The sequence below is a fragment of the Zootoca vivipara genome, chromosome 6 (assembly GCF_963506605.1).
Source record: "Zootoca vivipara chromosome 6, rZooViv1.1, whole genome shotgun sequence".
Classification (NCBI taxonomy): Eukaryota; Metazoa; Chordata; class Lepidosauria; order Squamata; family Lacertidae; genus Zootoca; species Zootoca vivipara.
In genome coordinates this window covers 48,256,995-48,372,046 of record NC_083281.1, presented here as the reverse complement: position 1 = coordinate 48,372,046, position 115,052 = coordinate 48,256,995, and the positions used below count along the sequence as shown (strand labels likewise).

The 115,052-nt window shown below is 43.6% G+C and overlaps 6 protein-coding genes and 1 long non-coding RNA gene across 10 annotated transcripts; 4 read left to right on the top strand and 3 right to left on the bottom strand.

Moving 5' to 3' along the window:
* Window positions 1-200: 200 nt before the first annotated feature.
* Window positions 201-31,990, bottom strand: AMFR (autocrine motility factor receptor). The gene is made up of 14 exons (XM_035118147.2): window positions 31,391-31,990; window positions 22,072-22,164; window positions 19,621-19,785; window positions 19,114-19,266; window positions 17,773-17,813; window positions 15,812-15,944; window positions 14,580-14,713; window positions 13,227-13,337; window positions 10,696-10,886; window positions 9,863-9,966; window positions 8,853-8,987; window positions 7,020-7,103; window positions 3,647-3,831; window positions 201-2,421 (listed from the first exon to the last, which is right to left on the bottom strand). The coding sequence occupies exons 1-14, from the start codon at window positions 31,646-31,648 to the stop codon at window positions 2,277-2,279; spliced, it is 1,932 nt and encodes a 643-aa protein (XP_034974038.1). The 5' UTR covers window positions 31,649-31,990; the 3' UTR covers window positions 201-2,276.
* Window positions 31,991-34,526: 2,536 nt separating this feature from the next.
* Window positions 34,527-44,399, bottom strand: NUDT21 (nudix hydrolase 21). Its single transcript, XM_035120667.2, has 7 exons — window positions 44,149-44,399; window positions 42,786-42,986; window positions 41,345-41,408; window positions 38,880-38,969; window positions 37,463-37,538; window positions 36,503-36,617; window positions 34,527-34,802 (listed from the first exon to the last, which is right to left on the bottom strand). Exons 1-7 carry the CDS (start codon window positions 44,262-44,264, stop codon window positions 34,781-34,783), a joined length of 684 nt encoding a protein of 227 aa, XP_034976558.1. The 5' UTR covers window positions 44,265-44,399; the 3' UTR covers window positions 34,527-34,780.
* A 207-nt stretch (window positions 44,400-44,606) lies between these two features.
* OGFOD1 (2-oxoglutarate and iron dependent oxygenase domain containing 1) lies at window positions 44,607-60,914 on the top strand. Of its 4 annotated transcripts, none has more exons than XM_035117210.2 (13): window positions 44,614-44,963; window positions 46,351-46,496; window positions 48,748-48,794; window positions 49,579-49,679; window positions 49,867-49,983; window positions 51,300-51,391; window positions 52,088-52,216; window positions 52,662-52,775; window positions 53,792-53,871; window positions 55,331-55,620; window positions 56,941-57,063; window positions 58,544-58,602; window positions 59,186-60,914. In XM_035117210.2, exons 1-13 carry the CDS (start codon window positions 44,762-44,764, stop codon window positions 59,345-59,347), a joined length of 1,662 nt encoding a protein of 553 aa, XP_034973101.2. In that variant the 5' UTR covers window positions 44,614-44,761; the 3' UTR covers window positions 59,348-60,914. The 4 variants fall into 4 exon arrangements, 3 of the variants coding, with proteins under 3 accessions (XP_034973101.2, XP_034973102.2, XP_034973103.2); XM_035117211.2 differs by lacking the exon at window positions 44,614-44,963 and adding an exon at window positions 44,994-45,186; XR_004692712.2 differs by lacking the exon at window positions 59,186-60,914 and having other exon boundaries at window positions 44,607-44,963; window positions 55,331-55,604.
* A 252-nt stretch (window positions 60,915-61,166) lies between these two features.
* Window positions 61,167-81,818, bottom strand: BBS2 (Bardet-Biedl syndrome 2). Its single transcript, XM_035117207.2, has 17 exons — window positions 81,571-81,818; window positions 79,686-79,913; window positions 78,519-78,644; window positions 77,513-77,575; window positions 76,607-76,684; window positions 75,121-75,225; window positions 74,417-74,503; window positions 73,604-73,739; window positions 72,531-72,670; window positions 71,086-71,233; window positions 69,842-70,013; window positions 68,152-68,281; window positions 66,182-66,313; window positions 65,108-65,245; window positions 64,061-64,173; window positions 63,081-63,229; window positions 61,167-61,370 (listed from the first exon to the last, which is right to left on the bottom strand). The coding sequence occupies exons 1-17, from the start codon at window positions 81,685-81,687 to the stop codon at window positions 61,228-61,230; spliced, it is 2,205 nt and encodes a 734-aa protein (XP_034973098.1). The 5' UTR covers window positions 81,688-81,818; the 3' UTR covers window positions 61,167-61,227.
* A 16,842-nt stretch (window positions 81,819-98,660) lies between these two features.
* On the top strand, window positions 98,661-101,492 carry LOC118086006 (metallothionein-1). Its single transcript, XM_035117209.2, has 3 exons — window positions 98,661-98,812; window positions 99,609-99,674; window positions 101,220-101,492. Exons 1-3 carry the CDS (start codon window positions 98,782-98,784, stop codon window positions 101,312-101,314), a joined length of 192 nt encoding a protein of 63 aa, XP_034973100.1. The 5' UTR covers window positions 98,661-98,781; the 3' UTR covers window positions 101,315-101,492.
* A 3,737-nt stretch (window positions 101,493-105,229) lies between these two features.
* On the top strand, window positions 105,230-108,546 carry LOC118086007 (uncharacterized). Its single transcript, XR_004692711.2, has 3 exons — window positions 105,230-106,768; window positions 108,201-108,326; window positions 108,434-108,546. It is a non-coding gene; the product is annotated as an uncharacterized LOC118086007 (long non-coding RNA).
* Window positions 108,547-111,097: 2,551 nt separating this feature from the next.
* LOC118086005 (metallothionein) lies at window positions 111,098-113,919 on the top strand. The gene is made up of 3 exons (XM_035117208.2): window positions 111,098-111,247; window positions 112,721-112,786; window positions 113,714-113,919. Exons 1-3 carry the CDS (start codon window positions 111,217-111,219, stop codon window positions 113,806-113,808), a joined length of 192 nt encoding a protein of 63 aa, XP_034973099.1. The 5' UTR covers window positions 111,098-111,216; the 3' UTR covers window positions 113,809-113,919.
* The last annotated feature ends 1,133 nt before the right edge of the window (window positions 113,920-115,052 follow it).

Here is a 115,052-nt window from a genome sequence, read left to right as displayed (position 1 = left end):
GTGTCCAAATAGTGAACCCATAGGAGATCTACCACACATCGGCAACTTCAACTATAACATTACTTCTGGTAGGATGATACAGCCCCTCCTCCAGGGTAAGAGAGCTTGTAGTTTGACAAACTATCTGTATGGATTCACTGAGACTTGAGAGTGATGGGGAGAGAAGATGTGCAAAGTGTTCAAAAAAGAAGTTTGTTAAATATTTCCAACACTGATCAAGAATTTTATTTCCTTTTTAAAAAACAATAAAAACAAAGAGCTGCGCTCTAAGCAAAAATGAATGACAAGAATCTTTTCTTTCTTCTTCCATAGTTTACTAACAGCATTGCAAGGTAAGGCTTCCCAAAGGGGGTTACTGAAATAAGTTATCTTCACTTAACACTTACACAATTCAGTTTTCTTATAGTCACCTTCAAATATTCTAAAAATGGGCTGTGCACAGACTGCCCTCCATCTGCCCTATAGCTCCCAGATTGAGCCAATTCATCTGCACCGCTCACTCCACCCTGGATCTGTCCCCAAAGTAATAGGGATGGGGGGGTGGCTAAAGGTTTTTTAAACCTTACTTTTTTATAAAAAAAGGTCGAGAACAGGTGGTGGCAGGATCTTAACAGCTGTTGAGCTATTAAGGAGAATCTGATCCTGCATGGTGCTGCTCCTTCAAAAGCAGCTTCCCTGCATCGAATTGGAGCCACACACAAAGGAGCAGCATTGCACAAGATAGGATCCTCCTGCCTAAAAGTCATTACGCAGGGTTATCCAATCCTACACAATGTATTTCAGGTGGCAGAATGGAGAAGAGGCAGTGGTGAGAATTAGGAACAGCCTGGCAGGAAAGACCCCCCACTATCTACTACAAAACAGGCCTTTCCTGTTTGCCGTTTCTCAGACTTCTTCTCACACGCGCTGCCCCTTCCTTCCTGCCTGATGCCCCACCCCACCAGTCCTGGGTGGGTGTGGGTCACACAACCCAACCTGTAGTGATCCAGTGCTATTTCAACCTGGCTTGAGTGAAGCCAGGATTCCTCCAAATAGGCTTGATTTGACTCGGGATTCAGACCTTGGCCAAATCTGGTACACAGCCCTACTAAAAACCTGCTGTAAAAAGATAATTTGCAATATATTTTTTAAAATACTGGGCGCCTTCTGAAGGATAGCGATACTCACCAAACACTTCAAAATTACTTGGCTGCCATCATAAAACCCATTTACAGACCTAAGACCAGAGATCTCTAATACAGCTACCAGAGTTTTACAATACTAAAGGGGGAAAAATGAGCACACCTAGCCTAAGATCTAGTAGCCCTCAATTCTCTCAATTCTGATTAAGCTAATGGGCATATGGGCCAGATGCAAGATTACAAAAATAAAGATATTTTGCGCGCTCCCTTGCCTCTCCAATAGCAGCCAACTTCCATTCCTGAATGGAGCCTTCTCTCCAGATGGCCTCTGACACCAAACTATGAGACCACCCCCGTTTGCCTGCTTACTGAAATGCTGAATCAAGATGCCGAATATAGCTGGGGGCTCACGCCCCTTTTTCCGGTGCTTCTCCCTTGGCCACATGTCTGTTACTAGCAATGAAATGCATTAAAAACCAAACCAGCCTCCTGGTAGAAAAATAATCCAGGAATGTTCACACTGTCTGGGGGCCACCGCTCTAAAATTTAGCTCAACATTTTCCACTCTTTAAGATGTCTCCTCCTGTTGGTGCACTCCACTTCCATGCTCCAACACTTAGAAATGCCAGTTTTGACCAAAAGACTCTGCAAAAGCATCCAAAATGTGTTTCTTTTATTTTAAGCATGTCGTTCTCGAGACATGCAATGACTTGGCAGTGATGCTTACTTACTTAGGAGAGTGCTTTTGTCATTCCTTGTTCAGTTTCCACTTTAAAGAGCTTAAATGGGACGTACCAGCAAGCTCAGTGCACAGAAGCAGCAAATGGACCTGGTGCTTCTCAGCCACTGTCCCTCTGCAACTCACATTAACAGCACACCAGGCCCAGGGCTTTAAAGACTGCATTTTTTGTTTGCAAAGGGGGTGGGGGAAAGGAAAATGTGTGTCACTCAAAAAAAGTACCCAAGAAAGGTTAATTTGTCAGCTGTCCAAACACTTATTAGATATCACATGCTTTATACAGTGAAGATGCAGCCAGATCAGTCATCCTCGGCACATTTGCGGAGTTCTGAAAAGACCCTCCTTGTAGGCAGGGAGAGTGTAGGATGGCATAAACATTGCTTGTGTGGAAAAAGAACAGGAGGAGACAGGAAGTGTTAAGAGGGATCCTGCTTCTGAAGTCTTCGCTCTGCTGCAGCGGCCAACATCCTCCGGCGCAGGGTGATAGGGTCTGAAGTCGCTCCTTCGGCCTGCAAGTAGTCATCTGTGCTAGGATCATCAGAGGTTTTGTTGAGGTAACGCCTGGAGGGAGAAAAACTAAATGGCTGAAGGGAAAGTAACATAAAGTTCACTCTGAATATAGAGGTTGCCTGGTTTGCATTCAACCTTTCCAAGCAGGAGGGGAAAGGTCTTAACACACATTTTTTTAAAATGCACCAAGAAAAGCTGGATCTTGTGGCCTGTGTGAATTTTGCAAATTGTGAATATGTGCTTATTATGTTGACCACTTTATTCTGGTTTTGCTAGTTTGATTGAGGTCAGAAGCTCTGAAGCTTCATCCTGAACAACTGGAAATGTTGATCCACACCTCTGGCATCCAATACTTCAGGAGGTGATGCTAAGACATCTGAAAATGTTTCTTCTCAGCCATAAAAAGCTCTGTACATTTTATCATTAATGAAAGCTGATATTCTGATAGAATTGAATCCCGTGCTCAATATCATGTTCAGACCACTCATGTGCGTGCACACAAGAAATGGTGGCATAACACAGCCCTACATGAGCAGCTGATAAACCTACAGAATTATTGAATCCTATCCTATAATGCTCTGTTCCTACACAAAGACAGATCTGTTTTGTTGTTCTCAGATCCCCTTCTGTTCTCCAGTCCAGTTCCCACCTTCGGCCTCACCTGCTTGCTATGCCTGGGAGAGCCACCCAGCCGGCTCCTTTTGCCTTAGCGACTCGGCTTCAGATAGCATTCAAAAGGCCCTCCAGTCCAACTCCCATTCATATGGCCAGCACCATTCAGCTACTCAGTGGCAGACTCTCGGGTCTCAAACTTCAGCAGTGCCCTTTCCGACATTAAAATTTGACACCACCCCCACATCTTGCACTCTGTTCTACAGCGTTGTTGTGCTGCCCCCTGCAGCACAGCGCCCAGTGCCGCCACACTGGTTGCACCACTCCAAAACTGCCTCTGAGCCACTAAGAGAGGGTGGGAGAATCTACGGCCCTCCACATGCTGCTTGACTGTAACTCTCCTCACCTGTGACCACTAGCCATGGTGGCGGGAACTAATGGAAGCTGTTGGACTTCGGAGAGTCGGTGTAACAGGTTCACCATCCCTGCCCTTGGGCAACACAAAACGGGCTACTGCATCATGATCAAGGAGAAGTTGCACCAGTGAGAGGTAGCCAGCTAGCTAGGCAAAAGATCTCTGAATGACTTTCCCTTAAACACCTCCTCAAATCTCCTCCTGGGCTATTCCAACATTTTGTAACTAGAACCCACAAAACATGCACACCTGCGAGCTTGTTGCAAAAGGTCTTCCTTCCGCTGTAATAACATCCTCTGTCTTTCGTCAGCTGACTTGGAAAACCGGCTCCCTCTCACTTCAAAGTCTTCTGTCTCAGTGGATTCTGCTTCTGCCTCATTGAACTCTGCCACGTCTTCCAACCATGAGTTCAGTTCCAGTGAGTCTCTCTCCGTCTTTCATACAAAAGGAAATTGGGGGAAGTGGATTAATACAGATCTCCATAATTTAATTCAACATTACCAGAAGAACTGGGGAGGTCCAAACTAAGTTCATCTTATTGAAGTGATATGAAGTGCAAACACTGCCAAAGTAAACAGAAAGGCTGCCTCTCTCCCAAAAATATATGCTACAGTGTTGTTGTTGGGGGGGGGAGGAAGTTGTCTTCACATAAGCCAGGGGCAGGGAACCTTTTTCAACCTAAGGACCACCTTCCACGATGGGCAACCTTCAGGGGCCACATGCCAGTGGTGAGTGGAGGCCAGAGGCAAAAAGCAGGCAGGGCAATAGATGTGACTCTTTTTATAGTAGCTTATGTTCCAGCCAAGAAAAAGTCAGTCAAACATACAGCTCCTTCCTCCATCCAGGTAAGCAGAAAGCACTGTCACAGTATAGAGACATTCCAGCCAGGCAAAAGTGCTAAAGGAAGGCATGGACGAGGACCAGAAACAGGTGTGTCAGACTTAGGAAGGGGTGTGGCACAGATGAAGTCCCAAGGGCCAGAGAGGGCTGGAGGGCCTGGGGTTTCATACCCCTGAGATAGGTAACCCAAGACTGGATGGCTAGCGCCAAGGGGATACTTCTCATGCCCATGACTCATTGTCACTCAATCCTACAATGGAGGCAGCTATTCAGTTGGCCAAAGACTAACTTCAGCAACCCACAAAATATTTTCCTATTAACTCCTGTTAGACAAGAAGCATCATGTACTGACAAGCTGGAACGTGTCCAGAGGAGGGCAACCAAAATGGTCAAAAGCCTGGAAACAATGCCTTATGAGGAACGGCTTAGGGAGCTGGGTATGTTTAGCCTGGAGAAGAGAAGGTTAAGGGGTGATATGATAGCCATGTTCAAATATATAAAAGGATGCCATATAGAGGAGGGTGAAAGGTTGTTTTCTGCTGCTCCAGAGAAGCGGACATGGAGCAATGGGTTCAAACTACAAGAAAGAATATTCCACCTAAACATTAGGAAGAACTTCCTGACAGTGAGAGCTGTTCGACAGTGGAATTTGCTGCCAAGAAGTGTGGTGGAGTCTCCTTCTTTGGAGGTCTTTAAGCAGAGGCTATGTCAAGAATGCTTTGATGGTGTTTCTTGCTTGGCAGGGGGTTGGACTGGATGGCCCTTGTGGTCTCTTCCAACTCTATGATTCTATTATTCTATGTACAACATGTGGAAGGGTAAGCATGCATTTAACACAGATGAAACCAGGGAGGCCTACAACAGAGCTTTCCAAACTGTGTGTCACAACACATTAGTGTGCTGGCTGCAGTTTGCAGGTGTGTTGCCCAAACGCTCCCCACACTACTCCCGGGGCTAGAAAGGGGTTGGTTTAACCTCCAGCTTGCTAGTAAAACTGAATTGCTGTGTTGCAAAATGATGCATGTCTAAAAAGTGTGTCACCAATGTGAAAAGTTTGGAAAGCTCTAGCCTACACCCAAAGACTCCGGGTCAAAGCCAATTCTTTTCTGTGCTGGAACATGGGTTTTCCAAGGCCAGACACACGTGAACAAATTACCCACATCATTGCTACCTGGGCTGGCTCTGCTATCCCAACTTTTGCATGTCTGACAGGAGGCATTGAAGGGAGATATCTGATGATCATGTGGAGGTTGGGTTGGGGTGGGGTGGCAGAACCAGGAGAGCAATCAAGATGGGGCCAGAAAGTGCAGTCCTGCTCTCCCTGTCCCCATTTATGAATGTGTGGAAGGAAATAAGTGAAGGCACTATTCTTTAGCACATTTGGGGTAGACATTCAGGTGACAGCCAGGCAGAGACAGTTATCCTTTCACACGTTATTTTAATAATAAACCTTTGTCACTACACCACCTGTGTGCAGTGAAATTAAACGAGCCCCCCCTCCCCCCCATACACTCAGTCTTGTTCGCACTCTATGTGCTTGTCAGAAGTCAATTGCACCACTATTTTTTTCCATACAGTAGCCCAACAGCCCACAAATAAAAATTGTTCTTTAACCTGTTGGTGCGGCTGATTTGAATAATACTGTGAAGAATGTGCACGGAAAACAAAAGCATAAACTACTAAAGAAGATAAGGAACACTTCTCCCTCCACATAGACCTTTTCTAGAAACAACTGGACTAACAGATGATAACAGGACATCTGATAATATGGTTACATTATGATGATGTGGAAGGTTTTCTGAAAAGGACTGTAAACATTGATCTGGAGTTACTCATGGCCACTACATATGTATATTGTCCTATGGGAGAAAGCAAGAGAAACCAGAAGGTCTCTGGCAAATAACACTTGGGTAAAGATCATTTTACTTTATGAGGAATTGCACTGAACTACAAACACTCACACATTTACTTACAGGTATCTGTAATGGACTGGAACAATGTGTTCCAAAACAGTCTTGTCCTTATGTCTTCCCTATGTTAAAACTAATCTACATCTTACTATTTATCTATGTAAGATACTCCGGGGAGAGAGGGAAATTCCATTTTACAAGCAGAAGGTGTTGCACAAGTGTCATGACTTTGTTAGGTATAACTTCCTTCTGTGTCCTTTTAAACTTTTGTACTAAATTATTAATATTTTTTCAAAAATAAATGGGGGGAAAGGCAAAAGCTGGAGAAGCTCAAATCCTCCTTATGGTCAGTAAACCACTACTTGAGGAACAAAGACCTACATGTATCCTCTTTAATAGCCAGTAGCTTAACTCAGGAATAGCCAATGCAGTGCCCTCCAGATATTGCTGGACTACAATTTCCATCATTTGTTAGCATTGACCATGCTGGATGGGGAGCAGGAGAATTGCAGCTCAACTACATCTGAAGGCAGCACATTGGCTATCCCTGACTTAACTGCTTGAGGCGTTTGAATTACAAAAAATACTGTTCCCTTTTCTGTAGATCTCCAGATCCCTTCCCCATCAAAACAAGAGAAATGCAAGTAAGAATCCATAGTCAGACCCAGAACAATTATGCTTACAAATGGCAACCTACTTGCACCTTTAAGACAAAAGTTCTTTGCAATGAAGTCTCCAAATGCACTAGTGACAAAGCTACAGAAGGATATGTACCAGGAGTTCTTGTGAGGACTTCGTGCCAAGGTTTGTGGATATTTAACTATCAAATTTCCCTCTTTATGATGCACCTTTTTTCCCTTTGTCAAGTTTACCTGAGTAACCTCTTCTGTGTCCTCCTGATCAGTGTTGTGTCTTTCCAGGGGACTGTTCAATGCAGGTCTGATGCTATCTGAACGCTGTAAGCATAAATAAAACTGACAAAACTGATATGAATTGAAAAGAAAAACCCCACAAACCATCTTTCTGAAGAATTTATGCTGCAGGGCAAGTTGGTGGACCCATGTTCAAAACCTAGCTGTCACATGGGCTTACTGTGCAAGCCTCTTTCAGCCATATGCTGAAATTAAAAATGCAGCATAAAGCTCAAATAGGGTGAAATAAATATGATTTAATACACACATTTATGAAACACTAATGGGACGGTGTAACCTCAACATTTGTAAGATTTGTGGTCTTGTCCATGAATTCTGTAGTGCTCTATATGTATGTTGTGTTTATCTACTTTAAATAATAAATAACAAATACCAAATGAATTAACAATTTAACTACTTATTTTTATCATTGTGTTTCATGCTTTTAATAGTATGATTATGTTGTTCTAGCCAACCCTGGGACCTTACGGTGAAGTGCAGGTAATAAATGCCATAATAAAAATAAAATAAAGACACAAAAACCTACTAGTAAGAACTACACTTCATTTAAAATCCTATCAATAAAACTAAAATAGACCAATCCATAAAATCATCTCATTTTCAATAGACTCTCCTGCAGCAATCTTGCAACTAGGCTTCACCAGTCTATGTTTGACAGCACATCACTATCTGATTCCTTAAAATAAAAAAAATCCTTCAGTAGCACCTTAAAGACCAACTAAGTTTTTATTATGGTATGAGCTTTCTTGTGCATGCACACGAAAGCTCATACCATAATAAAAACTTAGTTGGTCTTTAAGGTGCTACTGAAGGAATTTTTTTATTTTGCTTCGACTCAGACCAACACGGCTACCTACCTGTAACTGATTCCTTAAAAACTGTGATCTCATGCATGAAATGGGAACAGGCAAGGCCGGCTCTAGGTAGAGTCCCAGTGGTGCGGGCGCCGGGGCGCTAGGGTGCCGGGCCGGTAGGCAGGGCTCTGCGCGGCAAAGCTGCGCAGAAGCCATGCTGCGCCCTGCGAGGACGGGGGCGCCGGAGCGATCTCCGCCCCTCAGCATCAGGGCGCGCGAGCTGCTCGAGACTGCCCTGGGAACAGGCTACTTTCTGCAGGGCTTTTAACTTGCATATGTGTTTGAGAAGGACTTTGCATATTAAAAGTGCTACAGAAAAGCTGTGGTCGTTTAAGATGGATGAGTTCATGAAATGACGACGAGATCACAACTCGAGTACAGAAGATAACAGAGGTGCATTTTTATCCATTCATCCTCAGGGACAAAATAATTACCAACATGTAAACCCCAAATGTAACCAATATGCAGAGGCTGCCATATAAATGATTTCATGGTAGACAAAAGAATAATGAGGATGTTTGGGTTTTCTTATCCATTCCTTGTTGTTACTGCCAGAAGTTTGAAAACTAGACAAAGGAAACTTAAAAACAAAACCAAGACTTTTCTGGTGGCACCTTATAAAGTTGTGACATAAGCTTGTTAGTCTTTGAAGTACCACAAGAATTTCTGGGGGCCTTTTTTGCTATGATAGACCTCTTTGTTCATTTTTACAATGCAGCAAAAGCTATATAAAATCATTTTTTTCCATTTTCATGATCATTAGGTCCTTAAACTTAAGTGACTTAAACATAACACACACATTAAAAAACCTTAAACATCAGGATAACCATTTCACAATGTTAATGTTGCAAAATAAACACAGCAAGTCTGCTGCTGATGGATTGCTACTAGAAATATGCCTCAGTAATGTTTGACCAACCTGAGTTGGGAAAGGCACTTGAATACGCCCCTCTAAAATGTTGTCTGTTGTTATTTCTACAGAACGCGTCATCTGCAGATCCTGCAGAATGAGGTGGTAAGGAACCTGAGGAAACATCTCCTGAATCTGATGTGCCTAAAAAAGAAAATGTATCCACTGTGACCATCTGGGGACCCAACCGTGACACACTAAATACCTTATAAAACTTTAAAGTAAACCAAAGTATTTAAAATCTCAAAAGGTCAGGCTTTTGCTACTAGAGCACAAAAGAATCCAGAATGGTGGTTTCATTCCATTCATGTTCACTGATTTATCTTAATCACAGTTTATTAAGATAGACAGTGTATGTTTGAAACAGTGTGTGCTTCTTTTTTCAAATCTCTCTCCAAAACTCACTTCTTCCACAATGTCTTTGACTTAACACTTTGTTCTCCATTCTCAATGAAAATGGGTCTGAAGTACATGTAACTGCATTTGCTCACTTTTGTCCCTAGTTACCTTTTTTTCTTCCTTTCCTTGTCTTCACCGCCACACTGATGAAGTCTTTTACGTTCCTTGGAACTGGGACTTACAGGTGAAACTCGGAAAATGAGAATATAGTCAAAAAGTGCATTTATTTCAGTAATGCAACTTAAAAGGTGAAACCAATATATGAGATAGATGCATGACACGGAAAGCAAGATATGTCAAGCCTTTATTTGTTGTAATTGTAATAATTTGTCATTAGGCGGGTCAATTATAAATGGAATGTAATAGCGATGTTTATTTTTGTATTATTGTAACTATTTGTTTTATTACTGTGGAATTTCCAAAAGAAAGCATTTGTAAAAATTAAAAGAAAAATAAAAAACAACAAGTTGCATTACCAAAATAAATGCACTTTTCGACGATATTCTAATTTTCCAAGTTTCACCTGTCTTTTTGCACTTACTCTCTAAAGCAGCACATACACTGGTGGTGACATATAAATGAATAAACAGAGCAGCGTGCAAAATAGTAATAGGAATTACCATGGCATTGAGCTGAGAGTTGCTTGCTTGCGCAATACCAAGAATACTGGTGGTATGCATCACCTCCACTGAGAAGCTGGGCAGCCAGCTAGCGATGCGAGAACCTGGGAAAGAGAAAGCAGCAGTTAAGGCGTGCGAAATGTGCTTCTGAGTTATTACCACAATCGCCTATGGTTCTGTCTATATTTTTAATGATTCCTCGGTTCTTAATTATTATTACAAGGTTCAATAGATGTCATGAGCATTTTAGATGCTCTTATCAATTCTCTCCTCCCCTTTATTTTCCTCTCTTGAAAAGCAACTGTTATATATGATTAAACATAATCTGCACTTATAGTATAAAAATCAAACTTTAAAAGTACTACAGGGATAGAGTGAGTGTTCTTGGCCACATTTCAGGTGCCCAGCACACAGAGCTGGCATGTGCTTCAAGCTTGTTCATTAAATCTCTCTATCTCTCTCACACACAGAAAGAGTTTCTCACTCTTACTCCTCCTCGTCACAGTAAGGCGGATTTCAAGAAGCCTGCTACTGGAGCCAATCTAAAGCTTTTTTTAAAAAAGGTGAAGTATGAGAGTATTTCCAGCAGGGGCGACAGTGTACAGGGAAGGATTAACTCTTCCCTGCATCTGTGACACATCCTTCTCATCCATGGAAGAGAAAACAATTATCCTGAAAGAAACCAAAAAGCCTGTTCCTGCTGCACATAGGGACTGTTTCATCTAGGTTTCATCTACTCATGGGGGAAGGTGCGGCTTCTCAAAAAAAAAAAGAATCCTACATTTCCAAAGATGTTCTGGCCAAGTCAACTAGTCAAAGGCAAATAAACCAACCATCAAAGTGGAAGAAGTGATTGTGTTGGTTCAGGTGAGGTCGGCCTTCAGCTACTGCCACAGGAGCCAAATTTTCATCCAGGTTCTCCCTTTGATGATCTTCCCTGGCACGGTGATTGTCAGTGATATTCAGGGACATTCTACAGGTAGGGCAGGAAGTGTCTTGTTCAAGCCAGGAGCGCAGGCATGAGCTACCAATAAATGAGAGGTTTAATTAAATTTCCTGGGAAGAAGTTACAGAATGTTCATCTGCTCTCAGAAGAAGAAAAAGAATATGCAGTAATTTAGAATAGAGTCATAGAATTGTAGAGTTGGCAGGGACCCCAAGGGTCATCTAGTCCAACTCCCTGCAATGCAGGAATCACAGCTAAAGCATCCCTGACAGATGGCCACCTGACCTCTGCTCAAAAACCACCTTCCGAGGGAGTCTGTTCCATTGCTGAATGGCTTTTACCCTCAGAAAGTTCTTCCTGATGTTGAAACAGAATCTCCTTTCTTGTAACTTGAAGCCATTGGGTTCAGGTCCTGCCCTCTGGAGCAGGAAAAAACAAGCTTGATCCCTCTTCCATGTGTCAGCCCTTTAGATATTTGAAGGTGGTCATAATATCACCTTTCAGTCTCCTCCAGGCTAAACATGATTATAATTATAATTATTATGGTACCCCTGGAAAGCCAACAAACTTAAGGTAGTGCAACCTTTTGGGGTAGTTATTTTTGAGACTTATTGCTGCACTAGTTGTTTCCCATTAATAACATTCTTAAAATTGACTTGCCACCTACAATGCAAATAATTGTTTAATAGGTTATTCTAGACTCCTATGCACTGTGCATTGCAGTCAAGATATGCTACCTACCACATTCTCGCAAAATAGGAGTAACCAAGGCCAAAATGTGTGGGCTCCCATGGGTAAGGAAAAGGGTTAACTGGCATTTTTCTCATATTATAACCAGCATGCTGGCCCACTCTCAAGGCATATTGTGACTTATGGCAACCAAAATCACTCTTGTTTCATTATACTAGAGCCCAATAATTCGAAGCATAAGCTGGCTTCATAGAAAAGCAATGCCACTTTTTCAGGTATGTGGAAAAGCAGCTCTGAAGGGGTGTGGCCCAAGTTTCTCAGAGGAGTAAATGTGTCTGCTGGTAGTGGGTAATTATCTTATTAGAGGCTCCTTGAAACATTGACAAATACCACTTTTGACACGGCTTGTAATGAATGACAACAAACTGGTCCCTGGTTTCTATTCTCCTCCAGTTTGTTACTGATGACATAAGTAGAAGCAACCGCCAAAAGATGCCAACCAAAATGACACACCTATTTAGGAATACTTCATATATTGCACAAGACAAGTCCTGTTGGATAAGACTCAATGTTTACCCAGTCCAGCAACCTGCCTCCAAGAGTGGCCAGACAAAGGCTTCCACAAAGCCCAGCAGCAAGGTATGATGGCAAGAGCCTGCCGTTAAGTTTGCCCCTCCAGCAAGAGGCATTCAGCAGAACATGGCCAAGAACCACTATCCTTCATGAATGTGGCTAATAAATCAGTTTTTAAAAATCTAATACTGCAGTCCTAACTACACTTACCTGAAGGTAAGACCCACCTAATGCAATAGGAATTACTCCTGAACAGACATGGTTAAGATTGCACTGTAAACCAGTAGGGTGTGTGTATGTCCTTGGTAAATAGAGTTATTCCAGTATCCAAATGTATTTGGGGGGCATGAATACCAAATCAAGCAATATGCTCTCTCCTTACATGCAGACACAGAATGATCTGATATGAGGTCAGGTAATGTTTTAATCAGGCATCCCCAAACTTCGGCCCTCCAGATGTTTTGGACTACAATTCCCATCTTCCCCGACCACTGGTCCTGTTAGCTAGGGATCATGGGAATTGTAGGCCAAAACATCTGGAGGGCTGCAGTTTGGGGATGCCTGGTTTTAATCATTAATTTGCTGGCTTTGTTATTAAGTGTGGCTGGGCTGCTACATTGGTTGACTGCTGTAAACCACCTTGTGAGGGTTACAAGGTAGGGTAGACTATGTGCAGCCTTCCAGAGTCTTTAAAACTGTATCTCTGACCTGAAGTCATTGACAATGTTGAAAATCTGGGCTGCAAGTATTTAGGTGCTGGAGATGTGCCATGTTGGAGACCACTTGTACTATGCAAGATGTAGAGAAAAAATGTGCATTTTTTAAAGTACTGAGAAGACTGCACTATCAATGTTGGCTTCTGCACATTAAACTAATTTTTGCAGTCCTGGATAAGTATATAAAAATTCTGTCCCGCAAATTTTGTTATAAGACTACATTCCTATGTCACAGTCTACACTGGGTACAGCCAGAGCAGGACAGGCAACTCCTCCGTGTCTTTTAACAAAGAAAACCAGTATATATGTTGTTGAATTGGTTTTCTTAAAAAAAAAAGATGAAAATGACAAAATGAGTGTGTAGTGAGATTCAACCACTAACTACAGACAATTAGAGCACACTACTTGTTCTACCCTGGTTTGCTCCCCAGGTGCGTACTTATGGAAAAGATGCCCACAAGGGAGTTTACGTGCAGCTTGCATGGAATCCCAGCAGATGGCACAGTCATCATTGTTGGTTGCCAGCTCTTCAGGTGTTGCCACCGCAAACCTAGAAGAGAAGTGAAGATTATGATTATGATTGATAATAATAATAATAATATTTCTAAACTACTTTGTATTTTTAATAAAAAATCTCACAGCGGTTTACAAAACATTAAAACATCAGATAAAACATTACTGAAGAAAGTCAAATAAAAAGTATACATTCAAAGCAACATACCGGTAATTAACTGGAAACTAACGTATTATCATAAAGATTTCAAAATAAAAGGGCAACTACAGAACGCACAATTTAACACAGCAAAGTTAACAAAAATAATTATCTTTGATGTTTCATAAGTAGACATTACTAAAGGAAGTTAAATATAAAATGTGCATATAAAACAGCATAATTAACAAGAAAATAAGATATTATCATAAGCATAGAACATTGCTTCTGCTGACTATCCTGCAAATGGTGGTTCATGACAGGTGGCGGTTCGATGACCTGGGTCTGGCACTAAGAGACAGCCAAGATGGTCACATCACCATCAGCATACGGTATCTAGCTAGACCAAAATGCCACCTGAGCAAAGATATCCAGCTGCGACTCAAAGAGGATGCCATTTCAGTGCCTATTTATGCTGGAACTGGGAGACTCAAAATAGCTGCTCAGCTAGTTCACCAAGAGCCTCTTCAGAAATAACACCAGGTCATGGGTGGTCATTACAACAGACCCTGAGGTGCTTCAGGCTCCCACTCTGCCACCACCCAATTGATTTGAAAACAATTAAGACTCGTGAAATTAATAATCCAAGGTTAAGTTCATCCGGTGACAGCCTTAAAAGAAACACTGATAAGGAATAATAATAATAAGCCTATCCTCATTATCAACTACACAACTTTCTGAAGACATCTGAAGGCAGCCCTGTATTGGGAAGATTTTTAATGCTTGACATTATGCTGTTCTTTTATTATGCTGGAAGCTGCCCAGAGTGGCTGGGGCAACCCAGTCAATTGGGCATGGTATAAGTAATAAATTACCATATCATCACTGGAACTGCGAAGATCAGCAAGTTTACTCCTCGCAAACCAGTTTTGTAACAGTCAGATGGCAAGGAAATTAAGGGTTGTCTCCAACTAAGTTTTACTCAGAACAGACCTACTGAAATTAATGGCCCTAAGTTAGTCATGCCCACTAGTTTCAATGCATCTACTCTGAGCATGACTAACACTGGGTACAATCCTAAAAGAGCAGACTGTGAGACTGGACTCTCTCCTACTCTTGTGCAGTTAAGAGTAACTTGCTCACCTCGCTTCCATATTTCCAACCACACGGAGATAGTTCTTGTGGCGGCGAAGTCTGCGTTGAACCTCATGGAACAGGTAACGCAGCTGCATAAAGATCACCAGGCTGGCCATTGACAACCAGATATTGCCAAACAGCTTCCAAACAAATATTTAAAAGAGCATTAAGTAATCCAGCAGCACATAAGAGAAGGTGTGGGTGGACAGGGAGAGAAAGAAGAGAATGACATGAATGGCATGCAAACACACCAGGCAAGAAAAAGACAATGCCGGAAATTAGCCTACTGTGCATATGGCTTTGAAGTCCCAATGCAGCCACATCCTAAAAGCTGCCACAGCACTCTCTCTGAGTTTACTAGAAACAAGCTGCTCATTGAGTTCTCATTCAGAGTGCTGCTTAGTTTGGGCTTCCAAACAGCAACAAACTTCCTCCCCCCCCTCCCCCCGTATTAAGGAAGGAGGAGAAAGACCTGACTAGAGTGACAACAGCATAGAAACACGGAATTGTAGCGCTGAAAGTGACGCAAGGGGTCATTTAGATAGAAAGTAAAAATGGGCCCCATGTTTCAGGCTGGTTTTAAAGGTAGGCCCAAACAAAGATTACGGCCACTGCAGGCCCCCAGAGTTTACAGCAGGCATCCCCAAACTGCGGCCCTCCAGATGTTTTGGCCTACAACTCCCATAATCCCTAGCTAACAGGACCAGTGACCAGGCATGATGAGAATTGTAGTCCAAAACATCTGGAGGGCCAAAGTTTGGGGATGCCTGGTTTACAGAGAAAATATTTTTGAGCCAGCTATTGATTGTAAAATTTGAACCCTATTTCCATCCCTGGGCTATAACATTTAGCTGCTACTAAATGTTTTATGATATCAATTGTATGTCACTTTGGGAAAACTTTTAATTTTGAAAAGCAGCATAGTTATCCATAAATAAAGCTACACTTGCTGTTTTTACCACAGCAGGTCCCACAATCAAAGAGTCCAGAAGAGAAAGTGGCTCTTCTCTTCTACAGCAGGAAATACTGCAGCAAAAATAGCAATCAAAGCTGAAGTTCTCTCCCACACAGTTCTCTCCCCACATGCTCACAATCCTTCTTTAGTATGGCTTAAGGATGCAGGACGTAACAAGCCATAAATAGTAACAATAAAGGTGTTTTTAAACACTTCTATAAAAGCCAGTTCTATATTATTCCCATTCTATATAGGCCATGATTCATCAGTTAACAATGCATACCAGCATGTGAATGTGATGCATCAGATCCAGTGACAAAAGCATTAGCTCCATGATGAAGTCTGTGTAATAAACGTACGTTCCCTTGCTTTCCCAGGTACCTTCATGGTTGAGATCCCACAGATGAATGACATACCTAAGTGAGGGAAGGAGTGAACACTGTGCTATTTGAAAAGCATTTTGCCAGTTTTAGAAATATCAACATTAATGAAAGACTCATTCTTAACACAAACTAGTACATATCTGCTCACCTAAAGCACATCTGTAAAAAAGGGTTATACATCATGTGGGCTCTATTCTCCCCTCTCCCCTTACTTGGCCAGGCTAGGAATGACAAAGGCAGGTGGAGTCAAAGCTCAGAGACCTGAATGTCCTTATTTGAGGTAAATAATGTGATTTCAGCATATTACACCAGTCCTGGTCTGGAAGGTGGCAACAGGAGAACACGCCTTTTCTGCAGTGGCTCCCCACTTGTGGAATGCTCTCCCCAAGGAGGCTCGACAGATGCCTTCATTACATATCATTAGGCACCAAGAGAAGACGTTTCTCTATAACTAGGCCTTTGATTGATTAAGCAATCTATGGCCTTTTAGATGTGCTTGTGGAAGTGGGGTTATTGGTTTGTTTTTATTATGTATCTGTGTTCTAATTTTGTGTTTTTATGTTGTGATCTTTGGATGATGGGCAATATACAAATTTAATAAAATAATTGTGGCTAACAATTTAAGTAAATATTTACAGCTCACACAAGAAGATATACAAGAATCTACTGTATCATGTGCGTAATGCCAGCCCACCATTCCTGAATCAGTCTTCTACATACCGTATATATATTTTAAACTCATGTGTTTCACAGAGATTCATATTGAGATGGAAGAGATTATGAATGAATAGATAACAAGTTTATATTAAACATTTTGATTCAGATTTGATTTTAAACCATGGCACTTATTGAGTTTTTAAAATATGAATCTAAATTTTAAAACTTTCATTTAAATTTTTTAAAAAATCCATTTGGGAAAAAAAAAGCCTCCAAAACACATACTGCACCAGAGATATGATCAAAGGAACCTACCGGTATATAAATTCCATAAACCACTCTGATTTAACTGCATATTTTTTCTACAGAAATTTGAAGTCAATAAAGTTACAAAGAAAAAATAGAAAATATTGAGGCAAACAATCTAAGATGTTAAAGGAGAAGGGAGAAGGGACTTAAGTGCATTATATTTTTCAACTTTAATGCTGATAAAATCAGACATCTTCTTACGACTGACTCATTTAACTCATTTGCTGAATAAGTAAGAATATAAGAACAGGTGCACCAGCCAGAGTGAAGCAGTCACTATACCATTAAAAGAAGAAAGTACTAAAAAAATATGAAAATCAGATGTGGTCCATAGCTGCCAAGTTATCCCTTTTTTAAAGGGATTTTCCCTTATGCTGAATAGGCTTCCTCGTGAGAAAAGGGAAAAATTGGCAGCTATGATGTGGTCTTCTATCTCATGATAATCACTCTGATGTGGCCCTTGGTGTTGATCAATCTGTACATCCTAGTCCTACTGCATGCCTTTTTAAGTACCATAATTTAACCCGAAGTTTCAGAATAACACCATTATATTTTAATATACTAATGTTTTATTCTATGCCTTTTACATAAAACAAATCATACCATCCTGCAATTCAGAGGTAACCCAGATATTGGCCTCCAAGTCCCATCAGTCCCGGTCAATAGGGTCAAGGATCAGGAATGCTGGGAGTTGTAGTCCAGCTACTTCTGGAGGGCCAAAGGTCGCCCAATCCCATTAAATAATTTATTGAAAATAATTGCATTTATTGAAAATAAAACAGAAAAGGGAGAACAGTTGGGCAACTGAAGCATGCTCCTCACAACACACATGCTTTGTGTGTGAAATCAAACACATGCCCTTTGTTACCTACCTAAACCCCAATCTTTTACTTACCGTAAAATCACATGCACAGTTCTCACAGTAACAAGTAGGGACTGTAGGGAACAAAAAGAGGAAACAATTCACTGGAATTGTTTGAAACCTGATAAGAGAACTAGAAACCTGAGGCAGAGAACTAGAAAAACAAGAAAACTGCTTTTCCAGACAGGCAGGACAAAATGTGCTTCTTAAATTTCAGTATTAAACTTTTGCTAACAAGTCTATGCTGTCTTCCTATGGGAAGGAATAAGCTCCAGGAATTAGAAGGGCTCCTTTAGAAGGAAACAGAATGGTACCATACAATAGATGGTCTGTAAGCTCTCCCCCTTGGAAGACTGATCAGGGCAGGAAGGGAGCTTCTTGCAAGCAAATAGTTCTTATTGTTCTAGGGAGAAGCTTAAGAATGGTTAGAGATGGTAGTGAAAATTGATATAATCATTTGTCATAAGACATAAGAGGATTATATTTCCTTCAGATTTCCATTTATTTTTTTAAAAGGTCAGTGCCACAAGTAGTAGCTTGTTGTATAAGGAAATAATAAGCCATGTATAAAAAGAGATGTCCTTGATGGCTGAATTTGGTACAACTCTGGTGGTGGTGGTGTTGTTAATTAATTAAATTTTCATTTTAAAAACATTGTCTGGTATCTTTTTTCAGTAATTCCTCCTCTGCTCACCAAAACTGCTACTACAGGCAGTATTGGGCAACTTCCCTCCTCACAAGTTACGGGAGGAGACCATTTGCATGTGCTACCTTATGTTCAAATAAGCATAATTCCATTGGTTATGATGGTTGAGACTGATGGGAGTTGTAGTCCAAAACACCTGAAAGTGTTTTGTAGAAGGTTGTAGAAGGTTGCTCTTGCAACCATTATTTCCTTTTCTATACAACTGGTTATTCATTTAAATTTACATTTTTTTTCTCTTTCCTTTCCTTCTCTTATACTCATTTAGTTTAGGGACTCCTGGAGATCAAAGGGCTCACAAACTCCATTATGAATGAATGCTGTAAACCATCCTGAAATAAAATATATTTTAGAACCATTAAGAGTATTAGCACTTAATACAGAGGGCAATTATTTCAAACAGGCTACATTCACCAATTCATACAGTGACTTGAGTTTTCCTAAGCCCAGACAACAGAATGTTACTGCTCACACTGCTTTCTGCAAAAAATATTAATAATCTTGAGCATAAAATGCAGTATCCTATTCACTGGATACTCTGTGAATCAAAAATAAATTCTGATGTATTCTGCCTAGAGAATTAGAGCGTACACAAGCAAGGTTGCACAAATAAAACAAGGCTAACCAGAAAATGTTGAGCACATTAATCTCACACTAACAAGAAATCTCACCTCTGCTGCCATGAAAGATAATGTGTGCATTCCATGGGTATAGCCAATAATACCACACACAACTGCTAGTCCACAGCAGGAAAGAAGCATAGCTACTAGCAGGGTCAGGACTCTGATGTGGCTGTTCATTGGTGTGGTGGGTGAAAAGGAGAGCTGAAATATACAAATGAAGGCATTAGAAAACACCAATTGCTCCTATTTACTTCCAAAACACACTGAATTCCTGCAGAGCCAAAGCATGTTAAAGAACTTGAAAAGAAGCACAGAAAACTGGCACATAGACTGAAGTACAACTTGAACAGGAGGTGTATGCTGAAAAGCGTTCCAGCATTTATTTGTTCTTTACCATAGAGGTGATCGACAAGCTCAAGCAAAAACAAACAACTCAAACTGATTTCCATCATTTATTCTACGTATCAACTTTAGATTTCTTTGGCAAGAGAATACATACACTCCTGTATAAAAGAACCCCCATCCTCAACTTTAAACCACCAGCCAAAAACTTACATATTCAAACCTATCCTTGCAGAGCTGAACCATAAGATGCAGAAACACGAGCCCGGAGAACCAAAGGCACCACATGACCACTTCTTCCACCGTCTGAACATTTAGTACACCAAAAATAAAGATGAACTTGTAGAAGATGAAGTTCCAAAATTTATCCTTGAGATGCTGAAATAGATTTGTACATGTAGTTAAAAAGAATTCTTCAAGAACTGGAGCTACAAGCACACACATGAAAACAGCTGTTACAAGTTATTATGCTGAGGGGTTATGCCCACATTCTTAGCTAAGAATCTACCTTAGATGTGGAGCGGTGTCATTAACCCGCAAAGACACTGATTCTTTAAAATGCAAGAGGTCCTTACTAGGAAGTAAGAGATAGAAAAATATGGTGCACAGGCTATACTCTTAAGACAGGGTTAGTCAAAGTGTTGCCTTCCAGATTGTGTGGACTACAACTCCCATCAACCCCAGACAACTTGGCCAATGGTCACAGATAATGATAGTTGTAAGCTACAGATTCTGGATAACACTACAAAAATGGTGGATAGTGTACAAGGAAGTAAGGATATTTGGCAGCATTTTTTGTTATTGCTTCTTAGGGAGGGTTTTAATCTGTGGGAAATCTTTTAAGTGAATATCTGGGGACAGGTACTTTGTTCAACATGGAGTACTAAATATATAATTAAAAACATAATTAATCTTGATTTCTGGTATACTAAAGTTTGGTAAATAGCTTTATGAGGGAAACTATCACATAAACTAAAAGTAGCCAGAGGACAAAGCAGACTTGATATAATAAAACCAAATTGCAAATAAATTATTTCTTACGCACAGCACAACCATCCTGTCCCTCCAGTGTATCAAGGTATTTGAGTACAAGTAAAGGTGAAGGATTCCTGGACGGTTAAGTCCAGTCAAAGGCAACTACAGGGTGGGGTGCTCATCCTGCTATTCAGCCCTAAGGGGCTGGCGTTTGTCCACAGACAACTTTCTGGGTCATGTAGCCAGCATGGCTAAACCACTACTGGCGCACGGAGGACCGTGATGAGTGCCAGAGTGCACAGAAATGCAATTTTGAGTACAATAAGCACACAATGATTGACCAATTTGTTAGGATTTGCCATCCTCATATTTCCGCTTTGAATTGTACAATGCTTTTCTGTTATTCACCATTTGTTTTATGCTTGATTAATATTGAAAATGCAATACAAATCTAGTATATAATACCGTGTGATGGAGTGAGCCACAAGTAACTTGCATCTTTACTTGCATATAAGCAACATAGCATCTTCTTTTCATAAGTCTATTGGATGCTATAGTTAGTGAATATACATCACTTATTTGAGGTTTATTCTAAAATTACAAGTGTCCTGACAAGATACTTGGATGCCTTTGAAACATTTTTTGAGTTTATTATTACACCATTTTTCCCCATTCTAGTAGGATTGTTCTGTTATGTTGTCAAACTTATCTGTGTAACTACAAGGACTCAAATAAAATTCACTGTAAAGTAGAATTATTATTTTTTAATTAGTCAACAGCCTGGTTTACACAAACCTCACAAGGCTATGCATTACTACTCAGATTTCACATGTACTGTATATGCTGCAAGCTCAAGAATACGTATTGAGAAATTGGGTGTTTTCCTCAGTAATCAGGATGTTGTTGCTTGTTAGGCTGCTTGAAAAAATCTAATCTATGGCTTAATGAGGGTGACCAAAGTCTCTTAGGTTTCATTTTCAAACCCAGAATTAATTTTAGAGTGCATAAGCATAACTCATCTTCCTTTATTAACATTATTTTTTTTAAAAAAAAGATTTATATACCGTCCTTCATCAAAATATCTCAGCCATAGCTGTCAAGTTCTCCCTCTTTTAAGGGAAATTCCCTTATGCTGAATAGGCTTCCTCGCGAGAAAAGGGAAAACTTCGACAGCTATGATCTCAGCAGCACTTTCTAATACAAGGATGGTGAGTCTGTGGTCCTCCAGATATTCTTAGATTACAACTCCCATCAGTCCCAACCAGTATGGATAATGGTCCGGGATGATGAGAACACTAGTGCAACAACATCTGGAGAGCCACAACAGCTGGAGAGCCACAGATTCCCCATCTGTTCTCTAATCTAGTATAATCAAAGACCTCTCAACTTTGGAGCTGAGCCAGTACCTCTCTAAGCAACACAGCCTAAGTTTTAAATTACTGTACTTTCTATAATTACCCGAATTGATCTGCATACCATGGTCAGATAAAGATGTACCTGTAAGCAAGACTTTATTTTCTATATATAGTGAATAAGGAGGAAGGTTACGTACAAACATATTCCTGGAGGTTAAATTTAATCCTGAGTAACACCAAATATTCCCAGATGAAAAATGAAAATCACTAATCCACCTATCACAAAGTTCTTTGTTAAGTCTACCCACCAGCAAGACCTACAGGACTTTCTTACCTGTCTTTCACTAACACGGAGGGGACCAAACACAACACCCTGTATTAGTTTAGCAATCAGCATCAAAATACAGCAAGCCGTATTCACGAGTACCTGGAACAAAAAATAAAATATATTTGTATGTTATGCTTATCCTGTCTTGAGTCTCAACATGAATTTTCTGCCATTAAAACTCATTGGTTTGGAACCCCCTGGCCAATTTGCCCAACTGATCAAGAACCATGTTTCTCCCAACTGTGATCAGCCTTTGCCTCCTTCAAGTGTTTAGCGGTGTAAAATGGTGATTATTAGGCTCTCTCCCTCCTAAGCAGATAATATTACCGGTAAAGGCTACATTGGAAGTTCCCTGGAAAAGAGGCCATCCTAGGATACAAGAAAATACCTCCAGAAACCCATGTTATTTTGTTTCATTTATACAAATATTTGTATCCTACAACACATTTCAACAAATCACAAGGTTGTTTACAATATTAAAATATATAACACAGTAACAAACAAAAACAATACTTCCCCCAGTTTAAAATTCCATACAGTCAGACCTCATGTTGCATCCGCTTCATGTCGCGTCTTTCCGCGTTATGTCCCACGGCAACCCGGAAGTTCCAGAACGGGTTACTTCCGGGTTTCACCGCTCGCGCCTGCGCAGAAGCGCTAAATTGCGCTTTGTGCCTGCGCAGAAGTACCAAATCGTGCCACACGTCTGCGCAGACACAGCGCTTTGAGTTAAAGGCATTTCACGTTACAGATGGGCCTCTGGAACGGATCCCGTCTGTAACACGGGGTGTTGTTGTTTAGTCATGTCCGACTCTTCGTGACCCCATGGACCATAGGACACCAGGCACTCCTGTCTTCCACTGCCTCCCGCAGTTTGGTCAAACTCATGTTCGTAGCTTCGAGAACACTGTCCAACCCTCTCATCCTCTGTCGTCCCCTTCTCCTAGTGCCCTCAATCTTTCCCAACATCAGGGTCTTTTCCAGGGAGGCTTCTCTTCTCATGAGGTGGCCAAAGTATTGGAGCCTCAGCTTCAGGATCTGTCCTTCCAGTGAGCACTCAGGGCTGATTTCCTTCAGAATGGATAGGTTTGATCTTCTTGCAGTCCATGGGACTCTCAAGAGTCTCCTCCAGCACCATAATTCAAAAGCATCAATTCTTCGGCGATCAGCCTTCTTTATGGTCCAGCTCTCACTTCCATACATCACTTTAATAAGTTGAATAAGAGCATGAACCAAACAACATAAAAATGTGGCCGAGCCAGTTTGCCTCTGCCTTTTTAAATGAAAATGAATGCTACTCAAAGTTCCCAGCTGAACAGACCTCAAGCCTCAGGTTTGTGGTTTGTAGCCCAGATAGCGCAATGTGAACAACAGTACAATGCATTTCCAAAATGTCCAATTCTGAAAGCAAAGAGCTATGTTTCTTTAAAACTGTGCGACCTAATTTCTAAATTTCTAAATTACAGTCTCACTTACCAGCAAGATGTGTATATAACTAAGTTTACTGCTTCATTCATAATAGCAGAATTAAACAAGATTTTAAATCAATTGAACAAGATTTTACAACAGCCTACAGCTTTCTCAGTCAGTCTCGGGGGGGGGGGGGGTTCATGGGGTAATGAAGCAAGCAGAGGAAAGGCTCCAACTCTCTCATCCACCTGCAATTTGACCTTTGCTCACTGACTGCATTCGCACATCATTATAAAAAGGGTTGCCAACTAATCATGTGTGCTCATGCACAATGGCCATTTGCTTCTGGCATGAGCAAGAGAAACAAGTCAGAAAGCTGCATTTAAGTTCTGCTTCCCATGACATCTAACTAGGGATTGTGGTCTGTTGCTCCCTAACAAACCGGGGTCACTAGCTGACCTCCAACCATGGTTTGTTGTCCTGGCTTGTTTTTAAGAAATAAACCATGATCCTGGGGAGTTTGAACATCATGGGAAGCCAAGCTGAATTACAGCTTATTGATTGGCTTCGCCAGTGGAGGAGCAAATGGGAGCAATCAGGCCATCTGCAGCAGATTTCTGCCTGTGCAAAATAAACCACAAAAATCCAGCAACCCTGGTTTGTCATAATGTATAAACATTACCAATTTCTACTGCAAAGATGAAACACAAGACTCCCTTTGCAAGACATAGTAGACATTGAGATATCTTTGTCAAAGTTATCCAACTATTGTTATTAATGTCACATACTGTAGATGACTATTCATATACACTGAAAAATGTTTAGGAGTCATAGTATTTAAAGTGAATGGTGAGAAAAAGAAAAACATTTTTGCTATAACTTTTTTAAAAAAGACTCTTGATACTGTTAATACTGGGGCAGCTCTCAGTTATAAACAAGTGATGAGAAATAAATAAGTGATGAAAACCTCACTGAACACTGCAGACTTCCCCAAAGGCTGTGAGAAAGGAAAGACTTTGAATGACACAATTGTAAGGGATGTGGGTACCAGTATTCCTGGTGAGTGGTTAATGTCTTCAATTAGCAATCATTTACAGAATCACCACTGTTCAAATGTCATACAATGATCACACGTGGCTCCTGCTGCACAATACATGCCATTGTTGAAGGCTGGCCAAATGCAACTGGCATTTCGGGTGTTCATATGGTAGAACTCTGCTGAAGAATATTGAAGACTAACAAGACTAAGTCACCTCCCCAGGATAATACATCTTGCATCTGAAATACCCCCCAAAAGACTCATGTGCAGGCTTGCCTTTCCACAATGGTTAACATCCTTTTAACTTGCTTATACAGTTTTTAAAATGATTTTGCGTTTTATTGCTGTAAACCACTATTATTTTAATTACATAGCAGTATATAAATAAATAAATAAATAAATAAATAAATAAATAAATAAAGTGCAGGATATTCAAGGCTTACAAACTCTGTTTCAAAAACTGAAATAACTGAAGCGCTCTATCTCTTTATTAGTTAAGTGATATTTTGGGTCAAGTGTGTAATTTCAATTCAGCGACCATTACAGCACAAAATAATCAGATTGAGATAGCTATACAACGTGAATGGGTCTTCAGTCCTAACCAAGGCAAAGCCAGAATGTTTTGTTACTAGACAGGGGCAGTGATGAGGTTACCTGAACCTAATAGTCATAGGCCCCCTCCTCTTAGATGGTAATGTAAAGGTAAAGGTAAAGGGACCCCTGACCATTAGGTCCAGTCATGACCGACTCTGGGGTTGCGCGCTCATCTCGCATTATTGGCCGAGGGAGCCGGCGTATAGCTTCCAGGTCATGTGGCCAGCATGACAAAGCCGCTTCTGGCAAACCAGAGCAGCACACGGAAACGCCGTTTACCTTCCCGCTGTAGCGGTTCCTATTTATTTACTTGCACTTTAACGTGCTTTCGAACTGCTAGGTTGGCAGGAGCTGGGACCGAGCAACGGGAGCTCACTCCGTCACAGGGATTCGAACCACCGACCTTCTGATCAGCAAGCCCTAGGCTCAGTGGTTTAACCACAGCACCACCTGGGTCCCACAAGATGGTAATGTATATTACTTCAAATGTGGTCAGCCAGTCTTGCTGCATATTGTGGCCCTAGATTTCTGGCCCCAGATCCTGCCCTGGCACCACAAATGAACAGAGGACCCTAAGCAAAAGCAATGGAAACAACTCTTAACTTTATACAGCAAGGTGCATGCGCGCACACACAATTATCTCTCTATCTAGACAAGGAAGTGGCATTATCACAGTTCAAGGACACATTTCAGAAAGGAAAAATCACTTGAGAATGTCCAGAGTAGGCCTGGTGAGTGTGTGGCATAGAGAAAGTCCCAAGGGCCAGGCAGAGTGGCCTTGAGGACCACATTCAGACCCCGGCATGAGTTTCTCCACCTCTGATGTACAGAATTGAACTCTAGCTGAACTGAACTCTACCTGCTGTTTTGGCATGAGTTTTTATAGGCAATTATCAAATGCATCAAGTACACTGTCTTATTTCACTTACAAAATCAGGTAAAGCAGATGAGAACTGAGGTGCACACTTTTTGAATGTTAGCTTCAGAATGCAGCCAGCAAAATCTAGGTAACCCCTGTATATTTCTCCACACACTCTGGGCAAACATGAGATACATAGCTCAAGCATAATCTTAGCCTGTAGCCATGGGACTGAGGCCACTGATCAGGTTGCATAACCATTAACAACAACCCCAAGGCAATGACCTTGCTCTACAAGTTTAAAACTGGCCAGAGAATGTTCTGGAAGGCAGATCACTTCATTGACACCAAGGAACTATAATTCTAGCCTGCTCGTACCATGCCTGTGGTGTGTGTAACAAATTGCCAACACTGAACTTGTGTAAGAGCTGTGGGAGATTATGCCGGGGAGATCTATGAAGCACCGAGTAGGACAAAACTCTATGACCTATGACTCAGGGGCCAAAGTCATTTTATGCAGCTGCTGATGCCTCCTGAAGCGCACTTTGCTGCCTCCATTGCATCCTCAGTGTGCCATCTGGCAGAGCTTTTGCAGGTGTGCAAATGAGGTGGGAGAATTGACAGTAGCTTGCTGTGACTTGTTTGCAAAGCATTTGAGGAAAAAATCACTTGCATCCACTGGGATCTTGACTCTGCTGTTACAGCAGATGAATCTCAATGAATGTCCAGGGCACTGTCTAGTCCTCTTGTGTTGGATGTGTCTTGGTTATTAAGGCTCAAGGATGTGCACAAAATGCCTGAATCAGTCAGGGCAACCACGTTTGCTCTGGACACTTGTTCATCTTGGCTGATAACAATGACCATGATATTCTTCTAGAACAGCTGTCCGATTTAAGGGCTGGGTGGCACTGTTACATTGCAGTGGTTCCGGTTCAACTTGGATTATTTCCAGAGGGTGATACTTGGCGAGGCCCTGTAAAACATTCAATTTGGGGTTCTATTTTATCCCCTATGCTGTTTAATCCCCACTCAGTGGTTTCTACATGAAAGCACTGAGTGGGGTTATCCAGAGTTTTGAAGAATGTCATCAGCAATATGCTGGTGACACACAGCATTACTTCTCCTTTAGATCTACAAGTGTGGCAATTGATGTGCTGGACTGTTGCCTTGTCTCAGTAATGAACTGGATGAGACAAACAAACTGAAACTCAATCCAGGTAACACTAAGTAACTGTTAGTGGGTGGTTCCCTAGATTGACTGGAAGAGAGGTTGCATGCTCGTGATGGGGTTACACTCCCTCTGAAGGAGTGAGTACATAGCCTGGGGATTAGGTACCCTCAGTAGTGCAGAGTGTCTTCAATCAGCTTTGGTTGGGGGCCCAACTGCATCCCTATATGAACAGGTGTCGTGATATTACAAGCATCTCTATGCCTAACCCCGCAAAGTAAGCAGGGAAAGCTGCAAAGCATTGTGGGACCCTGGTTCAGCTTTAAACAGCCTGGGCCTGGGAAGTTCACCTTTTCAACTTAAGGGAGGGAATTCCAGTTGTCTCTTCCCAGCCTTTGATTTAAGTGTTAATTCTCACAGCTTGCAGCTGCTTTATCTCACATCCTCTTGATAAGAACTAAGGACTCTCATTTGTGTCTGAGAACAGGAAGGTTGGATTGCCCTGGAGTGATTGATGTGTAAACACCGAACATCTGCATAAGCTCTTAATTGATTGACAAGACAAACGCACTGTCCTCTATTGATAGGTTGATTTGAAAGTAAAGCTAATGTGGATTGGCTTGTTATCTGAAATCCCACGTGTGCTGTGTGTACGCCCTGAGGGGGTTTGGGGGGATTTAAGTCTGTAAAGAGAAAGTGTTTTTTATTCTGCAAATAAAAATTCTGCCTGCTGTCTTGCTGTTTCAAAGAGCCTGAGAAATGCCGAGCTTGCTGGGCTCTCCGCTGCAAGTTGCCAGGATGGAGAAATGCAGCTTTGTTCTCAACACCTTCTTAAGTTTGTATTCGTAAGTTAAGTTGTTTATTGTTTTATCTTTGTAATTCCTTTCCTGAGAACTGCTATATTCTGTCTGTTTAACTATCTTTCTATAATAAATAGTTAAGAGAGATTTCTGTGGGTTTTGGTCCTTTCTGGCTTCATATTGCTAAACCAGTCCTTGCTGCTTTGCCCTCTACCAGAGAAATATTTGTCCAAACAGCTTGGCTATAGCGTTTGGTGGTGGCAGACTACCAGTAACTTCAGTAGAGCGACGGGGTATAGCTTGGTGCTCCCCGGAAAGGGGGCAGCCCAGTGGTCTTCGGAGGAAGAGCTGGTGTGCCAAGGTGGGGGAGAGACAAAAGGTACCCTGTGCTCTACCACGACAACAGGGATAGCCTCAGGTCTGTCATCTATGCTCTGCTAACCTCTGTCTTAGATTACTGCAACATGTTATATGTAAGGTTGCCTCAGAAGACAGTTGGAAAATTCAGCTGGTGCAGAATTCAGCAGCCACGTTGCTAACTGGGGCAAGATGGTTTGAGCATATACCGTAACGCCAATCCTGGCCTGACTGCACTGGCTGCCAATTAGTTTCCGGACCCTATTCAAAGTGCTGCTTCTGATCTATAAAGACTCAAATGGCTCAAGACGGCAATACCTCAAGAACCATCTATCCCCATATGATCCCCTGCAATCATCATCTTAGGCCCTTGTGTGCTTCCTCCATGAAAGGTCTGGAGGGTAGCAACACAAGAATGGGCTTTCTCTGCAGTAGCTCCTCTTTGTGGAATGTTCTCCCTAGCAAAAATCTCCTGGTGCCTTCATTACATATCTTTAGGGGCCAGGCAAAAACATTTTTCTATAACCAGGCTTCTGACTGATTAACATTCTATGGTAGCATCATCATCATCGTTGTCGTCTTGGCCCAATTCCTTCCTGTGGAACATCCTCCTTTCAGATGTCAAGAATTACACAACTTTTAGAAGACATCTGAAAGCAACCCTGTATCAGGAAGTTTTTTATGCTTTATGTTTTTATTATGTTTTTAGATATGCTGAAAGCCACCTAGAGTGGCTGGGGAAACCCAGCTAGAAGGGTGGGGTATAAATAATAATAAATAATGAACCATTTAGGACCTGCAAAGTCCTAAATGGTTCAGGACTGTATCATCTAAACTGAAGCCTGCTCTCATATGATCCTACTTGTAAATTTAAGAACTGTGTCTGAGGTCCTCCTTGTGTGTCTGAGGTTTCTCCTTGTGGTGAAATTATATTATTATTATTATTAATTTATTAGCTTCCCAGCTGACTGGGGCTGGATCTAGACACATCAAAGAAGCGTTTCAGTTTAAAGTGTTGTAAATTTAAACAGGGAAAACACGTAGAGAAAAATGAGACTCTATGTCGCCATCTGGTGGTACAATGTTATATCGCACATACAATGCATATAAATCACTTTTTCTTTTCCAGTCTAGCTGAGTCCTAGGTTGCCCCAGCCACTCTGGGCAGGAAATCAATTAGGGTGCTGAGCGCACAGCACAGCATCTTTTCAATAGTAGTTCTGCAGTTGGAGAACTGTCTTCGACTTAACATTTGCTTTGGCCCCTTAAGTTCTGACATTCAGGAAAGCCATCAACTTATATTTTTACTACTGCCTTTCCTTAAGAGCACTTTGGTAATCTACTGATAGTTCAGTTATCTCCAATACATCTATTTGTCTACATCCTCTCAATGCTTCATATTCTGCCTGAAGTTTATTGTATTTCTTTCTCTCTGTCATTTTGTGAGGACTTGGTCCTGAAAAGCAACTAACAAATAGCCAAAATAAAATTATAGTCCTGCAGTCCTGCAAATCCCCTGAACCAGACAACTATGGCATCAAGATGCTTTGGAATAAGGGATACCCCTTCAGAACAAGGCAAGAAAGAGAATACAAGGTGACCAGACAACGTTGGAACCAACATTAAATGAACTCTTCATTAGCACCATTACATACTAGTTAGTACACTGTCCCCTTATTTTTCTAGGTGCTGTCTATTATGTATCCCCAAAACTCCTAGGCCAGCTTCCAGCAACTACTTTTTTCCACTAAATATCTCCTTAGGGACAATGAGTAACCCTTAGTACTCCCTATCTGCTACTCTGTCCCCACACTTTTTGACCCTTAACAATCTTTACATTTGCCTTTCAGATGCCTTCTCATTCTGTCAGCTATATCACTCTGCCAAAAAAATGCCCCCCCCCTACTCAGATGTGCAAATAGGAACAGAATGTCAGGGAGCAGTGGGTGACTAGCAACCCTCTTCCCCAAACAAGCACATGTAATTCCTGCACTGATCCTTAGGCACACATACCCTATTCCCTGTCATTATACCCACACCATGCCATGCGGAGTTACTCTCATCACCCTGATGCTACCTTGAACATCCCCTACAACACACACATCCCATAATGTGGGGGAAAGAGAAGCCTATGCAGTATCCTCGTTCCTAATATTTTCACCAGTGTGTCCCACTATGTCTCTACACCTTGCAAGATCCAACCCTCTGACCCACATTTCTTTGGGCCTCTTTGAGAGGGAGGAGTATACTGTATTGGCAAGGGAATTACTGCTGTGAAGGGTGTCTATGAGGAATAAGATGGGAGATACACCCTACTCCAAGGGTAAACAAACTAAGGCCTGGGGGCCGGATCTGGCCCAATCACCTTCGGATGGTCCCGGAATCAGCGGGTTTTTACATGAGTAGAATGTGTCCTTTCATTTAAAATGCATCTCTGGGTTATTTGTGGGGCATAGGAATTCGTTCGTTTCCTCCCCCCCCCCCCAAAAAATAGTCTGCCCCCCCCAAGGCCTGAGGGACAGTAGACCGGCCCCCTGCTGGAAAGGTTTGCTGGCCCCTGCCCTACTCCCTCCAAACATCAGGTGCCCACTCCCCACAATACTCTCCTCCTCTCCTCCAGGCACCTTCTCTTCCCTAAAAAAACAAAACACTCACCAGCGGGGCTGAATCCAGACTCAGACATGCTTAAGTGTTAGCGATTTCAGTGGGCCTAGTCCCTCAACCTTCCATGGAGGATTAGTCCAACCGGCACCCATTAATTTCACTAGGTCTACGGTCTACTCCGAGGACAACTTCGTGGGATCTAGCCCACCGGCCTGAGTGGGGTTGTTGGCTCCCACCCCACGTTGCCTAGAGGTCTTCCTCCTTTACAGGTGGGCCACTTGTGCCCCATGACTTCTCTCATTCTCCCCCAAATCAGGCGCCCACCCCTGCCCCGTCTCCTAATTCACCCTCAGCAGCCCCGTCCTCCTCACACCTTTCTTCGAAGTAATCCCCCTCGCACACCCCACCCGGGGCCTATTCCCCAGGCCGTCTATCTCCCACTGACTCCGGGGGTCACGCCTCCCCACCTCGCCTTCCCTTCCCGGGCGGCTCACCCAAACGCAGAGGCTGTCGGAGAGTAAGTAATAGGCGACGTCCAGGGCGGCGGGCCCGGTCCGCGGCGACAGGTCGCCCTCCTCTCCTCCTCCGGTCTCCTGCTGCAGCCGCACCCCGGGGGGCTCTTCCGTGTGCTCGGCGGCCTGGCTGAGGGCGCGGTAGGCGCTGAGGCTGCTGCCCAGCAAGGCCAGGGCGCTGAGCGCCGTGTAAGTGCGCAGGCTGGGCCAAGGGAAGCGCTCCAAGAAGAGCAGCGGCATCGCGGAGGCCTGGCGGGCTCCAGCCCGGGCTCGCTAGCGCGGTCCGCGGGGTCTCCCGGCAACGGCCCAGCGCCCGCAGGGAGAGGCCTACTCCCGCCGACTCCGGCTCACACGCACGGAACTCGGGAGCGAAAACCGCGCAGTCGCCCGCTTGCCCGCCCGCTGCTGGCCGCCCCGGGGCCTCTTCCCGAGCGAATGAGCGCCTCCCTCAGGAGCCCGCCCGCTCCGTCGCGAATCCGGCCCACTGACTCGGCGGCGGAGGCGGCGGCCTCTCCGGCCTGGGGCGGGAGAAGGCGGCCGGCGCTGACTTTGGGGTGGAGGGACGGGACAAGCTGCCCAGCTGAGCCTTCCCCTGCCTGGCAGTGACCGGCGGGCGCGGAAATATGGAAGGGGAAATACAGAAAGGGGACGGACAGAGGGAAAGGTGGGTGGATTTTGGGGGAACAGGCCGCGCGGGGCGGGTTTCTTGTCGGGATATGCTCACACATCTAACACATCACACCCCCTACATATATTTTAGACACATGCAAACACGCACGTTTTGTGCTGTGTGCATATATTACCCACACAAAATATTATGTTAGACACACACACTACGGACAAAATAAAAAAATTCTTTCCAGTAGCACCTTAGAGACCAACTAAGTATGTAATTGCATGCACAGGAAAGCTCATACCAATGACAAACTTAGTTGGTCTCTAAGGTGCTACTGGAAAGAATTTTTTTAATATTGTTTCTACTATGGCAGACCAACACGGCTGTAACTAATACTACGGACAGTACAGTATACGCACTCTTTATTATTATCATCAGGCATAATCTATGCCAAAAGTTATACTTCTAATTAAAGTGTATAAATTATATATTCAATGTAATGCATGATGGGTGTATAATGCTTAGTTTGTTTAAATGTTTAAAATACAGCTTTTGATTTTAACATTGTAACCTTGGTGGTGTCTTGTAAGCATGAAGAGCAAATTTAAATAAATATATTGTGTGAGACATGGGTTTGTATGTATATGACACAAAATATTCAAACACACACACACATTTCTTACAGTTCAGAATAGTCCAAGTGTTTCTGCGCATCTTATTAAAATATAGTGCATACCTGTTGACCAATAGTTAGGTTTTTAAATATTGAGGTTTCTTTCTTTCTATTGCCAACTAATCCCCTGCCTTGTAACACAATCCTTTACATTTCCAGTCCTTTGTAAAAAAAAAAAAAAAAAAAAACCTCCCCTGCAGATGAAACTATGGGTTTGTTTTTTTTAAGTTTTTAGCAGACACAAAACACAATAGAGAGAAGGTGGTTGTCTAATATTAATTGGGAATGAGTTCCAAAGGGCTGATGCTTCCACCTTGAAGAAGCAATTCATTGCAAGTGCAGAACAATTGTAAAAGAGCCAGTTGTGCAGATCAAAGTAGTTGAGTGGATACAGTACTTATCTCCTGGAAGATACCGGTATCACCATGCAACTCTTCCATCTGTTGACATCAGGGTTGGAGCCTTCTGCAAGCTTTATGAATAATAAAATCCCCATAGCATGGACCCATTTTTCATATTTCAGTTCCACCCCCGCCCCCTCACATTTTTCAAAACTGTCTGACAAAAGAACTTGCATCAGTATGGACTATTTATTATTACACTCCCTCAAAAAAGCATCTAAAATAAATTTAAGAACTTCTGTAACCAATTCATGGTGTCTGGATTGTCCCGCCAAAACAGAAAGGTTTTCTGACCCCTCCTTCACAAGTCTTGTGTTGTAGGTCTGTATTTGTTTATAAACAGCAAATGGCAAACACTATCATAGGACCTAATTACGTCAGCCACAGTGTCATGAGTTTGTTTGCCTGCTCATCTCCCAATGTGGAGGCCAATCTCCTTGCAAATGAAAGAGGGGTTATTGTTTTTGTTTTGTTACTATGTTATGTATTCTGGTGTTTGTGTATTGTAAAATTTCCTGTGATCCTTGGATGAAAGGTAGTAGATAAATAAATCAAATCGATAAATTAAATTAATAAAATGGACACAGGGCAGAAATGACAATACTGTATCCAGAAACTAGCAGAACAGGTGGGGCTAAACTTTGAGATGGTTGAGAGCAGCACCCAGAGCATTTGCCAGCACCCAGAGCAGGTGCACACGTGCCAGGCGGGGGGGGGCACCCCAGCCCTCACCACAGATGCTGCTGGAGCGACCCCACCAGAGCAAAGCAGGGAGGGCTGTGCTGAGCCGCCTGCCCACATAGTGGGGAGCCCAGCCAGTCGATGCAGGTCTTAGTGGGTGGAGAGAAGCGCCAGGCTGTGCCAGGGTCGCCTGCATGGGGGCACCTGGTTCATGCCACCTCAAAAATTGTGCGCCTGGGGCCCTGGCACCCCTCACACTATGCCCGTTTGAGACAACCGGCCTGTCAATCAGCTATTCTCAGTACAACCTCACATGACTGACTAGTGCAGAGCTTTCCAAAACAGAAGTTATTCCAAGAGTAGCAATCAAACCAAAACTGGGAGCCTTTATGTGGCAAGGCAGCATCACCTGAAACACTGTGTCCTTTTATTGTTCAGACACTTCCTTGCTAGCCTAGCTTAGTTCCCTCCTTCAGGCTGCGCTGAGTGATAGAACAAAAGTTATCAATTCCCCCCATCTGTTTCAAGACCTGCTGCCAGCCTGAGTCCCAACACCCTGCTATGTTTCCTGTGAACAAAAGACCTTGCTTTTAGTTAGTTAACAAGTAGCCTACATTTCCAAAGGTATATTTAGATGGATGCAGACAGTACTCTTTCATCCTCATTCTCATATGCAATGCTGTGGTATCAATCCCTGAGCAGAAATCTCTCATCAAGTCCCATTTGAAAAAGGAACACACAAAAACAGAAAGGAGATCATTTTGTTTTAATGTTATTTTTAAAAAAAGTCAAGTCAAGTGACTATTACAACATAGGTGATTAAAATGCAAATACACTCATCATTCCACTATCTAAACAGTCAAGATTCACTTTCCTATTCAGATGGTAGAGAGTTTGGGGAAGGGGGACACATAAAAAAACAAATCTTTGTGTCAGGTTCTCTCTTCTACATTTTAAAGCTGTTCTCACAGAGACGGCTTCTACCACGTACTTCAGGAAATTCAGTTGTAAATAAAATTGAACCTGGCAGAGGGGGAAAATAAGTAATGATTACTCACACTGAAGATCATGAACTACACACAGATATTCTTAATTGGCTGGATAACAGATCTGCTATTATGAATTGCAAAAGATGCACCAGTAGGTTATAGGTACATACTTGGATCACTAGCCAGAGGTCCTCCTGCAACGGTAGGCAACCTCTGGCCTATGGAATTTACTAGGCTTGCCAGGACTCCCCATTTGGACCCTGAGGTCATTTTGGTCAAATGACATCCACCTGTCCATCATGTAACATCAATCCCAGTTAACTTGGCAAATTCAGAGCAATTGGCTGGTATGCAAGCCACTGCTTGGGAATTGCTCTCTGACATGAGGCAGGCATTTTATTAAATAAAATGCTGACCTACTTTTGAATTTGCTATGATCTAGGAAGGAGGAAGCTGCTGTTGTGGTGTTGCATACGTTGGCCTGTTCCAGGAAGCAACAAGGAGTTGCTGCTTCTAAGAATGTTGCCAATAACCTGAAATTCCACCCACCTTTGACTCACAGCATGCAGAAGCTGTGCACCTGCTTCCAGCTCCTCCTTCACCTGGCTGAACAATCTCAAGGGGTGCAGAAAGGAACAGGAAGCCCACCTCCACACACCCTGCCACATCCGGTGGGGAACATAGTTTTCTGTTTGATCATAGCTTTGTTGAGGTGCTGGTGGCTGTGTGTGTGCTTTGCTTCCCCCCCCCCAAACCTTTTCCCACTGTGTTGATTTCCAATATGTTTAAAGCAGGAATGGATGACTAGGGGACAAGTGGTTTTGCTTTATTTGGGTTTTTGCCCCACCTACCATTGGAATGTGCACCCTGGAAGTTTGACTAGTTTTAATCCAACCCATGGGCTAATGGTTTTTTCCTTTTTCTACCCTACTGAGCCTAGCATTGCCCTACATAAGGGTAGCCAATGTGGTGCTCTCCAGACCACAAATCCCAGCCTCAGCTAACATGACTCCCATCAGGGATGAGAGGAATTATAGTCCAAAATCTGGGGACCATATTGACTACCCCTGCTCTATATGCACCCAGACAGTGCTTGCTAGAACTTTAGGTTTCTAAGAACACAGCTTGAAAAAACCAGACAGCCAGCACATAATACATCAATTGGAAGCCCAGCAAGCAAGCAAGGTTCAAGAAAGTACATCAAGGCTTAATCTCCTGAGGTAATGTACTCATACGGTAAGGCAGGCAATGACTATAGCAACAGAAGGCACTTTTTGTAGGGTGCCTTCTGTTGGCTTTTGATACGCAAGGAAAAGTGAAAGGGGACATACAAGGAATGTGAAGTACTGTTTGTAATTCAAAACTAATTTAATTTAAAGTACCGTACTGTACTCTGCTGAATGATATGAAGTAAATACAGTGGCTTGGATCCTAAGATAAATTAAGGAAGTTTGTAGAATTTCTAACCCCTCTTCCTCCTGGCACCCCAACATACATTTTCAGGAGGCCCAACCCATCAGGGGCTGTAGGGAGGGTAGAAACCTTCCTTTTGTGGTTTTCCTTAAGTCAATTTATCCTATGATCCAAGCCAATGTGGATACATAAGCACCACAATCCTCAGAGCACTCAAGTCAGCTATTCCCTACACAAGCAAGTGAAAGAGCTAAAGAAAGCTTTTCTGTAGCAGCTGTAGCAGTATGAAACCACAGCATGGAAACCCACAGCATACTCTACCTGCTCAAAAGCTGGGGGAGGCTTGAAATGATAGGCCCATAACCTGGTGCATTGTCATAGAGCTCAAACAATGGAGCAGCTACCAGCTTGTAATTTTTGGGGACGGCAAACAAAGCTAGAACAAATCAAGAGAGATCTAATCAAATAAAAATCTGCTTCAAGCAAGGACAAGACAAATATTGAGCGAAGTTTAGTTTTCTTAATTCCTAGGTTGCATCATATGCAGAATAGTAATATTTAGAACTTTGGTTTGTACAGTCTGAATATACAGATAGCATGCCTGGCATGAGGACTCCTCAGGCTATTCTAAGTTATCCAGGCAAACCACGCAAATTGAAAGCAACTTGGAATGAGTCATAAAAACCTAAGGCAACATCCATCCAAACTTAAGCAATTTTAAGTGAAACTGTGTACAGAAAAGATGTGAAGAAATGCTACCTCCCACAATAAAATCCATCATACTGTAATGCAATAATAATAATAATAATAACAACTTTATTATTTATACCCTGCCCATCTGGGCTGGGTTTTTCCCCAGCCACTCTGGGCGGCTCACAGCATATATCAGAACATACTAAAACATCAAACATTTAAAAATTCCCCGATACAGGGCTGCCTTCAGATGTCTTCTAAAAGTCAGATAGTTGTTTATTCCATTGACATCTGATGGGAGCGCGTTCCACAGGGAGGGTGCCACTACCAAGAAGGCCCTCTGCCTGGTTCCCGGTAACCTCGCTTCTCACAACAACTCTAGCTTGTTTCATCCATGGCACAGGAGTGGGGGAGGAGCACCACTGGAGCTTTTGAGCAGCATATAAACCACTACAGTAGAAACAAGTTTTCAGAATTCTCTTTAAGTTTAGATAGTATAAACCACCTTGCCCAGGATTTTGTTGCCATCTCTCAATAAAACCTATATGGAAACCTATATGGAAAATAAAGATGTGACAGAATGCCTACCCTTTTCTTGAAGCTGAACCAAAAAGAGCTTCTTGTGCTCTTTTGGTTTCGTAATGTGAGCTGGAATATACGGATACTGTGGGAAACAATAAAAAATAATGATTAGTTCATGTCTGTGTACAGCTTTCCTGAAATCGAAGTACTTAACATGTTATGAGAGTTCATGGGGCTGAAGCAGGACAGTTAGAATCTAGTTGCTTTGAATCATATCCACAGCCAGAGCACTTTAGGTATTTTCCAAATATATTTCAAATGCAAAATATACGGTAGGTACCGTAGATTCTAACACAGGCCAAGGGTCAAACTAGACATGATGCCAATCATGTCACTGGATCATGAACAATTGCTTTTTTAAAAAGTCAGATTCAAAACACTTGCTTTCAAATTCTAGGTTGCAAATTCTAAAAAATGTGCTTGTTTCTATACCACCTGTATATAAAACTAAATCATTTACAGCTAAAGAAAAATATATTACAAAAATATACACTAATAATACCAGTTACTAAAGACTGAAATAAACAGTACTGGTGCAATAAAGCATTACAATGTGCAAAACAACAGGCTCCATCTTTAACAAATTAGGGGGCGGCAGGATGAGGTATTCAAAAGATTTCTAAAGCTAGTAAGCAGTGATGCTTCCTGTATGGCAGGGTGAAGACTGTTCTAGAGAATTGAGGTGACAGCAGAAAATGCACCTTTGTGGGTCCCCACCATGGTCTGCAATATGAGGTGCCACTGATACAAGTTCCCCAGGTGATCTGCCAGGTCTCCATGGGGGCTAGCAGTCTTTCACAGGTTCAAAGCTGTTCAGGGTTTGGCATAGAAATTTCACATAGCTACCGTACAGTCTGACGTTTAAAAAAGTCAAGCCTCTGTTGTAAAATAAGTGCCAGGACTAAAAGGCTGTAAGCGTGAACACGCACACAGCAGGTCATTTTCAGTTCATGTTCTGCAATAGAATCAGTTCATGTTCTGCAGAAAAAAGGAAGCATACAACATTGGCTGTTTGACTATCAATACCCTGAGGAGAGAACATCTGAGGCAGCCTCTTCTCCCACATTCCCTGGGGCTGCTTAAGAAAGGCCTACATACCCTGAGGGAAGGCAAAAGAGAGGAAATTCAAGAGCAAATGCCATCTGCTTCTGAAAAGGCCATCAGTTGTTCTGGGAGGAGAATGCCATTGCTCCTTATTTAATGCACTTTTTATTTTCCAAAACCTTTCATCCTATTCAAAGAAACTATGCTGCTCCTCAGTGACTTAATTCTATTTCTCTGACTTACAGAGGCCTGAGCCTGCCAGTCTTCTACCAGCAATAGAGTCATGCAGTAGGATGGTTAATTAGTTCTTGGGAGGGGTTTTGTTGTAAGTCCAAAAAATAAATCAAATGAAAATGCTAGTGGCTACTTCAATTCTCACCTGTGGGGGCTCAAAATTTGGTCGCCACCAGTTACCAATGCAGTCATCAATGACCCAGTCTTGCTGCACTCCATCCTGGCGACCCAGGATCTGCCAAAATAGAAATGCAAGGAAAATCCTGATATGCTCTATGCCAGTGCTTCACAATAGCAGAATGTCATATATTAAGAATGCTAGCCCAAAATTATAGTCTAAATTCTTAAATTTCTTTAATCAATATAGAAGTGCAAACAAATACTGTTAATTGAATGACCTGATTCATATATAACACAAAGACCTGGCTTATTAAACTATGATTTAAGTCATAGTTTGTTTGATCATCCAAACCCTGCCCAACGGTTTAACTACTATTTGTTTTTTGTCAAATTGCTGTTTGCTTATGAACTTTGGTTTGTTTTAGCATTATGTGAGAACCCAGCCCCCTTCCTGAACCATGGCTTCTTTGACCACCCCCAACCTAGACACTCATCAAGCTACAAAGGAACAAGGGTGGAAAACAAAACAAGCTTGGAAGAACAAGCTGTTAAAAAAAATAGTCTGTGGGACAACTCGTGGTTAATCTATGGTTTCATTAAACAAACCATGATTTAGCATTACATGCAAACCAGGCCATTAATTTACAGTGTATCATTTACAGTATGACACTAAGAAAACACTGTTTATAAAGTGGTCTTTTTTTAAGAAAGTAATACTTTTTATTAACTTTTTCACTAGTTCACAAAAGAGTGAGTACAGAAATATAAGCAATGGTGCTGCTACTTAAAAGATTGTTGGACTAAGGAAAAGTATAATAAACAAAAAAAATAGATGTATTCTTTAGTGCTAGCCATACTTTGTTTACAGAACATTAAGCAAAAAAATTTCTCCCCAACAACTGGTATTCAAAGGTATAGTCCCTCTTTAAGTGGATATTCTCAAGAATTGTAGCTAAGAACGACCTTGCTCAGGCAGATTGCTCATATGGTAGAGTAGCCTGTTCGTAACAATGGCCAAGTATTGCTTTTGAGAAGCTCACTAGCTTAGCTTCACCTGTGTCCCTGCAACACTTGGCATTCCATCTACTTCTCTTTGTGTAATAGAATATGTGTGTATTACCCCATCAGAAATGACTTTTGGACCAGGGAGTGAGATGGGGAGAGAAGAGAAGGAAATTAAGAAAGACAATGTGGCATTAAAGGAGCAAAGCTGCAGCTGCTGCCACGTTTTCCTGCATGCACCTTCCCAGCATTGGTCAATGCCAAGTACATGAGCTCCTGTCTCCTAACCCTCCCTCTCCCTTCCCAGTAGCAATTGATGCTGCTGAGTATGCAGATCTCCATCAAAGCAAATCTCCACTGTCCAATGCCACCCCTGCCCCATGAGAATATCAAGACAGTTTATTTGCTGTCTTTCCACTTCCAAAAAACAACAGATAATTTGCTTGCATAACTAAAATAATAAACAAGCTGAGCACCAGCTGTGCAGGAAAGGTGCAGGAGGCAGATGAAGCTCACACACAGTGAAGGGAAGAGAAAGCGGGAGCTGAATGAAAAAAATCCAAAACAAAATATAGCTAAGGAAAATGCAACTAGCGCACAGCATTCCAAGGAGAAAGACAGTGAGTTGAGAGGCATGGAGCTGTCATGACTCTCTTCTTTAGGAGGTGAAACTGATGACTTTTGAGTCAGAAGCGGAATTGCATGGAAGGTCAGACCCAGGAACAACTAGTGAGCACATTAGACTGAAGAATATTCCATTGTCATCCTCTGACTCAGAAGTCTCTATTACAGAAGCCCCAGAGCCTTCCCTGCTTCACTTATGGAGAAGGCTGGGCCCCTTTTACTGAAGAGGCACTTTTCAGTAAACATTGAGTTTACAACTAAGATAGAATTAGCACTCCTATGTAAGGGTCAGTCAAAAGCAGCAACAGATGTTTGCACCTTACCCAAAGCCTAAACCCCACACAAGCCTCAGATGAGGCCAGCACCAGCACCAAATACTAGGAAAGAGAGGCACCGGAGGCCAATTAGCTGGGTGCCTTACAAGCTTGCTGAAAAGAACAGGAAACGAAGTATTAATATGGCATGATGTTCTGCTTGTCAAGGTACCTGACAGGTGAGCAGCTCTGACTACCTGTCAAATTTGGCTCTCCATGGGTGAGGAGAGAAGGATCTTGCCAGCTAGCTAGGAAAGATTCGCCACAGCTGCCTTAGAGTGAGGGTTTGTTAGCTTTCATATGGAAAACCAGAAAAACTCAGAACTCAAATACAGTACATACTCACTGGACTTTTTCATGGATTGGCAAAACTGCAAACATACTTCCGCACCTAAGAGTTTATTAAAAATTAAGGTGTTTTAATTCCTGAATTTACCTTACAGGTGTGTTGAATGCTATTCACCTTGTTCATGTGAATGCAACCATAAAAGGCTTATTGTTATCCATCCTAAAGCCTCAGGATAAAAATGCAAATAATTGTGACATCTACCTCTGTCATTAAACGTTTGAGACCTTCTACCTCATCTTCTCCTGGATTAAGTTCACCACCTGGCCTGTGGAAAATAAAGTCATGATAAAGGATATGTTTTAGGTGCAGTCATAATTAAAATATTTTTTAAAGTAACACTGCAGTAAATGTCCAAAAAGCTGTTTTGAGAATGTTTTACTACCTCAGCCAAATGTTTTCCCCTGGTGCCTGAATATATGTAATGAAAGTGCCAGGCAAGCCTCCCTGGGGAGAGCATTCCACAAAAGAGGAGCCACTGCAGAAAAGGCCTGTTCTCGTGTTGCCACTATCCAGACCTCTTGTAGAAGAGCCATAACTCTGCTCCATTGCAGGGTCGGGGTCAGCTAATATGAGAGACAGTCTTTGAGGCATTGCAGTTTACTACTGTGCGGGTGACAATATCCTAGAAGAACTATGTTGTTGCTTTACTTCTGTGCAAATTCTGCAATCAAAAAATGGACCCAGGGATTTTGTTCCAGAATTAGTTGGCTGCGGGCATTAGAAATGGCTTATCTATTAACTTCAGAAACTTGTGAAACTATTCCCAAGAATTTAGACTAGCTAATGCTGCAAAGAGATTAGAAGAGTCATGTGTGGTGCAGTCAGATCACCATCACCTTTTAGTTTTCTAAGAGAAGCAGGAGGAAGGTGATGAGCAATATTCAGAAAGGATAGATGAAAAAACGCAGCATTTTATTTATTTCAACCATTTATATACTGCTTTACATTGTAATTTGTAGAGGGAATAAAGCTGAAGTAACCCAAATTACCTGAGAGAAAGCCCCACTGGAGTTGACTACTGGACCAACAACAATCTATTTAAAATGGAAGGCCATGGTCTGTATCTAAGTATTACTCAGGCAGACCCACTGAAATCAATGGACCTCAGTTAGGTAGGATTTATCATCTTCAGATTTCCCCAGTAGCCTGCAGTCTAAAGCTACTATTGTGGCCAGCTAAAAACACAGTTAGTTGCCTAAACTGTGTTTGAACTCACCAGAACTGGAACTAGAAGCCGCATGCTATAGCAAATACATAGGAATATTGGCTACGGTACATCCTTATATCAGGTTGGACTGTATTTGGCCATCCAGGCCAGTACTGTCTACTCTGACTGGCAGTAGCTCTCCAGGGGGAGAATGGCGCTTCCATCCCCAGGCCCAGCTGCTTCTCCACTCCAAATTTCCCCCTCCACAGTGATGGACCAGGGCTCTCAAATTGCAGTGGTGCTCTGCGCAATGCTACCCCGCCCCCGTCTCTCACTCTGTTCTACAGCATTGTTATGGCGCTCGCTGCAGTGCAGCCACACTGGTTGAGCTACCCTAAAACCGCCTTTGCCCTCCATCCACAAGCCATTTACTTTCTCTGTGGAGCTTCAAACATTTATCATTATGCATTGCTAGGTTTGTTAAAGCTCACTTACAGTTTGAAGAAAGTTGTGCCCAACTGCAAAAGCAACACATGAGGCAGCCTGTGTTCATGCACAATAAGGACCCCCTCGACAGTCCGCCTCATTCCAATCTTGTCAAATTCCTCCCTCATGCGCTGGAACCGGGCAGCCACTGAACTGTCCTTTTCATATAGGGGTTCCTTGGTCCCAAAAGTGTAATTTGTGAGTGGATACCTAAAAGGAATTACACCTTAAATACAGTATTTCATGCATATTGACAATCTAGTTCAAAAATTGAACACAGAGCAGGGTATAGCCAGTGACTCTGAGCTGTGTTACACGATCCATTTTCACTGTACGCTTTGGAGCTGCAGTCCCACATGCACAAAGCAACAACGTGCAGAAAATATAGACAGTTGCCCTACACTAAACCAAGACAGTTGCTGCATCTAGCTCAGTCTAGTCTACAAAATGACCAGCAGCACCTCTTCAGGGTTTCAGACAGGGGATCTACTCCGGCTGGCAGTGGTTCTCCAGGGTTTCAGAGAAGAGTATTTCACAGCCCTACCTGGAGCCATACATTTAATATATTGCTGTTCCCCACACCTTTCTTATCGGCTGGGGGTCAAGACCTTTTTCCACCTGTCCTGCACTTGCTGAAATATATACAGTATTTAAATGACAATGCCACATATAGACTCGGTGTCAAAGGAAATCATTGGATCTGTTTTCTTACTCAGTTGCTTATATTTGTAATTTTGTGTTGCTAGAAGGGGATCCAGACTGCCCTTCCCCGCCCCATACGATTTTTCTACTGAAAATCCCCCAAGTGATACATGCAGAAAAGAAGTGCATCAGTAAACAGGTACACATCCTTTAAAAGGGGGGGGGATGTGGTCTGCAAGCTGCAAAACCCTTTGGGTGGAGGCAGATTAAGGTGCCCCCGAGAGCGGAAGTGTGGGCGACTGAGGAACCTAGGGAACCTTAAAGCAAAGTGAGACCCCCCATCTAGTTCACGGTCGCCTATATTGTTTGGCAGCGACTCTCCAGGGTTTCAGGCAGCAAGTATTCCCAGCCCGACATGCAACGGCAGGAAGCTACTCTACCGTTGAGCTACGACACATGCACAAAAGAACCAGGCGCCGATAATAATCAAGTGCAGGGAAGCCGCGCGAAATCATGCACGTGTGAATAGGACCTCGACTTTTTTATCGCGCGTGGAGGGGTGCAAGACAAAAGTGCTGGGACGTCGGCGGAAGGGAGAGGATGTTTGGGGGGGGGAATCCTAGTACAGTATAGTAAAGACGCGGGAGAAAGAGGCGGAGGAGGCGTGGCGCTGTGGCTCTCCGCTGCTCATGGGAGGGGAAGAAGGAGGGGGGCACCGAGCGCCACTCACAGGTTGATGGTCCGCTCGAGCGTGAGGGGTTTGCTTTGCTGGATGTATTTGTTACCGAACTGGTTGACCCCACGGGGCCAGCCGGTCTGGGAGCGGTTGGGCGGCACGACGGACATGGCGAAAGCGGAAAGCGGCTCAGAAGGCCACAAGCATTCCCCGGCCGCGCTGAACCTCCGCTCCGTCCCGCACACCACTCGCCTCACACCCGCCGAATCCTACACCGGAACCAGTAGGCCACACTTCCGGGAACCATAGAGACGAAGGTTGAATGAAGCCGAGTCCGCCCATCTGTGTCAAACTATCCTGAGCAAACCGTACCATAGAGAAAGCACACATGACTCGAGAGGAAATGAGAAACGCCACAGCCAATGAAAGCAGCCCGCGGCAGCCCCGCCTCTCAACTAACCATCCTAGCAGTTGGTCGTTAGAAGACTCTAGGGTGCGTAAGAGTACGTATCCTATCTCTTTGTGGTTTCCTTCACCCTCTCTCGCTCGTTCGCGCTCATTCCCGCTCTCGCCTCGCGCCCACCGCTGCGATTGGCTAGATCAGGAATAAGGCCCGCCTTAAAGCGTGAAGTATGACGGGAGCCGTAGTTTCTTGCCTAGTGTGCACATGCGTGCGGGAAAGATGAGTGGAAAGCGCAGCAGGAGCCGCTCGGCTCGTGTGGAAAACTCTCGTTCGCCCGTCAACGGAGAAGCGGTCAAGAAGCGGGTCAAGCAAGAGGTTCGCGCGGAGTTTTCTGCAGCCCTGAGAGAGCCGGCCCTGAAGGAGAAGGTGACCGCGGCTTGGGCCTCCCAGAAAGCGCTCGACCACGGTAGGCTGTTACAAGGCTTTGCCGCGGAGGCGAGGGAGGCAAGCAGCGAGGGAGGCGGGACCGGGGCGGGGCCCTCCGTCTTAGGGCTCCTTTCCCATGGGCGACTCCAAGACTCTAGTCCTCACGGAAGTACAGTATGAAGCCAGTGTCTGCCTTGTACTGCCCCAGACTGGAAGTGCGGGAGCTGGGCGCGGCGACAGAACCGGTTTCGCGAGATGGTGTGGTGGGTTGGGGCAGAAAGTTGCGCTTGGACCCGAGTTCACACACCCCGCTCGGCCGTAGACCTCGCTAGGTGGATGTTGGGCTGGTACCTGTCTCAGCATAACATACCTTAAAGGGCTGTTGTGAGGATAAAATATCGGAGAACGGTCGAGAACTCTAAATTTGTAAAAGAACAGCCCTTTGTCTATCAGAAGCCAAATTATTGTGTTTATGCCTCGCTGTCGGTTGCCTAATAATAGCCAAATTGGGTTTAATAACTTTTTGTACGTTCTACATCAAGGGTCTCGAGCAGCTTCTTATGGGAAAGGCTGCAACACGTGGGATTTGTTAGTTTAGAAAAGGGGTGGGTAATGTGTACAGTATTTATAAAATTACACATGTGGAGCAAGGGAGACAGCAGGCTTTCTCCCTTCCTTATAATGCTAGAACTCAGGGCCAAGCTGAGATTCAGGACAGTCTATATACCTGTTCACGCAGCCCAGATTTAACTATGGATTTCACCACTACAAAATGTGATGGTGGCTGCCAACTTGGATGGCTTTAAAAGTGGATTGGCTTTAAAAGTGGATTGGATGGCTTTAAAAGTGGATTGGCTATCAATTGCTAGTGGTTGTGATGCCTGCATACTACTTTTTGGATCAGAGGTAGTGTGCAGTTGCTGGGAGTCATGACTGGGGGTGTTCTATGGGCGCATGGTTTTTTGTGGGCTTCCCATAGTTTGGCAGGTGTGGGAATAGAATGCAAAACTAGATGGGTCTTTGGCTTGATCCAGCAGGGACTTCCATATGTTCACAGATTGATATGGGAAGAGTCATCTGATGGTAGAGTGTTCAAAAACTGCTTGAGACTGCAGGGACAAATGCTGTCCTTGAAAGCAAGTTCTGGGACTCAGCCAGACTCTCATTAATCCCCTGAAGTTGTCAGTGTGAAAATAGTTGAGAAAACCCTACAAATTGACCCAAGGTCACCCAGTGATATTTATTTGCAAGCTAACTATAATCTAAATATGCTGTCCATAATTTGGTTTAAGTATCAGAATTGAAGATGAAAAGGCCAACTTTGTCAGGATTAAGAGTTGCATGTCTGCAGCTAGATAGCACAGTAAAATGTATACAGGACTGTGTTATATGCTTCAGGAAGCTGTTGTCTGTTTTGTTTTCTCCAGAGGCCATTGTCTTAGATCCTGTTCCTTTCCATCACTGTGTCATCCCAAACTTCTTCCAAAATGAGGACTTTTCAGAAGGTCTGCAAAAGGAACTTTTGAGCCTGGATTTCCATGAAAAGTGCAATGACTTGTACAAATTCAAGCAGGTGCTTTATTTGGCATATTTAGTTATTTGTTTGTTTTTTACTCTGCTCTAACTAAAGAAGGCTGCTAAAGTAGCTTAGAATGATCAACAATCCTTACCCTCCAAGCTTATGGTCTAGAATACATGACACAAAAAGAAAAGGGATTGGGAGAATGGAAGAAAAAGCAAACTCTGGCACTAGTTCTTTAGTTACAAAATTCACTACTTTGGATGGATTCTGATGGTGTTTTTCCTATAGGGTAGGGCATGACTATCGGATTCATTTTTCATTCACTGAACACAGAACATGATTCCCAGAAGAAACATATCTGCAAATAAAGCCAAGATAATCAATTTTGCTGATACAGGTGCAGTAAAGAAAAGCTAACACCACTGCTTCTCAACATAATTCTAACAACTTAAAGATAGTTTTTAATAAGCCTGTAGATGTGCATTTACCCTTTGCGAGGACAGGTACACATGAGCCCTATTGTGTTTGCTTCACACACAGTATTAAACCTTGAACATGCAGGGATTTAACACAGGTAAAGCTAGCTCCGCACTAGCTTCAGCTCAGTTGTTTGAAGTGCTGCAGGGTTATGCCATTTGGAATGTGACAGGGTGGGATCAAGAGTGCCCCGTTTCTGCCCACACAACTGGAATGATTACTGAACAGGACAACCTTTTGCAGCCTTGTCTTCCAGATGTTTTGGACTACACCTCTCACCAGCTCGTCTGGTTGTGTGGGGTAGTGATAGTTGCAGTGAATAGGGCCATGTTTTGCAGCAGAAGTCACTGGTGGAAAGGTTATTTGACAGCAAGACTGCAAAGACCCATTGAGCCTTTGGAATGGGACTGCCCTGGGTTCATTGGGATGAAAGGCAGAATATAAATAGAATAAATAATGATACTGAACGTCATGGGCTGACGTTCAGTATCCACAATGTACAGAAAATGGGGAAGGAGAAAACGTCTGGTAGTCCTATTTGGATTGTGAAGGAAGCAGCAGCTGTGTAAAGTCAGAAATGGTTGCCTTGCCACCAAAGAAATGAGTAGAAAAGAGTGCAGAGGTGTCTGTCATATTGTGGGGGCAGGAACTTAGCACAAATCCTGTCTCTCACTGAACCTTTGTTTTATATGAGGTAGAGTGTGGGGAAGACAACAGAGCTTTTAGTCTCACATCAGTGTCCCTCCTTCATACTGTTTATTGCTTATTATTTGTGTTTGAATGCCTCTGTTTTGCTTTTAATCATGTAAACTGTATGTATACAAAAGGCTATACAGGACAATCACAAAAACGGAATCATTGTGACACTTGCCTTGTAAAAATATCCTCCAGGCTTGTATCCAGCCCTTTCATCTACTTGTATGATGCTGCTCATTTGTGACCAAAAAGAAGGGAAGGGACATTTATATAGCATTTTCATTTTTGTTTAGAGGCAGTTTTTGTTTGCCATAGTAGACCTTGTGAGTGGCTGTTTCCAAGCCAGATCCAAGGGCAAACAAAGTGCATTGCTGGGAGTTTTGCTTTTTTTAAATGTGATAGTGATTTTCATGAAGGGAAAATGAAGGCTGATCAGGGTCAGTTGATGACAGGACATTGGATAGGGTGTACCTGTAAACTTCAAGCAGTTGCTTATGGTTCTTTGTCAAAAACAAAGTCTTGGGGTGTATCTAGAAGAATTGCACATTTTTTTCCTCATCAGTCTACCTCTGCTTCACATATCTTTGCATGATACCCAGTATTGCTCAATAGATTTGATAAAAGTGCAACACCTATTTTTCAGAAGTACCATCAGTGGTGGTAATGATCGAGAGCTCAGATCACTTTTATGCACAACCTGTCAGGCTGGTAGAACTTTCTTTACAGCAGCTGCAGCCACTGCCCAACCTCTCCACTAAGAATGTTGCTGGGAGACCAGGATGGCCTCAAGTTCTGTTCATGTGTTTGGGTTCTCCTTTCCATACTTTTCTGGGGAAAATCAGAAGGAAATATTACTAGCTATTGTATAGTTGTGGGGTTTTTTTGGAGTGACCATACTGAGGAGGGGAAAGCTTACTTGGTCAGCTCCCTCTTCACAGGGGACTCTTCACTCTCCTTGCACACCTTTTAGATGACATGCGGTGGGAGGTGGGGGTACCTGGGACTGGATTTGACCAGCTCTTTTAGGGAGATCATCCAGATATAAATGAGATTTGCTGTTACCATAAAAGCCATTTGGAGTGTAGGGTAAAAGTTGTAACTCTTGTTGCTTCTTGTTGCATATGCATAGTCTGATGACCTGAAGAACAGTGGAGGGCCTTACATCGCTGCTTTAAGGTAAAAATTGCTGCTTTGTAATGTGCCAAAGGCTACTGTGGATTATGATGGCCAAGGCAAAGATGCAGGGGTGTTCTTGTGTATGTTGAGAACAACAGCAACTGCTGCAACCTAATTTTCCAAGATACTTAAAGATACAGTAGTGGCAATTTGGCCTGCTTGCTTGTGTTATGCTAGTTATATCCCCTCAGTTGTAAAGCAATGCATACTTACTTGGAAGTAAGCCCATCTGATTTCTTTGGGACTTATTTCTGGGTCAGCGAGCATAAGCCACGCTTCAGTGTTGGATTTTGAGCACTAGGCATGTCCATCTTAATTGTTTTTCCTTTTAAATGTGAAGATAACTCCAGTATTGGAGGCAGTATGTCTCTGAATACCCATTGCTAAAGAGCACAAGAGAGGAGGGTTCTGTTGCTCTCATGTCCTGTTTATGAGCTTTATAGAGGCATCTGGTTGGCCACTGTGAGAGCAGAGTGCTGGATCAAATGGACCTTTGGTCTGATCTAACAGGTCTCTGTCCTTAAGACAAGATTTGGGGTGGGGGTGGACTGAAGAATGTGTGGGTTGACTGTGATATGTGCTGACTGGACTTCTACTGTATCTTTAATCATTGGCCCCCACACCCTACTCAACCTTTGCTTGCTTTTTAACATGGTGTCCTTTCAGGTGGATCGTGGTCTTTTTATCAGTAAAGATAGGTGCCAAGAGGTCAGGTTTTATTCCACATGCAACATACATGGTTGAGGTTTAGCAGCCTCACGTTCCATGTTGTTCCTCCTTTTAGAAAAGTTCTCTTTGAAGAGTTCCAGTCTTGGCTTTCTGATGTAACCCAAGTGGAGCTGGAGCCAACCATTGATCTGTCCTGTGCCAAATATGAATATACAGGTAAGCAACCCACCTGCAGGACCTGTTGCAGAGACGAGTTCGCTGTGCTGGTAGGAGGGTCTGGGAAAGTATCTCTGATGGATGTTGTTGACCTAGGGTTGGGGCAAAAGACTGAAGCCTGGTAGTTTATCTGGCACATCCAGTACACTCCGCATTGATCTTGCTCAACTAAATCATGCTGTTGCAGATGCCTTGCTCTGCCACGATGACGAGTTGGAGGGACGGCGAATTGCTTTCATCCTTTACCTTGTACCACCGTGGGATAAAAGTGATGGAGGTACCCTGGATCTGTTCAGCACAGATGGTAGGTGCAATACAGTAATCCAGTTCCTCCTGCAGTATTTACTGTTGTAGATTTTAAGCAAGCAAGCAAGCTATAAAAGTAAAATCTCCATGCTACTTTTAGCTGGTTCTTTTGAATAGCAGTATTGCTATCTTAACTCTACATTAGAGTGCTGCCAAAATAGTGCTTGTAAGGTTTTCCTTTTCTGTGACAAACCATATTTTCTGTGAGAAACATCATTTTAATGCTCCTCACCTCTCCAGCGTTTTCCTGTAACCCCCTCCCCCATGTTTGGTATCCTGAGAACCACCTACCACTTCTCATGAATACCACACAATCCCGGTTAGCCTTAAGCACTCTGTGATTCCCCCCTCACTGCCACTCTAACTCAAGGGATCTGATTCCATCATAGCAGTTGCACCGATTCCCAACCCTGGTTGATCACAAATTAGAGTGTATGTATATTGCAGCATCTGGATAGCCAGCAGACTGCTCAAGGGACAAGCAGCCACAAGCAGCCATCTAGGCATTTTTAAAGCCTTGTAGTATTATTATTATTATTATTATTATTATTATTATTTCATTAGTATTACCTATGTACTACTTGATTGCAGACAAAACCTCAAAGCGGTTTACAAAAAAAGATAAAATAATAAAATTATCACTAAAAATTCACAACCATAATTTAAAACATACAGAAAGTAAAAAACCACAATAGACTAAAACAAATTAACCCATACAAACCTTCTAAACATCTGGGTAGGCTTGTCTAAATAAGAATGTCTTCAGCAGGTGCCAAAAAGGATACAGTGAAGGCACCTGCCTGATATCAATAGGGAGTTGGTGCTGCCACACTAAACAATTGAGTCCTTAACAGATGTGGTGCGAATATTATGTGGTGCCTTTAAAAATACTGCAGTATCTCCTCGCCTGCTAAATACTGCCAGGCGAAACAGCCACCATGCTCTGGCCCTCTTACTGGTCCTGGCGATGTTTCGATACATCGCCCAGGCATAGTTGCTAATAGGTCATGGTATGTACCTTCAGGGCAACACTTGAGTCTTGTAAGCCTGATCATTCCATCTCTTTCAATACTTTGGATTGGATGCCATCTACCTCAGTGGGTCATGAATGCTGTCCATAGTGAGAGTCTGCACAAACGCAGGTGGTGGTTAATGGACTGTAGGAGCAGGAGGTAAAATATTGGTTCAAAACCGGCAATTTCTCCCTGGCTTTGTGGTTGATCTGGAGATGTCATGGTAGAAATGTGACTGCACTATGGTGCTAGAACTGCATACTCAATGGTGTACGTTGTATGATACTTTCCCCCCTGGCAGATAACTTCCAACCGTTGGAGATTGTCAAGTCTGTGGTCCCTTCATGGAACTCGCTCACTTTCTTTGAAGTATCACCAGTCTCTTTCCATCAGGCAAGGAACTTCTCTCTTTGTTCTTTACATCCTCTGTGTATGTGCCCATAATACTCCTCCACATTCTTCTCCTAGCCTCTGATATACCCTATGTTCCAGGAAACTCGGTCTTCCAGTTTACTTGAGGCCCGCCCTCTTCCTGTGATTTGTTAGCCTGGAGGTAGACCTTAAAGCCAAACTCATTGTGGGCCCAGCTTTTAGACTTCTCCAAACCTAAATTTTCAGCTCCTCATTCTGCTTTTGGCCTCGTTCTGCCTTTGGCCTAAGCCTTAGGTAACCTTCCCCCTGTGCTTTGGGGTAGGTTTGCCTTTCATCTAGAGCACCTGGGAGCAGGAAACAAATAGGAATACCAGACAGACTCAGTGCCCTAGCCAGATCCCCTAGTGCTAGGGGTCCTTAAGATCTCCACGGCCTCAGTTGCATATAATAGTTTGGCCACCCCACAGACATGTTTTATTTATTTGGTTCGGAACTTGAGTTAATCTGGCTTGGTGCAGCTTTAATCTGTGACATTTCATTTAGCTGATTTTTCATAATTGATACTAGATTTATTTTCAAATCCTGCTATGGCCCAGTCTTCAGGATGGTGTAAGACACAATTCTAAATCAGTAGAAGCCCCTTTGTGATTTCTGTTTGGTCCTTGTACCAAAGACAAAAGTGCTAATAGCATGTCCTTTTGATTTCTCCCATTCCAGGTGGCTGAAGTTGTTTCCAAAGGGAAGTGCCGCTTGTCTGTGAGCGGCTGGTTTCATGGTCCCTCGGTGGCAAGGCCAGTGCGCTATGTGGAACCGCTTTTGCCACGGAGCCCCCACCTCCCTCGTGATGTAGATAAATGTTGCTCTTTCTATGACCTAATTCAACAGTATATTCACCACTCAGTTGCTGTATGGGACGGAGGAGCACAAACACCTACTTTTCAGATTCCACACTGGTCTCTGCTTCTCTTCTGCCACTAGGCTGCCACACAAGAGAGAATCCTTTGGGGCTGAAGTTTAATTCCACTCAAGTGGGGGCAGGAAATTCTGTGCCTGTAACAGGCCAAATGAGGGGACACCAGTGTTATATGTTTCCTGGCATCCATGCCAAAACTTTCATCAAATTTTAGCTCAGAGTAAAAGGGAGGGCAAGTTTTTCAGATATAGAGTCCACACATTAAAATTACTCCAGATTCTTGACCTAAAGGGGATTCCTGGCGAGGGAGGTTTCTTCATAATGGATATTTTGTTGGATTTTTCTTTCTTAGTCTTTCCTTGTTTCATTTTTCCCTAGCATGAAATTTTATATGATTGGATCAATCCAGTTTATCTAGACATGGATTCTCAGGCCCAGATCCAAGAGGAGTTTGAAGATCGGTCTGAGACCCTGCTAAAGGATTTTCTCAAGGTGGGTTTTGGAAAGTCATTTCCCACCTTACAATGTTGAGTCCTTTGTAGATAATGGGGTGGGCAAAAGGACGGTTTAATAATGTGTCGGAGTTCCCAAAAGGAGGTGCTGCCACCCTGAAGGATCGATTCTTGCAAATGAGATACAAATACTGTGTTTCTCATATTATAAGACACGTCTTATATTTATTTTTTCCTCAAAAAAAACACACTATGGCTTATTTTCAAGGGATGTCTTATTTTTTTCCTCCTCCTCCTGCCACGGCCGGCATTGCTGCTGCGCCTATCACTATGTCTTATTTTCGGGGTATGGCTTATATTCCTTGAATGCTTAAAAATCCTGCTATGGCTTATTTTATGGGTATGTCTTAAAATATGAGAAACAGGGTATTACATGACACTTGTCAAAGTGCTAGTTCTGCAGATTGACATGGTCAAGTTGGGATATATAGAATAAGATCCTAATCTGTTAAGGGTGTGATATACTAATAGTAATGCCTTGAATTTGGCTTGGTGACAAATCACAGCCAGTGCACATCTGAGCAGAGATATACTCTGACAGGGTCTCACTCCTGTCAGTTATCATATTGCAGCACCTGTGTGTAAAAACCTTTGACTTTTGTGTGGCTGGAATGTAGCCTGTGGTATAAAGGTAGTGCAGGTCAATTTCTGTCCCCAATTTTGCTTCTTGCCCCACTACCACTAAGGCATGGTCCAGAAGGTTGCCCATAAGATGGTGCAGTCCTTGGGCTAAGGATCCTCACTGCTGGGAATGCCATTACTTTGGTGCAATTAATCAGATGGAGGCCCAAGGATCAGCTGCGTGAGGCATTCCCCTGCAAGAAAACGAAAAACCACGTGTGATTTAACTAAATCCAATTTGGACCAACTTGCTTTCTCTAGTTTTCTAAAGAAAGCCTGGTATGCAGCACTCAAATTAAAGCAGAAAGCTAGTACTACTTAGGCAGAAATGTGGGACTTGCTTCAAAAGCAGTTTGAATGTGCCTTGGTTCCTAGAGAGAGAAATTTCAGCTCGTCTGTGAGGCTCTGAAGAAGGAAGGACTCAAATGGAGCAGCAGGGGGCCCCCTAACAAAAGGTAGGGCCATTTCAGGCTGCTTCTGTCTCTTGCATCTTGCTTCTTATGGTCAACTGTGTTCATGCCAGCTCACCCATGCTGTGTGTTTTGAGCTCATTTTGTTCTGCGATTGTAATTTGGGTGTATCTCGTGGAATTTGATTTGCTGAGAACTTCAGTAAATCTATTTGGTAATCTTTACGTTTACAAGAGAGTGCCTTCTATGTTTAACGCTGCTTGAAATCCCTGAAGACAGATTGGGCTGAGCAGGGCTCCTTTAGATTTGATCTAGGGCTTCAGCATCCTGCCTTGTTTCATGTCCCTCACAACTGGTAATGTTGGAGGCAGGCACAGGACATAAAAGTGTATTCCAGTTGAACCGTTCTCCCACTCCTTCTCCCCCACCCCTTTATATATAATTCATGAAGGATGATGCTGTCAATAGCTACTAGCCACAATGACTGTGCTTTGCCTCCATTGTTGGAGGCAGTAATGCTTGTGGTTGCTGGTTGCTGGAAACCACAGGAAGGGAGACTGTTTTGTGCTCAGGTCGTGCGTGCAGGTTTCCCACAGGCATCTGGTTAGCCACTGAGAACAGGATGCTGGGCTAGATGGGCCTTTGGCAACAGGCTCTTCATATGTTCTTATCTGATGCTAGCTCCTCGCCAGTAAGGCTGCTTGTTTTGGTTTGGTTTGAGGGCATATAATTCTTGGTGAACCTTTTTTTATATATATAAAAAGTTATTAGACATTCTGAGGACTCCAGTCAAAAAGTGGGATGGACATCTACAGATACAATAGTTTTGCTTTTCCCAGTGGGAGGATTACTGGGCTGGGGGGCAGAACTGAATGTTAAGTGCAGGCTGCTGCAAAAAAAGTCTTCCTGGACCCCACTCACTCTTTCCTGTGTTGTGATGTCATTGTGCAGGGAAAACTCACCCATGGCAGCCAGTGATGTGGAGCAGAGACAGGGGAAGCATACAAAGCAAAGATGTCCTGGCATAGGTAGCTTTGCCTACAGGTTATGGGCAGAGTCCCAAGAACACTGGTTTTTGTGGCAGATCCATGCCACACAAAATGCATTATTCAGTTCTTTTGACCAGGACGTTCTGCATTCAAATCCCTTCTGAGCCATGAAACATTCTGGGTGACCTTGAGCCAGTCACCTTCTCTGAGCACTAACAGACTTTCATAGGGTTACCAGGAGGATAAGTAGAACAGAAGCCCACATACTCCACCCTGAGCTTCTCAGAAATAAGGCAGGATACAAGTATGAAAGTCTCCTCTCCCCATGATCTGTGCTTTGAAAACCTGCATCTTAAATTGGAATCAACCTCACAAATGAGCCACCATGTGCTTTATTTGCATAATGTAATCTCTTTGTATAACTGGGGTTGCCTTAGTTCAGAATTTGAACAGGCTATCTTTGAGGTGTGCAGAGTGATGTTGCCCCTCTTAAGAATGCTTGTTGTCATTTTTAGGTATTATGACAAAGCTGAAGAGGAGAGCCTGCCAGACATCCTGAAAAATTGCATGGAGCTATTCCGCTCAGAAGCCTTCTTCCTGCTCCTTTCCAACTTCACAGGCTTGAAGCTGCACTTTCTAGCTCCTGGGGAAGAAGACGATGAAAAGGAAACGGAAGGAGAAATTGCTGCAGGCGGGGATTCTTCCAGATGCACACAAGGAGAAAGCAGCCAAAAGGAAACTGGCAGTCGGGAGTACACAGGGGCACATGGGAGCATCTCTGACAACCAGGTCAACAGCGAGTGTGGTGTGTAAATCATTGCTATCTAGTTGCAATGACACCTTATTTTTCAACATAGCCACTGCTTTATGGTATGCCTTAAGCATGAAGTGCTCAGCAGGGCCGGCTCTAGGGGTAGGCTGGGTGGCGCAGGGCACCGGGTCGGCACTGCATGGAGAAGCCGCGCGGAAACCACGCTGCGCGCTGTGCCCGCCCACCAGCCGCGGGAAGAAACGGGGCGGGGGCGCCGGAGCGATCCGCACACCATGGCGCCCGGGCACCCGACCCGCTTAAGACGGCCCTGGTGCTCAGGGCCCAGTTCCTAGACAACTCAAACCACAGTTGTTACATTCTACTTCGGCTGGACTAATATTCTTGGGTTCATTTTTTGTCACAAGACTAGCATCTGCTGATCAGATATCATTTGACCTAAAATAAATCAATATTCTGAAAGTTGTGAGTTCCGAAGAGGAAACTTGCCCAAAAACTATCAAGTCCTGCATTTCTATATTAGAGGGTCTTTGTGGGAGTTGTTAAATATGTTACTATTAAGAGTAGACAAGCATATATGATTCATTGGGAGTACAGTAGTACCTCAGTTTTAAGTACACAATTTGTTCCGGAAGTCTGTACTTAACCTGAAGCGAACTTTCCCATTGAAAGTAATGGAAAGTGGATTAATCCGTTCCAGACAGGTCCACAGAGTACTTAAACTGAAAATACTCAAACCGAGGCGTACTTAAACTCAGGTAAGACTGTACACAGATTTAATATTTATAACCTAGTTTGTATCCCTTAAAGTTGCCTGGGTATGTTTGAAGCTGCCTAGGCAACAGCTGCTGGAATCTCCAAAGACAGAAGTGTGACTGGATGCTGCAGATAACTTCCTGCCCCTCCTGGTGATTTGACTAGCAAAATCAGAAGGAACTGTGCAAAATAGGGAAGCTGTATAGATTGAGGAAATTTTGCACTTCATTGTGGAATTGAGCTTTCCTTGGTACCACAATTGAATTGCCTGGGCAAAAATAGTAGTTTGTGTTATTTTGGAGTATGTTGAAAGGGCCTCTTCAGAGCTTGCATCCATTTCTTTGTTGCCTTTGTGCATGTGGGGAGCAAAAGTGCACATAACTGCAGAGGTTTTTTCCCCAAAACCTCTTACTGTTCTTACTAGATCTGGAGAGGGTTAGAGAGTGTTTTGCCTCTCATTTAGCTTGGAGGTAAACTGGGGTCCACAGTTGAATGGGGCATCCTTGGGATCTGAAGCTATGCTAGGCTCTATATAGGAGACTTGTGGGGTCTGTCACCTGCTCACCAGTCATCTGTCCTATTGGCCATCTTCCTCCTCAGACTCAAGTGTCCCTCTGTGTACTGGAGAGCTGAGGCATTGGACCAAAGGTTGCTACACACTAGTCCATGATGCTGAAACAACAGAGTTCTCCCTAGATCTGCTGCTCTTCTGTGGGTGTGAAGGTTAGTTTGGTTTTAAGCTGACAAAACAAAAGCGGAAATATATCTCAAAGATGCCAATTTTTATTGTTCAATACGCCCAATGCATTTTGGCAATAATGTCTTAAGGGCTTATGTGTAAAGATAATGCTGTAAAGATTCTAAGCTACATAGAATTAAACTTTTATAACTACTTTAAAATGTGCCATTAGATAATACAAACTTCTATACAAGTCAAATGGCCAATAAGTTATAGCCCATATATAAACACACTCACTTGTATTTCTTAGTGAACCCAATCACAGAACCTTCTGTTATAACTTGGGCAAAATCTTATGGGAGGCCCACCTCAGATTGCACAATTAAATAGGTGTCTTGGCTTCATGGAAAAAGAAAAGAGATCACCACTAAACTCTATGGTATTTGATGCATTCAGGGAATGTTTCTAGGCCACCTTTTTCCAGCTTCAAGATCCATGTATTTTCTAAGTAATTTTTTTTCTTCTGCCTGATGAATTTGTTTCACTGTCCACTGTTCTGTAGTTATATCATTAAATTTAAGATAAGCCCTTCTTAAAGGCGTTCTTCCTCAAATGCATTGGTGTGTTTTCCTTTGGTTTTAAGCTGCCTTGAGCATTTATGTGAGGCTGGGTAGAGACCCATAAATAGCACAAGATGGGTCTGTTCCAGACTTGCATCTCCCAGAGTGTTTCTTGACATATGCCCAGAGGAAGCAATCCAAGATGTCATAGCACACAACCTTCAGCACAACCCAGATAGGGACAGGTGTCCTTTTCCTGTGGGTGCATCTGTGCTGAGCACAAAAGGTCAGCCGGCAAACAGCTAAGCTGAGCTAGTCTCATTCAGCCAACGTGTATCAGCAGATCACTGCACATCTATGTTGTGGGGACTGGAAGCACGAATCATCTATTGGCATTTCTCAGAACTCTGGTCCTCTTGCTTTGTCTCTTAGTAAACAGGGTTTTTTATATATATAAAAAGGAAGACAACGGATAAAAAATACTTGCTCAGCTGCCTGAGACAGAATAATGAAACTTCCTTCAGACATCTAGGAAGCACCACCCCCTAAAGCAACCTTTGCCAACCAGATGTTCTCCAGATGTTTTGGACTACAACTATCAGCCAGAGCCAGGCTGTAGTCCAATACATTGGAAGGGCACGTGGTTGGCAAGGCTGCCCTAAACATAATGAAAAGTTAAAGGCAAGCTGTAAAACCTTTGTTCCATCATTTTAATGCTAAGACTTGGATTTGGGCTTTTTATATTGTTGCTTTTCTTTACGTAGCCCATGAATATGAGTATTTGTGTTAAAAACCATAAGCTGCCCCTAGAAGGTTCTTTTGAGGTAAATTTGACAAAATCTACATCTAAAACAAGTCAATTGCTTGGCATAACTTTTCCTAAAAGTTCAGTGGGGGTGAGCAGTGATGTTGTAAAACTTTACAAAACAAACAAATGACACTGCTCTTTTCTTTTCTTTTCAAGATTGGGACGCAGAGTGTGGTGGCTTTACTTCCTACCTTGCAAAAGATGAAGATGAAGAGGTAAGCAGTTGTCTATACACCTCTTGTGCTTCTTTCTTGAAGCAGCTTTATCAGACCATTTTGACAGCAGTTTAAGTCCCTGTGCTCCCCACACCCCATACAGATGCATAGCTGCCAAGTTATCCCTTTTTTACAGGGATTTTCCCTTATGCTGAATAGGCTTCCTCGTGAGAAAAGGGAAAACTTGGCAGCTATGCACAGATGTTTGGGGCTTGCACAGGACAACTGAGTACTTTTTCCTGAAGTGTCAGCAATTCACATTGCCCATTTCTTTTTTTCTTATGGCAAAACATAGGTTGGCTTAAGCTTGGGGGGACAGTGCAGTGGTGTGGGGAGGGGAGGGGAGATCTTCTTGCACAGACATCCCATTTGGAGGGTTGTGTAATGTTGCAAGGAATCTGCATTGAAACTTTTCCCAATTTAAGTGGAGCAGGAGTTTGATTCACTTATTCTACACATGTACAGAATAGGAAGTTCTTTAACCCTGACCCTGATGGAATGTCTCCTCTTTCTGTCTTCTGCAGAAGTAAATTGTATCAGCTTGTTTCCTTAACACTTACTTTGGTTTGTTTGTTTTTTCAAGCTGCTGCTGATCACTCCAGAGATGAACTGTTTGGCCTTGGTTTATAGAGACCCAGAGTCGCTGAAATTTGTGAAGTATATCAACCACCGTTGTTTGAAGCAAACAGCCAGAGAGACAGAGCAAACTGGATTCTGGGACATTTGCTTTGTTTACTATGAATGACAGTTGCCACATGGACTCAAAGAGTTGTATAGTTGGGTCCTGAGGGTCATCTAGTCCAATCCCCTGCAATGCAGGAATCTCAACTAGATCTTATATGACAGATGGCCATCCAACCTCTGCTTAAAAGCCTCTAAGGAAGGAGAGTCCACCACCTCTCATGGGAGTTTGTTCCACTGTCAAACAGCTCTTGGAGTCAGAAAGATCTTCCTGAAGTTGCGTCGGAATCTCCTTTGAAGGCATTGGTTCAGGTCCTAGCCTTTGGAGGAGAAAACAAGCTTGCTCCATGTGACAGCTCTTTAGATATGGCTATTGTATCATACCCACCTCCCTCAGCTGTTCCTCAGAAGCCCTGGCTTCATCACCCCTCTCTGTCTGCACATGTTCCAGCTTGTCAATATCCTTTGTAAATTGTGGCACCCAGAACTGGACACAGTACTCCTGGTGTATTTGTGCAGCTGGTTCTTCCTGCCCTAATGGACCAGAGACAGGTTGGGAATGCTGCTGGTCTACTTGCACTCTGTGAACAAATGTTGTGTTGGAGGAACCTAGGACAGTACCCTGAGCAACTTCAGCATTTACATTGAGGCTGCATCAAGTTCTCACCAGTCCAGTACATAGGATAGGGAGCAAAACCTGCAAGTGGAGAAGGTGGTCTGAGTGAGCTCTACTGTCAGAAATCAAATTTGCAAGCCGAAACCGTATAGGGAAGCCAAGATTATGAAAAGAGAGCCTCATTTTCATCTAATAAGTGGCGATTTGGAATGTGTATTTTATTCCCTGTACAGTGGTGCCTCGCTAGACGAATTTAATTCGTTCCACGGGTCTTTTCTTATAACGAAAAATTCGTCTAGCGAATCCCATAGGAATGCATTTAATTTTTTTAGAATATATTTTTTTGCCCATAGGAACGCATTAATTGAATTTCAATGAATTCCTATGGGAAACCGCAATTCACTAGACAAATTTTTCATAAAACGAATTCGTCTAGCGAGGCAACCTCCGCTAGAAAAAACCTTTCGTTAAGCGAGGCACCACTGTACCATTATTTCATCCTATGAAAGGGCTGCAAAAACATTCTTCTCAGTGGTGGGCGTGGCAACGTGGTCCTCCTGTCATTGCTTACCACTATGTCATCCTTTTTCACAAGTTTGGTTACTGTTGTATGGAAGACACACTTTTTTCTGGGAAGAGGGTCAGCCATCATTGTGGGTTGTTGCATGGAAGGGCAATGCACAATTGTCACATCAGGCATGATAAGAGTGATTTTTAAAATAGAACTTAAGGACACATGTGACAAGAGGGTCACAATAAAAAGCTGTAATTTTAGGATTTTATTATATATAACCCACCGTTTGACTGAATGTGGGCCTCAAGGTAACTTTCAAAAGGGATATTTGATTTTATACATGAAAATCAAATATACTTCCCTTTTTTGCTATTTACAAGGGTGGATTAGGGCTCAAGTATCATATCAACTAATGATATATTTAGTCATCACAAATTTCTCAACAGCACAGAGAAGAGGGAGCTTGAGGTCTGTTTGTTTTATTAAAATATTACCGATCTTAAGTGCTGCAACATATAATTGCTTTCATCAATAAAAATACTATACATGGCTATACAGTATAAGATTCATAAATAACCAACATTCCCTTTGGTCCTCTCTGACAGTATAGAGCAATCAGTTTTTCTCTGTTCTCTTCCCACTACTATAGACTTCAGCTCCTGCTAACAGTTTCATAGTAGTAGTTCTATACAGCAGCACTATATGCATCCTATTCTGCTGGACTTCCTTTACCCAAGCAGGCTCCAGGCTGTGTGGTACGTCAGCTGCTACACCACTTTGCCCATCTCACTGAGCTGACTGCCTTTTAAAACGATCATCCCACCGCAGTCTCTGTCAGTCTTTTCTTTAATAAAGAGGAAGTGACTCCCACACGCATTATCTTGATGAGTGCATTAACGTCGTTATGCTTAATAGCCTCACGGCATGCAGCAATCACCTGTGTCTTGGGCCTACCAACTGCAGGATGGAAAGAAAAATAATAATTAAAGACTGTTCTAAGCACTTGGTAGTACAGTACATAAGGAACTCTGCAACCTTAAGAATAATGTGAATAGGTTGAATGCGCATAATAGTTTTGATGCATCAGTCACCATTTCCTCAAAGCTCTGTTCTGCAGTATGGCCTAGTAATAGTCAAAGTCCTTTGATCTTGTTACAAAAGTGACGAAGGGAAACAATCATCACACTGCCATTTTGCCCTAACTCCTGATAAAATCAGATATTTTCTTTAGCACCTGAAAAAACTCAGTTCTTTCTCAAATTGCAAAGTGACTGCAACAAGTTCCAGAATCTCATTAACCAATTTCTACAGTACCACTAAAATGTGTCCAAGAACAGAGTCCATCCACTGACATTTTCCCATAAAGAACAGGGACAGCTTATTCAGAAAGATACCTGCTCTCATCCATCTTGCTACTTCATGATTTTTCTATAAATTCTAACTGCCCTCTTTGACCAATTCTATCTGGGAAGAATGCTGAACCAGCACTTGTTTGCCAGTATCCCCCCCCCCCACACACACACACAGAGGAGGAATCCAGGATGCTAGGAAAGGGCCACTGGTAATGCAGAAGAAAAGAGGTCAAGGATTAGGGGGTTTACATCATGCAACAGAAAACCAAAGCCCTGTCTAACAGCAAGGGAAACGACCCTCATGACTCCATAAAAAATAAATGTAGTAAAGGAGCATCTCGGTGTCATAGCATTTGCAACTCTAACAAATGTATCTCAGAACTAGACTAATATACTGTGCCAGTAACAATTTTTGTACCAGCTATATTCTATGTCCCTCCCACACATACACAATGGTTTAACCCCTACAGAAAGCATACCCCCTTCAGCTGCCCAGGAGGAGGGGATAGCCCAACATTTGCCTCATAGTGCTATGTACAGGAATGCCAATCATTCTTGCACCAAGAGGGAAGATATAGAAGACACTGCGATCGGTAGCATGGTATGGGGAGCAAAATCAGATCGTCCCCTAACCTTTGCAACAGAAGGAGCCAGTAGGAAGGAAATGCCAGTATGCCCTTCCCTCAAGCAGCCCGGTGAGTAGCTGCTCTCCCTTTTTCCTTCCCACATCCTTTCAAGATACAGTGGTACCTCCGGTTACAAACTTAATTCATTCCGGAGGTCCGTTCTTAACCCAAAACCGTTCTTAACATGAGGCGTGCTTTCACTAATGAGGCCTCCCGCTGCCGCCGCACCCCAGCGCGCAACTTCCGCTCGCATTCCAGGGCAAAGTTCGCAACCAGGAGCATCTACTTCCAGGTTAGCGGCGCTCATTACCCAAAGCGTTTGTAAGGAAGGCGGTACATAACACGAGGTTCCCCTGTATTTCAAACTGCCATCCCATACTTTCTAATCCTCCTTTTTCACATTCATTTTGCATAATTTGGGAAACATCTCTGTGTTGGAAGAAGTGTGAGAAGTCTGTTTGAACTACAAATAAATATCTCTCTGGAAAAGAAGGCATGCAGTGGGGCAAGATGGTGGAACTTTGGCTATTTTCCCAACTGAGTATCCACTTCCAAAACCTGTGGCTTGCCAAACTCAGATTAAAAGTAGCCATTGCCTGAAAACACCCTCATTTTTTCATCTTTCCAGCAAGCAGGAAAGCTTGCACAAGGAAAGGGCTAGTTCACCCCACCCCTTCTCAAGCACATACCGCGCAAGCGTCCTGCTCTTTGGATAGCCTGGTTTACTGCCTTGAGGTTATTTAGAAGTTCTGCATGATTGCTGCAGCGAATACTGTATTGGGACTGCAAATCCCTGTTGAGATAATACAGGTCTTTGTATCGCTTCTTCATATTTCTCCTGTGGAAATAAACACAAAGCGTGTAACTTACAGGTCTTGGAAATCAATCTCTGCCCAGAACCAGTCCCATTCAGTTGTTACAGGGGATGTGACTAAGATGGCAAATATATGATGAAACAATAAAAAATGGGTTCCCAAATGCATGTTTGGGTTAAAAGTGGGTCCTGGCTCTGAGATGCGTGTGTTACAGTAACCATTTATTCACACTGGCCAGGATGCTCTTCAAGAGCAGCTTCTGCTGACCTAGGAATTACAGTACCAAAAACCTTGGCAGATTTCTAGGCTCCTCAATCTTCCCACCCACTTGATCTGTATCCACCTTCAGTCTTCCTGGAGGTAATAGGTTAGAGCTACGTCATCACCCTAGCCCTTGCATAGGTGTAGATGCCTGGCATACATAAAGGGTCTGCTAAGGAACAGAACAAGCAAACGAGCCAAGGCTGCATGAGGAGGAAATTCTTGTGTTTGTGTTTTCTGAAAAAGCTAAACAAGCAGGTGGGACAGCCAATAGCACTGGAAAATGCTTGGTACTCAAAGCACACTTGTTTCTTACGTTTATTAAGATTGTTGTTTTAAATTTTGCACCCTGCTTTAGTAAATTTTGTGCATTAGGTAAGTGAATTGTTTGCATAGTATTATTAATAATAAACAATAATGTGATTTATTACCTGCCCTTCACCAGAAAATCCCAGGGTGGCTCGCAACAATACAGTATTTAAAACAGTTTAAACAAGTTACAGTCACAAAAATAGGCTGTGTACCCTGGAGCCAGAAAAACAATAGCTAGTCAGAAATACTAATGCAGGGGAAATGACACAAAGCCAACTTACATGTCTCCCATGAGGCGTGAATCTTCTGCTCGAACCAACATGCTGCGAATGAGATTGGAGTGCTCTGCCATGTCAGCTGTGAGCTTCTGAGAGAATGTGTGAGAATTATCCACCTACGAAGGAGCATCAGTCACATGTTAGGGCAACTAAGGTACACATCAGGTAGACTCAAAAGATTCAAATGATTTTTGCAATAACAGGCAAAAATTGTCTTAGGCTGCAGGGATACTCTACTAGGACATTGGTCAAGACTTAGAAGCCAAACAGATTCTCAATACCCATTATGTTGGAGCTCTCAGACATTTGGCCAGAGGGCTAGTTCTCTCCTCAGGACATGTAAGAGGACAGGGGCCCTCCCTGAGATTTCAGAGGGCCGCAGTACTTCTGCCCCATTGTCTCGCTTATCTGGCACCCAAGGTCATTAAGCTCCCAGTCCAGCCCAAGTTACCATAATGACAGAAAAAGGCTTTCACACTCTTGTGTAATGTGGGAATGGGTTGGGGGGGAAATGGTCTCATGAGCCAACAGGCCAGAGGTTCCTCAACCATGTTAGAAATTTGTTCTCTTGTTAAAAGTGGGTCTCAAATTAGACAGAAACTCTCCAAACAGAAGGCATGGATCTGAATAGCCTGGCTACTGTGAGAGAAGCAGTCAATTCCAAAACAGTGGGGAAAACTAGAGCATAGTGCTGTTTCAGCTACTATCTAGATCAGGCATCCCCAAACTGCGGCCCTCCAGATGTTTTGGCCTACAACTCCCATGATCTCTAGCTAACAGGATTAGTGGTCAGGGAAGATGGGAATTGTAGTCCAAAACATCTGAAGGGCCGAAGTCTGGGGATGCCTGATCTAGATAGACCAGTTCCCCATTTCAGATCACCCAGTTTTAGGCAAAAGGATAAACGGCATATTCTGCATGCAATTCCTCAAAAACATCCCTTGCACAAGGCCCACGGAAACCAAGGATGTGCTTATCCATTCCAACTCATGTAAGCTTATTTCCAGCGTATTTTATCCCTCAGCAGCATTTGAAAACTTTCTCACTTACAACAACTAGGGCCTTTCTCATCTCTTCAAAATATGCTGGGAAATCTGCTTCAACCTGCAAATCTTCAATTGCCCAAAAGGAGGCCATCGACTGAATAATGTCACCAGCCAAGTCAATGTTGTCGGTGTTAATGGAGATCTAACAGACCAGAAAAAGAACAAGAGACATGTCAGATTTGAACCACTCTCCAGCACTTCAAAGCATAGTATGCAAATAAATAATTCCGCTAGCACAAGAGTTACTGTTAGTACAAAAGGACTTCCACCACTACCCCCTGCTGCAAGCCCTATACTGGCCCATAATTTGCTCTGGAGATTTTGGGGGGAGGGGCAGAAGAGGGGGAGAACATTCTGTTGCACAAGGAAAAATTCTCACACCGACGGAGCCTTAGCACCATGCTGAATGCAACCCAAACACTTCACAACACTAGGGATAAGTGAATTCTCTTGATCCTGAGACTTCATCATTGCTGAGAGCTGGTATAGCGCTAAGAATTCAGTTGGATGGGAGTGTATTGACAGACCCATGTAACAGCAGCAGAGTTTAAAGGGAAGGAGGGAGTAAGGCAGTGGTTAAAGACCTTTTCATTCAGAAAGCACCATCCTTGTTTGGGACAAACCTCTTTGTCCACTTCAACCCTTATGTCTCTTAGTGTCTAGTTGTCCACTGTAAGGCTTCCAACACATTACTTAAGAATCAACACCAAATAGATGAAGAGGCAGCAGAAAGCCACTGCCTGGTCCATTTCAGCAGTTCTCCCCATCACTCTCTGTTGCCAACGCACCTGGGAATCTTGCCACATAGTTCCAATAATGCAGTATGGCAGAAAATCTTTTGGGGGAGGGCAGAATTTCCCTTACTCTGCAAGTAAGTCCACCAAACTAATAAACCAAAAATGTTTTTACTAGCCTACTTGTCATTTGTGGTACACAAAAGAAAAAAGAAAAGAGCTATATTTGCTTTAACTAACATTTCCCTGCTTGGGCACCTAAGGTGAGATTTTGCATTGCCCCAAGAGACTAAGCCAGTGCCTATTTACAAGACTAATTGCGACACCACAAAGCAAAATGTTACCTCCCCACTTGGCTTCATTTTGATGCACAGCTGCCCCGCATCACGCAGGGAGGTAAAGCAAACTTCAAAGGACTCATTGTGGATCACCATGTCCTCTGGTAACAGGAAATTTTGTTTCAGCCACATGATGACCTTGGAAACATAAATTCACAACATGAGTAATCTACAAAGGCTTCAAAGCTCTTTTGATGTGGTACGTATACACCACGCCTGGCACAAGGAGCCAGGATGTGCAGCTTTCCATGTCCTGCAAACTGTGAATGCCAGCCTAAGGCAGAGCATGCAGCTGCATTCATTCTAAACAGAGAGCATATCAGGAAACTCAAGCATTTTACCTACCAGGGCATCATTAGGGATCCAGGCTGTATTGCCCCTACCAACACCATCAATGCCTGGCCTTTTCTCAGATTACGCTGTGCTCTGGATACAGTGGGAGTGAGCCTTAGCTCCCAATGAGGGCCATAGCTGCCAAGTTTTCCCTTTTCTCACGAGGAAGCCTATTCAACATAAGGGAAAATCCCTTAAAATAAGGGATAACTTGGCAGCTATGATGAGGGCTCATGGAGTGGGTGGGGCTGCTGGAAAAGGGAGAGGAACAAGAGGAACAACGGCTCCTTTTATGTTGATGAGGAGCATCGGTGGCAGATGTGGCACCAGGATCAATGGATCCAGGACCAGCTCCTTGCACTCTCTCACCCCTGGCTACCAAGTGCCACACTCAGACTAAATATTTTATGTTTATCTAATAACCTGCTCTGAGTCTTGCAGGTCAATGACAGGAAGCTCCCAATGAAAATTTTGCAATTTAGGCAGCATTGCTGCAATGGTGGCAATGATCACCTGCTCCTCCAGACTGCCTTATACCTCGGGGGGCGGAGGATGCTAGGAATGAGCTTATGATACCAGGTTTCAGCTCTCAGTCTGACCTACCTAGATTGCTTTGTATTCCTGCTCCCAAAAGCTGCACCTGGTCACCCTGATACATCTCCAACCAGGTTTGCGTTACAAGGTGTGCACCTGACCTACACCAGTGTCCTGGGCACTCCCGTCTCTCTTTTAAATTATCCTCAATGGGCAAGAGTGCTGCTATCTGCTGCCACCCCTTTTTGCCTCTTTTATAAAAAAGGCTATGACCTCTCCTCAAGCAGGAGAAAGATAAACGGTAGAGCAGGAATGCCCTTGCCCAGAATGAAATCTTCCATTTGGTCCAGTGAAGGAGACTTCCCCATTCTCCCAATGTTTTCTCTTCCCCTGCAGCAAAGTATCAGCATCTACCAATCAGGTCCTTTTCCAGTACCACAAAGCAGGAGGCAAAATTAACAGGAAGACATTTAAAGAACCAGAGAAACAGTTACATTCATAACATTTGAATATCGCACTGAGTGAACAGATATGAACATATGAAGCTGCCTAACACTACTGGACTATTGTCTACTTGAGCTCGGTACTGTATCTTTTCCAGCCCTGCTACCCAAGAACTAAATGTAGCTTGAGATGCCAGGAACACCACATTCACACCATGCATTTAAAGCGCTATGATACCACATCAAACCAAAGAATTCTGGAAGCTGTAAGGGTGCTGAGAATTGTTAAAATAATCCTTTTTCCTCTCACAGAGCTAAAATTCTCAGAGTTCAACTGGGAATTGTAGCTCTGTGATGAGAACAGGGATCTAAATAAGATATTTATTCTTAAAAAAATAATAACCTAGCCTTGGATTGGAACTGATTTTATGTATGTGCTGTTGTTGTTTGAAAGTGTTCTAATATTTATAATTCTTTTTTAAACTGACTATATATGCAACTGTTTTAACTTTCCACATATGAAACTATATATATATATATATATGTATGTTATTGTAAATCACTTTGGGATGCTTGATGGGAAGTGATTCATAAAAGAAGTAAAATAATTAATACACATTTAAAGTTATAACTACATCGAGGTTGGAAAAAGAATTAAAGACTTACTGTTTGCACCCTCTCACTGATTGTGAATCGTACAAAGCTTAAAGGACCAGGAGCAGAGTCTGGACTACTCAGAATATACATTGAGAAGCGAGGGAGTTGCCTTGACAGCTCAAAGACATGGAATTGCATGCTGGAAAGACACCAAACAGAACAATCAAGAGGACGCAACTGGTATAACATGGTTTCTAGCATAAAAAGGCACCTAAATAATTCATGATCCCTGCTACAGAATTCTCCAAAGCCCCAGTCCCTACACTGGCTAACATCACAAAAAGTTGACCTGGAAATGAAAGCAACGAGCTCCAGCTTATTTTTCTTTTATTCTAAGTTATACAGCAGCAACTTGGCTTATATTACCCTCGGGTAACGTAAACTTCGGGTTGCGAACGCGACAAACCCGGAAGTGTTTCACCGCGAGCACATGCGCAGAAGCCCTCTACCGCGCCGCACACATGCACAGAAGCATCCAGAACAGATCCCATCCACAACCGGAGGTACCAATGTATTCATTTTCATGCTAGTATCCACTTTCATGTTAGTCTCCACAACAGTTTGCCCAATCATGCACTCTACAACAGAAGTATACAGAACTACTTAACAAAGCTGACCAGGGAGAATACAGAGTAATGATTTAATAGAAACTATTGCTAAAGTCTCTAATGTCCATCGAAGTCCTGGAAACCTGAGCTTCTGGTTTTGTTTTGTTTTTAAAGAGCAAGTTTCTAGACCTCAATGATACACAGATATATTTTAAGGGGTGATGGGAGTATGTGCTCAAGATTCTGAGGCAAGCAGGGGCTCCTATTGGTCAAAGAGAGAAATTTGTTTTGCTCTTTGCAACTCATTATCTCTTCCTTTTCCCCATGTGCCCCCAAACCGATCCCAACTTCTATAATCCTTACTGCTTCCTAATGTGTCATCATGTCCATTTGCTCCCTGTACTGCCACACCCAGGCAATGCAAAGCAGCAGCAGAACAGAGTGCTTTATTCCTCACAGATCTGACCTCTGTATCAAAGAAGGTAGGATTAAAGCCAATTTCCGTCAGTGTTAAAGATGCTGATATGTCAGTATCTCATATGAGATTGTTATGGTAGAGCATCCAAATGAGGGGGGGAGGGGTGCTGCAATTTATTGATGCACACATTATTTCCAAAACTTGTCATTTGGATTTGTACCAAATTTAGAATATTTTGGAAAAGACAAGGCAGACCAAGGGGCAAGGGAGAGATATGACACGAGGATGTTCAGGAGAGAAGCCTTCTAAGACTACTGTAGGCCATGACCAAAGCTTCCTTTGAATCCTAATTGTCAAACAAATAGATTCCACAAGATCATGAGCATGACTTTGCAGCAGGGGGAAGGGTTGCTTTGATTTCTTTCAACACCAAAAGAATGAACAGATCCAATATACATAATCCAGTTCTGTACTGATACAGGTATTTATTTAAAACCTCCTCCTGTAAAATATGCAGATAAACTGAAAATGCTGAAGCTGGTATTTGTGGGCTCACAGGACTAAGCAAAGACTATTAACCCACATGATTTAGACTGCACTGTTCCCCAAGCAGAGAGCACAAGTGAAGATGCACTCCATCCAAGTGATAGTGAACAGGCAGGTCAAGGAAATGTGTCAAACACACAGCTTAGATAAAGCCTCTTTTGTATCTACCTACCAGCATCACCCTTACCTATTCTTGTAGCCGACAAAGGCCTTGATGTTCAGCTCCACTGGAACATCTTTGGGAGGGGTGAGGGGAATTTTAATGCGGCTCGAGAGGTTCTGAAGACTAGGGTGGATCACATGACTCTCACCTTCAAATATTCCTTCAGCAAAGATCAGCACTGCTCGAATGATTGTGTCTTAAAGGGGAGAAAAGACCTGAGCAATTAGTGGCTTTTCTTTGGCATGGCTTTCAAAACTATGCAAGGGGGGAGGAAGGTACTATAATGTAGATTTAATGGTGCACCATATTGTGCCAAACTCTGCTGCATAGTTAAAGACAATGAAAGCAATGCAGAAACTGACAACTATGAAGGAATCCTATAAAAGTACAATAGGAGCCACTGTTATTGGAATCCTTCATAATTACAAATTATTTTCCCTTCTTTCTCCAATACCTTCCAATCTTTGGGCCTGCAATAAATAAATATACTAGTGCTTAGGTGATGAGGGTGTGTACGACCCAGATATTATCAACCTTCATAAAACAGACACCGTATGAACACACACCCCTTCAGGGTGCAATTCACAACATCTAAGATTCATTGAAACTCTCAAGTGAGTACCAGAAAGACAGCAATAGCTATTTATTTAGAATGCTGAGTGATTTTAAACATTCCTCTCCCAAGGCCCAAAGAGCTTCTCTAGGACAGGGCAAACAATTAAAGGGAACCAAGAGAAGCAGGGTCACCTTCTGCCTTTTTAGAGGGCTGCTGTCCAAACATTTGCAGAGAAAAGAAAAAAGCAGGGCTATTCCAAGCCTTATGCCATTTATGTCTTTTGCCTTATGGCATATATGACTTATGCCTTTTATGCCATATATGCCCCTTATGCCGCCTAGTGCTAACCATATATCTTTGCAGCGTGAGATGCCTCCCAAACAATCTTGTTTCTTGCCAAAGAGTCATTCAGTGTAATAATGTTTCAGAACCCTGTATCTTCAAACACAAAAGGATGCTAAAAGCTTAAAATAGTGAGCATTCTTCAGACCAAGTAGCCCAAATATATGTATATTCCATGCATGGATAGCTGAGAAAGCTTAATGGCTGAAAAGCTGCTCTTCCATGTATCATGGAGGCCTCCTGCATGCCAATCTGAGAAATGATCCAAACAAAAGGAAATATGCATCTCAGGACTGGAAAGAGCTGAAACAGGAGCTAGAAAGCATAGGTTAACCTATGGAAATAAGCTTTTGGACTAAGCCTTTCTCACCATTGGATGTGGAAATGCATAATTCAACATGAGCGGATTCACTATCTGAGCCCAGATTGACCGAGAGTGCTGTTTGGAGCTGGGTGTTTGCAGGAATCACACCCCTTTGTCCATCCATCTCATTCACTTGGGTGTTTAGTTCCACTTGCTGTAAAACATGATTCCAAATTCAACCATTTCAAAAACTGGATTATTTGCGAGTGTAATTTCAGAAGTGATTAAACAAAACTGGATTAGATGTCTTGAAAAGGCATTGAATTGCAACAGCTTTCTTTAGTATTCACAGAATATTTTAGCTATGCTTCTATTTCTTTTACTGAGGCATATAGCTCTGACATCAGGGCTGGATGGGGATTAAAGCTGCCTTCTGAAGTTCCCCAAAGGAAATGTGAACCCAGGAAATGTAAAGCCAGTCAATACTACCAAAAGTTGCTGCTTCTGATCTGCTGTTCTGCATCAACAACCCTTGTTTAGATGGCCAGAAATTCCACATTTCTTTTTGGTGTTGGTATACTGGTCAATTGACCACCTGTTTATCTGACTGCAGACAAATATTCCATGAAGTCACAAATTCCATGAAGTCACCCCCAACTCTCCATTGGGAGAGAGCACTCCTATTCTGCAACTGTCAGCAGAGAGCTTCTCCTGTCATCTCCTCTCCCCATTAAGCCATACAAACCAACTTCTTCTTCTGACCTGACTATATCTCTGAATAGAGACAAGACCACAGAAAAGTTCAGGAGAAAGAAAGGACTACTATCATAGAGTTCACTGCATTTGAAGTGGAGAGGAAGGGCCTCCATGTGACCTGTAATAATGCTCTGTAATATTTATGGGAGCCACTGAGCAATGCCATTTTCTAGAAGATGTAATCATCAGATTTTTTTTTTTAACTTTCTAAGAAAATAGTGCTAACATTCTATTATTTGACAACAGCCCTGTTCACATGTAGTGGTAAGCTACAGTTAAAAACAAACAATAGGTTACCCAGAACAACATGTACTGCTCAAATTGTGCCCATCCTGCTCCACTTTATGGGGAGGAAACAAACCACAGCACTGACTTAACGTTATGTGCAAATGAGGGTTTGTGATTATTTGTTTCTGTCCACACATATGACCATGTGTTACTTAGCATTGAAATGCTAAGTCAAATTTAAACTGCTTATAAACCCGTTTAGCACTGGACTTGGGAGGTCTTAATTCACCTCCCTGATCAGTTAAATTTATTCAGTTGTTCTCGACGTTTTATCACTCATTCTCCATTCCCTCTCTACAAAACGGGAAGAACATCTAAATAAAGGCAGAGTCGTCTCTAATGTTGGAATAGATGATTAGTCGGTTCTCTTTTAAGTCTTAAGTTGTATCCAACTGCTTGTGCTAAAGACATTCAGGTTTTACTCTGACTGAGATCAGAATCAGACTCTCCCACTCACTCAGTAATACCTTTGTGTTTTCTTCATAATTTCTTAACTCAAGCAGGAGATTTTGTTTCTTTTGACTAAGCTCTCGAATCAGGTCCTGGTCCACACTGGTGTCCATCACTTTCCCTTTCATCTCTTGACTAGCTGGGAGGTAGCCTCGCACTGCACAAAAGCAAAGCAAAAATATTTGCCGGGCCACCTAGAGGGGCTCTTGACAGAGAAATGTTGTCACTACACAAGAACAACTCGTTAGAAAAAGAGGAAAACTAAAACAACTCCTTTTGAAGCACAGACTTCATGGAAAACAATGTATCAGTCCAAAGAACATCATCATAAAGCAAACCCCTTTTCCAAAAAGGTAGCAGGCTGCAGACTTCATTTCCAACCCATTAACTTCCTGCCCACTGCCACAATCACTCTGCAGTATGACAAGTCCTAGTCCAAGGCCTCCCTCCCACACATGCAGAAAGTGAGAGACTCCAGTTAAAGAGCAGAATCAAAGTAAATGACATACTTTGGTCATTTACATGCATGGTATCTCCGAGTATCTTATGTAAAATGTTTGCCTGCATAAACACAACTAGACTGTTAGCTGAATTTAGGTCCCAGAGGAACCAATGGGGAAAGTTAATGATGAGTTAATCCAGGCATCCCCAAACTGTGGCCCTCCAGATGTTTTGCCCTACAACTCCCATGATCCCTAGTTAACAGGACGAGTGGTCGGGGAAGATGGGAATTGTAGTCCAAAACATCTGGAGGGCCACAGTTTGGGGATGCCTGAGTTAATCTGTCCCATTGATTTCAATGGGAGCTAAGTGCAAGTGCATCCAACTTTTTTGGGGGGGTTCTCAACATGCTAAAGCATACAACTTGCAGCTCCGCTGCATGCTGCAAGATCCAGTGTAAATTCTATCCAATTTCATCCCAAGTCCTCTGTATTCCCTAAGACTAAGAAAGCCGGTTTTGGCAGGCTAGACAACATATCTGGTTGCTCTGGGAGCAACAAAACATTTCTAATTTAATACAAACAGTCACACAGTTCAACTCATATTAGACAAAAGGCCTTAAACCTGCATAGGGGATTGATGCTCGTACCTTCACCATCAACAGAACAGCAGATTAACTGTGTATTGCCATCCTTTCGATAATCACCCTGCACAATTCCTGCAATTGAGGAAGCAAAATTATCCTTGAAGATGACCTCTCCAGTTCTGTCACTACGTGCATCAACCTGTAACACAAAGCATTCCCCAAGTCAGCATTAATAGAAAATGAGGGGGTGAATTAACCATGTTAATTCTATCCAGAAGTAAGTCCTACCAGGTATAAATGAGGCTTACTTCCAGGGAGATGCTCATAAGGCTTAGGACTGGAGCCAAAACCCTTAACATCAAGGCTGCATGACTGCCACAAAACATTGCCTGTAACAAAGAGCCTGAGAATCCCAAGTTTTAATGTATTTTTTTAAAACCTCTCATTCACATTGTTATAGAGGAAAGGGTTTTTTTTTAATGGGAAATTTCTATTTAAAACTACATGTTTTACAGGGTTTCTAGGTGTACTAAATTTCGATCAGTTCACATGAAAACCACTCCCAAGGGTCATTTGCCCTTCTGCATATCTATTTCAACAACTTTCCTTTTCATAATTTTTAACAAAAAATAGTCACTTTTTTGTAGGGGGGAAGCAGCCAAAAGAAAAAAATCCCTTTAAAAATTCTATGAAGATTTGCCTACTACATATTCTAACTGCAGGAGATGATTTATCTAGCTGCAAAATTCCAAAGAATGCCAGCAGTATCTTGTAGTGGTCTCTGGATAAGGCCTGGTGACATCTAGCTGGAAGGAAGTATCACACTCATAAAAGGGAGGGAGAATTGCATAAATGATAACTGTTGCATAAGCTCACCTTCCCACTGGACCAGCCAGTGATCAGCTCACACACGCCGTCAGAGTTGATATCGTATGCATGTATACTCATTGCCTGATTTTTAGACTGGAGGGAGGGGAAAATAAAACTGTAAGTCAGGCAATTTCCTGAAACTAACTTTAAGCTGTTCACACAACTAATGGTGGGGAGATGCTAATGTAGCATAGCAGCCAAGGCCAAGAGAAATCCCAGGTTCAAATTTCACCAACTACCACAAGCTCACTGGGTAGCTCCAGACAAGCAGCACACATGCACTCTCCTCCCCAACAACCAGACAGAGTGCTACTAACCTGCTCTTGAACATTCAGAAAGGACTATACAAATCCACTGATAAATTATACAGCACTTTTTAAGTGTTCAAGTGCTCCATATGCATCATTTCAGTCATCCCCGCGACAACCCTGTGGGGTAGGTCAGAACTGCTGTCGTTACACTAACAGATATGCAAAGCTAAACTATTAATGTGTACAAGTTAGATGGTTTGTTTATTTACTTCACAAGATTCATATACCACTTGATTGTAATAAAAATGTTATAATCCAACATAACATTTTCATGATGAACTTGACAAGCAGGCCTCAATAGCATTCATTCAGAGCAACTGGATGCCCCTAAATGCCACACACACACACACACACACTTCTGACTTTACCCCTTCTTGTTTTCAGTTTGATCATACTAACTTTAATTCTCCAGTAGCGGGATGTCCGATTATAAATGCCAACTGTTCCATTAGAAAGGGCATAGCCAAAATGACTGCTGCACATCGGGGTTAGCGCAGTAACAGTCTGGAAAAGGAAGGGAACAGTTTAGCAACACCTGCTCCAGCAAAACAGTAAATAGTTGGAAAAGCCAAGCCACTTCTATCAAGCAGATACCCTTCAGCTAAATTTGTCAGATATTGGCGCTATTCACATTCATTAACTATGCTGTTTCGACAAGCCTATCACAGCAAGATTCAGTTTACAAATGCCAACAGTACATTCAAAATGCATTCTGCTAAGGCTAATTCTTCCAGGGGTGGGCAACCTTTTCTCTTCCTGTCAAGAGCCATAGGCCCTCAGAGGTAGGAACATATACTGAGTCAAACCCCTAGGTCCACCTAGCTCAGCATTGTCTACACTGACTGACAGAAGCTCTGCAGGATTTCAGGCAGGGAACATTCCCATCCCTACCTGGAGATGCCAGGAATCAAACCTGGGACCTTCTATTTGCAAAGCAGTTGCTCTACCACAGATCCATGGCCTCTCCCCATGTAATCTGTTGGGGGCCACATGCCAACTGTATGCAGGGCCCAAGCCAAAAGTGGACAGGAACATTCCATTCCTCACCTGCTCTCCCCTCCTCCTCCTCCCTTTCTCTCAATCTTCCCTCCATCTTTCTCCCTGCCTAGTTGGCTGCTGGGGAAGAGACAGACTGCTCTTGCCATAAGTCTGATGGCGTGCAGCTCTTGAAACTAGACCAGGGCTTGCAAGTGGCCCACCCCTTTTGTACTCTGCTGAGTTTGTTGTTGGTTTTTTCAATCCCCATTTTAAATTGTCCAAAAGCAATTGTATCAGAATCCTCTGATTCAGACTCCAAGGTGAGGGCCAACCCACTTGGGCTGCTTCTAAAAGAAAAGGCATATTGAATAAGGATCAGCTGCCAGTGGTTCCTGGGTCAAATCCAGCCCCTCGCTCCATCCTGATTACCAACTGAGATGCAAGGACAAGGTTATACCAAGGACAAGATTGTACCAAGCCACTTTGTAGTGCAATGTCTTCCTAGGATGAAAACTACATATCTAAACTCTCAAAGTAATACCTGCTCAGATCAGGCAAGTTTCCCACTTTGGTTCCCTCTCCCAAGGCTGGTAACAATCGAAGTAATGATGGGAATTTCCACCACAAATCCCTTATTACTTTCCTCAAATAAGGCCTCAGGCAAAGCAACTACCTGAAGGAGCTAGCATCAAAGGAGCCTGTTGAGGCAGGAATGATTACCATGGAATAAATAAATAATACAGTATAAGAAATCATGAAACACTTCTCATCTGTTTGAAGAAACTGTTCTAGAGAGTCAAAAATTGTGTGGCCATCTTGTAATACCACATGCACATATTTCTCTTATCTTCATATTCATATTAAATACTTTGGCACATTTTTTTCCCAATTTACTATTTCCCTTTACCTCAGTCTCTGACATTTCTGCCACAATCTCATCTTCTTTAAAAACCCTAATGTCAAAATCCTCAGATCCAACGAGCAGCTAAACAAAAAAAGAACAACAAACATTTAATACATGGTATCACATGCCCACAAGAACCAGTCTCCCTGGCAAACCAACCCAGTCTTAGAAACCCAAGTCCAGAAATCTGAGCCCACTTTCTCTGCAACTTTAAGAGCCTGTGTGTGCTACTTCATTTTACTCACATTTTTACTCATATTTTACTCAAAAGGACTGTCTACTCACAGGGCTAATGTAATATGTGAGCTGGTATCTTCTCTAGATCATAGCTTCAGCAACTTCTTAAAACACTTAGGCTCTGAAATATATCCCTGATCTTGGTTGCAGCAGCTTCTGGAAGTGGTCAGCTCAACATGAGGTTCATTGCATCCATGAATGAAAGTGCAGTGCAAAATAACTCATGACCAGACCCTAAGGTATTTAGGGAACCAATTTCTGGACAGAGTTCTTCACTGACCCTGAACCTTAAGTATTACAACCAATTATTAAAATACATGTCAGATCAGGAATGTCAGTTCTAACTACCAAACTGCACAGCACAGGAATAAGTATAACTTAGTGCATGAAAAATGTGGCTTTAGATTACAAGGATACACTCCCTTTGCCTAAGGAGAGATCAGTGGGGTGCTCTGCCCTCACACGCATGGCTCTTCCAGCAAGTCTGCTTGCATTCCTGCCCTGGGAAGAGGATAGGGCTGGGAAAGTTGTTGAGACAGACAGTTCAAGACATTCCCACTGGGGCGCTTCAGCAGGTCACATAAAGCAAGGGCCATAGATGCCAAATCTGCTACTTCAAGAAAAAGATATAAGCAAGTATCTGCAAAACACACACACACACACACCACTTACCTCTTTCTTTCCATCACCATCGAAGTCACACAATGCCAGTGATCGGACATTGTCACCAGTGACCTATAATCAAAAATTGTAAAATAGCAGTGTCTCTACTTACTTAGCCTCACACTAATTCTTGTATTAACAGCACATTTTAAATGCTGCTAGCTAGTATCTTGGACTGAGTAAGGGTTGAACATCCAGCAACAGTGTCTCTGCCCAGTGACTTCTTGTACAAGTATAGGCAAAGTCTTCCTCCCCAAAAGGGCTATAGGCAGAGCTTCCCTTTATTATACACAGCTACACACTCCAAGATACAGACAAAAGAGGAATTTTATCTCCACAAACCCTTTCTTTTTTCTGCTCTCTCTCTCTCTCTCACACACACACACACACACATTAACAGCCACAGAGACTCTGTGAAGGTTCCCCTCTTCAACATTTCAGCCAGCTAATTTTCATGAGCACGAAAATGCATGGTGAAGTTTCCAGAAGTCTCTAGTAGCTATTCTTGGGAGGAGGTGGAGAGAGTATAAAGAGCCCACTGTCAGTGTCTCTTCTACTTTATGGGTAAGCAAACTAAGGCCCGGGGGCCAGATCCAGCCCAATCACCTTCTAAATCCGGCCCATGGACGGTCCGGGAATCAGCGTGTTTTTACATGAGTAGAATGTGTCCTTTTATTTAAAATGAAAAAGTTTGCTGGCCCCTGCTCTACTTGGCCAGGTGAAAGTAGCTAAGATGCATAATAAGGGAGAGTGGGCCACTTGGGGGGAAAGGCTGGTGAAAAGCCCCAATGGGCTGGAAAAGCAGCCGCTAATGGAAAGGAGCTGCCATCTCCGTTCACAGATTCTCTTACTGACTGGGCTGAGATGGACTAAGGCCAGTCCCCCTCAAAGAGGCCTTCAGTTCCACCAGAGGCGGTTTTAGGCTAGTGTGACTGGTTTGGCCACACTGGATGCTGTGCTGCATTAAGTGAAATATAAATATTGTCCAATACCAAAAACATAAAATTGCCCTCACCGTCCAGAAAAGGTCTTTTCCTTCATGATTAAAGCCTTGCAACGAACAGTTCCCACCAATAATAGCAAGAGGTGAGGAAATATCTCCTAAAGTTCCAAGCACTATTGTGTTTGCTCCATCAGGTACCTTCAAAGAAAAAAATATAGAAATATAGTAACTCTGCCCCCTCTGCAGACAATGCACAGAGAAGCATATTATGTAAACAAGAATGTTCAGAACCAGGCAATTTCAGGTTTCAAAACTAAACAGTAAAATCTATGTTATATTAAACTATACATGGTAAAAAGGGATTTTTTAGGTACCACAGCCTTAAGAGTGACCATGAGTGACCATGTCATGCCCATGTTCTTGGGCTTAAACTCTCTGACTCCAGAGGGCCAGCACAGCAATCCCAATTAAACTGTGTTTCAGAGGATTCCTGGGATTCCTTTGAAGTTTTTAGAGGGTTCCTAAGAAAAAGCGGACATGCTTCCCAGTAAAAGCGGACATGCTTCCCTGAAAACCTTATGCCCATAATGGCTAATATTATTCTTCAATGTACAACTACAGGGAGTGTGCTGAATGTGTTGGGTGTGTGCTCAGTTCACACAGAGCAGCAGTGAGGCCCAAAAGGCCTGACTAGTGTTTTATTTGAATGTATGCCTTAGATCAATGGTAGGGGGACATTTCTGGAGACCACATACTAGTGGTGGGCAGAGCAAAAGGCAAGAAGCAGGCAGAGGAAGAGGTACAACTCTTTCCTTTGTACTGTAGGCAACATCCCAGCCACACAAGAGGCTTCTACACACACCTTCCTCCATCCAGGCAAGCAAGAGGCATTGTAAAGGTTCAATAACACATTCCAGCCAAAAATACTCAAAGACGAAGCTCAGGACTGGTTAAGAGTGTGACCTTGAGAGAGTCTTGAGGGCTGGAGGGTCACAACTGACCCCTGGGCCTGAAATTCCTTACTCCTGCCTTAAACAACATCCCTACAGTCTGTGCAAAAAGTTGGAGTTTCTCAGCATACAAGTCAATGTGCAAAGTGTAGCCCAAAGACTGATTAAGTTTGAAAAACACTGGTCCAGTCCCACTGCATTCTATGAATAAATTCAAGTATTCAAACTGCTTAAACACTGAGGGAGGGAGGGCAGGGGGAGAAAGGACAAACAAGAGGAATTAACTTACCCCTGCATAAAACAAGTCAGCATTGTTGTGCACATCATATGCCAGCAAACTGGTCCGTGTGCCAATGAGAAGGGAATCACAGCCAAGGTCGGGGTTCAGCGGTCCTGCAGTTAAACAGCTGACTGCCTCATTAATGTTCAGAAGAGAAATATCAGCATCCTGGGCACTGGGCACTAAACGGTTTGCACTAATACGCTGGCCACGTGCATGAGGATTATGAATAAAAACCTGGGGGTGGGGAGACAGAAATTTGAATAGTGTTACTTTTTCATGATGCAAGAAGAGCCCCTCTGGATCAGAACAAAGTCCAACATTCTGTTTCCCACAAATGCCAAGCAGATACACTAATGGGAAGCCCACATGCAGGGAAATGAGGTAATAGCAATCTCCAGCTGTCACTCCCCAGCAAGTGGCTTTCAGAGACTTACCTGGAAACCACTTACAAACATCATTAGTTAATGGCAAAAATAAGTCACTCTAAATGTGCTCAGTGATACCCATACCTTATAGAATCACTTCATTGGTGACAGAAATAACTCCAATAGAAAGTTCCTTCTTCAAAACTGAACTCCCTTCCTAGCATCTCTGGAGCAGGGATAGGGAACACGTGGTCCTCCAGATGCTCTTAAGACTCCATCAGTCTCAAGCAGCATGGTCAATGGTTTGGGACGGAAGCTATAGTTCAGCAATATCTGAAAGATCACAGCCTCTAGCATACATCTCTGTAAATGAATGTACATGAACACCAAGGCATAGAAGTACATAGCCTTAACACATTTGGCAAATTACAGCTGCTAAGGTGCATTTTGAAGTGCTTGGCAATTATGCTTTGGGGATGCATCTTTAACCTAAACAACATAAGATCTCATTGGTTTTTAAATCAGGGCCACACAGGTGATTGCTGAGTAAATAAAAACAGCAGCACCAGGGAGACTTTGACAATACAGTATGTAGCAGTTAAAAGAGATGGCATTCCTAAGTGATCTATGGGGTGATGTCAAGGCACTGTAGAGTAGTGGTTATACAGTGCTGGTCTAAGACTGCGGAGAAGCAGTTTAAATTGGATTTTGTTCAGAAAGTGTAAACCCAAAATAATTTGAGGGTTGCGGGCGTGGGGGAATGACACAGATGTTTTGGGAAGGAACATAATTCAGTGGTAACGCATCTATCTGACTTGCATGCAGAAAAGCCCAGATTCAACCCCAGGCATCTATAGGTAAGGAAAAGGAACACTTCTGCCCGAAACCAAGAGTGACTGCCACTCAGCAGAGACAAGACTGAGTTAGATGGACACAAAAGGTCTGACTCACATAAGAGTGCGTCCCACGTTCCTTTGTGGTAACTATAAAATAAATATAGAAAGGTATGCTTAAGGAGCACCGATCCCTTAATAAACACTTGCCTGAAGCCCAGGGACTCTAAATTCCATGACCTTAAAGCTACCCCACACTTGAAAACGGATAAGCCAGCCCTGCTGCATTTGGGACTCCCTTGCTCATCCTGCTGAGTGAGGCTCATGACTTCTGCCTCTGGCCCAAGTCCTGCCCGCGGCCACCTCACAGGGTTGTTGCAAGAGGAAAATGGAAGGGAGGAAAAAGGGGTTAGAACCACCACCACCCCGCACGCTGCCTTGCATTCCTCGAAACGGCACACACAGGATGCACCATATATCACGTACACACTTTGCATTTTCTTCTGTGAAACAGACGTAAGGCGGGGGGTGGGGGGCGTTTTTTGCAAAATATGCGCCCACTTCACAGGCTTTCCAAAGGAAAGGGGCCATCCGAAACGGAGGAGCAGGCAGAGGAGCCTCGGCCGGGGGAAGTTAAGCCCCGCAGCCCGCACCACCCACCAGGCGGGGCGGGGGCGCCGGTCCTCGCGTTACCTTGCCGGCCTGCGTGGCCGCCGTCAGACATGGGTGGGTGCCGTCGTACTTGCCCACCGCCACCATGCGCGGCAGGATCTTGTGGTTCAGCTTGAGCGTGAAGACGGGCACCAGCATGGCGGCAGCGAAGGCAGCCCGAGCCGACCCAGATATAGAAGAGGGACCGCCGCTAACGCCGCCGCTGACAGGCCCGGTCGCGCTTGGCCGTAGCGTCACGACGTCGACGTGGCGGCCATTTTGGGCTGTTGCTATGGAGACGGCGGCAGCGAGCGAGAAAGGTGTGGGCGAGGCCCAGCTTGCTCGTGGGTGGGGAGGGGGCGCGCCTGGGCAGAAGGGCGAGGAGGTGGGGCTCCTCCTGCCGGGATCACAAAACCCGTATACCGGTACTAATCCATGGCGTCATCGCATGTGGAATACCGTTTGCGGCCTCGAAAAGGATATTGTTCACAAGTGACGCTGGCACAAAACCCCACACATACACTAAATAGAAAAATAGATACAGGTCTGATGCAGTCAAAACAAAATTAAAAAAAACCCTTCCAGTAGCACCTTGGAGACCAACTAATTGTAGTAAAATTTAAGCTGGTTCCTATGAACCCAGAGAAATGGATCCTGACCCAGGGAGAGCCCAAGGATCCAGGCAAGCAGACAAATTTAAGCGTCTCCTGCCCACCAAATAACAGAGACCAAACCAGGACGTACGAAGCAAGGCACTTTTATTTTCGCTGTTGCAACAGGGTCCTTCCTCTCACGCAGGAGAACAAGGAAGGCCCCCAACAAAGGTGTCCTGTCCTTAAAAAGAAATTTGAAATTGGTTTCAGCCCACCCCCCAGAAGCATCATCCATATGTCACAGAAGGGGTGTAGCCCAAGACCCCCCCCTCCCTAGATTCATCATAGGTACATCATGAAAGGGGAGGTCTGGTGGCAGTAATCTGAGCATCCTGGACCCTGCCCCCTGCCCCCAAAACCTAATAAAAAAAAAAGAGAGAGATTTACATTTCCCTGTTTCCCAGCCAAGTTAATCACACCCTTTTGTCTGGCACTCAGGTATCAGGATGCCAGGGATTATCACTTTAATTCCTGAGACAATGAGAAGGTTCCCCCCACCTTCTTCCTTGCAGAGGAACGCCAGGTCTGAGAGAGTCAAAATGGTGTCAGAAAGGCCTGTCTTCCTGTGCTGCTTCAGACATGTGCCTGTACTGTACATTCATGTACATGTTTTATGAACAATTATTATTATATATATATACCCTGTTTCTCATATTTTAAGGCATACCCATAAAATAAGCCATAGCAGGATTTTAAGCATTCAAGGAATATAAGCCATACCCCGAAAATAAGACATAGTGATAGGCGCAGCAGCAATGCCGGCCGCGGCAGGAGGAGGAGGAAAAAAATAAGACATCCCTTGAAAATAAGCCATAGTGTGTTTTTTTGAGGAAAAAATAAATATAAGACATGTCTTATAATATGAGAAACACGGTATATGACCTCAAAATTCTTATAACATAAGTTTGTCATAGGTATGAGCTTTCGTGTGCATGCACACTTCTTCAGATACGAAGAATAAAGTGGGTTCATAAAAGTCTTCCTCCATCTCTCCTAACAGTAGAGATCCTAGACATCCAATGAGGAGGAAGCCTAGGAAATTCAAGACAGAGGATAAAGTAGTTTTTCACACAGCACATAGTTAAAACTATCGAACTCTCTCCCACAGGCGGAAGTGCAGGCCACCAACTTAGTGGGCTTTGGAAGAGGATTATAGTTTACCCCTCGCAGAATGGCCTTTCTCAGCACCCTGGGAAACTACAGTTCCCAAAATTATTGTGGCATGGTAGTGGCAATGTGCAGGGCCGGATTTAGGTTTGATTAGGCCCTAAGCTACTGAAGTTAATAGGGCCCTTTATATGTCACATTCAACCTTTTCAACAGGCAATCTTCCTCATACTGTCTGCATTTGCTTAACTCAGTACATGCATAAGGTATTATCTTTATTTTTAATAGCGATTTCTCAGGAGACAAACAGGTAGCAACCTGAGTTTCCTCAGACTGGCAATAGCAGGTCTTCCTGTTCCTCTTGTCTGCAACAACTATTGCACTACTAATAACATCAGTTGTAGCTTCAAGGATTTATTCCACCTGCTCATTCTCCTCCCAGCGTGGTATGCTACCACCTGCCAACAGTGTCTGTCTGCTGTCTACGTAGGAAAAGACACTTCAGATTAAATGGGCATGAATCTGATATGAAAAATGGCACCATCCAAACACCTGTGGGAGAACATTTCAGTCTCCTAGGATACTTCAGCAGCTGAAAGTCAAAGTAACAATACTTCAACAAAAGGACTTTGAAAGGAAACTTATTCCAACAGAACTAACATCAGCAATTTTTCTTCTATTCAGTTCAGACTTAATCAGAATTCTGGGTTTCTTTTCCACGGTGTATTAAATTAATATAGCATAGCTAGAAATATAACTCCCATTGGGGAATTACTCTTATATACATTTGAAGTCTGCACCGAAATGGCATTGACCTTCTATTGCCCCCTACATATCATATCTCTGGGATTCCCCCCCTCCCCAATGATGACCATGGGCGCCACTACACCCTCAGACACCCCCTTGACATTCACCAAAATTCCCTGCCCTCCTCAATTGTTTTTAATTGAGGTTTTTTTTCTTAACCTTGGGTAGGGGTTGTTTAATGAGAGTGACGCCTGAGGTTTGTTTCTTTATTGGCTTTTGTGGGTTGTTGCCAACTGTTTCGTCTCCGTTTTATTTGTTTTGGGGTGGGTAGAGTTGTTTTGCCCTTTTACGGTGGGGTTCCTCTGTGCACCACCAGTTTTTCTTTGATGAAATGGGTATTTTGTGGTGCTCACAGTTCCAAATATATCCTCAAGCCCAGAAAGGTTGGTGGGGCTGTCATAACCTTTTCTTTCTACTTTTTATACACACACAACTTTCTGTATCATGTCCATGTGTCATGTTGAGGGCCACACTCCATGGATGAGAAACGACACCTTCAGGGACAAACAGAAGCCAGAAGTGTGGCAGGCAATTTTTGGCAGGAAACTGCCATAAGACGTGCTTTGGATTGGCATTATTTACCCCATTGCCAAGTAAATAAATAAACTAAAAGTGGCCAGTTTAATCAGGCTTTCATAAAAGCATGAACAGACCTACCCATAGCTCCATAATGTCCATAACCTGTCATTCCACAAGACTCATGAAGTACACACTTCCCCAGGCCAAGTACAATGCAGCAGAATAGCCACATCTCGTATTGCAGCAAAGCCCTTGTAAGCTCTATAAAGTTACAAAAGTGAGGCTACCGTACCTACATTTGTGTGAGCATGACAAGTAAACTGGCACTGAGATTCAATAACATACTGGCAAATTCAGGTTGCACAGTTAAAATGGATTTCACACTCTTGGGCAACAAACCCACTTTCAAATATCAAGCTTTTGTGGTAAGGAAAGGGACATAAGATTGCACTTGAAAAGGTGGTGTAACTTGACCCACCAACATACAAACAAATCAGAACAAATGCTTAATACACAGTAGATACCATATAAATTTCCTGCAAATTCTTACCCAAAACAAAACAGGATGAATTGTCCACTGGTGGGCGTTTCAGGATTCTAGGTGGGCGGTAGGGGGTTCTACGGCACAAGCTGAATCCTTCTTCCATCAAGCACTGGTGGGCGGTAAGGAAATTTTTATCATCAGGAAAGATGCACTAGTGGGCAGTAGGTATAAAAAGGTTGACTACCCCTGCTGTAGACTCTGTAGCAGTGTGTGGTCAGACAAAGTTGCCCTCCTGACACCACTGTTGGTGCTGCTTACCTAGATGGGACTGCAATGGGGCACTGGCAAGGTCAGAGGCCACACAGTTACACCAGCGAGACCCCCCTCTGCCAATCCAGCGCTGGTGTCAGTGCAACCATGTGACTCCCAACCCCAGCAGCCTGCCACACCCATCTAAGCAGCAGTCATGGTAATGTCAGGAGTTCAGCTCTGTCCCACCACATGCACCAATACTGGTTGCAATCCAGCAACATTAGCACAGATTAGCAACCTCTGAAATAAATGAAGGGTAGTGCAATTTTTTACAGTTAACTCAGGCAAAGGACTGATAGCCCTCCATACGCTTCAGGGCACCCTGGCAGGATTAAGACACAATATCTTAAACAAGTAATCATATCTTACCTACTTCCGTAGAATGAATTTTACTGATGTTATTCACATTTTTACTAGCATTCTGTTTCCCTTACTAAATAGATTTTCAAACGAAGCTAAAGAACCTATAAAAACAAATAACATATTTTAAAACCACTCAGTCTTGGGGAAAAGCAACTTCAAAGCTGTTTTTACGTACATGCAGCTTTTTGTGATGAACCTATTTGGTCAGTTTTTACAGAACTATTATTTCCCCCCAGATGTCAAGGGACATGTTGCAACTCCATATGCATATCATATGAAGTAACACTGTTGAATGCTCCTACTGTGCATACTTGATTGAACCTGCCATCCGTCTACTGCAGCATTCATGTTCCATTCTTGCCAATGCCAGATGGTGCAGGGAACAGTTCTGTAAGAGAGCACTGCAGAATGGTTGTATTCTGCAGCATGCCATTTACACAAAAGCAGCACATTAGTAGTGGATCTATATTGCACTGCCCACCCGTCATTCCATCTTATTAGTTGTTCTGTGATGCTTCTGCAATGTTAATGCATTGTTGCTATCTGAAGCGGCGCTCTTGTAGCCATAGTGCAACAGAAGCAGGAACATTTGTGCTGTGAAAAGTTACAGGGTTTTAGCAGGCAGGCAGTTATGTGCTTATCGCAAATGAAACAATATGACCACCTTGAAATGTTTGAAGGCGGAAATAGAATTGAAAGCATGATCACGCATACCAGCCCCAATAACACCATGGGTACTCATTGGACAGGAGTGGGAGGGTATAATCATAATCAATTATATCAGAGGTTGCCTTTCACATGCCTTCATTGGCACCCCCAGCAGGGGCCTCAGACTCTTAACCTTTCATATATATATTTTAAAGTAAGTCTCTAGTCTTCCTAGGAAAGAAGTTACAAAGCAAAATGTGCAGGCACCCTTCCAAGCAATCTATGTGACATTAGACAGCCCAGCTGCTCCCACCTATCAATATTTCCAGAAAATGTCAACCTATAGACTTATTTTTCATTTTCCTATATAGTTAACAAATGCTATATTATTACTGTATTTTCCAAAGTTTCATTATCTGCCAACAGAGATCTGCTGCATCCTAAGTTGCTCATCCTGGTGGATTTTTACATAGGTGTACACCCAAAGCCAATTATTTGCACCATGCCACCAACCATAGCATCACAGAATTGTAGAGCTGGAAGGGACTCTGAGGATCATCTAGTTCTGCAATGCAGGAATATGCAGCTGTCTCATATGGGGATCAAACCTGCAACCTTGGTGTTATCAAAACCATGCTCTAACCAATTAATCTATCCAGGCCTCTATGTAGGGCATATTACAGAGTTTAACAGAAAGAGACAGGTGTCTGCTCTCAAGAAGCTTTCAGTCTGAATGACAAATCAGACTAGGGGAATGGATATATGTTATTGCTTTCAGAAGAAAGATTATATAATTATGTCTTCATATATTTAGTAATTATATATGTTCCTTAGTTTAATTATCAGTAACTTCAACTCTGGTACAGTTTAGAAAAGTATGTGAGAACAGTACAACCCTGTAAAAGGTTGAAGGCAGTTTTGAACAGAAAGTGTAAATGAATTCTAACATAATTTAAAGTAAAGACCATAAACACAGGGAATAATGTCCCTATGGGAAATGTGATTATCCTGAAAGAAAGTGCAGAAGCAGCCACTGAAGTTCAGTTGTAACTTGGCAACTTCATTTTTGTTGAGTTTGAGACTGGGAAACATAAAAATTTGTTGGCCAGGTGATGCAATATTTTATTCATTAGTATGAAATCATTTTTTAAAAAAAAGCAGGACTTCTGTGACATTTGTCTAACCTGCAAATGATAAATCATTAGGGTGTTGCCACAGTTAAGTAAAAAAATCCCATGAGCATTACAACTATCTGCATGGATTTAATGCCAGCCTGCAATTTATGAATGCATAGTAAAGTGTAATATGCTCAGGACCTTGCTTTGGAGGCATTTATTTGTGCATGTCTGTCAACGAATTGACACATATTACAATTATCATGTTAGATTGGTCACAGCTCATTTGCCAGAAAACCTTTTCCCCCAGTTTCTAATAAACATTACCATAAGTTTGACAGTTACTCATGAAACACAAGCTCCTTATATATATGGCCACAGATGGGGAAAATGATTTATACTTTTAGAGAAAACATTTATTCAACTTACAAATTCTTGAAGTTGCAAAACTGTTACATTATACATGTATTTTGAAACACACTGCAGGGAGGAAGTATTCCAACTTACTGTGGTATATTTCTTGATTGATTTTGTAGGGAAGATCAATCCAGTTAACAAACAAATTGTTCAGTGTTAAATGGAGTTCAAATAATACTAACTAAAATACGAAATATGTAAAGAAACTTACAAATGTTGCATTGGACACTATGGAATTATCCTGAAGTCAGAGCTGTAACTGTTAAGTGAGGTGTTTGGGCACTAGGCAGTAGGAATCCAATTCTCTCAAATCCAAGAATGCTTTAAGGTCTGAGAAATGGTGGGTGGGTGGGATGGAATCAAAGATTGATTGAACACAACCCTGCAAAGTGTTATCCCTGTTAGATAATGCACCATGTGTCATCTCATTAACTTCAGCACATGTTCTCCATAAGCAGAAAAACTTGTAGCTAGAGCTTTGTTGGGCCAGTCTGCAAACTCTACACCTACAAACTCAGTTAGATCAACTGCTGAGTTAGCATGCATAGGATTCAATTGTTTGTTTTTTGGAGAACTGGAAAGACATAACAGTTATAAGCCTAATAAGATGAAGTGGCTTTCAGAAAAGAAAAGAAAAACCTCATTCAGAAACAGTTATGAGGGGAGAGCTGTGTTTTGCTTAACACATGACAAGAATAATAAAATCTGTGCAGCATTGTACTGCAAGATTTGAATCAACAGAACCTTCACTGTTCAGAATTTCAATTATATGGTCTCAAAGGAAGTATTCAGAGAGAAGTTGGGGAGATGGGGTGAGCGGAAACAGAATAACAGGTTCAGTTTCAGTCCCCTGGCCTAATTAAGAATATCAGGATGCCAATGTTGACATAAAGGTGGATGGGAATTTTAAAAAATATAAATAATCACAAACTACCTTGATTTTGGCACCTCTTATATCTTTTAATAATGCTGTTTGGTGGTGGTGTTTTGTTGTGGGTAGATGCAAGTTTGGTCTGACAAGCCATAACTGGGACTTCTCTTCACGTGGTTGAGGGAAGTCTTATGTAACAGAGTGCCTGGGCACAATGCCAGTCCACACATAAAAACATTGGCAAGTGGTTTCTAGAGTCAAGAAACTACTACAGGCTTCTCAGACATCAGCATAGCAAAAAGATGAGCCCAAGACGTAGCAACTGGGAGTTCTGTTTTTCAGATTTGAAGCACACAGTGTGAGAGAAATGAAATCTATGGAAATGTGACACTCATAAAATTGTAAAACAGTGCCAAAGCTCACAGAAACAGAAAAATAATAATCTTCCTGATACTCTGCTACCAATGTACCTCACTCACGTCTCCCACTCGCATGAGGTGGCCTCTTCTCAGATCACAACATTGCTTTTTCATCTCCTTTGCACCCAGCACAAGCCTTTGAAGTAAAGCTGTGTATAAATGACCTCTTGAAAATCTCCATTCTAGGGATAGCTAACCTCCAGTTTGGGGGCCTGATCTGGCTCACCCCCAAAATATTTTTTCTGCCCCTCTCCTGGCAATTTGCATGGTGCTGCGGTTGTCCAAATAAGTTAGCCGTGCTGTTCTTCCCCGTTTGTGGGCAGAGAATCGGTGTGGTGGGTGGGGACCATTTCACTGAACTTCTCTTGGGAGCAGGATAATCTCCAACAGTTTCTCAAGATGGGACTCACCATTAGCAGTGACAAGAGTTTATGGGTTTGGGGATTGCTGGGTTTGTTTGTTTGTTTTTTTACTACAGCTGCAACTTTTTTAGCAGCAGGGCTACCATTTTGCATCCTTTGCAATTCCCCAGATCTAGCACTATGGGGGGAGAGGCAGGGAATAATGGCCACTGCAGGGATGGATGGATGGTGGCAGAGAATATTATGATGCACACAGAAAATAGCAAGCATTCAATGGGAACAACAAAAAGAGAACCAATCTCAAGAAGCTTAAAAAAGATGAATGCATTGTTAAAAAATCAAATCATGCTCATTATGAGAAGAAAATGATGGTGGCATGCCCCTGAACACCAGTTGCTGAGAAACACAGGTAAGCAGAAGGTTGTTGCAGCAGGCATCAAGAAGCTTGAGAGTTTCCAACTGTGAGAAGAGGGGGGTGGACTAGATGGGCCATTGACCCAATGCAGTAGAGCTCTTCTTATGTTCTTAAAATGGTTCAAGGTGGCCTTCTTTTTCTAGCCTGTGTGAAAAAGAAGACTTCTCAGAAAACGTCTGAGAAATTCCAGCTCCCCCACCTCCCCAACCCAAAGGAAAACCATGAACGTCTTACAGTAAGGAATGTCATAGGAACAGTGCATAGCTAAACTATGGAAGTTGTTCCTGCCGGAGGCAGTGATCGCCACCAACTTGGCCAAGAGGATTGGACAAATGGAGGACATGGCTATGCTCTGCTTCTACAGAGGCTGAAATAGTTCTGGATACTAGTTGGGGGAAGCCACAGGAGGGGAGAATGCACCTTTCTAATTTCCCACAGGCATCTGGTTGGACACTGTGAGTAACACCATGCTGGACTATACGAACCATTGGTCTGATCCAGCAGACTCTTATGTTCTTAGGAAAATGCACTGGACAATGCAGAACAATTGCTTGGCACAGCAATGCCTCCCCATAAACAAATGGGGATTGTTGCTCAATAAATAGGTTGTCTAGACGTTACCTAGGTGGCTTTCGTCAAACTGATCTCTCAAAGTTTAACATTCCTCAGAGGGTTGATGACTTGACACACCCAGAGCCGTTTAAAGGGAAAAGTGAGGCAAAAACAGATATATTAAACAGCTATCCCTAGGTAAATGTTTTGTGACAATTCCATTCCTTTTTTAAAATCTTTACCTAGCTTTTCTCATGATCAGTGCATTAAGAGATTACTGCAGATCTTGTAAATCGGGTGCCAATATATACGAAACACCAAAGTAGTTGGATGTTACAAGTCCAGACAAGCATCTCCTTAGCATCACGAAGTTTTATTTCACGGGCTTTCTTGAAAGCTTCCCTTTAATTCTGAAAATTAGTAAGCAACAAAAACTTAAATACCTTTCTCCAAGGCTTGACGATGCTTAGGGCCAATGTCAGCCAAGAGGAAGGTTTAATGGGTTTCTTTTTACTCGCCCTACTACGGTAGTAATGGAGTGAAAACTTGACAGCAAGGTCTCTAAGGAAATGATTTGAAAAATCACGAGACTGCTGAAGCTAGCAGGAGTGGTCAGCAGGCTAGCTTAAGGAGTGTAGGAGAGAGAAAGTGACACACATAGCCCTGTCCTCCAACATGTCACTGCCGCACCTCAGCATCTCCTGGCTGAGGGAGTGGCTTCACTTTGCCCAGTGGTAGTGCCAGGCTACCAAAGAATAGCAATACTGTTGCATGCCACTCCAATCTCCAAACCATGCAAGATTCAGGGCCTCCAGGTGCTTGCCCAGGGTTCAGTTTCCTTGGAATGAGGGACAGCGGAGACTGTGGCATCTTTAGGACATATGGTTTATTTACACCTGAGCCTACAATGGAGGGGCTCATAGCAGTAACACCCCAAGAGGGTCTGGCTTCTCTCATAGCCACAGTCTTGGATTCCAACAGAAATCAGGCATGGCTCTGTCTCCTAGCCTACAGCCCACCCATTTGTTATCTAGCACAGAGCCACTTCCTTTGTTACCTTAATGGCCTGTACTTAGAAGACCATTACCTAGCCAGAAAGCTAGCCTGACTATTCCAGGAATTGAATCCCTGCTGGATACATGAATTAGAAGGGGGCTCAGGCACACAGCCTGCCCCTCCAACTCATATCAACACCATTTTTTACTCAAAAGCACTTGTTGGTATTCATTTTGCATTTCCCAGCCTGAACTGAGAAGTCAGGGGAAGGGCACTTTCCCCATGTTGTTGGATATTAACCTGTTCTTATATGGAGGCTGATGGTTGTCCCGTCAGAATCCGTGCCTGCCAAGAACAGAAGTGCCAGGGGATTAGTGGGAACATGGTATACTTTGTCATCTCAAGCCCTTCCTAGCTCTGAGGTTCCTCCTTCCCAGATTACTCAGAGAAGCTGGGAGGGAGACAACGGTTGGCTCCCCCCCCCAATGTCTTATGATCATGTTGTACCTTCTATTAACATTTATAGAAGTTACTGATGTACATCAAAGGGAAACAAACTCCTTTCATCTTTCAGACAGGCCCAAACACACATCGGCACATTCAAAGACATACCAATTCCTACTAGGATTACAGCCAGAGGGCATCGCCCCACCAAATCCATCTTCGTGTGAGCTCAATAAAGGGCGAGCTAGCCCAGTTTGTTGGCCTTATGAGACGATAGGAGACCTATAGGCACCTAAAGTTTTGGGGTGGGGCAAGTTGTTTGTTTAAGTGAAACTGCATGTTCGAGTGCCAAATATCCAATTTCATAGTTCTTCAAAATGCCTAATTTCAAGGGTGGAGGCACTTAGGCTCTCACATATGTCAGTCTCTGACATGATGTGCCTGGACCACTCACTCCTGTCTCCTCTGAGCAATACTGGGTGCTTGCAGGCGCCTCTATGCTGGCATTTTAGGTTCCTGACACAATAACCATCCATCGATGGAAGATTCATTCTGCTTCCCGATTGCGAATGTATTATTACTGTCCAGGCAGGCTCTAGCACTAAAAAGCAGGGGGGGAAGGGGGGGAAACTATTGAAATTATCGAATAATTAAGAAATTATGGAATCATTAAGAAATTATGGCATGTCAGCAGGAAGCTACAGGGCATTACGCACTGACTGTAAGTGCAATAGTATGACTGCTCCAAAACTGTCGCAGGCACAAAAAATAATGAAAGAGCATCGCATATAACTGCCCCAAGAGCATCATGACCAAGAATCACCATGAATGTTTAATAATAATAATAAAATGAGACCGAAAGGTGCGCTGAATCTAGCTGCCATTTTAATTTCCCACAATCCTCTACAGTAGAGGTGGGGAACCTCAGGCCCTGAGGCCAAAAGGTGCCCTCCAGGCCTTTGTATCTGATGGCCCTTGGGATTTTCCTCAGGCCACACCCTTAACTAGTCGTACTCCTCCCACCTCAGTGTGTTTTTTGACATTAATATAATCAACAGTTGTGATCTGTTCGTGCTGGCTATTGTGTCGAAGGCACACACAGACATGCATACACACCACCTTGGGGCATAATGACACCTCTGGAGCAAGCTCAAATATTTCTGCTTTTACAGATGTAAACAGCACTAAGCAGGAAGTAATAATTTGGTCAGGGGGCTACTTGCTGGTGTTGCTTTGGATCTTATTTGAAGAAGATGGGTTATAAAAGGGGTGGTCTTGAGCTCCAGGGCAGGGAATTTCAAAATGTCTATGTAAGGGCAGGCACACCTTTGTTCTGGGTCTTCCTCCTTTCTCCTGCCTGTGAGGGGAGCACCCTGTTGCAACAGTTCAATAAAGATCAGGCTTACTAGCTGCTTTGCTTCTCAATATTCTCTGGTTGGCCTCTGTTATTTTCTCCTACCGATGGAGAACCTACAAAGGATTCTATAAGGGCTCTTGTGTACCCCATAAGGGAATGATTTTGTTTACAACACCAGGAAGGGCTGTCTGTCCAATCCCGTGGAGCTAGAAGCAAGCTGTCATGAAATCCCAATGTTAGCTCCCCAAAGTGGCTACCAAGCATCAGGAGGCCTAGAATAAAAAGAGAATATTTGATGTTTGTGATTTCAAATGTTCAAAGCAATGCGCACATACATAATCTGGTCATAAATTGGGGTGGGAAATGCAGTCTTCAGCCAAATTCATGCAGCGGGGAGCCTGGAGGGAGAGAAGGAAGGCATGGGAAAATGGGGAAAAGCCAAAACAGATTGGCTGAAGCAGAAAAAGAAAGGAAGCACCCTCCAAGCAATCAGGCCTGGCAAGAGGTATCTGTCCCTCTTCTGGCAATTCATAGAGTGGAAAGGATGAGGGAGAGAGGGAGGTGTGTTAGAAAGAGAGTGAGAAGGGGTGTGAGAAAGAAGGGATGGGAGAATAGGAGAAAAAGAAATGGGGGAGAAAGGGAAGCCAGTTTGCATCCCCCAAAAATGTATATAAAAGTGTATACATCAGGGAGAAGTGTGCATATATATGCATATAGTAGTGGAAATAACACAAAAATGTATTAGAAGAAGAATTCCTCACATAAATTTGTCCCGTAGTCAAAATTGCATACAAAAATGTTCATATCAAGAGCAATGTGTACTAAGATGCTGGTTTATTTTCATGAAGAGTTTTAACAAATGCAAACTGATGCAGAAATGCGGAGAACAGAACTTAAGGCTAGGAAAGTGAGAAACTTAAGAGAAGCCCAGATTTACAGATTCACCCATCCCTGCTAAAAAAAACCCCTGAATTATCACCAGCTAATTGCCCAGGTGGCGCTGTGGTTAAACCACTGAGCCTAGGGCTTGCTGATCAGAAGGTCAGTGGTTCGAATCCCTGTGACGGGGTGAGCTCCCGTTGCTTGGTTCCAGCTCCTGCCAACCTAGCAGTTCGAAAGCACATCAAAATGCAAGTAGATAAATAGGAACCGCTACAGCGGGAAGGTAAACGGCGTTTCCGTGCGCTGCTCTGGTTTGCCAGAAGCGGCTTTGTCATGCTGGCCACATGACCCGGAAGCTATACGCCGGCTCCCTCGGCCAATAATGCGAGATGAGCGCGCAACCCCAGAGTCGGTCACGACTGGACCTAATGGTCAGGGGTCCCTTTACCCTTTACCTTTAATTGCCCTACATACCGTAACAGTGTTGCCTTTTCTGGCAGTACCCAGGGTAGATGAGTCAGCAACTGGGATTGGTAATATAAATCTGAACATCAATCAGAAAATAATTTATTGGTGATATTGGAGTGAGGATGTGCCAACGATGCCTGCTTGTTGTTTATTAGTTTGTAGAGATAATATATACAGGTAGGCATGAGATCAGATGAATTCATGGAAATTGGCTATTCATAGTATGAGAAATACCTCACAGAAAATTTCCCTGTATGCAGTGTTCTGCAGAAATAGTAAATCTGGATTAAATCATGGTGGGGTGATACAGGATGTCATTTGAGGATAGTGCCTTGTGTGGATGTGGCACCAAACTTTCACACATGCACAGCACTAAGCCCACAATAGCCTGCTGTGCAGAAGCAACCAGCATCTAAGCATGAATTGTCTCACATTCATCTTCTACATGGTTGTGCAGCATTGGCCAAGCTGGCACCCTTCAGATGTTACTAGACTGAAATTCCCATTAGCCCCAGCCAGCACTCTATGACGGCTGGGGCTGATGGGAACTGTAGTCCTGAAACTTCTGGAGGGCACAGGAATGGAACACAGCCCCACCCATAGACTATTGTTTTCACTATCTAATCTGCTAGTTTCCAGAGCACACTGATGAAGTCAACAATATCTAATCTTCTGGGGCACCCAACCTAGGAATCAGGAGGATGTATTCCCATTGGGTGGAGGTGTTGTATGTTTTTTTTGTGAGGCACCCTCCCTAGCAGATAAGAAACTGGGAACTCAGCTACCGTAAAGCCTTGCCTCAGCCTTGCTCAGCATGGACTACAATGCTCATTAGCCTCAGCAGGGGGGACCTGCAGCCTGCAACTCCCATCACCCCCAACCATTTGTCATGTTGACTAGGCCTGATAAGAGTTGTAGTGCAAAACATCTGGAAGGTGCCAGGTCGGGGAGGGATGCTCAAGTAACAGAACTGGGAAGCATTTCCCGCCTACTCCCCGAGACTCCTGCTAAGCCATTTTGAGTCTGTCTATGGGGGACCCAGGTGGCGCTGTGGGTTAAACCACAGAGTCGGGGGCTTGCTGATCAGAAGGTCGGCGGTTCGAATCCCTGCAACGGGGTGAGCTCCCGTTGCTCGGTCCTAGCTCCTGCCCACCTAGCAGTTCGAAAGCACATCAAAGTGCAAGTAAATAGATAGGGACCGCTCCGGCGGGAAGGTAAACGGCGTTTCCGTGCGCTGCTCCGGTTCGTCAGAAGCAGCTTTGTCATGCTGGCCACATGACCCGGAAGCTGTCTGCGGACAAACGCCAGCTCCCTCGGCCTATAGAGCGAGATGAGCGCCACAACCCCAGAGTCGGACACGACTGGACCTGATGGTCAGGGGCCCCTTTACCTTTACCTATGTCATAAGGCAGCTTTGAACCCATAGTTTCTGTGAAGGAATTTCTCCCATCTTCATTTTTCTTCTCGTTTGGTGGCAGGCATGGGTAAGGAAAACAAAAGCACTTTCATCATTCTTCCAGCTTGCAAGAGAGTTACACATCTCCTTGCCCACTAGGTGCTAAATTATACGGCGTGCAAGTGCTAATGTGCAATTTTCAGGGATTGGCAATGAATGCAGGTGTCTTACCCACAGCCTGCCAGCTGAGCCACCACAAAGTGAAAGGTGTGCACTCTGCCTAATTTAGGTTTTACAAGGCACAGTGGTCTGGAAGCAACAGCTAGGGAAACAGAAAATACACATCACAGGTGCAGGTTTGACCACTCATTTGCTCTGTGGTTTGGGAAGACAAGTTGTTTAAATCACTACTTCCAAATTAGAGCAAGTGGTAAAGGCTAGGCTTCTACTTCTATACTTAGCTCTCTCTCTCTCTGACCTAATTTTAAAGTATGTTGAACACAAAGGCTTTACTTTAAATTGAAAAATTGCAAGCACTAACAGGCCTAGGCATGAAATCACTACGTTGCCTCTCCTTGCCTTGAGGTCTGCATCTGTAAAATGGGCATAGGGACAACTCCATTGGTTCTTTACGATTCATTAAAAATAAGATGTTGGGTAAATTTCAATTATTAGATTATGATTTAACAGATTTTTATCCTGACTTTCTTCCAAAAAGCTTAGGTTGGGATACAAGGTTCCTTCCACTCCTAGTGTTATCCTTACAACAACCCTGTGAGGTGAGTTAGGATGAGAGATAATTGCCCAGTGAATTTCATGGCTGAGCAAAGAATAAATTTTATATTTAAACTTTCATATGCAAGAATCCTCCAGGAGTTCATTCGACAGTTTAACCTTAATTTGTGGGCTTGTGAACATTTGTTGTTGTTTAGTCATTTAGTCATGTCCGACCCTTTGTGACCCCATGGACCATAGCACGCCAGGCACTCCTGTCTTCCACTGCCTCCCGCAGTTTGGTCAAACTCATGTTCGTAGCTTCGAGAACACTGTCCAACCATCTCGTCCTCTGTCGTCCCCTTCTCCTAGTGCCCTCAATCTTTCCCAACATCAGGGTCTTTTCCAGGGAGTCTTCTCTTCTCATGAGGTGGCCAAAGTATTGGAGCCTCAGCTTCACGATCTGTCCTTCCAGTGAGCACTCAGGGCTGATTTCCTTCAGAATGGATAGGTTTGATCTTCTTGCAGTCCATGGGACTCTCAAGAGTCTCCTCCAGCACCATAATTCAAAAGCATCAATTCTTCGGCGATCAGCCTTCTTTATGGTCCAGCTCTCACTTCCATACATCACTACTGGGAAAACCATAGCTTTAATTATATGGACCTTTGTCGGCAAGGTGATGTCTCTGCTTGGGAGAAAAGCAATGACAAACCTAGACAGCATCTTAAAAAGCAGAGACATCACCTTGCCGACAAAGGTCCGAACATTTGTTAGAGAGGGATAATTCAGGAAACCATTCCACCAGCACCCCTCACCCAAAGGGTTATAGGCACCACGCTGTGGGAATGAAGTAGAACTAAGTTGTCTGAAGGATGTTCAATATGCAAAGTTCTTGGCAGCCACACAATGCTCTGGACAAGCTAGCAAGCACTTTGACACTGTGGTGGTCCAGCATGGTACAGTTTGTACCACAAGTTGATAAGTGGCTCAGGAAAGAGGAAAAAAATGCTTCTCTGCATCTAGGCTGCTTTCAGACAGAGCTATTTCCAGGTGGGATTCAATAAAGTACAGTCAAATTCAGGGTGTGCAATTAAAGATGACCTGGCACTCTTGCAAAACCTACCTGCTCCCCCTTACATGCCAAAAGAACAATTTGAGGATGAAAAGGAGAGTGCAAAATAACAATTGCTTGGCATAACATCAGGGGCTCCCTTGCCTGTTTATTGAGCATTAATTATTATTTCTTTCCAGAGTGTTTAGACGACGTTGCATCAAGCAAACGTTGTTCCCCACTTTCCTGCGCACTTTGCCAACAGTCGGCGGGGCTGGGAAGGGGAGTGTGTCTGTTGCGCAAGATTGTCCAATTGCGCACTTTGCATTCGCTGACAATCTGGAAGCACTGGATGTCCTCCAAACTTTGGGTAAACAAATCACGATGGATGCTCAATTAAAAGGTCTTCTGGAAGACATATCACGGTGACAACAGCTTTTTAACACACACACCCCCTCCAGTAAATCCAAATTATATGCGGGGAGAGCCATTTTGATGCCTGGATACTTTTGCACGCATCATCAAGACACCCCCCCCAAGCCGCTCTCTGCAAGCCTCCCACCGCTTTGGAGGATGGCCGCACCCCTCCCACCTGGGCTGCACACGGCCGTGAGAACCCGCCGGTGCGCAAAGGGAGGCGTGTCCGCGCCCGCCAGCCCACTGATCATCCCGCATCGGTCCGCTGCGCAGGCGAGCGCCCGACCAGCTGGTTTGTTGGCGGGGGGCGGAGCCGCAGGGAGAGCGCCGTGCGCACGGGACGCGGACAGAGGCGGAGCCCGGCCGCTTTGCACGCGGGGCCAGCGGGAAATAAAAAGCGGGTCGGATGGCACTGCGGAGCGCAGCTGCTAACCGATCACCCGAACGTCCTTTTAGCTGCTGTAGAGATCGAGCCCAGGAGAAATGGATTCTCAGGACTGTCCCTGTTGTAGTGGTGAGGAAACCTTCCTTCCTTCCTTCCTCTTTCTATTCATTCCGCTTGTTCATCCTTCTCTCCTTACATCTGGATCCCACCCGCTTTCCCTTCCGATCTGCCTCTCTCCCTCGGTGACTTTCTCCTGCTTCTGCTGCTTGGCAAGGCGCTAGTTCGGACCACGTGGAGCGCTGTTTTGACTTGGATTCTCTGCGTCCCTATCAACGAGGGACGCTCTTTCCTCTTTCTGACTGGAGGGCGAATCAGGCCGGTTGTGTTACAGGCGAGGGGACGAGACGGACCTCAGATGATGTCCGCTGTTGCCAGGATGAGTTTGGGTCAGCCTTGTTGTCCACCACCCTCACACACATGGCTTGGACTACAACTCCTATCAGGCGCCGATGGGGGTTGTAAGTCCAAAGCATCTGGAAGGGCATTAGAGAGAGGGTACCAACGTGGCGGCGGGAGGAGTATGTATTTTCCCTGCCTCCTCCTCCTCCTCTTATTATTTCTTATCTATTGAATTTATATACCGCCCTATACCGGAGGTCTTTTGTTGCTTCCTTTCTGCTATATCTCCACTCTGTGCTACAATAAAATCGTTGTCAAGTGTTTCAAGTTCCTGGAGGAATATTAAAGTCCTATAAAATGCTATATTGCCCCTTTTCGAGGTGTTTATTGGGGGGAAGGAGAAAGTAAATTGCTTCCTAAATTCTTCTAGGCTTCTGAAGGCTTCTTTGCTAAGTGTCAATGTAGATGTGTGCAGGAGAGGCTAAGTTTGTAATTGTAATGGGATTCCCCCCCCTTCCTCTTTTAGGTGGTGCATGCACCTGTGGCAACAACTGTCAGTGCAAAAACTGCAAGTGCAAGTCATGCAGAAAGAGTGAGTATGAACAGTTCCTTCCTTTCCTATGTATTTTGTTCCTGTCATCGTGCTGGGAGCAGCCCTTTTTTTAAGCACTGAAATGGTAAAAACCACAATCGGATGCAGCACATGGAAAAATTACCGTACAGTGGTGCCTCGCAAGACGAATTTAATTCGTTCTGTGAGTCAATTCGTTTTGCGAAAAATTCGTCTTGCGAATGCATTGATTTTTTTTTTGCCCATAGGAACGCATTAATTGAATTTCAATGCATTCCTATGGGAAACCGCAATTCGCTAGATGAATTTTTCACAAAATGAATTCGTCTTGCGAGGCAACCTCCGATCGCAAAACCCATTAGTCTAGCGAAAAATTCATTTAGCAGGACATTCGTCTAGTGAGGTACCACTGTATTTACTTGAATCCAATGGTCAGCTTTTTTGGCCAAATTACATTGCAAAAAATAAGGTGTGCATTAGATTTGATGGCACATTTACATTCACCAGCAAATACTTTTTTTGGTTTCAAGGTTCTGAAAACTGAAGTGTGCATTAGATTTGATGGAGCATTAGACTCGAGTAGATACTTGGGACAAGAGTAGGTAGGATGGGACTGGCCCTAACTTGCATGCTGTATTAGAGTAAATTTTGTGGGCATAACCCTGCATGTCTGACATTCAGCAAGTTGTTACTACCTGTGCATGAAGCACTGGTTGGCTAGTGTAACTGTGACTCCATGTATGGTAGCCATGGGTCAGTTTGCAGGTTTTATTTTTATTTATTGAGCAATAATTATAGTGCTTAATAAGAACTCAAGTGGTTTACATAAAATAGCACGAATCTATTTAAAAGCAGCAATTAAAAACAGAAGATTCAAGGTAAAGTTATCTAACTAAAAATATAGATAATATATTTTTTTTAATGTACATAATAAAAGCTCATGTTATTATTTGTGCTTGTAAGTCCACCTGGACTGAAGGGTTCCAGGGCAGGGTAGAGAAATATCACAGCTGAAAATGGGTGCAAAAGTATCAATAAAACCAGAGTTGAATTTTAGTGACTTGGAGTAGAATTTCCACCAGAAGAAAGAGCCAGATGTAGCAGCTAAGAATATGCAATAGCCCTGGGAGCAAATGTGAAGGATGCTCGCTTCAAAAAGGGCACCTTTAGCTCTTTGCATCCGGCCCTGATCTATTTCCATCGCCATTTCCAGGGCTCCTTAGAATGACCTTCTTTTTCAGTAACAGACTCTCATTACGGCTACAAATCTGAAAATTCTAGCATCCTTTCCCTGCTTGTATTCTAGCATCCTTTCCCATGCAAGAGCATATCTTTTCCATGGAACATAAAGTTACTCCCTTTTGAAATGGCATTGCAAGCTGTTTGGAGTGAAATGGTTTGCTGCTGATACCAATGTGGTAAAAGCATGTGCATAATTGCTGTCCTCCTCGGTCTCTCATATTCTGATCCCAGCAGCATTGTTGTCTGCTGGGTCCACTCCCCAGCTCTGCTAAGAGATCCTCATTGGCTGAAACCACAAAGGTAAATTTTCATTTCCGTTTCTAGGTTGCTGTTCCTGTTGTCCGGTGGGCTGCAGCAAGTGTGCCCAGGGATGTATCTGCAAAGGTCCCCCTTCCACCAAATGCAGCTGCTGCAAGTGAATCTTCTCTGGCTCTCCAAGCACTGATCTGTATATTTGATTGCCAGCAGGAATGTAACCTTATTGTCCATTTATATATTTGCCTGTGCATTTTTGTAGCCTTTAGATGTGAAAATAAGCTATGTGGGAAGTAACACTAGCTATGTGGAAAATAATAAAAGCTGTATGTATATAAGAAACATTTGGAGGATGTTTTGTTGGTAGTGGTTCTTTCCTTCTTAGAGGACAGAGGCAGTGAGCCCTGAAACTCAGACTGTGTACTGTGTACATAATACCTTTAAAGCACATTTCCCTTCCAAAGAACCTTGGGAACTGTAGTTTGTTATGGGTGCTGGCAATCATTCTGTGAAAGTAAATGATTGTTCCCAGGTTTCATTTGCTGTTGGAGGGGTGTGTGTGCTTTAAACATTGGCTGCATGCACGGCTTCTGAGCTCTTCTTTGTGGAGCCTTAATCATGAATCTGTTCCTGGTGAACTCCAAGTTGCTGGTGGTGTGGGGAGGAGGCTGCCCAGAGGAGGCAGGTCTGGGGAAGAATGTTTAGAAGATGCTTCTCTGAACAGCTTTTCATGCTTTCCTGGCAAAGCACAAAGTAGGCTTGTTATGCACAACACAAATCATGCACAACACACATTTCTTCTGTCTCCCATCTAGAGTCCATTACTGTGCAACACATCCATCCCATAAGAGAGGGAAGGAGTTCACTTTAGCATCAGTAAAAAAGGACAGAAGACAGATTTACATAATGTTTATGTATGCTAATGTGGGCGGAAATGTTACAAGTAATTGCTATGATTTAAATCAGGGGTGGCTAACTCCCAAGAGATTGCGATCTACTTTCAGAATTAAAATCTGGCAGTGATCTACCCCTGTTTTTTTAAGGAGTTCAGCTCAAAGTTGTTGAGCTTTTCTTGGGGAGGAGGAAAGCTCCGTTTTTTGGGTTAAGGTGCAGGCTTTTGGAGGGGGGAATGCAAGGGAAGTTGACGTTAAGTCACTCACAAAAACATCGCTATGGATGGAAACAGCCACACAGAGGGAGCTCCATCTTACCTTCCTCAGTTCAAACAACAATGGAGGAGGAAAGGTAGCCAGAGATCGACCGCAATCTACCAAAACATTGTGGGGATCTACCAGTAGATCACAATCGACCTGTTGGACATCCCTGATTTAAATGGAAATGCAACACATATATCTACATAACTGAGAAGAGGTTGCCCAGCTGACCTGTGTGCCTGCTTGGTCTGCTGCCCAAGCTCTAACTGTTGATGCACATCTTGAAAATATGAACCTCTTCTCAGTTCTTTCTCCTTAACCCAAGCTTAAGTCATATCCACACACCATACATTTAACACACTGTAGCTGACCTAGGGTTCAGTGGGGGGGGGAGCCATGTGCTTTAAATGCAGAGTGTGAGCTGGCTGCCCTCTTCAAATATGGCAACTCCCATCAGCCCCAAGTGCCATAGCCAATGTTCAGGGCTCGTGGGATTTGTACTTCAACAAGCATCTGGATGGGCACATTCTCCCACTACTGAAGTTTTGCACTGTTGCAGGCTACTGTCCATAATGATTCCATATTGGGGGGGGGGGGTTAAACAAGATGCTATGATAAACCCATGACCTCATTCACAGCCATGTCTGTAGTGCTAGTGCTTGCTAGATCTTCTACAACCCCAAAGTTCACCAACCACAGCCAGATGCAAACAGCATTCACTTAGAATTCAAGGTTCCTGAGCCCAGGAATTTGTTCTGAATACTAAAACTGAACTGAACTCTTAGTCCTTCCACACAAAAATCTACTCATCTATGCTCCACCCGCAGCAGCTTTCTTCATTTCAGATATATAATTTAGAGGAGGAATCATTTTGCTATTAAACAACTGGGCATTAGAAATCCTTGCCAATGTACATCTTCTCACAAGGTGAATTGATTAGGTCTTAAAAGACGTTTTTGGGCCAGTGGGTGCAGTTGGAATTTTGATAAACTGCTGTGGGTACCAGTCAGAAAATGGCTGCCACGATGGCATGGCATAGCACAAAATGGCTGCCACATCCAAAAGGAAAGAAACAGAGAGAGGGCCACAAAATGGTGTGGGTGCATAACCCATCAGCCACCCACTCACTGGGGAAAAGGTATCATCACCTACTGCCATACTGAGTCATAGTTTGGTGGGGGTTTTTAAAGGTGCTCTCTGCACCTCCCCAAGTTCAAAACAGACAAGAGGGTGGGTGTGCAATCCTGCCATACAATGTAATGTAGGCATTTGGGTGGATGGGGGTGAATAATGTAGGACACGGGTGTCAAACACAAGGCCCGGGGGCCAAATCCGGCCCGCCAGACCTTGTCATGTGGCCCGCCGAGCGCCCCAGCCAGCGGGACCCAGCAGCGGGACCCAGCAGCGGGACCTTGCTGCTGAAGCGCCGCACCGACAAAGCGCCGACAAACAGCTGGGGCCTGGGGGGGGGGTAGAAAGGCGCTGCGTGGAGCACCCCGAGCCACAGCAGGAGAAGGAGGAGGCAGCTTGCCGGGTCAGTGCCCAGCAGCGCCGCACGGAGAGTCCTGAGCCTCTGCGACGCAGCAGTGCTCTGTAGCACTTTGAATCCTCCTCCTCCTGCCATGGCTCGGCGGCTGGAAACGGCTGCTGCTGCTGCTGAAGCACAGACAAAGCACCCAGCAGCGCCGCGTGGAGGAGGATTCAAAGTGCTACAGAGCACTGCTGCGTCCCAGAGGCTCGGCACCGGCCCGGCAAGCCGCCTCCTCCTCCTCTTGCCTCAGCTCCTCCTCCTCCTGCCGTGGCTCAGCCTCATAAACGTGAGCTCAGCAGCGGCTCAGCCTCATGAACGTGCAACCCTGAGGCTTTACGCACGTCTCCTAAAACAGACACCCGCTGCCTCACGCTGCACAGGAAATGCTTTTTGCCCCTGGGTCCCTTCGCACTCTTTTCTGGCGCTGAATCAAGGCGGCGACCCCCCCCCTTCCCTTTCTTTCTTCCTCTCTCTCATTCTTATTCTTTCTTTCCCTCTCCTTCCTTCCTTCTTTATCTCTGTCTTCTCTCCATCTTTCTTTTTCTTTCCTTCTTTATTCCCTTCTTTCTTTCCTACTCTTCTTTCTCTCCCCTCTTTCCTTCCTCTCTCCCTCCTGCTCCCTCTTTTCTTCCTTCCTTCCTTCCTTCCTTCCTTCCTTCCTTCCTTCCTTCCTTCCTTCCTTCTGTCCTTCCCATCTTTCTTCCTCTCCCTCATTCTTATTCTTTCTTTCCCTCTCTACTTCCTTCCTTCTTTCTCCCTTTCCGTCTTCTCTCCCTCTTTCTTTTTCTTTCCTTCTTTATTCCCTTCCTTCTTTCCTACTCTTCTTTCTCTCCCCTCTTTCCTTCCTTCCTCTCTCCCTCCCACTCCTTCTTTTCTTCCTCCCTCCCTCCCCTCCCCTCCCTCTCCCTCTCCTCAGAAACATAGGATGCTGCTTTATACTTCTGGCCCTTAAACCCTGGAACCAGGAGAGCAGCTCCAGTGAGTCAACCTCAGCCAGTCCCTTTGGTGAAGGGTGGTGGCTCACTGGCAGAACATCTGTCCTGCATGCAGAAGGACCCCAGCATCTCCAGGTACCAGTAGCTCTGCAAAGCTCCTGCATGAAACCCTAGCGAGCCTCCACCACCCAGTGCAGTTACCAAAAATCATTTTTCAATAAATTGTACAATAATTGTACATTTGAATATCTACTTGCCATTATTCTGACTATGTTTCTGCTTTCAGAGCTAGTTATTACTGACATTATTACAAAAAAACAGTAATAATTGAATGCAGTGACAATAATTTATGATAATAAAGAGTGGACACATAGTCCTACAGATACAACCGGCCCTTTCAGGGTGACCAAACTGCTGATGCGGCCCCTGATGAATTTGAGTTTGACACCCCTGATGTAGGAGATGCTAAGCCACTGCAAACAGGAACTGAGCAGGGAGATCATTGTGCATTATTATTTTTAAAAATATTTTTATTAAAGATTTTATTTTGAGGGGATATTTACTGTGATCTTTTGTGAGCACCATATTAGTTTCTGGCAGGCACACACTGGGAATCCTTGTATTAAGCAGATTCCAACTGAACTACCTAATCCAGCTCTCCTGGCACAGAAGCCAATCCACACAGTTCCACTGTGTGTATGAACACTGAAGCCACACAAGGAACACCAGTTACACAGGTCTTTCTAATCTAGTCATTGCTGGAGGGATGTATAAATGGAGCAATTGTTAGCACCGAATCTGGGAGGTTACCTGTCTAATTTCCATATTCTATCTCATGGTCACATTTCAGTGTCATAGTTTCACATGAATAAAACAATGCACTGAGGGATCGTAGCTACATCAGTAAAGAGGTTGGAGGTAGGAAGGATTCAAGTTGTCTTCAATGGCAGCCTCATGTAGTGTGCACTGCAACAATCCAATCTGGAAGTTACCAGAGCAGGCATAGGCAAACTTGGCCCTCCAGATGTATTGGGACTACAATTCCCATCATCCCTGACCACTGGTCCTGTTAGCTAGGGATCATGAGAGTTGTAGTCCCCAAAAATATGGAGGGCTGAGTTTGCCTATGCCTGTAACCAGAGCATGGAGTAAAGTGGCCTGATCCACTCTCCAAAAGGGGTTTCTGCTGGCAAATCAGAGAAAAGGCACTCCTAGCCATCAAGGCCACCTGCGTCTCCAAGAACACCCCCAAAATGCCTCTCCACCTCCTGGACTGAGAACTCTGTTTTGTTTGTTTTTTCAGAATTCAGTGTTCAATGAATGCCCCATGTTTGTATGTCCTGCAGCATTGATTCTGAATGTCCCTCTATACACCCTCCTTGCAGTTCAGTTCCTCTCCTTACTCCATGTCTCTCTTTCCTGCTTACCAAAAGATAACCTGTACAGAATCTAAACTGGGTGGCTGGTTTCTTGCCATTGGTGAGTCAGCAACATCACTTTGAGAGGAAGGGGTTTGGTTCCCTAGTCACAGCCATCACCAAAAACATTTGGAAATTAATGAACTACTTCCAGGAACACCATGTCTTTTCTGGAGCAGTGGGGACATAAATTCAGCTGCCAGTTGTGCAATCAAATACACACACAGTACAAACCTTGCCAGCATCCGAGCAAAATAAAAGCATTTGTGAGTAAACATTCACAAAATGAATGAACAGTACTGGCAGAGTTCTCATTTGATGGGGTCTGAGAGCAAGCACCTTGGAAAAAAACAAGTGCCAACATTTGCTGGAATGTTTGTGTCAATATTTAAGGTCGCATTTCTCTGCCAGAAAGTGTTGCTACAACTGGGGCAAAAATACAGCTAGAAAAGGATATTGCAGAGATAGACAAGGCTAAGAAAAAGGCAACCAACACGATCAAGGGACTGGAGAAACTCCCCTCTGGGGGAAAAAAAGATTGCCTCATTTGGGACTTTTGAATTTAGCAAGAGAAAGAAAGGTACCTGATAAGAGTAAATAAGATTATGGAGAAAGCAGACCCCCGCATTGCAAAAATGCATTTAAAAAGAAGCAACAAATAAAAGGCAAGCTGAGAACCTAAAACTAAGGATTAAAAATAGTTCTGACTACAAATGGTATCTAAAATGCCTGGGAGAAATGGGGAAGTGTTAACCCAGGGGTCTCCAAACTAAGGCCTGGGGGCCGGATGCGGCCCAATCACCTTCTAAATCTGGCCCCCGGAAGGTCCGGGAATCACCATGTTTTTACATGAGTAGAATGTGTCCTATTATTTAAAAGCATCTCTGGGATATTTGTGGGGCCTGTCTGGTGTTTTTACATGAGTAGAATGTGTCCTTTTATTTAAAATGCGTCTCTGGGTTATTTGTGGGGCATAGGAATTAGTTCATCCCCCCCCCCCAAAAAAAATATAGCCCGGCCCCCCCACAAGGTCTGAGGGATAGTGGACCGGCCCCCTGCTGAAAAAGTTTGCTGACCCCTGTGTTAACCAGCTGATGCCAGATGTGTCTCCTTAGGGACAACATCCCAAAATCAGGGATCACCACAGAAAAGTAATGAAAAGGGGTGGGTATTTGGAGATTCACCCTCGCAAATGTTACACAATGTACCGTAGTGGAGACTGGTGATCATTGTGGGTGGTAGGGCAGAAGGCAGGGAAGCCAATGGCAGTTGGAGATGCTGTGTACACAACCAGACATTTGTACTTTGCTTCCCCCAGTGGATCTTGGGAACTGTAGCTTGTAAGGAGGGGGGGGGGATATGTGTTTGTATGGTGTGTACACAACCATGGTGCGTACACAACCATTGACAAGCAGAGCTAACCAGTTCTAGCTTTCTCCTCATCTTCCTCCTTGCTACGTTTCACTCAGACACAACTGAGGCTAAGAAGGAGGAAGCAGAGAGACAAGAGGACCACCCCTTGGCCTGGTTGTAAGATGGCAGGCAGGTGGGCTTGAGGCTGCAGGGGCAGATCAGTTTCCACTTCAGCCTTCTTCAGATGTTTTGCCCTCCAGATGTTTTGGACTGCAACCCCCACCAGGCCCAACCAGCCATTGCTGGTGGAACAATGTAGTCTGGAGGGCACCAGGTAGAGGAAGACTCTTCTAAAGGTTCCACAACTTCAAGATGGGGAATAACCCCCCTCCGCCCCACACATACACAAACAAACAAACAGACAGACAGACAATTTCATTCCTCAGGCTGGAGCAACTCCTTTCAAGCAGCTTGACTGTATCCTCTTGGTTCTATCATGGCAATGGTGCTCTCTCTCCCAAGACATGGGACAAATTGACAACACCAGTGTTGAAAGTGTGACTTGCAATAGTGTATCATCATTATGACATAATGATAATTCTCTCTCTCTCTCTCTCTCTCTCTCTCTCTCTCTCTCTCTCTCTCTCTCCACTCATCAGAAACCGCTTGTGATGCAACATGACCCCTTCAGGGCAGATAGGACAGTTTAACTTCATTGTCTGCTCCCTCCTCCCACATTCCACCTTAAGATGATGACTAAATGCAGACTCTCGGCATCACTATGAGTGAGTGTGCTTTTTTTCAGCCCTGCTGCATTTAACATCTAGCCTCATGAATTGTTCTAGAGAATACAGAAGCTTGCTCACTGTTACTGTTTTGTGCTACTTTGCAGGCCCAGCTCTAGGTGGAGTCCCGGTGGCGTGGGGCGCCAGGGCGCCGGACTTGCGGGGGGGCGCTGCATGGCAAAGCTGCATGGAAGCCATGCTGCGTGCTGCGAGGGCGGGGGCGCTAGAGTGATGATCTCCGTGCCTCAGCGCCCGACCTGCTTGAGACGGCCCTGGTACTTTGGTTGGTGTCATAAGCCCTACGATCCCTGTTCGGCCGTGAAGCTCACTGGGTGACCCTAAGCCAGTCACCATCTCTAAGGCTAACCTTACCTACCCCACTAGCTTCCACAGTTGTTGTGAGAATAACACTGGGAGATGGCAGTGAACAATAACATCATTAAAGTATAAAATAATAAAATACAGAACAAATGGCTCACACTGAATCAAATTGTCCAAGAATGGCAAAAAAAGAAATATTTTCATCAGGAGATGGAATGTCAAAACTGTCTGATTTAAATGCAGTTCATTAATAATAAAAAAGGGAAGAAAGAAAAATTAATAAAAATGTGGATTTTGGAAATCACTTTTGCTATGTAAGTTTTTGCTTGATCCCATCAGCATGAACCTTTGCAACACAATCATATTTCTCAGGAACTGCCCCCCTCACTTTTACTCCTCTTTCCCTTTGGTCACACAATGGCTGACTCACCCTTGAGTCAGCATTAAACATGTTCCCAGAAAAAACTGCTGCACTGCACCCAGAAAGAGTTTGCACATGGCACTAGATATGTTTGTATTGCCATGTGTTGGGGCCGAGGGCAATGCGTTTGCACACAGCACAGGAGACTGTGCAAGAGGAGCAGTGACTGCTTTGAATGGGGTGCAGAGGAAGATGCAAATAAAAGGCATACCGTGTGTACAGGACTCAGTGTGCTTTGATCAAAAAGTTCAGTGACAGAAGTCTGCTTCTCCTCCAAAATAGAAACCTCAGTCATTTCCAGTTCTTGTTCTCTGTGTGGGTGGGTATGCATACACAGTGCTCTAACATTATTACTAGATTCACCCCACACAACAGCAAGCAACCCTAAAGATATCAGATTTATTACTGCGACCTGTAGCGCTGTCAAAGCAGGAGTTTGGGGCAGTAGTCCACCCCCCCTTCAGAAGAACGAGTCCCCAAATGCAGCAGGGCTGTATTTGGAAGCAAATGAAATAATGCACAGTACCTTTTAGAAAGTTGTGCCCCGAGGCCATTATGCCTTCCAAAGTCAGAAACTGCTGTTGTAGGGCAGGAGAAAGCCTAATGTTAAATGCTCCTGTAAAAAAACAAAAAAAACCTGCATTTTACAACACAGATGTATAAGAACATAAGTTCAGATCAGTGGCATATCTAATTCACCATCCTGATCTCACAGTGGCCAATTATATGCCTCTCTGGGAAGCCCGCAAACAGGACCTCCAACAGTGGAGGGAGAACACAGCCACTGTGTCACTAGCAGCCACACACAGCCTTACCCTCCATGAATTTGGCCAACCCTTCTTCAAAGCTAAATGGGTGGGTGTCACTACATCTTGCTGGAGGCAAACTGCCCGTTTTTGAAACTTTTAAAGCTCTACAATGTCCTTCTAGAATCATAGACCTGTAGCGTTGGAAGGAACACCAAAGGTCATCTAGTCCAACCCTGTATAATGCAGGAATCTCAACCTTTTTGAGGTCAGATGTTAGTCTTAAAGGTGGCAGAGGACTCTGGTTTTGGCGTAACAGAGACACCAACCTGGAACTGTAATCCCCTGGCGTCATTATGCCTGTTTTACAAATGGACAACTGAGGCTAAAGATTCCTTCCTCGACAAGGTTCATGGATGAACAGCTTAAGAAAATGAAAAGTGGGATTCAAACGACCTTTTCTCTTTGCTCCCCAGAATGTGTAGCTAAATAATGAGGTGGAAACTACTCTTTACGGTGTTCTGAAGCCATTACCTGTCATTACTTCAGCTGTCGCAGCACTGAGTCCCACAATTGTAAACAGCTTTGATGGTGTTTCCTGCTTGGCAGGGGGTAGGACTGGATGGCCCTTGTGGTCTCCTCCAACTCCTCCAACTTCTAGGTCTCAGGATCCAGCCCTCCTGAGTTCAGATTAATCCCCTGCACAGGGTTACGAAGAAATAGAGCTTACTCCCCCCCCCATCACTTTTTTCATTTTGCGCGGCGTCTTTTAATAGTGAAAGCATCAGAACTGGGACCGTTTTCTCACTTGCACTTATCTGGGCGCCTTTTTGCGTTGATGATGACCACGATCTCTTTTTAATGCTTTAAATAACGAAATCCATTTCAGATACACACAAGTAAACATGGGCTTCGCACGCCTGAGGCGCTCCAGCGGGGGGAGAAAATGACCCGTCACTGAATTTCCCTCTCACAGCTAGTTTCCCCCTCCTTGCAAAATCTTCCATGCCACGCCCCCGCCTGAAAGCGATCGATATTTGCACGCGGAGCCGACGGCTCGATCGTGCAATGCTTCAGGGAAAGAGAGAGTAATTTTTGCACGCAGCTCCATAAGCGGAGGGGAGGAGAGGCTGGATCATTGGCAAGGGCGCCGATTGCGAAAGGTGCGCACGGTGGCCGCTTTCCTTTGCACGCGGCGCTGCGTGGGTTTCGCTTTTGCACCCCTCGCCGCCTCTGCCCGCTGCCCAGAGCCGGCCCGTGCGCAGGAAAGGGGCGGACGCTTTGCACTCGTCGCGCCTGCCTTCCGGCTGCTTATAAATATGCCGGCAGAGGCTGCCCTCAGGCCACACATCTCCTCTTGCCTCGATTAATCCTCCGACCTGCGATCACTGCTGCAACTGCGATGGATCCTCAGGACTGCGCCTGCGCCACTGGTGAGTCTTCATTCCACTTGCTCGACTGCTTTAGAAAGAGCCAGGGATCGGTGGCTCAAAGGGCGCGCTCTGCACCCAGACGGTCCCAGGTTCCACCCGTGGTTTCAGACTTTTGTCTGAACCCCTGCAGAGCTGCTGCTGGGCCTGGTAGGCGAGTTAGAGCAGGTTTCCCCCCCCCCCAGCCTTCTGTCTTCCAGGTGTGTTGGGACAACAACACCCACAATCCCCGACGGATGGGCTGGCCGGGATTGATGGGAGTCAGTCCCAACAGCATCTGGAGGGTACGGGGTGGCAGAAGGCTGAAGCAGAAGGACAAGCTGCCCGGCTAGGGAAAATGGGCATTTGTGGGGGCAGTTCTGCAGAATGAGCACAAAGGATCCCAAATGCTGCAGTGCCCCGGGCTTAGCACACATTGCCATCTAAAGAGAGCAGTGGGCGGGTGGGGGGCGGAGTCTGCAATAAGGGTTACTTCCTAGACTCTTCTATAGCTTGTATGGAAGGGACGACCACAAGGGATGTTTTTAAAGGGTGCGATCCTCAAGCAGCTTTACTACACAAATATTTATTTCTAAGTAATTAGGCCTAGGATTGTGGTGTAGCACCCATTTTTATTGGGAGTCCTGCTTTCAACAGCCCTTTTAAGATACAGTAATCAGTTTTAGCCACCAACATCCACAGGCCTACAATTGTCATGCTTACTGATGCCAGATGTGATTATGTATTTGAGCAGACGCGTCCTTCCTCTGTTCAGCCTCCTTACAGCATCCTCAAAATCATATTGAGCAAAAATGTGATTTCCTTGCTCTTCAGATGCCTGCTTTGGCAGTGCTGTTATCCTCAAAAGTATTCTGATGCCCCAAAGCTAGTCACTTCTGCACATGAATGTTACTACGTACTACGAACAAAAAAGTACAGTATTGCAGCACTCTGTGGGAATCTGTGACCCTGGAGATTCTTGCTTACTGTTGTCCCAATTGGGTAAATAGTGGGGTGCTTAGTAACTTACTTGTTTAAGAACCTGTGATCTCTGTTCAGATTCTCAAAACATCAGTCTTTCTACACTTTAGAACCGACTCTAGTGCTTGATCCAAGCTAGTGGTACCTTAGGTTTATTCCCTGTCACAAAGCAGTCCCACTTAAGAAAGATGCCCACAGTATAAACTCTGGGAACTTATCCTTTTTGGCTTCTGGGTCTGGAACCCTCCCAAAGCATTCTCATTAAACTTAGAAGCGTTACCTCCAATTTACTTCTGAATTTTATTCTTCCTTCCTATAGCCATAGATGGCAATTTGGCAAACTTGTATTGCTTCTATTTTTATTAACAAGAAGGAGTGATCTGTATGCAGCCCTATAGCCATTGGTTAAAGTGGCTTCAGTGCCACTTTCTGTTATATTTCTGTTGAAAGGGACAAAGGGTGGAGTTTTATTTTAATTTAACTCAGTGGCATGTACTATATTTCTCCCCTTTCCAGGTGGCTCTTGTTCCTGTGCCGGCTCCTGCAAATGCAAAAATTGCAAATGCACTTCATGCAAAAAAAGTGAGTATCTCTTTGTGAACGCAATAAAAGTTCCATGCATCAGAAGGAGCTGGTTAAAACCTAGAAGGTAAATTCACACTATGTTTAAAGCATATGGCTTCTCCCTCCTCCCCAAGAGTCTTGGGAATGGTAGTTAGTTAAGGGTGCTGGGAACCATAGTGCTGAAGGGAAATCTTCAGTTTCCAGGATACTGGGGAGCAGCCATGTGCTTTAAATTAATGGTGTTGGCGGCTGATCTCACACAGGAACTTGCAATGCAGTCCTAGGCATGTGTACTTGAGAGTGATTCTCATTGAACTATTTGGGACTTGATTCTGACAAAATATGCATAGGATTGGACTTAATGTTCTCCCTTATAAGCCTCCTTTCCAAGGCTTGTCCTTTCACAAGGTTAAGATCTTTCTATTCTTGAACAAATTCATTAGAAGTTAACATCTCTTGGTATTCATTTTGAATTTAGGGAAACCTCCATAACTTGAACTTCTGTATTTCTCTCACCCATACCCAGTGCAAATCATGCCAGGCTTATTAAATGCCCAGCATCAGGGGGGAGGGGATAGAGAAAGTTCCCCTTGTTGGCTAACATTCAAAATGTGGGGTGAAAACTACTTGACACAAGGAGGCATGAAAGCTTTTGTAAACTGGAAGAATTGGTTTTCCCCTCAATTTTTTTTGAGGCTGTTGATCTGCCAAAAGTGAGTTCATATTTTGGGCTAGTTACGTTTGCATCTGTATTTGCTGTGTAGTCATTGTACCCCTTATACGAGCTGATAGCACCATAACCACTTTTCCTTCTTCCTTATTGTGCTTGAGACATTTCACTATCCCTCTTAATTTGTTATAATGCCAGCCAATTAAATTATTAAAGGTCATTAATCTCTTTGGCATGCTAAACATCCAATGTCATTTTTTGCTCATCTCTTTCAGGCTGCTGCTCCTGTTGCCCAGCTGGATGCAACAAATGTGCCAAGAGTTGTGTCTGCAAAGAGCCACTGTCGGATAAATGCAGCTGCTGCACCTAAAAATGCAGTTTGAAAAAAGGAGACAACTTTCCTATTTTGTAATTGCTCTTTCATACAGATAAAAGGAAGAAAAATGTTTTCAGAAAAATAAAAGTATTTTAAACTTGACAACTTTGATCTGTGTTGGGTGGGTGGGGTCTGTAGAGCCTTTTTAAAGGCTAATGGGAGCCTGTAATGCAAGTCTGCAGACTTTCCAATCGTTTGAAACCAGATGACAAACATGAAAATGACTGAAACGAACCTTTTGTAGTAAACCACCACAAACATGCTCCAAAGTGGGTGCATTTTATCCATGGTACCCCCAAATCCCTATATCTGATCAAGCTAGTATTATGGAGCTTTCCCCAACTGTAATGGGAGATGCCAACAAAGCCGGAACAGAAGACTCCAGAAGGTCCAAAGAAGTTATATATATAAAAAAGCATAGCAGATATGCCTTTCTCCCATTTACTCTGAATAGTTTTTCCTGGTGAAATACTACTTTATTTTGAAACTAGCTAGGTCTGCCGGACCACTGTCTGCTTTTTGAGCCTTTGGGCTACTTCAAGTCTGTCACAGTTGCAATATGCCCATCAAGCAGGTGAAATTCCCAATACTAGGAATAAATAGCTTGGAGGATCCCATCATAAGAAAATCTGCTTTTGCAGGGCAGAGCATGCATGTATGTGTATATTCCCCCCCCCCGGCCACCCATGTGTTCCCTAAACACCTAGCAGGATAATGCTATTTACCCACCCTCTCTCACTGGAACAGCAAAGGTGCTCCTCCCTCATCGTGGTTGAGACATTTCATCAAGTAGGAGAAACATGGACAAGTTTGCCCTTTGGGAAAGAAGTTCCTTTCTGGATACAGCATTTGTATAAAGGCCTCTGCTTGCTTGCTTTTAGTATCTTAGCAGACCCCTATCAACACAGCGCTGCTTAGTTCGGTGCTAGTTTCCAGATTAGAACACAAAAGTTAAGTAAGCTGAGTAAGCAGCTGAACAGAGAGGAACATAGGCTGCCTTATGCCACAGCTGCTGGAACAGGATTTGGCCTTAGATGTCTTCTGGTCTACCTATACCGATTGGTAGCTCTGAAGGGAATAGGTGCCTTCTAGCTACTCTCAGCATCCTTAGCAATGACAGTTTTCAGGAGTCTCTGGGGGAAGGGAAGACTGTAAAGTGTGTGTTGGAAGTTTGGGTGCAACTCAGCTTGCCGAGAAAGGTTTGCTTGGAGCTTGGACAGTAAGGGGCCTCCAGATTC

What these genes read in the sequence shown, in the direction of transcription:
- AMFR (XM_035118147.2), bottom strand. Translation starts at nt 31,648, where the DNA reads ATGCCGCTGCTCTTCTTGGAGCGCTTCCCTTGGCCCAGCCTGCGCACT. An exon ending in TCCGTGTTAGTGAAAGACAG is followed by an intron (nt 19,786 to 22,071) that starts GTAAGAAAGTCC and finishes AATCTATTTCAG; the next exon opens with CATCTCAAGGATAAATTTTG. An exon ending in ACACAGAAGAGGTTACTCAG is followed by an intron (nt 3,832 to 7,019) that starts GTAAACTTGACA and finishes TTTGTATGAAAG; the next exon opens with ACGGAGAGAGACTCACTGGA.
- NUDT21 (XM_035120667.2), bottom strand. Translation starts at nt 44,264, where the DNA reads ATGTCCGTCGTGCCGCCCAACCGCTCCCAGACCGGCTGGCCCCGTGGG. An exon ending in TCAAACGTTTAATGACAGAG is followed by an intron (nt 38,970 to 41,344) that starts GTAGATGTCACA and finishes CTATTTTGGCAG; the next exon opens with ATCCTGGGTCGCCAGGATGG. An exon ending in CTCCCCCAGCTTTTGAGCAG is followed by an intron (nt 34,803 to 36,502) that starts GTAGAGTATGCT and finishes CCCCTCTGCCAG; the next exon opens with GTTCAATTTTATTTACAACT.
- OGFOD1 (XM_035117210.2), top strand. Translation starts at nt 44,762, where the DNA reads ATGCGTGCGGGAAAGATGAGTGGAAAGCGCAGCAGGAGCCGCTCGGCT. An exon ending in ACTTGTACAAATTCAAGCAG is followed by an intron (nt 46,497 to 48,747) that starts GTGCTTTATTTG and finishes GCATATGCATAG; the next exon opens with TCTGATGACCTGAAGAACAG. An exon ending in CCAGGTCAACAGCGAGTGTG is followed by an intron (nt 55,621 to 56,940) that starts GTGTGTAAATCA and finishes CTTCCTCCTCAG; the next exon opens with ACTCAAGTGTCCCTCTGTGT.
- BBS2 (XM_035117207.2), bottom strand. Translation starts at nt 81,687, where the DNA reads ATGCTGGTGCCCGTCTTCACGCTCAAGCTGAACCACAAGATCCTGCCG. An exon ending in CGGCCACGCAGGCCGGCAAG is followed by an intron (nt 79,914 to 81,570) that starts GTAACGCGAGGA and finishes CCCCACCCCCAG; the next exon opens with GTTTTTATTCATAATCCTCA. An exon ending in ATGGTGATGGAAAGAAAGAG is followed by an intron (nt 76,685 to 77,512) that starts GTAAGTGGTGTG and finishes TTTTTTGTTTAG; the next exon opens with CTGCTCGTTGGATCTGAGGA.
- LOC118086006 (XM_035117209.2), top strand. Translation starts at nt 98,782, where the DNA reads ATGGATTCTCAGGACTGTCCCTGTTGTAGTG. An exon ending in GGACTGTCCCTGTTGTAGTG is followed by an intron (nt 98,813 to 99,608) that starts GTGAGGAAACCT and finishes TTCCTCTTTTAG; the next exon opens with GTGGTGCATGCACCTGTGGC. An exon ending in GTGCAAGTCATGCAGAAAGA is followed by an intron (nt 99,675 to 101,219) that starts GTGAGTATGAAC and finishes TTCCGTTTCTAG; the next exon opens with GTTGCTGTTCCTGTTGTCCG.
- LOC118086005 (XM_035117208.2), top strand. Translation starts at nt 111,217, where the DNA reads ATGGATCCTCAGGACTGCGCCTGCGCCACTG. An exon ending in GGACTGCGCCTGCGCCACTG is followed by an intron (nt 111,248 to 112,720) that starts GTGAGTCTTCAT and finishes TCCCCTTTCCAG; the next exon opens with GTGGCTCTTGTTCCTGTGCC. An exon ending in ATGCACTTCATGCAAAAAAA is followed by an intron (nt 112,787 to 113,713) that starts GTGAGTATCTCT and finishes CATCTCTTTCAG; the next exon opens with GCTGCTGCTCCTGTTGCCCA.